A 144,179-nucleotide genomic window follows, 5' to 3' on the forward strand; every position below is an offset into this window, starting at 1 on the left:
CAAGGCTGGTGTTTGTTTGAAATCATTTATTTTATCTTTGTTTGATATTCTATTTCAAACATCACTTATACAGCAAGAATAGATTCAATGTGCTTTTTAATATGCTATTCCTGAATATGGCCATGCCTGTTTTAATACAAAATGTTTTAAATTACTTACCAGTTCAAACATTTAGTGTTTGTCCAAAAACTCTTCAGAAAAATCAGTGTGCCAGTGAGTATTCACCACGTTTCTCTCCAAGCACATGCCTAGGGGCACACATACCTCATTCTGTGTCACCATAATCCTTATGCCTTCATGGTTACAGGTTTTCCTTCCAGAAAGATCCAGTAGAAAAACATGCAGTCATTAGATTGTCAAGTATTTATGAAATTTTATTATGTGCAAGATATGTAGTAAGTGCTACAGGGGATTCAACCACACGTTACTTCTATGAAACTTCACGTTTAGCTATGCTAGTGATGTCTTCTGGATGTGACCCACATCTCTCAACCTCCCCAGTTGGTGAGGAGGGATGTAAACCCATTCATGCCCAAATTTTAGGGGCCTTAAATCCCATGCTCCCTACTTGGCCACAGAAAACACCTTCTTTTTGTTTTTAATTTTTTCTTTGCTTTTTTGTAAATTAATCTCTACACCCAACATGAGGCTCAACCCCGAGATCAAGAGTCACATCCTCTACTGACTGAGCCAGCCAGGCGCTCTCACCTTTTATGTAGTCCCCTCTTACTAAAGTATTTCTAGAAACTCCCAAGGTCCTTACAGGAATCCATAAATAGTCCCAGTCATCACTTGTTGCTGGTGGAGGCCAAATCACAACTGAGTCTCAGGATCAACAAATCTATAGGCTGGTACCTGCACTTGTTGCCATTGCCTCCACCAGGTGACAGTAGGGCTGAAAATGTGGTATGCCCCAATACCAGGGGGCATCACTCTTCTCATGAAGCCAGAAGAATCTGTTTTTACTTTTGCCCACTTGGAGTCCCAAAGCAAGATTGCTTGAGCTCCCAAGTATTAGGTACAGAGTGTTACCTTCCTTCTTTTGCTGCCTGTTTCAGGACTCGGCTGCCTCCAGCCTCTAGGGTTCCACAGAGGTGCTGCCCGAGTGTTACTTATTCTCATTCTTTGCTGTCACCACTGCCTGGATGTGGACAGAGCAGAAAACCCTCATTGGCTCAATGCAAGGAGAACGGGACTGTGGTCTCCTTGAGACTGATAGACCTTCAAGGTGGGGTTATACCATAAGGCCACAGATCCACGTTATCACTCAGGAACAGTAAGAAGAATGCATCTTCTGGATTGTAGTCAGTTTGTGGGTAGAGGGAAATATGTTCCACCGCAAGTCAACTTGAGCCCTACAGTGTCACAGCCCCTCCTGTGCACACACAGAACCCCACATCTTATGACATGGGATGTAAATAGAGCTGACTCTCACCTCATTTTCTGCAAGCATTTCCCACTATTTGGTTTTGATTATGGCTGCATATTTCCAAACCCCAGGCAAACAAGGATAAAATCTTTTTATAGGGGGTTCCTTGGCCCTTATGTAAATCAGTAAATAAAAAATAGTGCTGGGAACCCCTGCCAGTTCCAGGGATGTGCCATATTCCCTCCAAATTCCCAGCCTTTGCTATTCCCTTTATCTCTTTTCCCTATTCCTCTCTCCTTTCTCAGGCCACTCATTCTGAGTAATTCCTAATCTTCCTTCAGGTCTGACATCTTTCCTCTATGAAAGCTTCATTGACCCCAGGCCCCCAAATTCTGAACTGGGTGCCCTTCCACTGTTATCACAGAAACCTCCCAACTGTCCCTTATTACACTTTACTGTAGTTGCATGTTTGATTGTCTCTCCCCTGGAAGACTTAATTCTGTGAGGGAGGGGATTATAACTATGAAGAGGCCAGCAACTTCAACAGAGACGCCACTGGCATTTGTTGAGTATGGCTTAGCTCCACTCTCCAGAAGCCTTCTGTGTCTAAGGTAAACAGGAGAGAAATAGGTATGTGGGCAGGATATTTTCTTTTGGGCTAAGTCATATTCAAATGACAAATATGACCAAACTGTGATATGGCCAATCTGAACCATTTTACCAAATGATTCAATTCACTTTGTCCCCAACAGTAATATCAGTGACAGAGAAACTGGTTGGTGATGCAATCTTGTTCTGCAAAACAGGAGGTCTGTCAGCTACTTAATCATGGTGTGATAAACCTGACTGTGAAAACAGACATAATACTTGACATAGAGGGACTTGGACTTAGGAAGGCCTATTATTGCAACTAAATAGTAAAGCTCCCCTTACAATAGCTTTGCCAATAGGAAAACTGCTAGAATAGCTGCACATAAAACCAGCAAGTTTGTGAAAAGTGAGAAGAGTGTGGTACACAGCAGAGTGTGGCAGAGAGGAAAGCAGGAGATGGAGCCCTACCTCCACCACTTCACGGTTTTGTGCCTCGAGTCTCTAGAATGAGGAGCAGGCTGGAATAAGCTTGTCTTGTTCTCCCGCACGGACATTGGGTCATCACTGTAGGCAAAGGCCCACCTCAGGCCCATGATAGGCAATAGCAGAGGTCACTGCACCTGAACTTTCAAGGATGTGGGGCTGCACAGTAGTTAGGAGTCCGGGTCTCAGAGAAGCAAACCTGGGTTCGATCCCCCATGAGTGAGCCTCTTATGCACTGTGTGACCTTGGACAATGCTCTTGCATAGGACTCCGTTTCTTCATCTGTAAAGTGGAGATGATAGTACCACCTTTATCAGGTTGTTGTGATGAAGTGAGAAAAGTTGTAACACATAAAGTACTCAGAACAGTGCCAGGCACGCTCCCAATAAATGCTTGCTCTTCTTGTTAACTGACTACATGGTTCATAATACATTTATATGCTCGTAATATGTGTCTGCTTTTTAAAGCTAAAGCAACAAATAGTGTATCTGCCATTAGTAATAGAGCCTTTCTCACATGGTTCTGTCTCCACATTGTCTACGGTCCTGTTAGGCTCCCACTTCTCAAATACACATGACAGCTGCTATCTATGGCATTGGGAGTCAACTCCCATTATTTCCACTTCAAGGGAGCATTTGTGGAAGTCAGGTAATTGCATATAGCATTTTGATCTACCTCATAAGCTGTGGCAGTTGATGGTGAAAATTGAAATGCCTATAAATTATTTCTTTTAAAGAAAGGAAACCATGGTGGTTATTTTTTATAGCATTATGGTGCATTGTAAAAGTAAGAACTCTTTTTTGAAACTCATTTTTAAGAAGGGATATTTTTTCTTTGTCAGTGAAGCTATATACCTTATGTTATTGCAGACTTCCTGGCATGGCATGTTTTCTAGCATTTACTGATGAACTACAAATATTCCTTTGTACATTCTCTGGGTAATAGCTAGGAAATGGAAATAAGCAAGATCCGTATTTACCAAAATTCAGTCTTTCAGATTTTCAAAACAAACTTATAGTGGAGTAAAATAAACATATTTTTTAAAAAGTAGTCCACAGAAATAGAATGCAAGAAAAATGTTGGCTTTCTTATACAGAGATTTACTCTTTTATAATTAATTTGTAAGTGGGTTATGTCATAATGAATAATTCAATCCACTTTCTAAATTTTTTGACTGGTAAATTCAGTGAGGGAGACTTAGCCATAATCTTGAGAATTGCTGGCAGGGAAAGTCAGGTATTCAGAGAAAAGGAGAAAAGACTTTTTACTTCTTAGTTATGAAAAAGACAATCCTCCATCTCCACTGCCTATATTCGCAGCATGAAGAATCTGCCACCCATTGAATTGAAACTTTGGGGTCTCCATGTCACTTGCTAGAAAATCACAAAGTAAACAAATTTCATGATATTTATTTCTAATTATTTTTATTTTTGGCAGGGTCACAAAACGACTCAAAGGCCCAGAGTAAAGTACATCGGATGGAAAAAAGATCCTTCTACTTTTTTGACTGATAAGGCTAAGAGGATCTTTTAGGGGTTGTCTAGTTTAGTGTGGGCACAAAAGTGGATTGGGTGAGTTTCAGAGATTTCAAAGATGTTGCAAAGACTATGAAAGATTTAGCTCACTTTTTAAGTCAATTTCCTATGTTTTTGTTAGACGACAACCATAATTTGTTACATGATAACTATTTGCCATGATAATTTAAAAATAAAACTAATTATCAATTCAAGGCAGCATCTCAAGCCCTTGTTTAAAACCGCTTCCAACCCCCTGCCTAACTCCCAGAATAGATGAGAGTTGCCAGTGATAGCACTGAGTCACTCTCATGGTGTCCTTGGTGATAAAAATCTTTCGTATGTTTGTATAGTAGAGTTGTAGCAACAAAAATCGTCATCAACCTTATTGGAACATTTGAAAGTTGTAATGGAATTAAATTTAAGCTATAGAGTAAAAGTCTATATCATTTTTTATTTACTCTCTTCTGTTTCCACAGAAGCAAAATATAAACTCAATATTATTACAATTTTCAACTATTAATGACATTATTATTTTTGTACTACAGCCCAAACAGTAAAAGTTTGCAAGGTTTTGATCAGTTTCCCTGCTTCTACCCTCTCCACAGGGCCTTCTTAGAAACAAGCATGGCCTTCTTGGTCAACTTCCCCAATACCTTTTCCCACAGGATTAAGCACACAACTCTCAACTGCAGCTACTTTCTGTACAACATATCCGAACCATTCCCTTTACCTGGACTCCTCTTGCCTGAACTTTGTACTCCAGCAAACCGGACTACTCACAAGAAGCAACTTTTCCTGTCTACATCATCTCTACCTGTTGAAATCCTAGCCATCTTCATTGCTACTAGGCACTGTTTTCCCTGTGCTTATGATGTTCCAGATAATGCCCTCAGCACACCATAGTGCATCATCTGGGGTAATCCCCAACACAACCCAGGAAGTGAGTAATAACACAATACCTGAATCTAAAACATGAAAAGTAAAATGACTTGCTTCAAGTCATACCACTAGTGCATGGGATGGAGCCAGGAGTCAAAGGCAGGTCTGTGAATTCCATGCTCAAACCACTTCACCACCTGCTGCTTCACAACTTTCTCAAGAGCAGCCTCTTGAGAGGCTGTAAAGTTTTGCCTAACTTCCCATCCAGTTTTGATAGATCACTCCTTAGAACTGGGGACTGGGGACTGCTTTCTGTTCATCTCTGTGCCTCTTGCAGCACATCCCACAGGCTGAATCACATAATGGGGGCTCACTATGTACCTGTTAAATCAACTTTACCTGGAGAACAACTTATCACGAAATGTCACAGACCTGATAGTAAATTCAGTGGAAGTTCGGAAGAGAGAGGTTGAACCGTCTCAAATGGCTTCCTGTAGGGGTGGAGCTAGAAGTGGTGATAATGTAAGTGAAAACAAGGGAGGAGGAAGGATCGTGGTCTACATGAAGCACTATGAAAGAAGTAGTGCCTAGTGGATTCAATGACTTAATGTGCTTTGGGGAAGGTTATGAGATTGGATAGATTAAATGGGCTTTATGGATTATAGAATGCTATGAGTGCCAGGCAGAGGAATGCATATAAAGCTTCTTGCTGCTTTTATATTCTTCTGTGACACTGTGTTCCTGACATTCATCTATGTTGTTGTGTGCCATTTTAGTTCATTCATTTTCAATATTGTATAATATTCTATTGTATGACTGGTATCACAATTTATTTATCTATTCTCACATGGATAATATTTGGGTTATTTCCAGGTTTTTGACTATTATGAATTTTGCAGCTATGAATATTCTTGTACATGTTTCCTGGTACGTATAGTTAATGGTTGCATCATATGGTAGGGATGTCTTCAAGTTTTTTAGATAAGGCCAACTTGTTTTCCCAAGTGATTGTAATAATTTACACTCCCACCAGCAGTGAAGAGTTTCTCTTCCTCCACATTTTTTCCAATACTTGATTTGGTCATACTTTAAAATTTTTGCTGATTTGAGGAGTATGAAATGTTATCTCAAATGTTCTGTTATTCTGACATTTTTTATTGTTGGTCTTTTCCTCCACAGTTTGTGCTTTTAGTGGCTTAAGAACTAGCTCTCCATTATCAGGCCACAAATATATTCATCTTCTTAAAGCGTGATAGTTTTGTCTTTCACATTCAAGTCTGTAATCCACCTGGAATTTCCATTTAGATCTGTGTTTGGGAGTGTTCTTCCCCCCCCCCCCCCCCCATGCTCCTTTCCATGTTTGTTAAACTGTTAAAAGTGAAAGAGTTTGGTGTTTAATCTCTGTGACATTTTTTAACTACTAAATTCGATTCCTTTAATGGTTATAAAACCATGCAGGTTTCCTATTATTTCTTGAATCAGTTTTAAGATTTATAGATATATTTTTAGAATTTGCCCAGGGGTGCCTTGGTGGCTCAGTTGTTAAACGTCCAACTTCGGCTCAGGTCATGATCTCACAGTTCGTAGGTTCGAGCTCCACTTTGGGCTCTGTGCTGACAGCTCAGAGCCTGGATCCTGCTTGGGATCCAGATCCTGTCTCCTTCTCTCTCTGCCCCTCCCCTGCTCATGCTCTGTCTGTCTCCCTCTCAAAAATAAATAAACATTAAAAAAAAAAAGAATCTGTCCATGTCTTCTAAATTTTCAAATGTATTTGCAACCTGTTGTTCATAATATCCTTATAATTTTAAAAAATCTCTGCTGCGTCTATAGTTGTGCCTTTTCATTCCTGATTTGGTTTATATATGTCCTCTACTTTTTACTTGATCAATCTTTATGTAAATTTGTAAGTTATGTCTTTTCAAATAGCTAATTTAGGAGTTTGTTGATTCTCTATTTTCTACTTCACGAATTTATGCTCTTAATCATTTTCTTTCTCTTCTTTCTCAATTTATCTTTTCTACAATTTTTTTTGTAACTTCTAATGTTTAGCCTTTCTTCTTTTCTAATGTAAGTATTAAAAACTGTATTTTTTCAGGGGGAGCCTGGGTGGCTTAGTTGGTTAAGTATCCAACTCTGGATTTTGGCTTAGATCATGATCTCATGGTTCATGAGTTCAAGCCCCGCATGGGGCTCTGTGCTGGCAGTGCAAAGCCTGCTTGGGATTCTCTCTCTCTCCGTCTCTCTTTCCTCCTCCACTTGTGCTCTCTCTCTCTCTCTAAGTAAATTTTAAAAAATCCGATTTTTTCTTTAACTATCAATTTAGTTTTTTCCCCAAAGTTTTGTTAGTATTTTGTTATTATTCCATCCTCAATATTTTCTCATTTTCATTATAATTTCTTTATTGATCCATGAATTAGGTATGTTTCTTCCTTTGTCTTATTCTTTGATGAACAGTCAATTAATTTCAATTTAAAAGATCAAATTTCCCTTAACTTTTATATAGTTGTAATAACATTTACATAATTATTCAAATTCCCTTAGCTATTTCAAAGTACAATTATAAATTCAGCATACCTGATTCTCTCAAACACTTCAAACATCTAAAATGTAAAATTAAGCATCAAAATCAACAAGAAATTCCTAAGCATGTAAGTTACCCTTATCAATTGTGTACTTGAAATTCTCTTAACTTGTTCACATATCTGAAAAACACAGGTCAGACCACACTATGATAGCAGAACTCATTGATCCACAAAAGTGTAATTATTTTTTAAACTACCTTCCCTAAAAGTGTAAATTTATTCATAAAAAATGGAATAGAATAAATAAGCTGAATTTACTCTATCACCTTGCTACTCAAAAGTAGGATCAACAGACCAGCAGCATCAACGTTCCCTAAGAATTGGCCAGAAATGCCGACTCTCAGCCCCACCTGAACCCTCCTACGTCAGAACCTTTAACAAGGTCTCCTGCTAATATATCTCACTGACCTCCATTTAAAGGTGACTTAAATGAGGCTGGGAAAGAGAGGCAGACCCAGAGCTAATGGAAGGCTGTGTCTGGGATTTATCAGGAAGCAGAGAGAAGTTTTAGGCAGTTCCCAATGGGGAATCTCTTGCTTTCCTATTTCCACACCTCCACATCCTGAAAACCCATAGGTGAAAATGGGCAGGCAGAAGGGAAGGTGGAAGAAAGAACTAAGGCTCCCTTGTCTGGGGCTAGCATATTTACTGGCCAGAATCAGCCAGTGTTGACACCTGATTTCCTGTGCCAAGTGAGCCTGTGTTAGCTGCTGCCTGATGAGAACCATTAAGTCAGTAACAGACTGTATTTCCATTTCAGTGGCCTTTACACCAATACACAAGAAGTCACATGGCTAGGTCATTAAATTGTTGGTCTAATTGATTGGTCTAATTATCCTCACCTAAGGAAGAAAAATCCATAACTGGGAATAAAAGGGTACTGGCTGTAAGGCAGTATTTCTGGATTATAATCTTGCACCAGACTCTGGCCCTGCTGTGAAAGCTTGACGAAATCTCCCTTAATTTCTCTGGACCACAGATTACTTATTGAGCGGGGGGATTAGTTCCAAAATAATTGGTTTTCCAAAACTTCCTGCTTTCAGACTACCCAGGATATCCTGGAGTCCTGTACTTTTATAGAATCTTCCCATACCATTTATTAAATAATACTATGTGTGACCAGGACTCTTCTGATGACTTAGGGCTCAGCAACAGAACTCCTTGAATTTTTGGCTCAGCACTGAAAGTTCCAATCCCTATATTACCTCTACCACCCTCAGGAATCACGAAGAAAATTTCCTAGAGAACAGTTCAGTGTAGGGAGACTTACTAACTATTGACTTCTTGTGAATTAATGAATGTGTGGGAGCTGCAGACTCTGGACCTTGCTGCTTGAGTTGGAATCCCTACTCAACCACTTAATGCCTGGTTTTGGATAAGTTAATTAATTTCCTAATGCCTCAGCTTCTGCACCTGTAAAATGAGGCAAATAATAGGTAATCTCTCCCAGGGTTGGTGTGTGGGTTAAATAAGACAACACATAGAAACAACACATGTTTGCCATGTGGTAAGCACTCAATTATGATAAGCTGTGTTTATGAAAACATTCAAGCTGAATGTAAAATACCACATTAAACACTCATTTGGGTGCATAGGTTATCCCAACATATTTTAAAAGCTGATTTTTCCATGCACTCAGTGAAAAAAAATACTTCTTTGGTACTAATTGTGGTGGTTATGCCACACGACATGGAGATTTCCAGAATTATTGATTTGCATTTTCTTTACCTGAACTTAGGGCGGTGAGAAGAAAACAACTAGAATATGTCTGGCAATTGACTCTGACTTTTGCTTTTAACAACAGGACTTTTAATCCTTGCATTCAGAGTAATACCTGTCAATCACCTTTTTCCTAATTAAATTTACCTGGAGTTCATTTTAAAGAAAATAATTTGTTCAGCCAAAAGTGGTTGCATATTTATGCTACAATTAGTTAAGAACGAACCCTTCCCCCTGAGCCTCTGTAAAGAAAGGAGAATGCAGTTGAGAGCCTACAAGATTTCAGAGCAATTAAGCCTAGAAATGCAGGTGTTTGAAACACCTGTTTCCCCCTCCCTCCCATGCTGACTGCCCTGGCCACCCCTCATCAGTAGGTTAAAATAATTAACTTACCCCACTGGCAGAAAAGCCCAAGAACTGCTAAGGGCAACAAGTCTCCTTTTCTCCCCTTTCTCAGATTAAAAGAGAAAAATAAAAAGATTCATGGGTGGTCTGAAAACAGGAGGGGAAAAAACTTTCCTCTTCTTAAAAAAAAAAAAACGGACAAAATCAAGTGACAAGAAAGACATTGTCTCCCTCAAGCAGACTAAGTGGCTTGCTTAGGTTCAGAATTCTATGTTTGTTTTGTGAGGGTGATTGCAATGCTGTTCAGGAGCATGAAAAAGCCTATTTTAAGGGATATTTATGTGAAGAAATAAAGCAATTGGGGAGGATGTGATGTTGCCTGACCTGCCTTTTGTGAATACCTGCAAATTTATATTAAATCTCAACCACAGAGTTCCTCACAAAGATAAATTGTGGGAATTTTATTGGGACTTTAAAAAATGGAATCGTCCATAGCTAGGAAATCAAGAGATTGTTAGGGGAAAAAAAAATTCATTTTGGCAATTTGAATCAATTCAATGTTGGCCTTTATGCTTTGTGTATCTTGGTTTTGTTTCCCTGAGTTCCATTAAGGCTATCCTTGAATACTATTTGGCATAACTAGAAAAGATCGTGAAGGCAATTTTGTTTTTATGATTATTGTACTATCTCTGTTTGAAGCACAAATTTTGAAAACTTTTAGCATTTTAATTGGAATAGATATTTTTGGAAGATGGAGGGATGATACAGGTAAGGGATCTGTTGAAGTTGGAAACTGGTTTGGTATACATAGAAATATGCATACACATTTATACTTTCCATTTTTCTAAGTATGATTTAAGGTGACTTCAGTTAGATGTTGGATATTAAAAGTTTTCTGACAATGTCCACATGAAATACAGATTATAGGAAGCCAAGGGACTACTGCATACTGTTAATTCAACCCCTACTTCTGACCAATACATTTATTTATATAATGCCTTAAAGTTTTAAAAGCATTTTTCCACTTGAGGTATGTAAGGTGGGTCTCATGACACCTATCCCAGGCAGGAGGAAATTAAAGGGATGGGTAGGGCCTTCCATGGAGAGGGAAAGAGAGCGGCTCTTATTATTCAGGGAGCCTTAGGCAGCTGGCCATAGGATAAGTGATAAAAATGAGACACACCACCCCCGCTACCTCAGTGCCCCCCTGCCCCCCAGTGCTATTTCTATCACCACCCAGGCTAGAGGAAGTCTTCTCCCCTATAGCACAGCATTTTCACAAACTAGGGTTTAGTCTCCTTGTTCATGTGGCAAACTCCTGAGAGCAGCAGTATTTTTAAATGGCCAGCAGGTGGCGGAGTAAACCCTGTTCCCAAATCTATTCCAGCAATGTTTAAGTTATTTGAAAATTAACGGATTAAAAATTCAATACCAGCTCAAATAAATGTAGCATTCAAGGCTCCATTAAAATTACAGCAATAAAAATACTTAATCTAAATACTTAAGTCCACTGTCAAGCTAAATGCTGACACTGGTATTTTTTTCCCTTAGCATTGTAACATATTGCAAAGTCATTTTAAAAAATTACAATTCTTTCCTTCCCTCTCACTGTACTACTTACTGAGTTGGAGAGAAATGATGGCTTATTACTCCTATGAGTTTATTTTCTGTGTTAAGAGATCTATATATGGTTATCTAAGTGTGACATGACTCTCCCAAACAGTACAGCTCTGTCTAGGTTTAAGAGTGTCTTGGGGCGCCTGGGTGGCGCAGTCGGTTAAGTGTCCGACTTCAGCCAGGTCACGATCTCACGGTCCGTGAGTTCGAGCCCCGCGTCAGGCTCTGGGCTGATGGCTCAGAGCCTGGAGCCTGTTTCCGATTCTGTGTCTCCCTCTCTCTCTGCGCCTCCCCCGTTCATGCTCTGTCTCTCTCTGTCCCAAAAATAAATAAACGTTGAAAAAAAAAATTAAAAAAAAAAGAGTATCTTTATTAAGTGTTCACTGTTAACCACTCATTTCCCAGCTCCCCCTACCCTGGCACTATGGGAGGCTAGCCTACACAAACTTCTAGAATTACATTACACTCCTGTCTGCATCCTGAGCTGCTCACAGGCAGGTGAATTGAAGAAGCCTCTCTCCCCACCAGAGCCTTCCTCTCCTTCATAATGTCTTCCCCATAGTGCTATGATTCTAAGGCTTGTAAACGCTGAAAACACACACAGTCCCCAAACTCCTTTGTCAAGAAGTTTCCTCAGCTGCTTTCCTACACTATTGGCAAGCACCAATAATGATTAAAAGGGGTTTACATCCAAACATTTTCAGCAATAAAACACAATCATATGTAAATACTGTACCCATACACATTCTCATTGCCACACATACATGCATTTACCATTGCACACGTATGTAGACATATGCTTATATTTGTATAAATATCAGATCTCATCACAGTGAATTTCATTGGATTACCCAACTCCCCATATTGGAATTTTGATGCCTTAACTATGTTTTAACTAAATGAAAGAACTAGGTTATAAGTGATAGGGACTGATACCACCTACTTCCTATCATGTATAACTTGGGAACTCGAAGATATTTGTCTGCAGTTTATTTTTTTACATGAGATTTGCCATATGTACAAATTGATTCAAGCAAGTGCAGATTGAAAATACACATGTTAATACCTATTTATATATGCTTTGTCTTTTTTTTTTTTTTCAGAAAAAAAGATTTCAAAAGGACTTACAGAGTTATATGAGAGTTCATAGAGAATCACTAGGGACTAGAGATTTTGTCTTAAGGATGAAAAGCCAAGGATGGTTAAGGGCTTTGCTCAAAGGCATAGAGCCAACCAGAGATTGGAAAGGGACTGGGATAGGAGGTGTTCATTAAACATTTGTGAATTAAATAAGATGCAGAATAATTCAGTGAGACTTTAAAAGATGTGTTGGTGAATAGGTGAGCAGCTGTTACAGGAATCAAGAAAATAGAAAGACTTTTGAGAAGAGGTAGAAATGTATATGTTTGTGGCACTCTATAGCTGGTGGAGGGCAGGCACAGTTGTTGATGGTGATACTTGTTACTGGATATTTAAAAGAAAGCAGTCTCTTTGGAAACTTGAGAGCAATGGTCTTCCTCCCAATTCCAGAGCATTTTGGAGAATGAAATAGAGTTCCATGAGAGCTGGAAAAAGAATACAGGAATCCTTGCATTTTATCTTTATGTATCAAGGAGATAATTCTAGCTGAGGAAAAAAATTCAGTAACTATTTCATTTGTGTTACAAATATTTTAATATATTTATCTGCCAAGATCTATTAAAATTTATTAATAACTGACCTTTCTATAATTACGCAATACCTTCTGTGAGTTAATATGCATTTAAGCTGACCAAATAAAGGTAAATGTTAATAGTCAGCATTAGCCATGTACTCGTTGTGCTCTAAGTCACTTTAGTCACCAATTGAAGAATGGGGCTTATTTAGTATACCTCATATCCTATCATTAAAAAAATTATTTTAATGTTTATTTACTTTTGAGAGAGAGAAAGAGACAGAATGCAAGTGGGAGAGGGGCAGAGACAGAGGGAGACACAGAATCCAAAGCAGGCTCCAGGCTCCGACCTGTCAGCACAGAGCCCGACAGGGCTTGAACTCACGAGCTGCTAGATCATGACCTCAGCCAAAGTGGGATGCTTAACCGAGTGAGCCACCAAGACACCCCAAATCCTGTCATTTTAAAATTAATTCAAGAGAATCAAACAGAACAAAAGAATCCATTAGGAGTAGAACAAATGTGTTGATGGTGACTTCATAAGTCACTTTGCCTTTCCCTGAAATGGAAAATTCTATTTCATAACCATGTTAAACTCCTTCTATGCCAAGCACATAGATAAACACACACACACACACACACACACACACACACACACACATTTTACAAGAACCCTGAACTCTCCTCTCCAGGGTTATTTTTTAATTTTGGAACAACGCTAAACCTACATAAAATCTGCTTTAAGAACGTACATGTTTCGTTTGCGTTTCCAACATTATGTGTTTCTTTATTTTGCAGATTGGGTTGCGAGCTAGAAGATTTTTTTTCCTGTTTCATCTTAAAAGCCTAAGGATCAATGCCAATTGCATACTTAGATATCAAGGCAACTTCTCCAGCTGTGCTCCAACTGTTTTCTATTGTGCTCACTACTGTGTTCTTGGTGTCATTTTTCTGATTTGAGTGAAACCTATGCAAGACATTAATTGCATCTCATTACTGGTCCTAGCTCTTCTTTTCAATTCTGGTATATATAAATGCTCCAAGAGAAATACAACTGATAAACAAAACAGCAGTATATTCTTCTGTACATTGTTCCTGAGGCAAAGAGTAAGTGGGAAATTCATATTTGCCAGTGTATTTCAGGGCATTTTGTGGGACCCTTTAAAAAGTCTATTGCTCTATTTCTACCACAATGCCACTTCAGATCTAAATTCTGGGGTCTTTTGACCAGAAAGGTAATAATTATTAATTGTTTTGATTATAATATTGCAGAAATTTGTAGAGCATTGTCCACTACTCTACAAGTAAAATATGCTGCTATGGCAAAACTAGGGGAAACGCAAAATAGAAAAATACAGATGTTGTTAGGATAGTTTCTGATAATTTATTACTAAAACAATATTTTGGCCTGCATTATATACAATCTGGATTCAAAGCAGTCAAAGGAGTGAGCTAGTAGAACCCACATTTCAAGTTACATTTAAAGCATTTTCTAAATCTATAACACAAAAATGCTAATTTTGATCTTAAATTTGATAAATCCTACTTTAATATGGAGATCACAAGAGAATAATTACCAAATGATGTAAAAATTATTTATTCAGAGAGCCCTTATAATCTCCAGAGGCAAATCATGAATATCAGAACCAAACCTTTCAACCATTATGTAGCACTACTTTAAAAGTAACTTTCTCTTTTGTTCAGCCAGAGGATACCAGAGATTATAAGAAATGTGAAGTCCACCAGCTATTAACTTCAGTCTGACTAAATAAGAGTTAATATAATTGGAGTACTTTATCAGAGAGCAATTTCTGGAATAAAATACACACTATACAGTAGAGCAAGGTTTTAAGAATTACAGGGAACATTAATTCAAAATGAGGAAATTTTTGGAATCCAACATAACTTTTTAAATTTACCTATCTTTCCATACGTCCAAATGATGATAATCTCACATTGTTGCTGCAGTGGCAGAGTACAATACTTATTTGACATTTTGTGCATCAGCATGAACTTATTTTAACACTAAATTTTTTGTAGGTTTAAGTGTGTTTCCTGCAGTTTTATTAATGGAGAAAATAGAATACTTTGAGTGGAAATAAAAATTCATCCTCAAAGATAACATCATTAAGGAAAAAAATATCTTGATAATTACTAACTGATTTCGTAACACATTCATGTATAAGAGTATTTTAGAGGGCCAATGGCCTGAAATTATACTTTCTTACATTGAAAAAGGTTAATTAGGAATTGAGCTCAAAGTTAATTTTTTGAAGGTCAGCTGCTATGCTGTTGGGTCCTGTGACCCTGTCTCAAGTAATCACAGCATTAACATACAAGTTATAGCTTTCCTTTCACTTGATGACATAATCTCTTTAATTGGTGTCGGGAAGCCTGCATGTGAAAGAACCATGGAAAACACCTAGAGACTATAATTTTACTCTCTCCATTCACAAGGCAAATGAAACAAGCTTTAAGAATGTACGAAAGACTCATTACAATCCCTTGGCTGTCAACACAAAGCCCTCACATTTCAACCAAGAGTTTTAGGAATGATCAATTCTGTTTAGTTCTAACTTTGGCTGGTGAACTATTAACCTTTTCAGAAAAACTGGTGAATGCTAAATGTCAGATAATCTTCTATGAGAAAGCTAAGAAGGTAGATAATGTGGTTTAACTGATTAGACATAAATGTGAGAAGGTAATATTTGCAAAGTTATTAAGCATGTTCTCTGAAAGAAACTATTGGAGTGAGACTCCCTAACTCTTATATTTCCACAACCTTTGACAACATTCTCATAAATCCTCTGTGGCTCATCATGCAGACTTGATATGGCCCATTTTCACTTGAGAGTTTAAAGTCACCTTTTATAGGGAACTGATCAGCATTGTTGTGATACTATTTTCGCAACAGATTCCGCTTAGTAAAGAAGAAAGCTACTGTGAAGTAACCCTTGAAATACCCACTATGAAACTTTGGCAAAGATATGCTTTGGGAGAAGGACGAAGGGAATACTAAAGTGTGCTAAGCCTATCAGCCATCAGTTTAACAAGTGCTGCAAAATAGAAGGGCCCCGGGTCTATTGTTAATGTAGTTCCTGTCCTTATAGCACTATTTCAGTTTTGTCACCTTTCATAATCTCTTTACCTCTTGAGTTCCGAGATGACTTTTTAAAATTAGGTAATCATCCAACCAAGAAGTGCTGTGCTTGGACTGCTTTGTGCTAAGGCCTCAAACTGGGTGCCATCAGCAATCTGGAAAATATGGGAATGTGCCATCTAGCAGAGACATGAAGTCATCATTTGGAACTGGTTCATATTTGGTTATGATATAAATACTGGACCCTCCCTCTTGTGCCCTGTCTAGAAAAATCTGTACCCTGAGGGTGTGGAAAGAGAAAATGTGGTAGAAAGGGCAGGCAGGTGTTCACGATTACAGACAGTATAGTACTACCTTCCTATGACAACTACTAGACAATTGCTATACTTTGTATTGACATGTTTTTAATCATGTCTCCGTATAGATAATAAACTGGTCTGATGGGATCTGTTTTGTGTTTCATATAATCTTCCATTTTTCTGCCCGGATGCATAGTATATACACTTAAGGCTAGAAAGTCAGAAAATAGCCTATTTGTTGCATTATTCAAATTTAGGCACTACCACAATTTTATTAACCAGCAAAATAATGATGCACAAATGCCTCAACCATAATTTGCTTTGTTTCACTCTGTGCCAATTTGGTGCAGCCTCAGTAATATCAAGAACTCACAACTTCATTATGCCCTGAAAATTGAAATATTATTTTTCACCACTCAATAAAACCAACAATCCTCTTTTTCCATTAGCATTTTCAGCAAAATCTGAACTCTACCATCTAAGTTAAATGGTAACATATAATGAGGGATATACATTCTTTTATTACCTGGGAGCTTTCCTCAGGAAGAGGAAATAAAAATCACCGGTTATGTCACTGCAAATCTAGTCACACTAAGGTCTATCAGTATTTCCTCACTCCCTTCAAGAAAAGTCCTGAGAGTGACATCTCCAAGATAGCAACATAGGTCATTCCTGACCTCACTCCCCCTCACAAGAACTAACACCTATTCAGGAACAAGACACTGCTGACGTAATTCTAGAACATGAAGGTGAGGCTAAGGAATCCCCTACACCTTAGAGACCAAGAGAGACTGCATTAAAAGGGTAAGAAAAATGGCTACATGTACACCACATTGCCTCTACCTCAGAATAGCACAGCACCACATGGAGAGGCCTCCCCTGAGGCACTAGTTCCTCCAGGGGGAAAAGAGAATCAGGGGTACAGCTAACCTCTCCCAGCCTTGTGGGTCACTTTGTGGGAGCCCCTACTCTGATCTCACTTATGGGGATGGCAGGAAAATCTGTGGGGCCAAGCTACTGGGCATCTGACTGTGAGACAGAGACAAGAAGGGGCTTGCAATAAGTAGCACATGGATCTTGGCTGACTGCGTTCATACCTGCAGTGCCCAAGAATTAATCCCAACCAGAAGCTTTGCTCATCTGCAGAACCAAGTCAGGAATGAGCACACTCTGACCAAGGAACTCAGTGGGATACAGATATGCCTGCTTGAGATCCTCAGATGTGAAGTCTTGCTGGCCCTAGAGTTTGTCCACACCCAAGCAAGGTGTTGAGTCACAGATCCATCTACTGTTAAGAGTCTCTTCTAGCCCCATCTAACCAGAAAGTTGGTAACAACTCCTGGAGGCTGTGTGGCCCAGTGGTGCTTGAGCTGAGAGGTGGATGGGCATAGCTAATCACCCCCAGAGCCAAGCCAATATTGAAAATGCAGGCTTCCAATGCTATAAAACAGGCAGAGGGATCAATTCTTAGCCAAAGCTAAAGATAGCTCCTAGTCCCTTCCAACTGGAGAGCCTATTTGGGAAATCGAGAGTGGCCTACATTCCCCATCCATTCTGCCCAGGAAAGGGGGCTGAAACATAGCCCCACTCTCTGTTGAGTGTATTCTAGTCTTATCTGACTAGAAGGGTTGGTGACAACTCTTGGGACCTATGTGGCCTAGTGGTGTTCCAGCTAAGAAAAGTACAGACAGAAGTGATAGTTTGCAGGGCAGAGCCAATGGTCCTGTATGGCTGGAAAATTTGGGATGTGGGTCAGCTTGAGTTAAAGTAACAAAAAGCTTTAGAGCTGCTTCTGCTGCTGCATCTGAGCAGCGAGTCTAATTTGTAGCCCTGCTCATTGCTGAATATAGCTGGAGCCTGTCTGACCAGGAAACCTAGCCAGAGCACATAGGAAGCTGTGTAGCTCATTCAACAGCTCTCCACATAATAGCACTTGAACAGCTAGCACAGTCTGTGGATTCCCCTGTCTGCAGAGCAAAACTTCACCAGACCAGGGAATTCAGGGCATACTCAGGCCTGCTTCAGGCCCCTAAACAATGAGTTCTATAGGCCCTGGGCTCTCATCTGCTGCCCTGCCAGGCAGGGAAACTAATTTATAGCCCTACATACTATTGAATATAGTAGCCAGTCCTGATCATCTAGTAAGCCTGACCAGAGAATTCAGACAACTGTGGAGCCCATCCTACAGCTTCATTTTAGTAGGGAACAAGCTTGCAGTTCATTCCTACTGTTCTGTGCCAGTGGCACACCCCTGTTCCCTGTCCTCAAAGTTCAAACAATTGCCATACCTAAAAGTAGACTATAATACTGGGTCTTACCTGCCCAAAGATTATCAGCAGACATAACAAGAAACCCAAACTGAGCTGGCCAGTGAAGAACTATCTCTGCTAAAGCAAACCTTTAAGAAGAGCCCCATTATGCAAATGTACAGATAACAGTGTAAAGAATCAAAGATCACAAAGAATCAGGTAAAATATGACACCATCAAAGGAAACTAATAAAGCTAATCATAACTGGCCCTAAAGAAATGGAGATCTGCGAACTGTCAGGCAAAGAATTCAGAATAATCCTCTTAAGAAAGTTTAGTGTACTACAAGAAAACACAGACAATTAAATGAAATTAAGAAAAAAACAGACAAATACAACAAGAAGTTTGACAAGGAAATAGCAATCATCAAAAACAAAAACCCAAGAAATCCTAGAGTTGAAGAATGTGATAACTAAACTGAAGAATTCAATAGAGATTTTGAAAAGTAGACTTGACCATGCAGAAGAAAGAATCAGTAATCTGGAGGATAGGGCATTGAAATTACCCAGTTAGAGAACCAAAAAGACAAAATAAGAAAGAGTGAAGAAAATCAACAGGAATTACAGGACACAATGAGAGGAACCAATAGGAATTCCAGAAGGGGGAAAGAAAGAGAACGAGACAGAGAGTATATTTAAAGCAATAAAGGTTGAAAACTTCTGAAACCTGGGAAAAGAAATGAATATCCAGATCCATGAGGCCCAAAGTTTTCAAAATGGGCTGAACCTGAACAAAGCCATACCAAGGCACTTTAAATAAATCTGTCAAAAGTCAAAGACAAAGAAAGAATTTTAAGAGCAGCCAGAGAAAAAAGAAGTTACATTTAAGGGAAACCCCATGATACTATCAATAGGTTTCTCAACAGACACTTTTCATGCCAGTAGAGAATGGGATGACATATTCAGAATATTGAAAGAATATAACTGTCAACCAAGAATTCTATACCTGACAAAGCTGTCATTCAGAAACAAAGGAGGAATAAATACTTTCCTGAAAAAACAAAAGCTGAGGCAGTTCATTACCATCAAACCTGCCTTACAATAAATGCTAAAGAGAGTTCTCTAAGTGGAAGTAAAAGAATGTTAATTAACATCATAAAAACACAAACAGGTGGAGTAAATCTCACTGGTAATGGTAAATACATATTCACAGTTAGATTCTGCAATATGGTAATAGTGGTGTTGAATTCACAATTGTAGTTTAAAAGTTAAAAGAAAAGGATATATCAAAAATAAGTATAAATGAGGTAACCTGTTATTAGGTTATTGCACAATTAAAATCATATAAATTGTAACAGCTGTGACCTAAAATGTGAGAAGTAAAAGTATTAAATATACAAATTCTATTGAAGTTAAGTCGTTATCAGTTTAAAATAGGGTGTTATAAATTTAAAATATTTTATGTAAATCTCATGGTAACCACAAGGGAAAAATCTTATAGTAATTACACACAAAAGAACAAGATAAAGAAGTCAAAGCATACTGATACCAAAACGCATCAAAGCACAGGAAAAGACAGCTGGATGAGAAACAAGGAACAAAACAACTACAAAATAAGAAAATAATTAACAAAATGGTAATAGTAAGTCCTTACCTATTAATAATTGCTTTAAACATAAATGGATTAAATTCTCCAATCAAAAGACACAGAATGGTTGAATAGATAAAAAACCAAGATCCAACAATACACTGCCTACAAGAGACCCATGGTAGCCTTGAAAACACACATACACTGAGAGTAAAGGGGTAAAAACAGATTTCAAGTAAATGGTAACCAAAACAAACAAACAAAAAGCCAGAGTAGCTATACTTAAGACAAAATAGACTTTAAACTAAAAGTGATAAAAAGACAAAGGTCATTATATAATAACAAAAGGGTCAATAATTAAGATATAATTGTAAATATTTATGTGCTTAATATTGGACCATCTAAAATATATAAATTTAAAACTAACAGCACCAAAAGGAGAAAGAAAGAAACAGTAATACAATAATAATTGGAAACTTTAATAACCTTACTCTCAGCAATGGACAGGTTACCCAGACAGAGAATCAATAAGGAAACAGTGGATTTGAATAACGTTATAGATTAAATGGATCTAACAGACATATACAGAACAGGAGAATATACATTCTTCTCAAGTGCACACAAAACATTTTCTAGGATAGACCATATGTTAGTCCACAAAATGAGCCTTAGAAAATTCAAGATGATTGAAATCATACCAAATATCTTCTCTGACCACAATGGCATACGACTAGAAACCAACAGCAAAAGGAAAACTGGAAAATTCATGAACACATGGAAATTAAACAATATTCTCCTGTACAACCAATGGATCAAAAAGAAATTAAAGGGGAAATGAAGTTTCTTGAAACAAATTAAAACTGGAATGTAATGTACCAGAACTTATGGGATATAGCAAAAGCAATTCCAAGAGGGAAGTTCATAGCAATAAATGCCTACATTCAGAAGCAAGAAAGAACTCAAATAAATGACCTAACGCTATGTGTTAAGGAAGTAGAAAAAAGCAGAACAAACTGAGCCCAAAGTTTGCAGAAGAAAAGAAATAGTAAAGATTAGAGCAGAAATAAATGAAATAGAGAACAGAAAAACAAAAGATTAATCAAACTCAGAGTTGGTTCTTTTAAAAGATAAAAGTTGACAAACTCTTAACTAGACTAACCAAGGAAAAAAAGAGAAAGGACCCAAATCAACAAAATTATAAATGAAAAAGGAGACATTACATCCATACCACAGAAATTCAAAGTATCATATAGGTTATAATGAACAACCTATTCGCCAACAACCAACTTCTGGACAATCTAGAAGAAATGACAAAATTCTACAACTTACAAAGACTGAACAGGAAGATACAGAAAATCTGAATAGAGCAATTACTAGTAAGGAAATTGAATTAGTAATCAAAAGTTTCCCCAAAAAGAAAAGCCCAGGACCAGATGGCTTCACTGGTGAATTTTGGCAAACATTTAAAGAAAAATTAACACCTGGGAATGCAAGCTGGTGCAGCCACTCTGGAAAACAGTATGGAGGTTCCTCAAAAAATTAAAAATAGAACTACCCTCAACCCAGCAATTGCACTACTAGGTATTTACCCAAGGGATACAGGTATGCTGTTTCAAAGGGGGCACATGCACCCCGATGTTTCTAGCAGCACTATCAACAATAGCCAAAGTATGGAAAGAGCCCCAATGTCCACTGATGGATGAATATATAAAGAAGATGGGGTATATACATATATAATGAAGTATTACTTGGCAATCAAAAAGAATGAAATCTTGCCATTTGCAACTACGTGGATGGAACTGGAGGGTATTATGCTAAGTGAAATTAGACAATCAGAGAAAGACAAATATCATATGACTTCACTTATATGAGGAATTTAAGACACTAAACAGATAAATATAAGGGAAGGGAAGCAAAAACAATATAAAAACAGGGAGGGGACAAAACATAAGAGACTTTTAAATACAGAGAACAGAGAGTTGCTGGAGGGATTGTGGGAGGGGGAATGGGCTAAATGGGTAAGGGGAATTAAGGAATCTACCACTGAAATCATTGTTGCACTATATGCTAACTTAAATGTAAATTTAAAAAATAAATAAAAATTAAAAAAAAAAGAATTGAAAACAGGGACTCAAATTTGTATATACCTATGTTCATAGCAGCATTATGCACAATAGCCAAAAGGTGGAAAACCCCTGTGCATCAATGGGCAAATGGGTAAACAAACTGTGGCATGTGCATTGTTGGGATAATAGCTGTAAAAAGGAATGGAATTCTGATACATCTTAGAACATGGATGGAACTTGGAAGCATTATGCTAAGTGAAATAAGCCACATACAAATGCACAAATAGTGTATGATTTCACTTATATAAATATCTAGGATAGGTATCATTCTTCCAGAATATCTAACCAGTATGGACAACATTACCCTACATTCTGGGCCATATATCACTCAAGGTATTCTCTTACATGCCAAACTCTACCCCAACATCCTTCACACCAGGCTGTAATTGTACAATACTCCTCAGTTTCTCTTGAAGGCTAGTACTCTGTATTTTTCATGTCTAAAACCCCAGCATCTAGAACAGTGCCTGGCATTAGGTAGGTGTTTTATAAAAGTCTGTTGAATGCATGTTTTGGTGAAAGCATTTTAATGTGTGGGAAATCATTTATGTTTTGTAAAAGTTATATATTTTGCATGATAAAATCTTTGAAGTATAGGAACCCAGATATATTAATGTTTACTAATCTATTTTAAAATAATTTCAGTATTATTTCAAAATTAATTAATTTAATGATCTGGTTTTAAAACAACTGTGACTATGCTGGATCAGTCCTCTTAAAGATCCCAATGTAATCTTTTAATAGGAAATCAACCTAAGCCCTACACAGGTCACTTTAATGGTGTCCTCTAGATTAAGAAGATGAGCTATTCTGCTCTCTGCTTGTCTCTGCTCCTATCTCTGGGCCAGGTTAAAATTTTAATGGGTCTGCACAGAGGGCACGATCAAGAAATCAAAATTCTATTTTTGTCCAGTTGTTTTGCAAATGAATGAGCATGCATTGCCTGTGTGCCTTCAGCAAAGCAAGCATTTGTGACAGCAACTCTGAATAGAAGTTTTCCTGTTTACCTTCTTATCACTTGTTTAAGTTCTAAGAGAGAGACCTGGCCATTTTGTTATAGAATGGGTATTTTCAATGCAAAGAAAAGAAAAAAAAATCACAGTTTTGAGTTTTTACAATGTTTGCCCCTTTTCCCAGCAGGGATGTGTTTTGAGTGCCAGGAGACAAAAGTGTGGCCTCAACAAGCAGAATTTTAAAAAGAACATCATTTTCATTATGTAGTCAATCTCAATTACAAGCAAATGTTTTCTCTGTGGAGACTCTTCTCCTTTCAGGGCATTATGTGAACCTCTTTTGTGGATTGAGAGAAAGGATCAGTGGTCAATAGGGAGCAGAGTGCTGTGTACAGTGGATTTTTGTATCCCTCCGTCTCCTACATAATGCGTTTTGTCAGGAGAACAGCCTGCCATCCTGAGCAGATTTGCTGAATTAAAGAGCACAGCAGGGATAGGAAACTTGTTGCTAGGTGACTGACCGCTACTGCTTGGCGGGTCTGGGCCGAAGGTGACTCTCTGCTTTTCTTCCACTACTTAATCTTACCTTTTAATCTGCATCTATAATTAACTCTGTTAATGCCACACATCCATTTGTTTTTTTTTTACTGCACTTCAGGCAACTAATTTATCATTATTTAGTCTTTACACTCGAACAACAAACTATTTTTTCTCCATTAGCGTCATATGAGGTGAAACATTCTACAGGCAAAAAAGATGTAGACTCAGTAGATACTGTGTGTGATTACTCACTTCCTCTAAGAATTTTCACAGATACTTTTTACTAATCTAAATGGAAAATACATTCTTGAGGAAACACTCCTGTTTTCCATTATCTCTACTGATGACTGTGCCTAATTAATGGAAATGTTCTTGGTGACTTTAAATTCCTCTCAATGGTGACACGTATCAACAATTAAAAATTGCTTTCTTTCTCAAAGGTTTACATAACTGTTTCAACTGAAACAGTGTGTTGTCTCCAATGTCTTTGCAGAATGTATTCTCTGTGGTTATCATCGGCCATAGAGCCTGGACTTGGAAGCAGGACCTAGGAATGCAAAGAAGTGGGGACTTGGCAGAATTCATTCTGGTGAAGTGGTGGCTATGTCCACTGTCTGATGGATGCTATAGTAGATTCTGGCAGCAGCACCCAGAATTCAGCTTGACTGATGTTCATGGTTCAAGTGTGATGTTGTGTGCTGAAGGAGAACTAAGGTGGTTTTAAGAAACCAAGTCAATGGCATGATTTTCAGTACTGTTCCAAACCAGATGGCCCCACACCTGGCTCTATGACCCTCCTGGACATTCTGTGAGCTAAGATACCCTGCCTGATACAATAGACTTTGACTTGTATTTCTACACCCATATAGGCATTCTGTTATAATAGTTAAAAGAGCTGACCTAAAGACAGACTGACTGCCTGGGTTCAAATCCCAGGTCCACCATGTACAGATCATGTGGCCTTAGATAACTTAACCTCTCTATGCTTTGGTTTTCTCATCTTAAAATAGTGATAATAACAGTACCTTTTGATTAGGGTTATTATAGGATTAAATGAATTAACCCTTGTAAAGCAATTAGTACTTATTAGCTATTATTATTATATTGATTATATGATAAAACAATGATTTAATTTTACATGTCTAATTAAGACAAAACTGCATGTCCATAGTGAATAAAAATATTAAGACATGGTGCCTTCTAGGGTTTTCATAGCAATTTAATCACATGATCTCCCAAACTCCTCCAGTTTCATAAATTCTCAATCTGTGTACAGAGACAGGTTACCAAAGATAGTTTAAATGCACATTTTCCTTAAGAATGTATATTTTGGAAAAAAAAAAAGACAATGCATATTTTGTGTGTACTATCGGGTTATACTATAGTTCAGATTTAAAAAGTGCTCAATCTGACCCTTCTAAATTAAGAAAAGGCAGGTTATGAGGCTTTTATGCCAGACATATTTGGAGAGCATTAGGCTGTAATTAGACTAACTGGGGCTAGTTGGAAGTTGTGATGGCTCTACTTCAGTGGTGCATAAAAGCATCTTGCGCACAGAGAATTAGGAAGCCAGAATAAGGACCATTAGGATGTCATTTACTACATTTTCATTTAATCAATTTATGCTCTTTAATGTGATGGCCTAGTTTGCATCCTTTATGCAGGTGTTAATTCTCTGCCTTTGACTCTCTTTAATACATGTCTATGAAATGTGGCTGCCTGCATGTGTGATGATGGAGATGAGATCAGATTGTTGGGGAAAGTAGGCCCAGACCAGCACTCTCGATCATCACCAAACACAATGGGGCAGCTAGAAAACTTTTATTTCTGGTATTTGAGAGTGAGCTAAAAGCTTCAGTCTCTTACGAAGGGTTCCTGAACCTACACAACACAATGAATTTGACTTTATTTCAGGATATTGCTTCCTCATCTTTCCTTTTGACCATCAATGATAATGTATTGTAATGTACAATAACAGTTTCAAGTAGTGGCTCATCTGAGCACTCATATATGATCTCACTTATCTTAAAAATATTCACAGATAAACCCATTTTTAAAACATTTTTTTAAAATGTTTATTTATGTTTGAGACAGAGAGAATGGGTGGGGGCAGAGAGAAAGGGAGACAGAGAATCCAAAGCAGGCTCTGCACTGTCAGCACAAAGCCTGATGCAGGACTTGAACCCACTGACTGACCTGAGCCGAAGTTGGACACTCAATCGACTAGCCACCCAGATGCCCCCTAGATGATCCCATTTTATACGTGAGAAAACATAAGCCCAGGTGTAGACTTAGCTGCCCAAGATCATTCAGTGAGTCTATAGCAGGAATGCAATGAAGCATAGATACATTTTCCTTTAGGCTATGCTCCATGTGGCTTCTCTGCTAGTCTTTGCTGATTCAAATATGGTGTAGGTAGAATAATAAATTGTTCCTCTTCTTGTTTTACAAAAAGGCTAAATGATGATCATAACTGAACGTATAGAATTGTTTCAAGTTTTGACACTTTTATAAGATTTTCCCTCCAAAACAACAAAATTATCTTTAAAACAGCAATCAATTTGAGGCTCCATAGCAAGTTTCTTAGTTTGCTAGATAAAGCATCCCTGGAAACTGAAGCTCCATGAGGGCAGGGATCATGTCGTCTGGGTTCACCACTACATCCCCAGCATTTAACACAGTGCTCAGTACATAGCAGATATTTGTATCATATCTGTTGAACAATAAGTTGGTGAACAAATGAATTACTTAAATATACTTAAAAGGAGAAGCTAGTGTCCACCATTCAGTGCCTGGAATTCATTTTTTCCCCAGTTTTTTTAAATGATTAAAATCTAACCTTTAAAATGAATTTGAACTTTAAACTTGACTTAATGTTCTCATTTTGATTCCTGTTCTGCTCCTTTTAATAAATTCTTGGCTTTTCAGTGGAGTGTGTAGACTTAGTCACTGCTTTAAAACTATGGAGTAAAATGAGTTCAGCAATGGTGTATCATTTTAATTTTTCTATATCCCCAAAAAGATGGAAAAAATTAAAAAGGTAATTTTAGAGCCTTTTTGTCTTTTGCCTTTTCCTGAGAAGTGACTATAATTTTGAAATGTTTAAAATAAAAAATTTTAGGGGCGCCTGGGTGGCTCAGTTGATTAAGTGTCCAATTCTTGTCTTCAGCTCAGGTCATATCTCATGGTTCATGGGATCAGGCCCTATGTCCAGCTCTGTGCTGGGCAGCATGGAGCCTGCTTGGGACTCTCTGTCTCTCTCTCTCTCTCTGTCCTCTCTGCCCCTCCCCACCCCACTTGTGCTCTCTCTTTCAAAATAAATAAATAAACATTGTAAAAAATAATAAAATAATTTTAGTCTTACTCTCTAATATTTAGGGAGTTGTGACAATTTAAAATGGATAAAAAGCTCAAATTTTAAATTTGAAAGTATGGGAATTATATATCTTTTCCTTTTCCATCCAGTGAATTTTTTTTAAGTTTATTTATCCATTTTGAGAGAAAGATAGTGTGCATGAGGGAGGGGCAGAGAGAGAGGAGAGAGTGAGAATCCCAAGCAGGCCCCACGCTGCCAGCACAGAGACCAACGCAGGACTTGAAGCCACAAAGCCGCGAGATCATGACCTGAGCAGAAACCAAGAGCCAGACACTGACTAAGCCATCCAGGGGCCCCCCGTCTAATGAATTTTTTAAGAAATGTAATAAATAGCTATATTTATGTATCAGGAGCCATTATTAAATTAGCTTGTCATTCTAATATAGTTAAAGAAAATTATCATCAAATAAAGTTCATTAATAAACTTTGACATTTGGTGATTATCTCTGATTTTGCAGTAGTGAGTCTGTTTTTCACAGAGTGCTAAAAACTCAACTTAGTTAATAAGTTCTGCTAAATGACATAAGTATGCATAATGAAAGCTATGCACTAATATGTTTATTTTAATGTTCCTTTTGCATCTGTTAAAAACCTAACACTAATTATTATTTTTCTGCAATAATTCTTTGCAGTTTTTTCAGAAATTTATGAATATTTGTGTGGAATAAGCTTTCTATTTTGCTATTTTCCCCACATTATGTGTCTGTTTTGTATTAACCTTATAATATTAATGTGATTCCATGCCTAATAGGTAAAGATTGTTTAAATACAAAAACTCCAATCAATAGGAAAGATGTTTTATAATGGTCTTCATTTTAAAAAGGAATATATCTTATAATTAGATTAATGTCATCTTATAGTATGAACACTAGTCACTAGGATTTGGTGTAAATCAATGTAATTTTAAAAGTACTTGAAAATCACTGAACAAATTAGATTCACCAAATGGTATATCAACTCAAAAGAATATGTGCAGCATTAAGGGACTTCATGTAGCTTTTTTACAAATAGAATGATATGCCAACTTGTTCTATAGCCTTCAGTACATAAATGCTAGCATCTAATCAAATCAAAAGTTCAATTGCTCTTGGTAAAAATGCTTCTTTTGGAAAGTTATTTTTAAAAGGTATAATTCTGTTTTCTTTCTGTTTGTGTGATGGTATTTCATACCTAAAAGACTTTACTAATTTCTCAAAAATTCTTAGAAAACCTTGCATGTTGATCAATAGATTCAAATAAAGTAAGTTTTAAAATTTTCTTTTTGGTTTACTCCTCAAAGTGCTGTGTTAACTGTGTTAGACAAAGTGTAGTGATAATGAAGCATCTAGTGTGATATAAAACAGATTGTGGTCCTGTGCAGATAGTATAATTCATTCATTTTTTACCTTCTTCCCTCACAAATATTTGTGCCAGGTGTGTTGAATTCTGAGGTTTCTCTCTAAATAGAAAGGAGCCTCTTCATATTTTTTCCTGAGGATCTTTAAGAAATAAATTTATTGTTTTCATGTCTCTTCTTCCAAAACATTCAAAAAAGTGGTAATTCCATTTTTGGATACAATACATGTAATAACGAAATTCCTTGGCAGAGTATCAAGTTTTTAAACTTTTTTTAAGTGAGAAAATGAATGTTTAGAATGAGGAATTAACAATAAAGTACAGATACCTACTGCAAATATCACAAAATCTAGAAAAGTTAATTTAATTAATTGCCTAAGAAGCCTGTATAATACATTTTACCCAGTATTTTTATAGGAACATTTTTGAAAATTCTTTTCAAATTTCTTTCCAATACCAGCTATAAAAGATGTATTTGTTCAGGCTCTGTGATGACACCTTAGAGACTGAAGCCTGCTTTGAATTCTGTGTCTTTTTCTCTCTCCACCCCTCCCCTGTTCATGCTCTGTCTCTCTCACTCTCTCTCACAAATAAGCGTTAAAAAAAATTTTTTTAATGTATTTGTTGCTTGTACATTTCTTATAGGCTTGTTACAAACACAGGAGTCTGACAAATTCTATTTCACGTGGTTACTATAAAAAAAATGTTCCTTTCCATGCATGTGTCTACATTGAGTATCTCACAACATGGCAATTAGCAATGCAAGAGGAAGTGCATGCAGGCAAGAGGGCAAGAGAGAGCACAGCAGCAAGAGAGAACAAGCTAGCAAGAAGCCAGTCTCTTGTAACCTAATCACAGAAATGTCATCCCTTCACCATTCAGTTGGAAGGAATCCCTAGAACCCACCCACACTCGAGAGAAAGTAATTACACAGGGTGTGAATACCAGGTTGCATCATTCTATAAGCTGCCTGTCACAGCACCATAGGACAACTTCATATGGTACTGTGGACTGTGGCCTTATACCTTCCTGTCACGCTGCTGGCTAAGCAGGCTCAGTGGGCCATGAGAGCATATTGAAAGCCATTCCAACACTATTCTGACTCTAACAATGCCTTAAATAGACATGCAAGTAACTTCAAGCTACCTATATAGACCCCATTAAACTCAAAAAAGATGTACCTCCTTTCATTTGTCCTTCATCTGAATCCCCAACATGCCACTGGCTACTCCATCACCACTTCACACAGGTGGCCTTAACTGATTACAGTTAAATACCTTAGTCTTACAAATTTTCCAAAAGCATAACATCAGAAGGGGTCAAAGAATTGCTTAAGTTTTGGTAGGTTTGCCAAAAATCTGCCTCTGAATGGAAGTCATCATTATTGACTAGGTCGATACAGAAAAATGACATAAAGGAGATAATTTAGAAATTACCTTGAAGACTAGTTTCCATTGCTTGTTTTAAGCCCCTGAAAAATCATAGTGACTTCTTTAAACTTTTTAATTCCAGTTAATTATATTAGTTTCAGGTGTACAATATAGCAATTCAACAATTCCATACACCACCTGGTGCTCATCACAAGTGCACTCCTTAATCTCCATCACCTATTTAACCCCCTCCCCCCATTGACCTCCCCTCTGGTAACCATGTTTGTTCTCTATAATTAACAGTCTGTTTCTTAATTTGTCTCTCTCATTTTCCCCCTTTGCTCATTTGTTTTGTTTCTTAAATTCCACATATGAATGAAATCATATGGTATTTGTTTTCTCTGACTTCTTTCGCTTTACATTATACTCTCTGGCTCCATCCATGTTGTTGCAAGTGGCAAGATTTCATTCTTATTTATAACCTCTTTTGCATACAGCAGTTTATATTAAGTTGATGGTTGTTTAAGTTTGAACCCATTCTTTACTCCTTTCCTCCCCACATTTTTGGTTTGTGTTGTCATACTTTACATCCTTTTATTTTGTGAGTTCCTTGACTGATTTTTTAGAGAAATATTCATTTTTACTGCTTTTGTGTTTCCTACTTTTTTTTGCTGTCACTTTTGGTCTTCCCTTTCCACTCAAAGAGTCCTCTTTAATATTTCTTGCAGGGCTGATTTAGTGGTCATCAGCTCCTTTAGCTGATGTTTGGGAAATTTTTTATCTCTCCTTCTATTCTGAATGATAGCCTTTCTGGATAGATTATTCTTGGCTGCAAATTTTTGCCATTCAGAACTTTGTATGGATCATGCCACCCCCTTCCGACTTCCAAAATTTCTGTTGAAAAACCTCCTTACATGGGGCGCCTGGGTGGCTCAGTCGGTTAAGTGGCCAACTTCGGCTCAGGTCATGATCTCGTGGTCCGTGAGTTCGAGCCCCGCGTCGGGCTCTGTGCTGACAGCTCAGAGCCTGGAGCCTGTTTCAGATTCTGTGTCTCCCTCTCTCTGACCCTCCCCCGTTCATGCTCTGTCTCTCTCTGTCTCAAAAATAAATAAACGTTAAAAAAATATATTTAAAAAAAAAAAGAAAAGAAAAACCTCCTTACAGGTTTTCCTTTTTAAGTTACTGTCTTTTTTTGTCTTGCTGCTTTAAAATATTTTCCTTTAGCACTATACTTTGCCAATTTAATTACAATATGTCTTGAAGTGGATATGCTTTTGTTTTTATGGGAGTTCTCTGTGCCTCTTGGACCTGAATATCTGTTTCCTTCCCCCAATTAGGGAAGTTTTCAGCTATTATTCCTTCAAATAAATTTTCTGCCTCTCCTTCCTCCTTCTCCCTTCCTCCCTCCTCCTTCTGGGACTCCTATAATATGAATGTTATTACATTTCATGGAGCCACTGAGTTCCCTAAGTCTATTACTATTTTGCATAATTCTTTTTTCTCTCTTTTATTCAGCTTGATTACTTTCCATTACTCTGTCTTCTAGGTCACTAATTTGTTCCTCTGCTTCTTCCATCCTGCTGTTCATTCCAACAAGCATGTTTCTCGTTTCATTTAATGAGCCCTTTATCTCTGCTATGTTAATTCCTTATCTCTGTGTTAAGGGTCTCACTCATGTCTTCCACTCTTTTCTCAAGTCTGGTGATTATACTTATGATCATTACTTTAAATTCTCTATAAGGCATTTTACTTATATCTGTTTCACTTAGATCTCTGGTCATGGCCTTGCCCTGTTCTTTCATTTGGGATCAATTTCTCTGTCTTCTCATTTTGTCTCTGTGCCTGTTTCTCTGTGTTAAGAAAGTTAAGTCTCCTGTTCTTGAGGGAAATGGCCTTATGAAGAAGAGGTCCTGTAGAGTCTGCCATGTTGTGTTCCCTGTTCTCCAGGGCCTGGCACTTCTGGGAGTGTCTGAGAGTGTGTGCTGTGTGTGCTCTGCTGTTTTGTCTTGGCCACTTTATCCTTCAGAGGCTCTCTGCCTATTGCGGGCAGTGTTTGGTCCCTGACCTGAATGTGTTGCATTTTAACTAGATGTGCTCTGATCTGTTTGTGAAATGAGGGTTTCACCACCACTGCTGGAACCAAGGCTCTGTGAAACTCCTGCATCAGGAGATGCAGTGTGAGCAGCGGTTTGGGCCAGTCTTCTGGGGAAGCGGGCACTGCACTGGAACTGGGGCAAATGTGACTGGGAGAAGTGGTTCTTCTGGAGCGTGGGGGCATGGCTTGGTGTAAGCAGGTAAGCAGGGAGTATCCACACTATGCTGGTTCCTGCAGGTAGCCCTGTGCTTATGCTGAGAGGCTGGGGAGGGAAATGGAACCTGCCAGTTCCTTTGTTCCCAGAGGGGTCTTTTCATGAATACTGTCTCTCTAGGATGCCATACTCTGAGATAAGTGAATAATTTCCCCATTGTGTGCCCCAGGTACTCCTCAGATTGCTGTTTCCATTCTGTAAGTCTATGGGTTATTTGCTTGACTTCTCTCCAAGATCATCACCAGTGCCCTCTGGGCTCTATCTCATCCTAGCCCGCTGACTTTTAAAATCCCAGGCTTTAATCCCTTCTGGTTCCAAGAACTCACAAAATTCAGCTCCTCTTGCTTCTGAAGCCAATTGATATGGGGATTCATTTTCCCTGTGTGTTCCCATGTGTGGTGGTCTGTCTCTTGCCCTTCTCCATGATTGCACCTCCCTCCCCACCTTAGTGGCTATGATCCGTTTCTCTCCCAAACCACATCTCTGCACTTCCTACCTTCTCTGATGTGGATTCTTCTCTACCTTTAGTTGTGGGGTTTGTCTGCTAGTCTTCAGGTCAATTTCTGGGGTATTTAGGATGATTTGATGGTTATCTAATTGTATTCATGGGAGGAGGCAAGCCTAGGGTCCTACTCTGCCACCATCTTCCAAATCACTGTGACTTTTAACTTAAGCAAGCCAATCTCTTTCAAAAAACTAAAGAAGAGTTTGGAGAAATGTTTCTAAGATGCTTCTTCTATTTTAATACTTTAATATAGTATATATGGTTTTGTGTTATGTTAATATGATTCTCAACTGACCAGTTTAACCACTAAATTTTGATACAACAGCAACATGATAATGATAGGATACTTCAATACACTACTTTCAATAAAAAATAAAACAACCAGACAGAGAAATAAAGACCATAGAGAAATAGAGAAATAGAGACCACTGAACCTAACAGACATATAAAGAACACTCCACCCAACAACAGCAGGATATATAGTTTTCTCAAGTGCACTTGGGACATTCTCCAGGACAGACCACATTTTAAGCCAAAAATTGCTTTTAACAACTCAAGAAGACTGAAATCACATCTTTTTCAATCCCAATGGAATAAAATTACAAATAGATAACAGAAGGAAAACTGAGAAATTCACAAATATATAGAAATTAAACAACAAACTCTTAAACAACCAGTGGTTCAAAGAAGAAGTCACAGGGAAACTAGAAAATACCTTGACACAAATGTAAACAAAAAAACAACACAAAACTTAGGGGATTCAGCAATAGCTGGGCTAAGAGAGAAGTTAGCTGAAAATGTCTACTTTAAAAAAGGAGAAAGATTTCAAATCAACAACCTAACTTTACAACTCAAGAAACTAGGAAAAGAAGAAAAAACTAAACCCAAAGCTAGCAGAAGGAAGGAAATAGTAAAGATTAGAGCAGAGCTCAATGAAACAGAATACAAAAACAGAAAAAAATGAAACTAAGAATTAATTGTTTGAAAAGATAAACAAAACTGACCAGCCCTTAGAGTAACTAAGAAAAAAAGAGAGAAGATTCAAATGACTAAAACTAAAAACAAAAGAGGCGACATTACCAACGCCACAGAATAAAAAAAAGATCATAAGAGAATACTATGAATAACTGTATGCCAACAAATTGGATAACCCAGAAGAAATGGATAAATTCCTACAAACTCACAATCTACCAAGACTGAATCATGAAGAAATAGAAAATCAAAATAGATCAATAACTGGCAAGGAGATTGTATCCATAATCAAAAACCTCTCAACAAAGTCCAGGACCAGATGGTTTCACTGGAGAATTTCTACCAAACACTTAAAAAGGAATTAATACCTATACTTCTAAAACTCTTCCAAAATACTGAAGAAGAGGGAACACTTTCAAACTCATTTTATAAGGCCAGCATTACCCTGATACCTTTCCACTACAAGAAAAGAAAATCTGACAATATCCCTGACAAAAACGCCAATACCCCTGACAAATATTGGTGCAAAAATCTTCAACTAGCAATTTGAATTCAGTAGCCCATTCAAAGGATTATATTACCATGACCAAATGGGATTTATTTGTGGAATGCAAGGATGCTACAATATATGCAAATCAATAAATGTGATACACCAAACTAATAGAATGAAGGACAAAAACCACATGATTATTACAACTGATCCAGAAAAAGCATTTGATAAAATTCAGTCCCTTTCATGATAAAACACTCACCAAACTAGACGTAGAAAGAAATTACTTCAACATAATAAAATTTATATGTGAAAACCCTACAATTAACATCAAACTGAATGGTGAAAAACTCAAAGCTTTTCTTCTAAAATCAGCAATAAGGTAAGGATGCCTGCTCTTGCCATTTCTATTCAACATAACATTGGAATTCCTAGCCAGAGAAATTAGGCAAGAAAAAAGAAATAAAAAGCATCAAAATTGGAAAGGAAGAAGCAGAATTATCTCTGTTTGTAAATGACATGAATTTATTTGCAGAAAACTTTATAGATTTCACACACAAAAAAATGTTTTAGAATAAAAGAATTCAGCAAAATGGCAGGATACAAAATCAATACGCAAAAATCAGTTGTTTTCTACACTGAGAATGGGTAATCCAAAAAGAATATTTGAAAAAGAATTCCATTTACAACAGCATAAAAAAGAATAAAATATTTAGAAATATACCTAAGAAGGTGAAAGACTTGTATACTGAAAATTACAAGTTATTAATGAAAAAAAAACACAAATAAGTGAAAAAATACCTTGTGTTCATAGATTAGAAAACAATATTGTTAAAATACCCATACTACCCAAAGCAATCTACAGATTCAACTCAATCCCCAACAAAATCCCAATGGCATTTCTTGTAGAAATAGACAAATTCATCCTAAAATTCATATGGAATCTCAAGGTACCCTAAATAGCCAAAGCAATTTTGAAAAATAATATTAGAGGACTCACACTTTCTGATTTTAAAACATATTACAAAGCTACCATATTCAAAAGAATGTGGTACTGACATCAAGATATATAAATACACCAGTGGAATAGAATAGAGAATCCAGAAATGAACTCATGTATATGGTTAAATGATCTTTTACAAAGTGTCTATTTAATGAAGAAAGAATAGTCTCTTCAAAAAATGGTGCTGGGAAAACTGGATATCCCCTGAAAAATAATGAAGCTGGACTGTTATACCATACATAAAAATTAACTCAAGAAGAATTAAAGACCCAAATGTAAGACTCAAAACAATAAAACTCCTAGAAGAAAACCTTGAGGAAAAGCTTCATGACAATGTATTTCTTGGATATTACACCCAAAGCACAGACAACAAAAGGAAAATTGGACAAGTGGGATTACATCGAGCTTAATACATTTTGTATCAAAGGACATAATCAACAAAGTAAAATGGCAACCAATGGAATGGTAGAAAATATTTTCAAATCACATATCTGATAAGGGGTTAATATCTGAAATATATAAAGCACTTCTACAACTCACCAACAACAAAAATCAAATAACCCAACTTAAAAATGGACAAAGGGACCATACTTCTGATTGAGTACTTGGACTGCATAACCTAAAGGACAGTTAATATTGAGAATATGTACAAATATCCAGTGAAACAGCTATATTTATTTTGGGGCACCTGGGTGGCTCAGTCAGTTGAGAGTCCAACTTCGGCTCAGGTCATGATCTCACGGTTTGTGAGTTCAAGCTCCGTGTTGGGCTCTCTGCTGTCAGTGCACAGCCTACTTTGTCCCCTGCTCTGTCCCCTGCTCTCTCTACCCCTTCCCCACTTGCACTTGCTCTCTCTCAAGAATTTTTTTAAAAAGTTAAAAAAAAGCCCAACTATATTAATTTCATTGTTTCTTGTTACTTGTATTTTCTTCTTATCTTATGGAAAATTCCATTCTGAGGAATTACAAAGAGAAGGGTATTTATTTTCTTGAATGTGGTACACACACAGTAAACCAAGAAAGACAGTACTGAGAAAAGATTTAGTGTATGTTATTTACATGTGCTCCAGGAGTGCCTGGGTGGCTCAGTCAGTTGAGCATATGACTCTTGATTTCAGCTCAGGTCATGATCCCAGGGTTATGGGATCAAGCAAAGCATAGAACCTGCTTAAGATTCTCTCTCTCTCTCCCTCTGACCCTCTCTCCTGCTCAAACTCTCTCTCTCAAAAAAAAAAAAAAAAGTGCTCCAAAGTGAAGATTGATAAAACAGTACTTAAAAAAAAAGGAATGTTCAAACATATTAGGAACCCTAACATATTATTTACCCTAATTATCTCATTTGTCAGTACTAAGGAAAGATATGTAAATCCCCTTAAGTTTCTCTAACACTGGAATTTGCCATCAAAGCCAGAGGCAATTGTATCCTACTGAGTGCACATTAAAGCAGTCTAGAAACAGCTATTAAAATACATATACCCCAGTTCTGCCAAGATGGAGTACTTTTATTCCTCCCAGGACCTCCTCCCTGCAAATAAAAAAATCCTGGGGATACACAACAAAGAAAGATAGGAAGACTCTGAAAGACCTCAGACTGCCTACAGACCAAAGGGCTTAAGGATCAACATAGTGATTATTTCCTGAGTTTCCTTGTTACCTCCCATATATTCTGGACAAGGCACTACAGAAATCTCCAAACTGAAACCACTAACAGGAAAAAGCAAAACACAAAAACAAAAAACTACCAAGAAAAATCTGTTTTGCTTAGCCAAAGGACTGAATGGCCTAACAACAGAAAAGCTCTCAGCAATACTTAACCTACTCCAGCCAAACACCAATGGAAAATCCCACTCCTCCTAAAAATGTACAAATAGCCCACAGGAAGGTAAGAAAAGGCAAACAGAAAAAACAAACAGAAAACAATAAAATAACTGACTTAACGCTTAATGTATCAGTTATTACCTTAAATGTAAATAGTTTAAATATACCAATTAAAGACAGACATTGGCAGAGTGGCTGAGAAAACATCATCCAAAAGTATGCTGTATATAATAAATTCACTTCAAGTACAATTACACAGGTAAGTTAAAAGCAAGAGATCAAGTGACATCAAAATGACAGAACAGGAAGTCCCAGCCCTCATTCCCATCTCCCCAACAACATAGATTTAACAACATAAATTACAAAATACCTTTATGAGAAGTCCAGAATTCAGTTAAGAAGTTGCAATATCCCACGTAGGTAAAAGTAGGTAAGAAATCCAAGATCAGCTGCACTAAAACAGTTAAGAGCAATTTCACTTAGTCTGCATTAGTCCCCTGAACCTGACACAGCTCATCACTAAGAAAGATTGTGACTCCTCCCTGGGTTAGGGGAAGAAGAGAGGGTGAGGTGAACATCCAACATCCCAAGCCTTTCAGTGCTGCAAATGAATTAATATGATATACAACATTAATAGAATGAAGAATAAAAATCACATGATCATCTCAACAGATGCAGAAAAAACATTTCACAAAATTCAACACCATTTCATGATAAAAACTCTCAACATACTAGGTATAGAAGGAATTTATCTCAACACAACAAAGTCTATATATGACAAGCTCATAGCAGTTTTGAACATTTTATCTCGATTTTTTCAGTTTTTTTTAAAGAATTTTCTTTTTATTTAGCATTGAAATACTATAATACCTTTAAGGTTCCATTTGTTGAAATTTTACAACAAAAAACTCTATGTAAGCCTGAAAAATATAAAAAAGTATTAATAGTCCTTACTTGTGATTAATATTTTGGATTAAAATAACTTTTACAGTAATGCTGTCTAATTATGTGTTCTGCCAAGCACCTATCATTTTATGTTCTTTTTTTTAATTCTGAACTTAATATATTTGTATTTGAATATACAAGTCAAGTAAGTTGAACATGCACAAAATTCTTTACTAAGAAAATAAATGGGGGGCACCTGGGTGGCTCAGTCAGTTAAGTAGCTGACTTCAGCTCAGGTCATGATCTCACGGTCCGTGAGTTCGAGCCCCGCGTCAGGCTCTGTGCTGGCAGCTCACAGCCTGGAGCCTGCTTCTGATTCTGTGTCTCCCTCTCTCTCTGCCCCTCCCCTGCTTGTTCTCTGTCTCTTTCTCTCTCAAATAATAAAGATTAAAAAAAAAAAAGTAAAAAAAAAAAAGTAAATTCTTTAAAAAAAAAGAAAATAAATGATTTAAGCGTTTTTAATTTAAAAAAAACCCTAATTTGTGAAATAATAATAATAATAATAATAATAAAGTAAAAGAATAGAAAGAGATGTACATAAAAACATTATTTTTTAATAATAGCATAGAATAATATAGTAGGAGTGGCTATATTAACATCAGATAGATAGACTTCAAAACAATAAAAATTACAAGAGACAAAGAGGCACGTTACATATGATGAGAGGATCAACCCATTAGGAAGACTTTCTCTTAAATGTGTGTTACACCAGATGACAGAATCTCAAAGCCATGAAACAAAAACTGATAGGGTAAAAGAAGAAATAGACAAATTTACAACTATACACTAGGGACTTAAATAACCCACTCAAAGCCATTACTACAAAACAACTACTAGGTGGCAAATCAGCAAGGATATAGATCTGAACAACACAATCAACCAACAAGATCTGAAATATACAGAACCTATATATACCTAGCAACAGCAAAATACACATTTTTTTCTAGTGTCCATGAAACATTCACCAAGAGAGACCATATTCTGGGCCACAGAAAAAATATCAACACACTCAAAAGAACTGAAATCTTAGAAAGTATATTCTGTAACCATAATGGAGCCAAAATACAAATCAGTAATAGAAAAACAATTAGGAAAGTCTTCAAATGCTTGGAAATAAAAATAACGCACTTCTAAATAACAAATAGATCAAAGAGGGAGTCTCAAAGAAAAATTTAAAAATACACAGAACTGTATGAAAGTGAAAATAAAACATATGAAAATATGTGGAATGCAGCTAGAGCAGTGCTGAGTATTAAATGCTAATATTAGGGGGAAAAAAATCTTAAATCAATAATCTAAGTTCCTACCTCAAGAAACTATATAAAAAAAAAAGACAAAATAAACCTAAAGCAAGATGAAGGAATAAAATGATGAAGAGGAGAAATTAATGTAATTGAAATAGAGAAAAATCAATAAAAAGCTGTTTTTTTAAAAAAATTAGTAAATTGATAAATCTCCAACAATACCAACAAAGACAAAGAGAAGACCCAAATCACCAATACTAGCAATTAAACAGAGACCATTACCACAGATTCTGCTGCCATTAAGAGGAAATACTAGTCAGGTTCTCCAGAGAAACAGAACAGGTAATATGTGTATGTATAGAAAGAGACTTATTTTAAGGAATTGGCTCATGAGATTATGGCAACCCAGAGAAAAGCTCAGTGCTGCAGCTCAATTCTAAAGCTATCAAGTTGGAAACCCAGAAAAGAGCCAATATTGCAGTTCAAGTGTGAAGGCAGTCAGATTAGGGGCCCAGGAATAGTCAATGTAGTCCAAGTCCAGAAGCCATCTGGTGCAGTATGTAGCTTGGTCAGAGGAGGACAGTCTCTGTACTATTCAGGCCTTTAACTGATTGGATGAAGCACACTCACATTATGGAGGGCAATCTGCTTTACTAGAAGTCCATCAATTTAAATATTAATCTCATCGAAAAACACCCTCACAGAAACATCCAGAATAATGTTTGGCCAAATATCTAGGCACTGAGGCCCAGCCAAGTTGACACATAAAATTAACCATCACAACTATGAATAATTTTATGCTCATAAGTTCAAAAACCAATTCCTCAAAAATCACAAACTACCAGAACTCAACGAAGATGAAGTAGAAAACCTCAATAAGTCCTAGGATGATTAAGGAAATTTAGTTTGTAATTAAAAAGCTTCCCCCAAAGAAATCATTAGGCCCAGAAAGACACACTGGAAAATTCTATAAAACTTTTAAAGAGTTAACACCCATTGTACACAATATGTTCCAGAAAATAGAAGAGGAGGAAACACCTACCAATTCATTTTATAAGGCTGCTATTACACTGATAACCAAAGTCAGACCAAGCACAAAAAAAGAAACAAAAAACTACAGACCAATGTCTCTCATAATGGGATTAATAATCCCATGAATTTCAGGCCTGAGAATTTTTCCCATAGAAATAAATCCATCAGGGCATAAAAAACATATAACCACTTATTGAATTTGTTCTTAGTGGCAAAACGCAGAAACAAGGGACTACCCATGAATTTGGTAGTGGTAGAATAATGACATATAATATTACACATCTATTAAAAAATGAATTAGTGCTACACCAATGGATTTGAATTTTAACAAAGTTGAGTTAGAAAACAAAATGAAGAAAAATATGTGTAATATAATCACCTTTTAATAAATAATGACAAAAATCCTATGTGTTTGTGAATATATGTATGTATGCATGTGAGCTTATATACTTTTTTATGATAACATGAGCATAGAAAAAAGACAGAAAGATACATCTCAGGTTGTTGATGTGGGTTACCTGGGGAGAAAAAGGTTTTGGGAACATCAGTATGGTAGAACGGGGGAAAAAAAAAGAGCAAAGAAAAAAGGAAAAAGAAAAAAAGACTACATTAAAAAGTATGTAATAAAAATTACACATTTATGTAAAATGGTATGTCTGACTGGTGGTACTTTTTCTCATTATGTTTTCTAACAGATTACTGATGGCATATAAAAGATATAGATTTTTATATTTTTATTTATATATGGCTCCCATGCTAAAATTCCTTATTAATTCTAATAGGTTTTCTATTGATTTTCTTGGGTAAACAATCATATAAGTTGAAAATAAAATTTTGGATTCTACCATTTAGTTCATATGTTTATTTCTTTTATTTTTTCTTCTTTGATTAGTTTGAAACTTTAGCTTCCAAAATAATATTAAAGAATACCAGTTTTCTCACTCATCCTTATTTTGCTTAATACCTCTAGGGTTTACATTAAGCACAATGTTCATTACAAGTTTGAGATCGTTTTTTGGGGGTTTTTGGAGATGGTGTATGTGTGCATCTTATCAGGAAACAATGCTGAACTTTAAGTAGTGTCTTTTCAACATCTATCAATATACATTTCTTATTCCTTTTACTTATTAATATAATAAATCATCTGAACAGGTTTAATATTAAACCATCATTGCATTTCACAAAATAAACTTTTGTGGGGACTGTTTAATATATTTCTGGACTTAATTTGTTAGTATTTTATTCAGAAGTTATTCCAAATTAGTTCATAAATCATGTATAATTTTCTTTTGTGTGTAATTATTGCCAGATTTTGACATCAGTTATTAAAATGAACTGAGATGTTCCATATTTTTCTGTGCTCAGAAATATTTTTAAAAGCATATGAGTTATCTGTTTTTGATAGTTTGATAGTAACAACCATTAAAACCTTTAAGGGCTGGTACATTTTTTTATAGAGGCTAATTTTAATAAACTTTTCAACTTGTTACATGATTGTTTTTCTTCTTGAGTCAGTTTTAATTATTTTTCTTTTAGAAAATCATTCATTCCATCAAAATAATCTTTATAGTGGCACAAAAACAAGACACTCAGATCAATGGAACAGAATAGAGAACCCAGAAATGGATCCACAAACGTATGGCCAACTAATCTTTGACAAAGCAGGAAAGACTATCCAATGGAATAAAGACAATCTCTTCAGCAAGTGGTGCTGGGAAAACTGGACAGCAACATGCAGAAAAATGAACCTGGACCATTATCTTACACCATACACAAAAATAAACTCAAAATGATGAAAGACCTAAATGTAAGACAGAAAGCCACCAGAATCCTCAAAGAGAAAGCAGGCAAAAACCTCTTTGATCTTGGCTGCAGCAACTTCTTACTCAACACATCTCCAGAGGCAAGGGAAACAAAAGCAAAAATGAACTATTGGGACCTCATCAAAATAAACAATCAGCAAGACTAAAAGGCAACCAACAGAATGGGAGAAGATATTTGCAAAGGGCATATCAGACAAAGGGTTAGTATCCAAAATCCATAAAGAACTTATCAAACTCAACACCCAATAAACAAATAATCCAGTGAATAAATGGGCAAAAGACATTAAAAGACACTTCTCCAAAGAAGACATCCAGATGACCAATCGACACATTAAAAAAATGCTCAACATCACTCATCATCAGGGAAATACAAATCAAAACCACAATGAGATACCACCTCACACCTGTCAAAATGGCTAACATTAACAACTCAGGCAACAACAGATGTTGGTGAGAATGCGGAGAAAGAGGATCTCTTTTGCACTGCTGGTGGGAATGCAAACTGGTGCAGCCACTCTGGAAAACAGTATGGAGGTTCCTCAAAAAATTAAAAATAGAACTATCCTATGACCCAGCAATTGCACTACTAGGTATTTATCCAAGGGATACAGGTATGCTGTTTCGAAGGAACACATGTACCCCAATGTTTATAGCAGCACTATCAACAATAGCCAAGGTATGGAAAGAGCCCAAATGTCCATTGATGGATGAATGGATAAAGAAGATGTGGCATATATATATATATATATATATATATATATATATACACACACACACACACACAATGGAGTGTTACTTGACAATCAGAAAGAATGAAAAAATCTTGCCATTTGCAACTACATGGATGGAACTAGAAGGTATTATGCTAAGCGAAATTAGTCAGAGAAAGACAAATATCATATGACTTCACTCATATGAGGCCTTTAAGACACAGAACAGATTAACATAAGGGAAGGGAAGCAAAAATAATATAAAAACAGGGAGGGGGACAAACATAAGAGACTCTTAAACATGGAGAACAAACAGAGGGTTACTGGAGGGATTGTGGGAGGGGGGATGGGCTAAATGGGTAAGGGGAATTAAGGAATCTACCACTGAGGTTTATATACACAATGGAGTACTACGTGGCAATGAGAAAGAATGAAATATGGCCCTTTGTAGCAATGTGGATGGAACTGGAGAGTGTTATGCTAAGTGAAATAAGCCATACAGAGAAAGACAGATACCATATGTTTTCACTCTTATGTGGATCCTGAGAAACTTAACAGAAACCCATGGGGGAGGGGGAGGGGAAAAAAAAAAGAGGTTAGAGTGGGAGAGAGCCAAAACATAAGAGACTCTTAAAAACTGAGAACAAACTGAGGGTTGATGGGGGGTGGGAGGGAGGGGAGGGTGGGTGATGGGTATTGAGGAGGGCACCTTTTGGGATGAGCACTGGGTGTTGTATGAAAACCAATTTGACAATAAATTTCATATATTGAGAAAAAAAAAGGAATCTACCACTGAAATCATTGTTGCACTATATGCTAACTAACTTGGATGTAAATTAAAAGAATAAAATAAAATAAAATAAAATAAAATAAAATAAAATAAAATAAAATAAAATAAAATAAAATAAAATAAAAAACTTGACAGATCTTCCCAGTTTTTAAAAGAAGCTAGAAATTAAGTTTCATTAATACCCCTTTTATTAAAAATAATTTTAGACTTACATCCATGCTAGTATCTTATATAGCCACAGCACAATTATTAAAACCAGAATATTAGCATTGATATATTATTAACTCATGTGCATACCTTCTTCAAATTTCACCAATTGTCCCCCTAATATTTTTTTTCTGAAACAGGACCCAATCCAGATCCCATGTTGCATTTAGTCATAACTCCTGTGTCCTAGTTTTTAATGTCAGCCATTATTTATAACATTGTGCAAGATTAACAAGACCTTAGACCTGCAGTTTGCTACTTCTGGACAAGCTAGGCATAACTGAAGCTTATGTCTTATGTTTTTATCAGCAACAGCTATCCGGGAACTCAAGTTAATATGGGGCTGAAGGAAAGATGACAGAATGTAGAGGAAGGACTGTTCATTACACCTCTTCTTTCCTTAGTTTTCCAGAGGAATTTTTTTTGTACTTCTTATATCATATAGAAACCAATTTTTAACTGCTTATTCTGGGATTCCCTACATGTTGTATGACCTAGCATACAGTACATGTTGAATACTTATTAAATAAATGAGTGAATTCTGACAAGGACAAAATGCTTGCTGTCCATTTGAGAAAAGTTTCTACTAGCAAGAATGTATGTGTACTGCATTGTCATGGACATGTGATGTTTTTGTTTATCTATCATCTATCTTCCCTCCTTTCAGAATAGGAATCTAATTTTCCTTTTAGAAACTACTTCCCCTGACTCCATACAGTCTTGGTGGAACCATCCATCAAGATACCAGGAAGTGATCACATAACCTAGATTACGCCAATTAGGCTTTCCTGGAAATTTTAATCTTGAGCAGAGTGATATAAGATGGAGACATGACTAGAGCTCATTCACTCCATTGGCAGAAGCTTGAAGAGACTTATATCCCCAGAATTTCTCCAGTTCCTAGCCTTCCTAAGGTTCAGTTGTTCAGCTTTTGCTTCTATTTCATAGGCTATTCCCATCCTTCCAATAAATCCTCATTCCCCACCGCACCTTTTGTTTTGGCTTAACTTAGTAAGAGTCAGTTTCTATTGCTTACAAACAAAAAAATTTAAAATAAATCAAACCCTGCACTGGGCTCCGTGGTAGGTGTGGAGCCTGCTTAAGATTCTTTTTCCCTCTTTGCCCCTCTCCTCCATTTGCACTCTCTCTCTAAAAAAAAAAAAAAAAAAAAAAAAAAAAAAAAATTAGATACATAAAGGGGAAGTAGGAAGACTATTTCTAGATATTCTTCTCAAAACGAGAGGAAATTAAAGAGGAAAATGTAGTACATAAAATTTAAGCTCTCCCTTTTTCCGTAGGTAAGCTAATCGCATGTCCTACATAATACTACAACTAATTTAATATCCATATTTCAAGTATATTATTGTATCATAGATACTAATACATTTATATTATATACACAGGTCAGTGTAATTATATATTTATATAATATATATATATTATTATAATATATATATTAAATTTAACAAGTATATATATCTTAATATAAAACAGTGAGATGAGGGGCATATGGGTGGCTCAGTCATTTAAGCATCCAACTTTGGCTCATTTCATGATCTCATGGTTCATGGGTTCGAGCCCTGTGTCAGGCTCTGTGCTGACAGCTCAGAGCCTGGAACCTGCTTTGGATTCTGTGTCTCCCTCTCTCTACCCCTCCCCCACTCATGCGCACGCGCTCTCTCTCTCTCTCTCTCTGTCTCCCTCTCTCTCTCTCTCTCTCTCAAAAATAAACAAACATTAAATATATATATAAAACAGATGAGATATAGCAAAGGATACGATACTATTTTTTCATGCTAAAATTAGAGTTGATAGTTCATTTTAATTAAATAATTTGTTTGTTGTTTTGAGAGAGAGCACACAAGCAGAGGAGAGGGGCAGAGAGGGAGAGAGAGAATCCCAAGCAGGCTCCACACCCAGCATGGACAGTGACATGGGGCTTGATCTCACCACCATGAGATCATGACCTCGGCCAAAATCAAGAGTAGGACGCTCAGCCAACTGAGCCACCCAGGTGCCTCAAGAGTTGATAGTTCATTTTAGAAAACAATGATTAGGCATTTCTCAAGCTACCAGATTAACATTTACTAAATTTAATATCACTTTCTTCAATAGATACTATGTTAATCTGAATATACACATAAAAATTTTACTTCCAATTCCTTGGTAATTTCTGACCCACCGTCTTCTAAAATAACCTGCCCTATAGCAGTCCTCATAGTTGACTTATAATAGAAAAAATAAAAATAATGACACATTTGAACCACTTACTTATAAAAGTAAATCTGGACACATTTTGTATTATTTTTCTTATGCGTTTACAATGTAGAACTTGGAGATACTATAATTTGATAGGATTCTTGTTAGTGGTTTATAAATCCATGCTTATTAACATTATAATAAAAATACATACATTTGCATTCAATTTAATTTCTTAGATTATAAAGATGTGGTAAGCATTGACCATCAAATGTCATCTCTCATATACTGATAGTGCAAATAAAAGGTAACTATATTTGAAGTCCTGGAAAAAATTGCTAAGCCTTCAGCATTCCCTTGTCAAAGTAATCATCATAACTAAGAAGGAGCAATAAATGACAAAAACCAGGAATACAAATAATTTTACACTATGTCAGTACTTACCATTGATCTAGCCACCATGCTTAGTCTCTGATGATCTTAATTCTGAAATGCCATTTCCTTTAAGAACTAATGTAAAATACATATAAGGTCCCACGAAATTCAAATAGTTATTCTAGATTGGTCTTGGTTTTACAATCAGGAAGAAACAGATCATGAGGCATGTTAAACTGTGTAAATAAAAGAATTATTCCTTTTATACAGTATTTTTTGTATTCTTCCTTGTTATCTAAACCAGATATCCATATGCAGCTGTGTATATGGATAGGTGAAAAATCTTATAAGTAAAATGGCAAGTGGTATATACATCAAGAGAGCTAGCCCATCAGTGTATTTTATATAATTCTTGTTCTGTTTTAGGCCACCTGTACTTTCCAGAAAGGAGTAACTTTTCTCCTAGTATAGAAAAAGACTCACTGCATACAGTTTTTCTTTTTATATGGGGTAGAAGAGGCTGCTTCAGTATTCAATAAAAAATTTAGGGGTGCCTGGGTGGCTCAGTTGGTTAAGCGTCCAACTTTCACTAAGGTCATGATCTTGCAGTTTGTGAGTTCAAGCCCCACATCAGGCTCTGTGCTGACACCTCAGAGCCTGGAACCTGCTTCAGATTCTGTGTCTCCCTCCCTCTCTGCTCCTCTCCTCCTCACACTCTGTCTCTCTCTCAAATAAGTAAACATTAAAAAATTTTTCTTTAATGACAATTTCTGAGGCCTATTTCCTTAGGTTTTACTGACTATAAATTCCAGTATTTTTCAAAAAGAATTTTACATATTTATTCAACAAAAATTTATATAGTTTTATAATGTGAAAAATCCTGTACTAGGTGTTTTGGAGACAGTAGTGAACATCAGAGACTTGATCTCTTACCTTCTGGAACCTAAAATCTAGTGGAAGATACAACATTAAAATATATACATAATCACTTCTATAATTGAAGTTGTAATGTTATATGAAGGAAGTAGGCAGAATGTTATGAGAGGTATCCTCACAGTCTATGGGAGGAAGGGAAGGCTTGTTTGAGAAAGTGACATGAATCAGTGAGTATACTGGTGTAACAAAGCCTATGGTTCTAATCAGATCTGAAGCCAAATCTGTGGTTTCTTTTGTGTTTAAGCTGTATGAGTTGGGTATCCGTTGCTTACATCTGAGGAGTCTAATATGCCATTTAATGTCAAATAAGATGTAAAATAACTTTTGTTCAAGGTATTTTAAAGAAAAGACAATTATTATTAGATTTTGGGTTGCCATTTGAATTTCAGATTGCAAATCATTTTTCTGAGATAATTTTTTCATGTCCATTCTCTAAAGAAAAAGTAATAGGGGCGCCTGGGTGGCTCAGTCCATTAAGTGTCCAACTTGGGCTCAGGTCATGATCGGGTCATGACAGAGGGCTCAATCCCACAAACCATGAGATCATGACCTGAGCCGAAATCAACAGTCAGAGGCTTAACTGACAGAGCCACCCAGGTGCCCTGAGAACATTTTAAATATTTATGCAAGTTTTGTATACTGCCTATCATTCTCACCTGGTAGGCCTTAACAAGTATTTCTTAATTATTATTAGGTTAGGCACATCTTTACTTTTGAGATCTTTTTATTTTTATACCCATTAAGTACAGAAGGTAAGAAAGTGAAAGACTAATTCAACAGATGTGGAATATTAGTAGTTACAAAAAAACCTCAATGTATAATTCAAATATTTTTATATGATCAGAAGGCATCAATTAATCATAAAGTTGGGCAAAAGAATAAAAATGAGACTAATGAGTAATATTTTAACATATTTTAATGTTTCCCCTTCAAGACGCATTGGAAGACAAAATTATTTCTTCCTTGGCTAGAAAAAACAGGCATAACTTTTGCAAGTAGTTATTTTTCAGACCAATTTGAACCATGGTATAACTGAATTAATATAAAATGCCTTCCTACTGAATACTTGCTTTACCATTGAAAAGACTTTAAAAGTTACTTTAAAATATCTTTTGTCTCAGGGCACATGGGTAGCTCAGTTGGTTGAGCATCTGACTTTGGTTCAGGTCATGATCTCGCAGTTTGTGAGTACAAGCCCGGCATCGGACTCTGTACTGGCAGCTCGGAGCCTGGAGCCTGCTTCAGATTGTGTGCGTGTGTCTCTCTCTCTGCCCCTCTCCCACTCACGCTCTCTCTCAAAAATAAATAAAGATTAAAAAAACTTCTGTCCCTATCATTTGATATATGTAGCATATCTTAATAAATTTTTAAAAATCTGAACATTAAATTACCTTATGCTTTGCATGAAAATCTCTATCATCTGTCTCTAAAACAAGTAAGACCACCATTCATCAAGCACTCACCATGAGCTAAGTGCCAGGTCAAACACTTTAATACTCCCAAAGATCCTCTTTAATAGGTAGGGTGATCAACCCCAATTTTAAAATGAGGAAACTGAAGCAAAGAGGATAAATAACTGGAAGAGTCAAACTTCAGCATCAATCTTTCAATGTTTAAACCCAGACAGTAACACCAGGGCCCACACTCTTTACTATTCAATACTCTATCCATTATCCTTCTGCTGTTACACTCTCTTGTGATTCATCAATCTGGAGCTACAAATACTCATGAAAAAAAAATACGTCCTAAAACACACCAAAAAAAAAAAAAATTATAAGGTGAGCTGATACTTTGGAAAAATTACTTTCTAAAAAGTAGGGTAGTTTAAAGTTCTAAAAAGAATATCATATTCACCTCAAATCAAAAAAGGTATACTATTAAAGAAATGATGTTTTAAGAGACAATTCTCAGCAAGATGTTAGTATTAGAATACAAAGTGATGTATTTAGAAGCAGAACTGCTGAGCTGCAAACAACCTGGGTGTGAGTCAGAGAATATTAGGACAGGCCTGTCCACCAGGGATGTAGATTTGATTGTATGTGACTTGTGTCAGCTTTGGAGAAATCAAGAGCAAACTATAAAAGCAAGCAATGGGAATGTTTCTAAATGAGCCATTCAGCCTCTAAGGCAAGTTATATGGAGCAATTGAAATTCAAAGGGAAAGCATCAACATGCCAGCCAGGTTTATACATTGCTTGTTCATTCATTCCTTCAAAAGATCAGAAAAACTTTATTTAAAAAATTGTAATTTTGGGGACACCTGGGTGTCTCAGTTGGTTCAACCTATGACTTCAGCTCAGGTCATGATCTCTTGGTTCATGAGTTCCAGCCCTGCATTGGGCTCTCTATTGTCAGCGCAGAGCCCACTTCAGATCTTCAGTCTCCCTCTCTCTCTGCCCCTCATGTGTGTGCACCCGCTCGTACTCTTTTTTTTTAATTATTAAATTTATTGTCAAATTGGTTTCCATACAACACCCAATGCTCATCCCAACAGGTGCCCTCCTCAATGCCCATCACTTAAAGCTTGTGCCCTCCTCAATGCCCATCACTTTCCCCTCCCTCCCACCCCCCGTCAACCCTGTTTATTCTCAGTTTTTAAGAGTCTCTTATGATTGGGCTCCCTCCCTCTCTTACTTTTTTTTTCTTTCCCCTCCCCCATGGTCTTCTGTTAAGTTTCTCAGGATCTACATAAGAGTGAAAACATATGGTATCTGTCTTTCTCTGTATGACTTATTTCACTTAGCATAACACTCTCCAGTTTCATCCACATTGCTACAAGTGGACATATTTCATTCTTTCTCATTGCCACGTAGTATTCCATACAGCACTTTCAACAATAGCCAAATTATGGAAAGAGCCTCAATGTCCATCAACTGATGGATAAAGAAATTGTGGTTTATATACACAATGGAATACTATGTGGCAATGAGAAAGAATGAAATATGGCCTTTTGTAGCAACGTGGATGGAACTGGAGAGTATGATGCTAAGTGAAATAAGCCATACAGAGAAAGACAGATACCATATGGTTTCACTCTTATGTGGATCCTGAGAAACTTAACAGAAACCCATGGGGGAGGGGGAGGGAAAAAAAAAGAGGTTAGAGTGGGAGAGAGCCAAAGCATAAGAGACTCTTAAAAACTGAGAACAAACTGAGGGTTGATGGGGGGTGGGAGGGAGGGGAGGGTGGGTGATGGGTATTGAGGAGGGCACATTTTGGGATGAGCACTGGGTGTTGTATGGAAACCAATTTGACAATAAATTTCATATATTGAAAAAAAAAGAAAAAATATAAATATCAAAACCTTTAAAAAAATAAATGTACCACTGACCTATTATCATACTTTAAATAAATAAATAAATAAATAAATGAATTTTAAAAACACACAGTCCAAAGTTTTCTTAAATTCTTTCTGTCATTAGCTAAATCATTTCTCTGACTTCTAAAAGTCTTTGGGAAAGCTTAATTTCATACAATTGTCATGTGTTGTGGACACCCTGAAGAAACAAGAAAGACTCTCACTCCAAATATGCTTTGTATATTGAGACTGATGATATCACACACACCCCAGTAGGGTATGAAAAGGTTTATTACTCACATAATGATGTTTTCTGGAGAAAGCAGGCCAGGCCTATCTAGTTCTCTGAAAATGGCTTGAGAGATCAGAGACATCAGAGAGATCAGACACTGACTGTGGGTTTTTAAGGTGGTGTGGGATGGGGCCAAAACAAGAGTTCCTATACATGGTTTGAACTTCCCACTAGTGCCAAAGGTGGGAACCTGGGCTTTCTTACCAGATTGATCAGATATGGGGCAGAAGGGGAAGAAAGTGCGGTGAAGCTTAAAGCTTGTGAGCATTCACACACCAAAATATGGAGTCAGACTTTTTATTACTCAATAACTCTATATAACTAATTTACAAAATACAAAGACATTGAACATTATGCTTATATAATTTCATCAAATTTTAAATATCTTCATTTATCTATATAATTGACAAGCAAATACTGCATATAAAACATAAAGGTGAGTTTTTTTGTTAGAGACAGAAAACAAAATTTTAAATGTTTTTCAAAAAAGTTTAAGCAAAAAATACAACAGTATCATCATTAATACAACAATCTAATTCTCAGAAATTACTCTAGCCCTTCACATTAATTTCTTTCCATTAAAGATATTAGAATAACTGATAAAATTAGAATTTTATTATTTGTTGTATTCAAAAAAATAACAGATTTAATTCACTATCAATAAAACAAATTATGTGAGATTATCACTGATGTACCACACTTTTTTTTGAAGTACCACCACTCTTTATAGTGAAGCACAGTAATTTTAAGAGCATTTTTTAGTAGCTAAGGTACAAAGTATATCTCAGGATTAATTCTGCATAGTTACTGCCATCTTCTGATGGCCTGAAGTTTTCATTCTTATCAAAGCACCTAAATTACTACAAGAATGAAACTTAGGTTCTGGGGAGAAGCAGGTTTAATATTTATAGTAAATATTAATGGAAAAGTATCAAATTCTATTAATTCTGCCTAAATATGGCTTGCAAAATCAAAACCAAAATAATGATAGCAAGTGCTGCAAATAAAATAAAATTAGATGACATAGGCTTAATTTCCATCAGTATTTAAATATATAATCAAATAATGTAACTATGCTAACCTATTATTGCTTTAACCAACAAAATAAAGTAGTCTTCATTTTTAAAGTAATAATGTAAATTTATGCCCTAGATGGTTACAGAGCAGTTAAATAATTCAAGAAATTAGTAATTAGTTCAAAAAAAGGTAAATTGCGTTGTATTTTGTGAGGAAGATGAAAAACCTTTTACAGAAGAAGGTGTTGAGTTTTGATCCTGTTCAAATGAAAATGGAAAACTAAAATCATCTTTTCCAGTTCCAAATGTATGAGTTGAAGAGTCTGATGAAAAAGAAAATGTAAAGGCATCTTCTCCTTCTGGTTTCCCAAATAAGTTTCCTGAGGAAGGTAAATATTATAATATCATGCTATTCATGCTACATAATTTGCATAACCTACTAAGTTACAGTATGCTGCAAACAATGCGTAGGGTAACATCTTATTGCTTATTAAGCAGATACTTAACTATATTCCTCCTATGGGCAAAGAATTGTCCTTTGTACTATGAAAAAACAGATTCAAACTTAAACCCTATTTTCGAGTAATTTGAACACAAGTATAAAAAGGGCCAGTATATATGGTAGAAAAAAGGGTAAAGCACCTCAAATGGAGAGAATACCACAGAGGCACAGAAACAGGCATGCATAAGAAGTATAAGGATAACAGAAATCAATTCAGCTCGTCAGGAGAACTAAGAAATAATAGTCATTAAAAGGGTATTAATGAAGATGAGCTTGGAAAGACTGCTGAATGTCCAACTACAGAATCTGGACTTTATTTGATATGTAAGAGGAAGCCATTAAAAGTTTTCAAGTGGAGCTATGACAGGATTTGAACTGCTTTATAAGGATTACTAAGGAAAGGATGTGTAGAAAGGTTGAAATAGTAGAGCATTTAGAAGTCAGAATAACAGGAAAGGGATGACGAAAGCTTGGTCTTACAGTCATAGCAAAGGGAATGGAGAAAGAAATGCTGGGTCTGAGAGATAACTGCAGAAGTCAAATTTACTCAACTATTATTGATGAGTTACTACAATGTATTGTTTGTAGTACCCAAGGAAATGGACAGAACAGTGAAATGGACAGAACAGTGAAAAAGCTTCTATAGTTTCAAAAGGAATTTTTGTATATGTGCTGCTGAAGCAAGCACTTCAAAAGGAATTTTTGAAATCAACTTTACATAAATAATTTTAACGACTCTAAGAATTGCCCCTAAGGAAAAATATTGTTTCTCATTCATTATATTATGTAAGACTATAAAAATAAAAATATTTTAAATATCTTAATTAGAATTCTTAATTATTACTAAACAACACAAAATGCACAGTAATCTAAAACCTTATTGGAAGCAAGTCTTTTAAAGCACCTGTATTTCTTCCATAGAGAAACAATTCAATTAGTACATTAAGCAAAAAATTTTATTTTGTGGCACTTTGAAGTTTCATATATCTTTAAACATCTCAATTATTTCATTCTAAATAAAGGTGAACCAACCAGAAGTAGAAGAGATAGATGGAGGGATGGTTAGATAGACAGATGGACTGACTGATTACCATATACTTGAGTTCTTCCTCTCTCCATTTTTCCACTGACTTCAGTGTACATCCATAATACTAAAATAAAGGAAAGTAGCTCTAATATAGCTATAGATTCAGAAAGAACTAAAAGCTTAAATCTGCCTTTGAATAAATAAATTTGATGTTTACATTTAATTTCAGAAGAAAAGAAGTTCATATGAAGTCTTCATAAAACTTCCATGTTCATTATAAATAAAATAGTAGATTACTGTGCAAGGTGCTGTGGACAATTTAAAGGTGAGTAAAACAGAACCCCTGTCCTCAAAGACCTGTGATTAGGAGAGATTTTATATATATTCATAAATAATAACAGAGAGTAGAATATTCAAAAAGTAAATAAAAAAGAAACATTCAGAAAAGTGAAGGAGACATTTTTTTGGAATGAAAGGCTGAAGACAAAAGGATTTATGGAACTTGGTTTTTAACAGATAGTTAGAAAGAATTAGAAATTGAGGATTTCAGGAAGAAAAAAATGGATAAGAAAGTACAGGCATATTTGGGATGCAGTGAATTCTTTAGTTTGGCCAAAAGCATACATTATTCTTATAAGAGAAAAGGCTTAAAAGGTATGTTGGAGCAAGGTTAGAAAAACAGGAGCATAATTTGATACTCCATGGGGAGCCACTAAAGATATTAACTAGGGAAAACAATGTGATTTTATATGTAGAAAATCCTAGAGACTCTACCAAAAAAACTGTTAGATCTAATCAATGAATTCAGCAAAGTTGCAGGATACAAAATTAATACACAAAAATCAGTAACATTTCTATATGCTAACAATAATCTGAAAAAGAAATTTTAAAAAATAATCCTCTTTACAATAGAGTAATATTGCAAATATTGTACAGAATAAAATATTTAGGAATAAACTTAACCAAGAATGGTGAAAGATCTCTACTCTGAAAACTACAAGACACTGATGAAAGAAATTATAGAAGATACAAATATACGGAAAAGTACCCTGTGTTCATAGATTGGAAGAATTAATATTGTTAAAATATCAATACCACTGAAAGCCATCTATAGATTCAATGCAATCCCTACCAAGATTCCAATGGCATTTTTTATAGAATTAGAAAAAACCCTCCCCAAATTTATACACAACCACAAAAAACTCCCAAAAGCCAAACAATCCTGCAAAAGAAGAACAAAATGGGAGGCATTATACTTCCTGGTTTCAATTAAACTACAAAGCTAATATTAATCAAAACAATATGGCACTGGCACAAAAACAAGCAGATCAACAGAACAGGGCTTGCATATACAGTCAACTAATATTTGACAAGGGAGTTAAGGACAGAGAAAAGACAGTCTCTTCAATAAATAGTGCTGAGAAAATTGGGATACTAACATGTAAAAAGGATGAAACTAGATCCCTATACCACTCACAAAAATTAACGTGAAATGGATTAAAGACTTAAATGTAAGACCTAAAACCATGAATGTCCTAAAAGAAAACATAGGAACAAAGCTCCTTGCCACTGTCTTGACTTTTTGGGTATGATACCTACAGCATAACCAATAAAATAAAAAACAGACAAGTGTAACTACATCAAATTAAAAAGCTTCTGCACAGCAAAAGAAACAACAAAGTTAAAGTTAAAAGACAACCTATGGAATAGGAAAAATATTTGCAAATCATGTATGTGATAAGGGGGATTAATATCCAAAATACATAAAGACCCCATACAAATCAGTAGCAAAAAACCAAATAATCCAATTAAAATAGGCAAATGACCTGGATAGACATTTTTCCAAAAGGCCAACAGGTACTATGGTGGCCAACAGGCATATGAAAGGATGCTCAACATCACTAGTCATTAGTGAAATGCAAATCAAAACCACAATGAGAATTCATCTCATACCTGTTAGAATGCTCATCATCAAAAAGACAAGAGATAACAAATGCTGGCAAGGATGTACAGAAAAGGGAACACTTGTACACCATTGGTAGGATTGTAAACTGATATAGCCACTACGGAAAACAGTATGGAGGATTCTTAAAAAGTTAAAAATAGAACAACCATATGACCCAGCAATTCTACTCTGGGAATATATCCAAAGGAAATGAAAACATTGACTCAAAAAGATTAGTGTACCTCCATGTTCATAGCAGCATAATTTATAATAGCTAAGACATAGAAACAACTTAAGTGTCCATCAGCTAATGAATGGATAAAACAGTTGTGAGGTGTATATCTATCTATGTATAGATAGATAGATAGATAGACAGATACACACACACACACACACACACACACACACACACACACACACACACACAATGGAATATTAAGCCATAAAAAAACAAGGACATCTTGCCATTTAAAACAACACTGATGGACCTTAAGGGCATTATACTAATTGAAGTAAGTCAGACAGAGAAAGACAAATGATGTATGATTTCACTTACATGTGGAACTGAAGGAAAGGGAAGGGAAACCCATAGAAAAAAAATTCAGATTTGTGATTACCAGAGGTGGGAGGAGGGGGAGGGGAATTTGGAGGAAGGTGGTCAAAAGATACAAACTTCCAGTTCTAAGATAAATAAGTACTATGGAAGTAACTAAAACATGATGACTATAGTTAACACTGCTGTATGATACATAGGAAAGATATTAAGAGAGTAAATCCTAAGAGTTCTCATCACAAAGAAAAAATTTTTTTGCTTTTTCTTTTTATTATATCTATATGGGATGCTGGATACTCACTAAACTTATTACAGTAATAATTTTAAAACATGTGTAAGTCAAACCATTATGCAGTACCTCTTAAATTTGTACAGTGATGTATGTCAATTATATTAACAAACTGGGGGAAAAAAAGACTAAAAACATAAGGTCCTAAAGTTTAGGAGAAGTCAGGGAGGGAACATAGGAATTTGGTCATCACCTGTATTATAATATTTGAAAGTGCTGAAGTGAATGAGTGTCAAATGAATAAGAATGTCAAAGGAGAGAATATTAACATTCTAATTTTATTAAATAAGGTTTAATTAAAAGAATGTCTACAATTGGTATATTCATTCTGGTCTCATAGCATTAAATGTCATTTATGACAATTTCAAAATTTATGTCTTCACCTTGCTGAATTCCAAATTCATATATACAATTTCTTACTTTACTTTTACTTAGCTATCTAACAGAGGCTTTTCAGTTGATAACACTTCCAAAACTAAACTCCCAGGTCCTGTTGGTCTCTAACATATGGCCTTCCATATTTCAATAAGTGGCAGTTCCATTCTTATTCATCAAAATCTTCTTTGTATCATCCTTATTTCTATCTCTTAATCCTTACGTCCTGTCCATTAGCAAATCCTTACAACTCTACCTTCAGAAAGCTTAATGACCAAATCCAACCTCTTCTCACCACTTCCACTACCACTATCCTTGCCACCATTAATTTTCACCTGTAGTATTTTAATTACTTCCTAATAAATCTCCCTGGTTTCACCCTTGTTTCCATATAGTCCATTCTCCATACAGTAGCCAAATAATGCTCTTAAAACCTATTAAATCATTTCAGTCCTTTGCTCAAAACTTTCCAATAAACTGCTCATCTCATTAGGAAAAAAACCCAAAGTCCTTAATTGTCTTAGGGCCCCATATGGTTTGCTCTCCCTCCAACCTCTCTGATTTAATTTCCTACCAGTTTCTCATGCCTTATTTGATTCCAATCATACCAATTTACCCACTATTCAACACACATGCTGAATATGCTCTCATCTCAAGACCTTTGCACCCTCTGCCTAGAACACTTAACCACATAGCTTGTACCTGGCACCTCCTTCAGGTTTTTGCTCAATGGCTGCCTTTTAGTGATGCCTTCCCTGACTCCCTTGTAACAGAGTAACCAACCGCCCAATCCAAATACTCCCTATTTCCCTTATTCCGTTTACTTTTCTTCATAATACTGATCATCCACAGTAAGTAAAAAGCAAACATCAAGCCTGCATTGATCCAAGCCCACCTGGAAGAATGACCTTGAAGTTGGAATTCTCATAGGTCTATTTTCTTAAAAAATATGGAATTAAAGTAAATGCTGTGTCTTCCTTGTTTAGTGTAAGACTGCACCTGAATTAGGTGAGCTGTGAGTTAGGATGCAGTCCTTGGACCTTATGATTAGAATGATATTAAAAGACTGGTGGGAAACTGAGGTTGCAGATTTTCTGTTATGCACCATGCCTTTTGTCCATAGTAGCTTTACATGTCTTGTGTGAGTGATGTGGCAAATGAAACCTTATTTGGGTAGCTGGTGGGCCTCTCAATGAGATAAAGACACTGTACATGCTGTTATTTCCTATCCTGTATCTTTCTATAAAGCTAAGTAAATCTAAGATTAAAAGTTGTAACGTGTGAGTCTACCAATATCTACTGTTGTTTAGTGCACTACCTGACATATAATCGTTTGTCTACTTTCAGTTTCTCCCACTAGAACAAAAACCCTATGAGAACTTTGCATTCTTGTCCACTATCCTATCATCAGAGCCAAAGCAGTACTGCATATGAAATATACTATATGTATACACATACATGTTTATATTTATATGTTGAATGAATCCATTAATCATAGGATTAAAGAAGAAAGAAGATCCAATAAAAAGTAAGCACCAGAGAGAGAGGATGAAACCCAAAAACTTCAGAAGGATGAGAAGAGTCAACTATATCACATGCTGCAAAGATACTGAGTATAATAATAAATAAAAAATACCCATAATGTTTGATAATTGTTAACTCACCAGTAATATTAGAGAATTTGGTAGAGTAGTGACAGAAGAAGCTAAATCACTACAAAAAATGATTAGTGAGTGATGCAGAAGTAATAGCATTTTAAAAGAATAAGCTGAGAAAAATCAGAGACAAACTAAATACAAAGTGGAGAAAGTAACATGTTTTTATATGTAGCAAACTTCAAATCACTTACCAATTTCTTGTTGTGATGAAAGAGGATTTAAATTTCCCGCAGAATAATGTTCATTAAACTGAAAAATAATTTCCATTCAACATTACTCATGAAGTCAGTAGAACAGCAAATATGACATTTGTATTTGAATATAAACCCTAATTTTTCTAATAAGCTTAATTAGAGTAGACAAAAATGGCAACATTCTTTTTTTTTTTAATGGCAACATTCTATATAGCATACTACTGTACTTTATTTTTGTGTTTTTTTTTTAATTTTTTTTAACGTTTATTTATTTTTGAGACAGAGACAGAGCATGAACGGGGGAGGGGCAGATAGAGAGGGAGACACAGAATCGGAAGCAGGCTCCAGGCTCTGGGCCATCAGCCCAGAGCCCGACTCCGGGCTCGAACTCACAGACCGCGAGATCATGACCTGAGCTGAAGTCGGACGCTTAACCGACTGAGCCACCCAGGTGCCCCGATACTACTGTACTTTAAAAAAGAAATCTATCTTTAAAACCTATCATTTAGCCTAAAAGAAGGCTTATTGATTTCATTCTGGCAATGGATAAAATCTTAAAAGGTGTATATATTGTGCTAAAAATAGTTCCTACTTTGGAATATTAATATAACCTAAAATTTTTTTAATGTTTATTTTTTTTTGAGAGAGAGAGTGTGAGTGGGGGAGGGACAGAGAGAGGGAGACACAGAATCTGAAGCAGGCTCCAGGCTCTGAGCTGTCAGCACAGAGCCCAATGTGGGGGGGGTCAAACCCACGAACTGTGAGATCATGACCTCAGCTGAAGTCAGATGTTTAACCAACTGAGCCACCCAGGCGCCCTTATATAACCTAAAATTCTAATTAATTTTTGCTTTACTCTGAAGGCCTTTTACAAATCAGGTTCTTGGTATTGTTTTCTTGCCTATAAAAGTAATAGGAAATATGAGGAAATAGGAAATATGAGGATAATAGGAAATATCAAGTTTTGCTGCCAAAAGAGTCTGTTTTCTCTGTAAAAGTTTTTTTTTTTTTAATTTTTTTTTCAACGTTTTTTATTTATTTTTGGGACAGAGAGAGACAGAGCATGAATGGGGGAGGGGCAGAGAGAGAGGGAGACACAGAATCAGAAACAGGCTCCAGGCTCTGAGCCATCAGCCCAGAGCCCGACGCGGGGCTCGAACTCACAGACTGCGAGATCGTGACCTGGCTGAAGTCAGATGCTTAACCGACTGCGCCACCCAGGCGCCCCAAAGTTTTTTTTTTTTTAAATGGGATCATGACATAGATATGACAACATAGTTTTCTGGCCCATTTTTTTCTCTTAATGTTGCATTATGAGCATTTTCCCATGTCATTCTTCTTCCAAAACCAGATTCTTTTCATGGCATTTTAATATTCTTCTATATGGACATACCATACAGTTTTTTTTTAAGTTTTTACTTAAATTCTCGTTAGTTAACATACAGTATAATATAAATTTCAGGTGTACAATTTAGTGATTCAACACTTACATACAACACCTGGTGCTCATCACCCTGCATAATCCCCATCACCTATTTGACTCATCCCCCCATCCATCTCTCCTGTGGTAACTAACAGTTTGTTCTCTATAGTTAAGCGTCTGTTTCTTGGTTTGCAATCATTCTTTCAATTTAGACATTTAGGTTACCTCTGTTTTTTTTTTCTAATACAAATTACACTTGAATAAATACTGTTATGCACAGATTTATATTTTTTGACAATAAGGAAAACTGTTTTTCCTGGAGATTTTATAAGTCACTTGAATTATTTTTCCGTGATTTATTCACCTAAAGAACTTGTATATATCTTATTAATCTCTATAAGCTCTTCATATATTAAAGATATTAATCTCTTCTACTATTATTGCAAATATTGCATATCACATTATCATTTTGCCTTAAAAATTTTTTTTTAACAGGGGCACATGGGTGGCTCAGTTGGTTGAGTGTCCGACTCCTGATTTCAACTCAGCTCATGATCCCAGGATTGGGGGATCAAGCCCCACATTGGGCTCAGCACTGAGTGTGGAGCCTCCTTAAGCTTCTCTCTCTCTCTCTCTCTCTCTCTCTCTCTCTCTCTCTCTCTCCGTCCCTCTCCCCCATGCTTCCTCTCTCTTAAAAATAAAAAGAAAATATAACAATTTTATATGGAACCAAACCCTTCTATTTTCTTTTGGCTCATCTTCCACTGTTTTAATGCTCAGAGAATCCTTCCTCTTCTTAAGATCTGATGAATATTTAAAGTTCCAAGACTTTTAGCCCATACCACTGATCAATTTATCAATCCTTGTACCATTACCACACTTTGCTTGCTCTAGGTTTCCCTTCACCAGTCTTATTTTCCACAATATTATCTTATTATTAATGTCTGTAAATCTATAATACTATTTCATTCATAAAATGTATAAATTGTCTTATCTTTTTATCAGTCTAATGATGACTTTATAAACTCTCAACTTTTTTTCAAGGAACCAACCAATTGGCTTTGTCAATTTTCTCTATTGCTTGTTTTCTATTTCATTAATGTCTCTTATCCCCCTTATTTTGCCATTCTATTTACTTTGGGCTTATTTTGTTCTTCCTTTTCTAGATTTTCAAGGTGAAAACTTACATCACTGATTTTAGACCTTTCTTCTTTTCCATTAATTGAATTATTTAAATATAAACTAAATTATTTAAAGCTATGGTTTTGTTCTGGTTTGGGCAACATCCTACAATTTTGATACACTGAATTTTTCGTAATCATTTCAAAATCTTTTCTAATTTCTCTCATGATTTCTTCTTTGGCCTACGACCTAATTATTCAGGTTTTTCCTTCTACCTTATTATTGATTTCTAATTTAATTATATTGTGAGCAGACAATGTACTCTGTATGATTTCAATCCTTTTAAATTATTAAGACTCATTTTATGGTTCAGAACATGGTCTTGGTGAATGTACCATTAGCACTTGAAAAGAATATAGAGGCACACCTCAGAAATATTATGAGTTTAGTTCCAGACCATCACAAAAATGTATCAAAATAAAGCGAGCCGAAAGAATTTTTTGGTTTCCCAATGCATATAAAAGTTGCGTTTACACTATACTGTAATCTAGTAAGTGTGCAATAACATTATGTCTAAAAAATGCACATAAATTTTAAAATACCATACTTTATTGCTAAAAAAATGCTAACCTTCATCTGAGCTTTCAGTGAGTTGTAATTACTGATCATAGACCACCATAACAAATAGTAATGAAAAAGTTTGAAATATTGTCAGAATTACCAAAATGTGACACAGAGAAAAAAGTGAGCAAATGCTGTTGGAAAAATGATGCTAGCAGACTTGCCTGACACAGGGTTACCACAAACCTTTACAAGAAAGCAGTATCTGCAAAGTACAATAAAACAAGGTATGCCTGCATAAGCTGCAGTTGCTGGATGTGTTGTTCTATAAATGTCAGGTCAAGAGGGTTGATGGTGTTGTTCAGATTTTATAGATCTTTATTGATTATGTTGTCTAATTCAATCAATTGCTTAGAGGGGGTTTTTTATTAAAAATCTCCAACTAAGTTTGTGTTTTTTTCTATTTCTCCATTTAATTAAGTCAATTTTGTTTCTTAATATTTTTTATAGTTAATATACAATGTTATATTAGTTTTGGGTGTACAACTTAGCGAATTGACAAGTTTATACATTATGCTATGTTCATCACATGTACAGCTATCATCTGTCCCATTACATTGCTATTACAGTAACATTGACTTCCTTATGCTCTGCTTTTGTTTCTGTATTTTGAAGTTATCATTAGGCACATACACATTTGTCATTGTTGTATCTTCCTAGAGAACTGGCCCTTTTGTCCTTAAGAAATGCCCTTCGGGGCGCCTGGGTGGCGCAATCGGTTAAGCGTCCGACTTCAGCCAGGTCATGGTCTCGCGGTCCGTGAGTTCGAGCCCCGCGTCAGGCTCTGGGCTGATGGCTCAGAGCCTGGAGCCTGTTTTCGATTCTGTGTCTCCCTCTCTCTCTGCCCCTCCCCCGTTCATGCTCTGTCTCTTTCTGTCCCAAAAATAAAAAAAAGAAATGTTGAAAAAAAGAAATGCCCTTCATGATCTCTAGCAATATTCTCTGTCTTGAAGATTATCTAAAATGATGTAAGTATAGCCGTTGTGACCTTCTCTCACTTAGTTTTTATGATATATCTTTTTCCATTCATTTACTTTCAACCAGTTTTTATCTTTATATTTAAAGTATATTTCCATTACCCATTTATCTCTAATTAAGAGTCTATTTTCTGGTTTCCCTCTCTTTTTTTCCTCTATGTTCATCTGTGGTTTTTTTTTTTTAACGTTTATTCGTTTTTGAGAGAGCGTGAGAATGGGAGGACCAGAGAGAGAGAGGAAGACAGAATCCGAAGCAGCCTCCAGGCTCTGAGCTGTCAGCATAGAGCCCGACGCAGGGCTCGAACCCACGGACCAGACTGCGAGATCATGACCTGAGCCGAAGTTGGACACCCAACAGACTAAGCCACCCAGGCTCCTCTGTTCATTTGTTTTGTTTCTTAAATTCCACATATGAGTGAAATCATATGGTATTTGTGTTTCTCTGACTGACTTATTTCACTTAGTATGATATGCTCTAGCTCCATTCAGTCATTACAAATGGCAAGATTTTATTCTTTCTGATGACTGAGTAATACTCCTGTGTGTGTGTGTGTGTGTGTGTGTGTGTGTGTGTGTGTGTACACACACCACATCCTCTTTACCCATTCATCAATCGATGGACATTTGGGGTTCCTTCCATAATTTGGCTATTTTGTTTTATTTTTTTAGTTTTCAAAAAATGTTTATTTATTTTAAGAGAGAGAGAGAGGGAGCACACTCACACACAAGCAAGGGAGGTGCACAGAAAGAGGGAGAAAGAATCCCAAGCAGGTTCTACACTGCCAACGCAGAGCCCATTGTGGGGCTTTGTCCCACAAACCGATAGATCATAACCTAAGCTGAAATCAAGAGTCAGATGCTTAACCAACTGAGCCACCCAGGCACCCCAATTTGGCTATTGTTGATAATGCTGCTATAACATCAGGGTGCATGTATCCCTTCAAATCAGAATTAAAAGTCATGGAATTTTAAATATTCATTAGATCTTAACAAGAGGAAGGATTCTCTGAGCATTAAAACAGTAGAAGATGAGACAAAATAAAATAGGAAAATTCCTGGATGTAGGGCAGTTCTATTTTTTAAAAAAGAGAGAGCAAGCAGGGGAGGGAAAGACAGAGGGAGACAGAGGATCCAAAGCAAGCTCCATGCTGACAGCAGAGAGCCTGATGCGGGGCTCGAACTCACGAACCGTGAGATCATGACCTAAGCCGAAGTCAGACACTTAACTGACTTAACTACTCAGGCACCCCAGGGCAGTTCTACTTTTAACTTTCTGAGGAAACTTCATACAGTTTTCCACAGTGGAAAATAGTCAACTAGTGTCGCATCAGAGTGTAGTCTTAACCACTACACTGTGCTGTCTCTACTGATCAAATAAAGTACATCTTAATTTTCAGTTTCAATTGCCAAATACAGAAATAAGCACTTTACTATCCTATCACTGAATAGTAGAATCACTATCACTATTAGAAGAAAATTACGTCTTCTAAAAAATTAACTGATGATGTTACTATGTACACATATGTAGATAAAAATACCAACTAATAATCTGGAGAATTTTTCACACTGAGAATATGTGAAGTTTGGTTAGTAGACACATGAACTATAAAGCCAAATTTATTTTAAAGTGCCTTTAACTGCAATGTAAATCAACCCTATACTGAGATTCTTTTTTTTATAAATAGATATCAACTGAAGGTACCTGAAATTGAAAACAAAAACATAATGGGAAAACTGTGCTATTCTATCAATACTCAGAATCTTCTAAAAAATTGCCTGTGCTTCGTATTCTGCCCCAAGACAGTTTGACAGTAAAGAATTAAAATTACTTGAGGTTATAGTGTACAGTTTTTTATTTTTCTTATTTTCATCTTTTAATGTTTTACTTATTTTTATGAGAGAGAGTGCAAGCAGGGAAGGGCAGAGAGAGAGGGGGACAGAGGATCCGAAGTGGGATCTGTGCTGACAGCAGAGCCTGATGCAGAGCTTAAACTGATGAGCCATGAGATCATAACCTGAGCAAAAGTTGGATGCTTAACCGACTGAGCCACCTCCAGTGCAATTTTTTAGAAATAAAACTTTAGCTTCCACCTATTACCTGATCTGATGAGATTTCTGAATCAAATGTAGAATCAAATAGATTCAATCCAGGAGATCTAGAAGTATAATTCATAAGAAAAGAAAATCCAGGGGATTCCTTTTGTGTTTGACCTTCAGGCATTATATTTCTATTTCTGTTACAGAGAAATAAGAAATAATAAAAATGTTAAAAAATATATTACTAAGTATGCAGACTGGTAAACACCATAAGAAATACCACAGAAGTAAGAATTAGCACAGTAGGGAAAGGGAAGGAATAGTTATTGAGATGACAAACCTCTTGAGAAAAAGATAGTTTGAAGTGAAAAATGTTAAATAAAGTAGAACAATCAAGTATGGGATGATGATAACAATGAAGGTCAACTGAGAATAAACCCTAAACTGCGTTCAGGGTCTATTCTAGGTATTTCCATTGGCATTAACTTACGTATTCCTCACAGTATCTCTATGAAATAGATATTACCACCTCCATTTTACAGAAGAAAATTTTGAAGCATAGAAAGGTTAAATGACTTTCTCCAAGAAATGTAAATGCCAACTTAAATTCAGCAATCCAGATTCAAAGTCCAAGCTTTTAACTTTGAGGCTATACTGTCCCCAACACATTGAAAGCCAATTACAAGATTTTAGTCTTAATGAGAAGTCAGTCATTACATACTGTTGCATAAGGAAGTTAAACTAGAAAATGATTTGGGAAAAATAATTAGAGAAGACAGTATACAACACAGTGGTCAAATGCATGAATTCTGGAGGCAGAAATGCCTGGGTTTGAATCACAACTCTATCACTAATGAGTTGTATCACCTGTGATTCTGTAAGTATATCACCTCTGATTCCTCTAATAGTGTATTTACATCTCATAAAGTTTATAAAATGTTTAGACACAGTTAATGCTATTGTTAAATATAATAGATATCTGAAGATACTTCCATAACTGTCTCCATGACCATCAATGAATCACTTAACTTTACAGATTAGTTTTCTCATCCATAAACAGAGGTTTTAGTATATGGCTGCCATTCTTTTTACAGTTCTCAGATTTGATGATGAGTTCTAGTTTGAACATACTGTGAGTCAACAGCATGACTTTCACATATAAAACGTTTATTAACAATTCAAACTACAGAAGTAGAAAATGGGTGAGAGATTCCTGAAGTGAAATTTGTTTGACATATGTTTTTAAAAAATCTTAAGGTAAAAAAAAAAGAATCTTAAGGTTTGTAGTTTTAAAAGGGATTAAACTACACAAAAAGGTTAAATGCAGCACTATTCTCTTGGCTGCAAGCTACAAATCTGTGGTTTCCAAAGTTAAATAATCATGTTAGAGATATTTCTGCCTACCTAGGTTACTTGACAGATGGCAATTCTTGCTTTAGACAACATAAAGGAAAATTACAGCTGGAACATTATTCAGTGATGTCCACAAGCTATACCGTACGTGACAGTTGCTTTTTAGCTTGACATTTAACATTTTTCCATACAGTTTTTATCCTTTGGAAAAATCTAAAATCTATATACTATTGCACTGGGTAAGTACTCAGAATCTATGCCATCTTCATCTAAGTGTTGTAGGAAAAATGGGGAAGAGGTTCTATGGAACAAGAATGGCAGAATGCTAATAATTATTTGAACAGGATAATAGGTACATGGAGGTTCGTTATGCTAGTCTCTCCTTTATGTATTTGAAATATTCCATATAAAAACCTTTTTAAAGTTATAGGTACTAGACATTTTACTATTCCCATCAATTATTTACATAATATTGGCCCAGTATATAAATTCTTTAATTATAATTATTGATTAAAATCCTACATTTCAAAAGAGGGGGTTTTAGGAAACAATGATTTCTCCAAAGGTTCAGGTGTTTTCACAGCTTCAGGAGTTCTTAAAAATAAAGGAATTTCAGGAGTTCGTGGAAAATTCTCAGTCCTTTCTTCTACTTCATCACTATTATCTTCTATTGGCTTCCCAAAACATTCTGCGCATATAACCTACAAATTCAAAATAACAGAAAACTATAAAAATTAATGCTATTACATTAACAAACTCACATATATATAAAAGTGTATGAGGTAGAAAACACCATATTAATCTATTATGTTATCATTTCATAGACAAAAGAACTAAAATATTAATTGATGAAAGTGGTATCAAAATACAACTGCAAAATACGGAAAAATAACTATTTTTAATTTTCTTTTTTTTTTATTTTTTTAATTTTTTTTTTTCAACGTTTATTTATTTTTGGGACGGAGAGAGACAGAGCATGAACGGGGGAGGGGCAGAGAGAGAGGGAGACACAGAATCGGAAACAGGCTCCAGGCTCTGAGCCATCAGCCCAGAGCCCGACGCGGGGCTCGAACTCACGGACCGCGAGATCGTGACCTGGCTGAAGTCGGACGCTTAACCGACTGCACCACCCAGGCGCCCCTATTTTTAATTTTCTAATTTTTCTTTTCTTCCCTGATCCACCTCCCCTAACTCTACCTGAAAAAGGAAAAGATAACCAGAACATACTGAAACTGATGAAGAAAAATGGTTAGGAATGACTTTTTTAAATTTCCACATCATGCTCTGACTCAAGAATTGTCTATGATAGCTCTTTAAAAGGAAAAAATAATTTAATTCTAAGCAATCTTACTCTCATCAGTTATGTTCTTTATACTTTTTTGCCCTTATAAATTCATTATACTATTTTCTCTGCAAAGGTTGAGAAATTCAACAGAAATTGACTTTTGTAAGGTAGGAATATGATTTCTCAAATATGTTTGCTATACCAAATATCATTTCAGAAACAATTCGGGTCCCTCTACCAAAAAAATTAAAATGTGCTTTTTATCTGTGTTTCTTTTTTTTTTTCTTTTTTTTTTTATTTTTTTATTTTTTTAATTTTTTTTCAACGTTTATTCATTTTTTGGGGGACAGAGAGAGACAGAGCATGAACGGGGGAGGGGCAGAGAGAGAGGGAGACACAGAATCGGAAACAGGCTCCAGGCTCTGAGCCATCAGCCCAGAGCCTGACGCGGGGCTCGAACTCACGGACCGCGAGACCGTGACCTGGCTGAAGTCGGACGCTTAACCGACTGCGCCACCCAGGTGCCCCTTTATTTGTGTTTCTTGAGCAGTACTCTACTATGTCATTTGCCTTGTTTTAACCCTTAGTACTTAGTAAAGTCAATATACATTGCCTACATCTATCATTAAAGTTGTCCACTATTAAAATATATTTTGAAGAGATTTGTGTGATAACCACTGGTTTTGATTAGCAAATCATTCAATTCTACCAAACAAAATTGTCTTCCTCAGTTGTAATTTAGTTGCAGTGTCAGTATATATATATATATATATATATATATATATATATATATATATAGTCATGTATTAATGACAATTCTTTTTTGTATATTTTCATGTCATGTAAACTTTTTGTGGCTTCATTTTTTTAATCTAAAGCTCTTCTAAGGGATAGAAGCTTTAACACCACAGCAACTCAATTACTAACCAAATAACATCTAGACCTCACATAAATAATCTTCATTAAACATAATCAGAAATTAAAGTGGAAACAATACTTTAAATTGGAATATTTTGCTTAGAAATTAGAAACCAAACATTAGACTTACTTGTGAAGTACATTTTAATTCTCTCAATGGTCTTACTGTCCCTTTATCTTCACACTCAGCATCTATTTGTTATGGGAGAAAAAACTGGGTTTTTTTACAATTGCAAATAAAACATACAAACAATAAGAAATTTAACTGTTTTTGACCCACAAAAATAGCAATTTCATATAGTTCTACCTAACACATAGAAATAAGAGAATAAAACCCACATGAACAGTTTAACAGAGAAAATTATAGAGAATACTCATGTCACCACCACCCAGGTAAAGAAATAGATCATGCATACTCCATAAGGCCCCATAGTCCTCATATCCTCCTCCTCACACATAATCATTCTCCTGCCTTGTGTGATAATTATTTCCTGGATTTGTTTTATATAGTTTTATCACCTGAGTAATATAGTCTATTTTTCCTGTTTTAAAAAGTTATATGATGAAATGGTAATGTATGTGTTGTCTTGCGTTTTTTGTTCCAGCATATGCTTGTGAAATTCATCTGTATTGCTTCTTATAGACATAACTTGCTGACTTGTATTGATGTAAAGGATTTCATTGTATAAGCACAACACAATATATCTACCTATTCTACTAACAAATGGGCATTCAGGGTGTTTCTACTTCAAGACTATTACAAACACCGATGACACATACATTCTTTTGTATATATATACTTGTATGTATGTACTTGTATTTCTCTAAGTATATATGTAGGAGTGGAATTACAAGGTATAGGGTATTTATATCTTCCATTTTACCAAATTTTAAATTTTTCCAAAGTTTAGTTTCCAAACTATTTATCAATATTTTTGTGGCACCTAGCCATCCCAAGTTACCTTAGGAGCCCTTTCAGTTTCTAGTTATAATTTAGATATGGTCTCAATACTCATTTATAAATGAGTTTCTCCCAAATAGTTATGAGTTCTTATCGTCCTATATTCTCATCAACACTTAGTATTACCAGACTTTCTGAATGTGCTAATCTGTCGGATGTGTAGTATCTCACTGTGGTTTTATTTTTCAGTTTCCTAATTTGCTAAGCATCTTTTCACATGTTTATTTGAGACAAAAGTTTCTCTATTTGAAGTGCCTATTTGCGTATTTCGCACGTATTTCTAATTGGGTTGTCTGTCTTTTTCTTCTTGGTTTGTAGAACTTCTTTACACATTTTTGGAAACCAGTCCTTTGACAGTTTTATGTATTGCAAATATATTCTCTTGTCTTCTTTTTATAACATCTTTTGATGAATGGAAACTCTTAAGTTTAATATAGCCAAATTTATCAGTCTTTGTTTTATTATTGGGCTTTTTAATTATTTAAGAAATTCTTTCCTACCTCTAATATGTTTTTCTATTTGACCAACTGAAAGCTGTATAGTTTTGCCTTTTGCATTTAACAGTCACAACCATGATTTTCACCACAGATTAATTTCCTCAAAAGACAGGCTGGGAGACTGCTGAAAAGAATCTTTTTTTCCCCTAAGATAACTACGTGCCTTTTCGGGTATGAAGCCTTACCATATACGCTCAGTGGTAGCTAGGAATATGACAGATATGTGCATTTCCCCACATATCTGTATTAGGGGTGCATTGTTCCTAGAGATCAACTATTCCTCCCTGTCTAATGCTCTGTCAGCTTGGTATATATACAGGATTATAAACAGGTGGAACAAATCATATGTGAAGATAGGATTCTTTCTTCCAGAAGAAAGCAGGAAGAAAATCCATCTGCATGGAATCAGCATATTACGTTGGCTGAACCCTATTTTGAGAGTGGGAGAAACAGATTCACATTATGAGACCATTGTGAATGTGCATATATTTACAGAATTTTCCTACTGCAAAAACGAGCAAGTATTTTTAAGTTTTTATTTGAATTCCAGTTAGTTAACATGCAGTGTAATATTAGTTTAAAGTGTATTTAGTGATTCATCACTTACATACAACACCCGGTGCTCATCACAAGTGCATTCTTTAATCCCCACCTATTTAACCCATCCCTCCACCCCCCTCTCTTCTGGTAACTATCAGTTTGTTCTCTACAGGTAAGAGTCTGTTTCTTAGTTTGCCAGTTTGCCTCTTTTTCCCTCTATGATCGTGTGTCAGTTTCTTAAATTCCATATTGGGGTGAAATCATATGGTATTTGTCTTTCTCTGACTTATTTTGCTTAGTAGGATACACTCTAGCTCCATCCACATTATTGAAAATGTTAAGATTTCATTCTTTTTATGGCTGAGTATATCTATACACCACATCTTCTTTATCCATTCATCAGTTGATGGACACAGGCTGGGCTCTTTCCATAATTTACTTATTATTGCTAATGTTGCTACAAACATTAAGGGGCATGTATCCCTTTCAGTTAGTATTTTTATATTCTTTGGGTAAATATCTAGTAGTGCAATTGCTGGATTGTAGGGTAGTTCTATTTTTAATTTTATGAGGAAATTCCATACTGTTTTCCAGTGGCTGCACCAGTTTGCATTCCCACTAACAGTGCAGGAGGGTTCCCCTTTTTCCACCTCTTTGCCAACATCTGTTGTTTCCTGTGTTGTTAATTTCAGCCATTCTGACAGGTGTGAGGTGATAGCTCATTGTAGTTTTGATTTGTATTTCCCTGATGATGAGTGATGTTGAGTATCTTTTCATGTTAGACTTCTGGATGTCTTCTTTGGAAAAGTGTCTATTCATGCCTTCTGCCCATGGATTATTTGCTTTCTGGGTGTTGAGTTTCTTAGTTCTTTATAGATTTTAGATACTAACACTTTATCAGATATGTCATTTGTAAATATCTTCTCCCATTCCATAGGTTGCCTTTTAGTTTTGTTGTTTCCTTCACTGTGCAGAAGCATTTTATTTTGATGAAGTCTTAACAGTTTATTTTTACTTTTGTCTCCCTTGCCTCAAGTGACATTATCTTGAAAGAAGTTGCTATGACTAATGTCAAAGAGGTTACTGCCTGTGTTCTTCTCTCGGATCTTAATGGCTTCCTGTCTCACATTTAGGTCTTTCATCCATTTTGAATTTACTTTTATGTATGGTGTAAGAAAGTGATCTAGTTTCATTTTTTTGCATGTTGTGTGCAGTTTTCTCGACACCATTTGTTGAAGAGACTTTTTTCCAAATTGGATATTCTTTCCAGCTTTGCCAAAGATTAGGTGACCATATAATTGTGTGTCCATTTCTGGGCTTTCTATTCTGTCTCATTGATCTATGCGTCTGTTTTTGTGCCAATACCATACTGTCTTGACCACTACAGCTTTGTAATATAACTTAAAATCTGGAATTGTGATACTCTGGCTTTGCTTTTCTTTTTCAAGGTTGCTTTGGCTATTCAGGGTCTTTTGTGGTTCCATACAAATTTTAGGATTGTTTGTTCTAGCTCTGTGAAAAATGCTGGTGGTATTTTGATGGGGGTTGCACTTTTATGTGTAGACTGCTTTGGGTAATACAGACATTTTAACAATATTTGTTCTTTCAATTCATGAGCATAGAATGTTTTTCCATTTCTTTATGTCATTGTGTCACCTTTATTTTATTTCATCAGTGTTTTATAGTTTTCAGAGTATAGATCTTTTTACCTCTTTGGTTAGGTTTATTCCTAGGTATCTTACGGTTTTTGGTGCAATTGTAAATGGAACTGATTCCTTGATTTCTCTTTCAGTTGCTTCATTTTTGGTGTACAAACATGCAACAGATTTCTGCACACTGATTTTGTATCCTACAACTTTACTGAATTTATGTATCAATTCTAGAATTTTTTTTGGTGGAGTCTTTTGGGTTTTCTATATAGAGTATCATGTCATCTGCATATAATGAGACTGACTTCTTCCTTGCTGATTTGGATGTCTTTTATTTCTTTTTATTGGCTGACTGCTGTGTCTAGGATTTCCAATAATATGCTAAATAACGGTGGTGAGACTGGACATCCCTGTCTTGTTCCTGATCATAGAGGAAAAGCTCTTAGTTTTCCCCCATTAAGAATAATAATAGCTGTGGGTTTTTTGTATATGGACTTCACTATGTTGAGGTATATTCCCTCTAAACCTACTTTGTTGAGAGTTTTTAAATCAAGAATGGATGTTGTACTTTGTCAAATGATTTTCTGCATCTACTGAATCATATGATTCTTATTCTTTTTTATTAAAGTGGCACATATCACATTGATTGATTTGCAAATATTGAACCACCCTTACATCCCAGGATTAAATCCCACTTGATCGTGGTGAATGATTCTTTTAATGTACTGTTGGATTCGATTTGCTAGTATCTTGTTGAGAGTTTTTGCATCCATTTCATCAGGGATATTGGCCTGCAGATCTCTTTTTTAGTGGAGTCTTTGGTTTTGGAATCAGGGTAATGCTGGCCTCATAAAATGAGTTTGAAAGTTTTCCTTCCATTTCTATATTTGGGAATAGTTAAAAGAAGAATAGGTATTAACTCTTTAAATGTTTGGTAAAATTCAGGGCAACTGGGTGGCTCAGTTAAGCATCCAGCTCTTGATTTCAGCTCAGGTCATGATCTCACAGTGGGATCAAGCCCCGTGTCAGGCTCTGTGCTGATGATGTGCTCGCACGCGCGCGCGCGCGCGCGCGCGCGCGCTCTCTCTCTCCCCCCCCTTACCCCTCCCCCGCTCTTGTGTGTGCACTTGCACTCTCTCTCTCTCTCAAAAATAAAATAAATAGACATTAAAAATAAATAAATGTTTGGTAAAATTCTCCTGTGAAGCCATGTGGCCCTATACTTTAGTTAGTTGATTTTTTTTTTTTACTGATTCAACAGAATGAGCCATTTTTAAAACTTCAAAATAAAAGTCAGTAGCCCACATGCTACAGACAAGAAGAAATGAAAACTTTCATACAGCCTAATGAGTGGAATAATTGTTATCCATACTGGATTACCAAAATATGTATATATGTACACATGAGATAAATTATGTTACGCATTATATTATACTTTATTTATTTATTTATTTATTTATTTATTTATTTATTTATTTATGTGATACCCTTGAAAATTTCCAACAGCTAGTTGATTCTAGGATAATAAACTCATATACATACATATATTTATACACACACACACATATATATGCATATATATATATATCTCTTGTGACCTTTCTATGATTTTATTTAAAGAAAATAATCCAAGATAGTAAAAGATTTATGTAAAAGAATATAGTAGCATTATTCATAATAGCAAGAAAACCCAAACTGGAAACAAAAAAAAATTTTTGAGAGAGAGAGAAGGGAGAGTGCATGCACACAAGTGCGCACAAGGGAAGGGCAGAGGGAGAGGAGGAGACAAAAATCTTCAGCAGACTTCACGTCCAGCACAAAGCCTGATATATGGCTCAATCTCACAACCATGAGATCATGATCTGAGCAGAAACCAACAGTAGGACACTTAACCAACTGAGTCTGAGTCACCCAAATGCCCCCTAAAATACTTAATATTTTGAGAGAGAATGGCTAAATAATTAAAATAATTAAATATAAAAATAATTCAATATTTTGAGAAAAAAGCTAAATAAATAATAGCATATCCTTACAATGGTATATGATACAGTCATTAAAAATAAAATCTAGGGGCGCCTGGGTGGCGCAGTCGGTTAAGCGTCCGACTTCAGCCAGGTCACGATCTCGCGGTCCGTGAGTTCGAGCCCTGCGTCAGGCTCTGGGCTGATGGCTCAGAGCCTGGAGCCTGTTTCCGATTCTGTGTCTCCCTCTCTCTCTGCCCCTCCCCCGTTCATGCTCTGTCTCTCTCTGTCCCAAAAATAAATAAACGTTGAAAAAAAAAATAAAAAAAAAAATAAAATCTATTTAATGGCATTAAAAAATACCCTCAACAGTATATCAAGTGGAAAGAAAAGGATACAAAATGATATACACAAGCATGTTTCAAATTTAGGGAAAAAAATAAAAGAAAAAGACACACACATACATAGGAAAAAAAATAAGACAGAAATATATACCAGTATTTGATGGTGTCAGTTATATCTGGGTGATGGTATCTTTGTTTCTTTTGTATTTTTCTCTGTTTTCCAACTCTTTTACAATGAAATGATATGTTTTATATTTAGTGAAAAAGTGTTTTTAAAACTAGGCATGCATGGTCAGTTAACCAGAGATGCAAACAATCCAAATATTAAATAGTATAAAAACCAGATATAATGTTATTCCCACTTCTTAGGAAAAATATAAACAGCAAATACCTGTATCTCCTTTTTCAAACCATTGATTGCAATTTGATTGTTCCTGTGGGGTTAACAATCTAAAATAAAATAAATAAAATTTAGGTATTATTTGCTCAGTTGATAAATTATTTTAGAAATTAAAACATTTTCCTATTTTTAAATATTTTGTTTTTTAAAGTTTATCTATTTTGAGAGACAGAGAGGAAGGGACAGAAAGAGAGAAAGAGAGAGAATCCCAAGCAGGCTCTGCACTGACAGTGCAGAGCCCACGGCAGGGCTCAATCCCATTATCCCAGGATAATGACCTGAGCCAAGATCAAGAGACAGATGCTTAACCAACTGAGTCACCCAGGCGCCCAGCATTTTCCTATTTTTAAAAGTTACCTGAAATGCATCATATTTTGTGAATTTTTAATAGCCATGGCATTTGAGCATTCTGAATGTTTACTCACAGTAGAGTCATTAAGTACCTGAACAAAAGAAATGAAGCATTAGAATTGGCTACATAAACAACAAAATTTTTTTTCTTGTCATGGCTACTGAAGGCTCTCCAAGAACATTGTCATCCTCTTCCTCATCATTATCAATATGAACAACCACTACAAACATTAAATGAAACCACTATATACAAAATATTAAGTCAAATACTGGGACACAAAGGTTAAAACTCTCAAGGGATTTGATATTTTGGACAAGTATAACAACTATGCTTGGTAGCATTTTGACATTTAAGGTAAACTTAAAATTTTTATCCCATATTTATGATTAATCAAGTCAATCTTACCATTTTCTCAACTGATTTCTGTGTCTATTCTCTGTAACCTCTTAAATTCAACATAAAAAAGCAAAACAGCAGATTAAAGGATTAAAGGCTGAAATTTTATTTTTTATATATGTGTGGAAAAGGTAATATTTCATTTTTAACTTTAACTCAATTTAATATCAATATCTAAGCTACTGCTTTATTTATTTTTGTATTGTCTATTTCAAGTCATTCATTCTCTGTGAGTGACTCATTCTGAAGAGTTTCTGATTTTTATTTGACCCAAAATAAAAATACCTTTAATAGGAAAGTTTATCCCATTTGTTTTTGTTATAACAGCCACTGGTCTTAATTCTGTCATCTTACTGTGCTTTAGATAAGACCTTGTCCCTTAAAGGGCATTTGTCCCTTAAAGAACAAGTGTTGTTACTGCTTTATGTTTTAAACAATATACATGTTTCTATTGGTCTCTTGGTAAAAGTATTTATACAAGTTAAGTAGTTGTTTAGAGTAGATGCTAAGAATTAAAATTGTTGAGTATGTGCATTTTTATGTGTAATAAATACTATGAACCAGTCCTCTGAAGTAATTATACCAAATTACATTCCACTATTGACTTCAGTAGATATTATCAAACGTTGTAGTGTACGCAAATCTGATAGGTGAAACCATATATATCATTGGTTTAATATGCCTTTCCCTTTGCCCCCGAGCTCGAGCACCTTATTATGTCTAGTGACACTTCGTCTTTCTTTTTCTGTAAATTGCTTATCTTTTGCCCATTTAAAAAATTAATTTGTATTAGTATTTCTTTGTATGTTATGCATACCAATCTCCTGTCCATTCTGTCATTCTCTTCAACTTTGTTGGTGTCTTTTGTCACACATTAAGTTTTTTATTTTAATGTAGTCCATTGACTAGTTTTTCTTATACCACACTGTTGTAATTACCACATTTTGATAATATTTAAAACTGTTCTGGGATGATGAAAATGTTCTGGAATTAAGACAGTGGTGACAGTTACACTACCTTTTGAATACACTAAAAACCACTAAAATGGGCACTTTAAAATGGTGAATTTTATGATAAACTTTTAAGCATCTAATAGTATGAGTCTCCCTTATGTTGTTTAAAAAGATCTTATATTTTAGGGGCGCCTGGGTGGCGCAGTCGGTTAAGCATCCGACTTCAGCCAGGTCACGAGCTCGCGGTCGGTGAGTTCGAGCCCCGCATCGGGCTCTGGGCTGATGGCTCAGAGCCTGGAGCCTGTTTCCGATTCTGTGTCTCCCTCTCTCTCTGCCCCTCCCCCGTTCATGCTCTGTCTCTCTCTGTCCCAAAAATAAACGTTGAAAAAAAAAATTAAAAAAAAAAAAGATCTTATATTTTAAATCTTTATTTGAACTCATTTATTAATATGTTAATGTAGTGAATCATATTGATAGACTTTTCCAATGCTATTATTGCATTCCTTGGGAAAACCATGTTTTAGTCATAATATATTATTCTTTTAATGTTACACTGCCAAATTAGGTTTGCTGATCATTTATTTGGATTTCTACATGTATGTTCATTCTTGAGACTAATGTACAAATTTTTTTCATTCACTATCTCTGTCCTTGCTCCCTAATAAATTAACTATGTACAATTTGTTGCACAGCTTCCAACTTCTATGCTCTGGAATTGCTTAAATAAAAAGATTGCCCTCAACTGGCAATTTTGCCTCTCAGGGAATATCTAACAATGTCTGGAGGTATTTTAAGTTTATTTATTTATTTTGAGAGAGCGAGAGCAGGGGAGGGGCAGAAAGAGAGAGGGAGAGAGAATCCCAAGCAGGCTCTGCACCATCCACGCAGAGTCCCATGTGGGGCTCAATCTCATGAACCGTGAGGTCACGACCTGAGCAGAGATCAAGAGTCAGAAGCTTAACCAACCAAGCCATGGAGGCACCCCTGAAGATATTCTTCACTGTCTTTTCTTAGGGATGAGGTGCTATTGGCCTCTAGATCACAAGGTGACCCTACAACAAAGAATTATCTGGCCCAAAATGTCTATAGTGTCATGGTTTAGAAACTCAATTTATTCCTAAAGGTTTGGTAAAATTTACCTGAAAAACTCATTCCCACGTGTTTTGAAAGGGGTGTGTGTGTGTGTGTGTGTGTGTGTGTGTGTGTGTGTGTGGCAGAAGAAGAAGGGAGGCACATAAAGAAGAAAAGAAAAAACAGAGAACTGCTTACATTTCAGTTTCACCTACATTTCCATTTCTAGTTAATTGATCTATTCATGCTTTTCTTTTTCAGGCTATTTAATAACTTATATTGTCCTATAAAATTGTCCCCCTCACCTACATTTTCAAATTTACTGATATAAAGTCTTATATAGTATTCTCTTAAGACTTTGAAAAGATTTCTTCCATATATTCAATGATACGTACTCTTCCCTCTCTATTTTATTAAATATAATAAAATTTATTTTATTGATATTTAAAAGTTACTGATTTTTGGCTATACTGATTAACCCAACCTTTTAATTTCATTAATTTCTCTTTTTCTCTTTATTAATTCCTACTTTCTTTGCATTAATTGTTATTTTCCTATTTTGAGTTGAACTTTTCATGCTTGGAATTAAACTTTTCCTACTTAAAGTTCAGCTACTTTTAATCTTTATTTTCTATATTTGTTTTCAAATATAAATTTCTCTCTGAGAAGCAATTTGGCTATATTCCACAGGTTTTGGTTTACAGTATTCTTTTAAATAATTTTTAAGTTTTCTTTTTATTTCTTCTATAACCCCCAAATAATTTGAAAGTGTAAATTTCCTTTCCCTCTGCTAAGTACTTTTTTTTTGAGAGGAGGGCTATATTTTTGTTTAACTTATATTTTTTATAGGTAGTGGTAAGTGAAGAGAACAACTTTTTAGAATTGATTGAGGTATTCTTTTGGTTCTAGTAAACAATTAATTTTGGTGAATACTGCAAATATCAGGAAAAGAAAGTATAAAGGGAGCCTGAGAAATGACACTGTAGAAATGGTCCTATCATCCCTGATTAGTGAACCTGAGTCACCTACTTTAGAATTTCACTGCAGGTAAGAGAAAAATGTTTATCTTGTTTAAGATGCTGTTATTTCATTTCATTGGTTTTGTATTGTTAAATGTGTAACCAAACTCAACCCTAAACTCAAGATACTACTTTTTTTGAGAAAGCTATCCTTTTTAAAATTATGGATTAAATACTTTCTTGGAATTCCATTAATTTTTATTTTATTTATTTTGAAAATGTATAATTTGGTTTATCGTGGTTCTTATGACTTGGTGAGTTATTCTTTTTAAAAACATGAAATATATTTTTCCCTATTAATGCTTTTTGTCTTGAACTCTGTTTTTTAATTTTTAAATTTTAGTTAACATACACTCCAATACTGGCTTCAGGAGTAGAATTCAGTGATTCATCACTTACATACAATACCCAGTGCTCATCACAAGTACCCGCTTTAACATCCATCACCCATCTAGCCCATCCCTCACCCACCTCCCTCCATCAACCTTTAGTTTGTTTTCTATCATTAAGAGTCTTTTGTGGTTTGTTTCCCTATTTTATATGGCATTGTGATAACAATGTTTTTGTCCCATTGTTCTACCTTTACCCTTCATTTGTCAAGTTTTTTCAGCTCTTCTATTTTAAAAGTATGTATATGGCTGTACCACTCTAGAAAACAGTATGGAGTTTCCTTAACAAGTTAAAAATAGAACCAGCCTACAATCCAACAACTACACTACTGGGTATTTACCCAAAGGATATAAAAATACCAATTCAAAGGGATACATGCACCCTGATGTTAGAGCAGCATTATCAACAATAGCCAAATTATGGAAAGAGCCCAAAAGTCCATCGACTGATGAATGTATAAAGAAAATGTGATATATATGTATATGTATATTATATACATGTGTGTGTATTATATATATATGTATATATGTGTGTGTATTATATACACATATATAATGGAATATTACTCAGCCATCAAAAAGATTGAAATCTTGCCATTTGCAATGATGTGGATGGAGCTAGTGAGTATTATTCTAAACAAAATAAATCAGCCAGAGAAAGACAAATCCCATACGATTTCACTCCTAGGTGGAATTTAAGAAAACGGATGAACATAGGGGCAGGAGAGAGGCAAACAAACCATAAACCAGACTCTTAACTACAGAGAACTAACTGAGGGTTGCTGGAAGGGAGGTGGGCAGTGTATGGGCTAGATGGATGATGGGGATTAAGGAGTGCATCTGTCTGATAAACACTGGGTGTTGTATGGGAGTGAAGAATCACTAAATGCTATACCTGAAACTAATATTACACTGTATGTTAACCATCTGGAATTTAAATAAAACTTGGAAAAAAATAGAAGTATATGTCTGTATTTTGTTTATATATCCCATAGAAGCATCTCTGTCACATTTCTGAATACTGATTTGTTCAGAACTATTTATGGCATCTTATTTTCTATTTATAATGTATTCTAGTTATTTTATCTAGTCTTCCATCCTTGCCTTTTGTTGGACTGATTAAGTTGTTCCATCATTTTTCTTCTACTGTTTTAAAACTAGTGCATGTCATTTCTCTTATTTTGGTTACTCTTACATGTTTAACATACACGCATAAATTCACATTTTCCCAACAATATATAAGTGAATCAATATTTGTATCTTCTCTCTACTTCCATCCCCGCCCCCAAGAAAAGAACTTGGGTAAACTTTTGTTTCCCTTATTTATCTTCCTACCTTCATCCCATATTGATCTCATCTGAAATTTTAGTACCAGATTTAAACATTTTTGTAATTAATACATATTTACGATAAGTTTCACTAATTAATTTGGTTACCACTACACCTCTATCTGTATGTATTAATTACAAATTAATGAAAGGCAATTATATTTTCCATTGAGAATTCCCCCCTGGACTATTTTCAGGAAGAATGGGGGAAGACAGAGATGTGCCACACCAGAAGCTAGCTTTCTGGGTAGTATGCTCCTTATTTTTCTTAAGCATCAAGAACCCCCTAGAAGGGCGACTGGGTGACTAAGTTTGTTAAGCATCTGACTCTTGACTTTGTCTCAGGTCATGATCTCATGGTTTCTGAATTCAAATCTGTGTTGGGCTCCGTGTTGATGGTGCAGAGCCTGCTTGGGATTCTCTCTCTCCCTCTCTCTCTCTCTCCACCCCTCCTCTGCATGTGCTGTCTCTCAAAATAAACAAATAAACTTAAGAAAAGAAGAACTCCCTAGAGTTACCATCTATCTCTCTAACCGAAGCTCCTACACTTACTGCTTCCACCTACAGACAGTGATCCAATGCTGATGCCTAGCCAAAGGCAGAGTAGATATGAGTTGAACAGGTGTTAACTAATTAACTCCCACTGAAGTAACCCAACCAATTACCCTATTCATTGTCCCCAGACCTATACCTTCTATAATAGTGTTCTATGCAAGTCCTGGGTCACAATTTCCCCCTTCAATCTAATCCTGTTTTCCTCCTTCAGAAATATCTGGGTTTGACTAGGTACAGGGCTTAGCATTTTTAAATATCTTTTCTATTTTTTAAGAGTAAGTGAGAAGGCTACAGTATATGTTCAGGCTGCCATACTGAAATTCTTTTAAGATTTTTAGACACTGAGGTTGTAGTAATGGCTGATTTAATATATTTATAACACACACACACACATACACACCCATGTTCTAAATGCAATACATTCATTATCTCATTTAATGCAAGCAAATATTTAATTTATACTATTAAAAAGGAAATACCTACCTGCATGTTGTTTCCTTTCTGCCTAAAGTCAATATTGGCAAGCTTTGACTGTTTCACAGAACTTTCTTCTTTTTTATCTAGGTTATTAAATTGCACAACTTCAAATGAATTTCAGAGATAGAATCAAATATTATGCCCAAAATTCAACATAAACTTGTAATTAAAAAAATCAAGTTACATGAAGATTTAATTTAAATTATAGAAGTGTGTGGAATTCCTGCAAACCTTTTAATTCCTCACTATATAAACTATCATAACAAGCATGAGTGTAAAATGAAAACCAGCTTACAAAACTACATCTTTATAATGAGGAACCAAATAAGACTGAGGGAAAAAGAACAGCTAGTGCAGTTAATCTAATACAATGTAGTTAATCTAATCTGCAGATCCACTGAATGAAACACGATTCAAATATCTCAGTGACTAGGTCACAAATATCATTAATACAAGTCAGCTACCCACTTTAATTACATACACTAATAACACAACACCTCAAATGAAAAATTATTATTCATCCTCCTCTGGCAGCTGTGTGACCCAACCAGAACACTTGTTTTAATATTATGCGGATGATTTCTCTCTCAAAGAGAAAAAAGTTAGGGATAGAAGGCATATTGTTCACTCTCAGAAAGAATCAAAGTGATACTTTCTGAGTCTATTGGTCTCTAGTATTGTTTGTTCTTGCTTACACCAAATGATAACAAAATTTGCTTCTGCCTTTTCTTCTATGTGTTTACAAAGAAAACTAAGTTTTTAAATAATTAACAGATACTGTACCTACAACTCTTGCCTCTGAAGAATGCATTTTCATTGGTCTGACTTTCTCAGATTCATATGGAAGAAATAATCGACTGTTTTGAGGGGCTTTATTCAATATAAGTACATGTTGTTCATCTTTTTCAAAAATTCTGAAGGGTAAATTACATTAAATATTTAGTAAGTAAAAAATTAACATATTTTAAATCTAGAAGAGACTTATATACTATATAAATTCATTTTGCAGATAGTAAAACTGAGTTTCAGAACATTTAAAATATCTGCCCAATAAAATTATTTACTGGTGTCACAGCTAAAACACACTTTTCCAGATTAAGTCCAGTGCTCTTCTCAGTATACCACACTCTCATTTTAAAACATAATCAATTTACTCAAGGGATACAGGAGTGCTGATGCATAGGGACACTTGTACCCCAATGTTGATAGCAGCACTTTCAACAATAGCCAAATTATGGAAAGAGCCTAAATGTCCATCAACTGATGAATGGATAAAGAAATTGTAGTTTATATACACAATGGAATACTACTTGGCAATGAGAAAGAATGAAATATGGCCTTTTGTAGCAACGTGGATGGAACTGGAGAGTGTTATGCTAAGTGAAATAAGTCATACAAAGACAGATACCATATGTTTTCACTCTTATGTGGATCCTGAGAAACTTAACAGAAGACCATGGGGGAGGAGAAGGAAAAAAAAAGTTAGAGGGAGAGAGCCAAACCATAAGAGACTCTTAAAAACTGAGAATAAACTGAGGGTTGATGGGGGATGAGAAGGAGGGGAAAGTGGGTGATGGGTATTGAGGAGGGCACCTTTTGGGATGAGAACTGGGTGTTGTATGGAAACCAATTTGACAATAAATTTCATATTAAAAAAATAAAATATAATAATTTTAGGAGAATTTCTAAACATGTTAAAAAATTTCTAAACAAAACTTTATCCACAAATAACATGCTACAGATTTCAGAGTACTTCAAACTTTAAAAATAATTATTCAGAAACAATTCAGCTACATGAATCCAGAAACCACTAAAGCAATAACACAAATCATAAATGGGTCTTTTTAGTTTTTTACTTAAAATTTTACTTAAGTTTTTTACTCATTGAATTTTTCCTAAAGAAATAATTTTAATTAGTTTTAGTTAAATAATTTAAATGATGTTATTTATAATAACTATGAAATAGATATTGAGTAAAAATGACTAAACAGTTACATAAATTCCTCTCAATATAGAGGATTTTTACAGTACTAAAAAGTCATGAAGTGAAATTCTATACATGTACTTATTTCCTACTCAATTTCTTTGGAGAATTAAAGACAACATTATTATGTTTGTAAGAAGTGGGAGAGGGGAATCAAGAAAATTAATAGATCCAAGGAAGTGGGATCAGAGAAATTAACTTTGGAGAGGAAATGTGCTGAAACATCAGGACAAGAGTAATGGAGCCTACTAAGGAGATGAATTTAAAAAGAATAAAAAAGCATTCGGGCAAAAACAGAAAAGGTAGAAATTTTATCAGACACAGCAACAGTAATACATCTATTTTTCTGTCACACAGTAACAGGTAAAATCTAACTTTTTTTTTGAATGCCTCCATCACTGATGTCTGCTTTATCACCATAAGGATGAAAAGCAAGGAAACATATGATGCCACAGATTCAGTAGCATTTTGATTCATCTTCACTCTCTGTGGCAAAAGAACGGTCAAGCTGGTGACAGAGTGAAAAAAAGGTAAATACAGGGGTGCCTGGGTGGCTCAGTTGGTTGGGCATCCAGCTCTTGTTTTCAGCTCAGGTCATGATCTCATGGTTTTAGGGACAGAGTCCCATGTTGGGCTCTGCACTGATAACACACAGCCTGCTTGGGATTCTTTCTGTTCTCTCGCCGCCCCTCCCCCACTGGCTCACGCATGCTCAGTTCTCTCTCAGAATAAATAAATAACCATTTTTTATGGTTAATAAATAAAAAGTTTTAAATGGTTGTTATGGGGGGGGGGGGGAGAGGGAGGGAGAGAGAGAGAGAGAGAGAGCACACAAAAAGAGAGAGGCAGAGAGAGAGGGGGAGACCCAGAATCCAAAGCAGGCTCTAGGCTCTGAGTTGTCAGCACAGAGCCCCACATGGGGCTCGAACTCACACGAACTGGGAGATCATAACCTGAGCTAAAGTCAGACGCTTAACTGAATGAGCCACCAGGCTCCCCTGTAAATAAATAAACATTTTTTAAAAAGTTAAATATAATGCTGCTCCCACTATTATTCCTTTGTTTTACTCCTACTGGTGACCCATCATGGAAAACTGGATAAAAGGTAGCTTATAAAACAGCAAATGTGCTGCTGCTGCCTTACTTCTCTCTATACATTATCCTTGGCCTTACTAAATAACAAGCATATTTTAATGTTAGTCTACAATATTTAAGGGTATAAATTAATATTTTTCATAATAAATAAGCAGAAAATAGCCTGCACAAAAATGTATATAGATACTGTGTGAATATTAGTGGCTTGGGATAGAATATGGAATCAAATGTTTAGATGCAGAATAACCATTCACATAAAATCCCATTTTAAGGATTACCTATACCTTTCTTTCAATTCCTTTCTCTTTTCCTTATTTTTTTCTTCCAGAGTTTCTGCAAGATTCTTAGTTTCATGAAGTCTTGCAATCTGCTAAAAAGAAAAATGACAAAGCAGAACAAAGTAAGTACCAAGGAACACATGCTTTATCTTAATAAATATGATTTTTTCTATATAATTACAGGATTTATGTTTTTGTAGTATTAGCTATATTTAGTAAAAGTTGCTAAAACCAGGTCAAAATTAACAATAAATCATACTCCTTTAATTTTTCCTTACAATTTCATTAGCCAACCTAGATTCAATGAACTTCCATCTTCTTTTTTAAAGACTATGATCAGAAGCAAAGCAGACATCAATTCCCCGTAAACAGACCTAGTTATCATACATTTTAAAGGAAGTAGCATCTACTTTGTTCTTACTACTAACATGACTTTACTGTTATTTGGAACCTAATACCTATGAATGGTAAATGTATCTTCTTTAACACAATTTTCAAAAAATTCAGAAAATTAGCTATTCTATTTTTTTCTCAGAATCTGGAAGTAACTTTGATAGGTTCTCAGTCAATGAAAGCCATTTCAATAGATGACATTAAAAATGTATTCAAGAAATTATGCACCATCAATCTTTAAGTCTAAACTAGTTCTAGCCTAGCTCTATACAGATTATAGTCATAAATTTTCAAGATTAAGTTCTTAAAACCATTTATTGTCTTGTTTTCTTTGCTGACAACACTGTTGTAGTGAGTGTCTTTAAATTCCTGTTATTAAGCTACATCTTGCTCTTTACTCATCTTTTTTCAGCTGCCAAAGAAAATTAAACCATTCCCTAAAACTTAAAATTAAATATACTTACTACCTAAAACATATTTTTGGATCCAAAGATAATCTGAGGCAAATAAATTATCATAAGCCATTCTCCATATTTAGGCTTTTTGGAAATAGCTCTTCTAAGACTAAATATACCATTATACATATACCTTAAATATATTAGAAATATATTACAAAATATATACCTGGTTTAAATAATTAATTTCTATTTCCACTTCATCTACTTCTTTCTTCAATTCAGATGAACTTTTGGAAAAACTTCTGGCATGTTTAAGAATATTTTGTGTTTTACATCTCACATTAACCCTTTTATATTAAGGAACGATGTTATGCAAGTAAAATTGACATTTATAACATATGTACCATATCAGAAATAGTTAACATTATGTCACATTATTTATAAAATTTTCCATATAAGCAGTAAGCAATATTAAAAACAGTGCCTGAAAACAGGTAATGCTAACATGAACATTTGGCAAACTGACAAAGATAACTTGTTGCTTACCTATATTATATAATGAACTTAAAAACATTTCACCTAAAATATGTTAGAATTTTTTTTCACTTAAATATTTCACATGGGGTTTTTTTGCTTTTGTTTTTTTACCTAAGTTCATCAAGTTATTTGGTATAACTAAAAATATGTAATCAATTCAGGTCCAAATTTAACTTCTTGTGTTTCCATTATTTATTTGTTCCAAAATCAATATTTAAAAATCTACCCAATTTCCCTTTTCTTGTTCTGTAAGGTTCATCAGTGCAGCCTGCAGGACTCAGAAAACAGCAAGATCTTCCATCTGGACTTTCTGCTTGAACTGAAGTTACACCAATTTCAAGTAGAGAATTTCTCAGCTGTTAACAGACATCCTGCACAGTTATTAATCACTACGACTTCCTAAGTTACTCTATAATCCATTTAGGGGAATTTAAAAATAAAATAGTTATAGTGAACAAGAACTCCAGAGAAAATCTATTTAAGATGGAATATCTCCTTCTCTGCCCTAAAATATATAATTTATATGCTGGAACATAAAATTTCACATGAATATTATTTATGCTATATTGTTATAAAAGTATCAATTAAATTTTAAATATAGACATTTAAATCTAATCTTCAATTCTCCCTACCTTCATCACCTGTTCTTGTTTCTCATATAATCTTGTAACTCATCCCTTCCTACATCCAACCCCCTAATCCCCGCTATACCTCATGCATCAATGAACCTCTGCCTCTTCCCATTGAGAAGTTACAACACAGGCAGCAAATGAACAACTATGCTGTTTACAGTTGTTTATAAGCTAAAACCTAAACATGAAGACAGCAAGCAACAAAGGAGTTAAAAGATGATTTAGGATGAAGCAGAATGAAGCAAGGTAGAATGCAGGGATAAAGAAGACTTAGTACAAACAGTGGAGTTATAATCTAATAGGAAAGCATATGAAGGATTGCAGAGGTTGGAAGAGGATTAAAGTTCTAAGTTCATCATCAGGGAAGATCACCTTGACAAACAGATGAGACTTAGACCAATTAAGAATTACTTAATCATCTAATACAATGCCACTGTATTAGAATTATTTGTTTACATGTCTGTCTCCCTTACTAAACTGTGAGCTCCCTGCAAGAAAGCTCTGTATCTTCTTGAGGATTGCCTGGCACAAGGTAGTCCCCCAATGAATTTCTATAGATGAGTAAATAATTGTGATTACCACCTTCCATTCTAACAAGTAATAACCAATTGATTTAATTGGAATTCTTTCTTTGGTAAGACAGAGCAAGAAGACTTCTTCATTGGTTTGGTTGCTAAGATACACCACTTAAAGCAGTCATCACTTTATTCTCATTAAAACTGCTTGCTTCTGATCACATGTATATAAATATGAAAACTAACCCCAGCTGACCTGTAAAGTAACTTCTCTATTTTTTTTAATTAAACAAGCAAAAAACTCCTAATCCATGTGATACTTACCAAGGAATCACAATGACAAAATACAGAAAAAAACACTTATCTACAAAAATTCTAGGTAGAAGTACTTTTGTGGATACATATGTAATGTCCATTTAGTAAGTGATGGAAAAGGAGCAGGTACTGAAAAACAAAATCATATTTTAGTCTAATTCATTATTCATTACAAAGATACAATTATTAAACAATATATAAAAAATGTTAATACCTAGAAGTTCCATAAAGATAGCTTCATTCATTTTTAGTTGTTCAGTACATGCCAACACTCTATTTTGAATTTCTTCATGTTCTTTTTTCTTCTCATAATATACATGTGAAAGAGGTGTTTCTGAGTATTTTAGTTGATATTGCTTCAAAACATCTTTATACTGACATACATAATCATGATACATTTTTCTGTTAAAATTTTAAAAAATGATGTCAATATAAAAACAGTATATCTAGAAACTTTCTAAGTATCACTTGTTAAAGTCTACTAAACTAAGTATAAATGGCAAGTCAAATACCTACTTATCTGTTTCCCTCAATACTGTTTGCCCTTCAAACTTTCCTTAACTCCATCACACTTTTCAAGTCTTTACTTTCCCACTACCTGAGTTATTCATTCCTTAATCCTCTTCCATTTAACTTTTATTCTCACCATTCCAAAGAAACTAGCCTTCACAAGGTCACCAATGATCTAACTGTCCAACTCAGTGATCTCTTTTTTTTCTCATCCTAAGACAGTGCAGAACCTTTTTTTTTTTTTAGTTTTTATTTAAATTCTAGTTAACATAGTCTAATATTAGTTTCAGGTGTACAATTTAGTGATTCAACACTTACATACAACACCTGGTGCTCATCACAAGTGCACTCCTTAATCTCCATCACCTATTTAACCCATCCCCCACCCACCTCTCCTCTGGTAAACATTAGTTTGTTCTCTACAGTTAAGAGTCTGTTTCTTATTTGCCTCTTTTTTCTCCCTATGGTCATTTGTTTTGTTTCTTAAATTCCACATAGGAGTGAAATCATATGGCATTTGCTTTTCTCTGACTTACTTTGCTTAGCATGATACTCTCTAGTTTCATCCATGTCATTGCAAATGGCAAGATTTCATTTTTTTATGCCTAATGTTCCACTGTGTGTGTGTGTGTGTGTGTGTGTGTGTGTGTGTGTGTGTGTGTGTGTATACCACATCTTCTTTATCCATTCATCAGTCAGTGAACACTTGGGCTGTTTCCATAATTTGGCTATTGTAGGTAATGTTTGCTATAAACATTGGGGTGCATGTATCCCTTCAAATTAGTGTTTTTGTATTCTCTTGGTAAATACCTAGTAGTACAACTGCTGGCTCATAAGACAGTTCTATTTTTAACTTTATGAGGAACCTCCATACCGTTTTCCAGAGTAGCTGCACCAGTTTGCATTTCCACCAACCAGTGCAGGAGCGTTTCCCTTTCTCCACATCCTTGCCAATACCTGTTGTTTCTTGTGTTGTTGGTATTTGGGATTTCATCAAAAGATATTTGAGACTTCATCAAAGTTAAAATTTTTTTTTAATGTTTATTTATTCTTGAGACAGAGACAGAGCATGAACAGGGGAGGGGCAGAGAGAGAGGGAAACACAGAATCTGAAACAGGCTCCAGGCTCTGAGCTGTCAGCACAGAGCCCGACATGGGGCTCAAACCCACGAACTGTGAAATCATGACCTGAGACGAAGTCGGACGCCCAACCGACTGAGCCACCCAGATGCCCCAAGACTTCATCAAAATTAAAACCTTCTTCAGTGAAGGAAACAATCAATAAAACTAAAAGGCAATTTAGGGGCGCCTGGGTGGCGCAGTCGGTTAAGCGTCCGACTTCAGCCAGGTCACGATCTCGCGGTCCGGGAGTTCGAGCCCCGTGTCAGGCTCTGGGCTGATGGCTCAGAGCCTGGAGCCTGTTTCCGATTCTGTGTCTCCCTCTCTCTCTGCCCCTCCCCCGTTCATGCTCTGTCTCTCTCTGTCCCAAAAATAAATAAACGTTGAAAAAAAAATTTTAAAGGCAATTTATAGAATGGCAGAAGATATTTACAAATGACATATCTGATAAAGGGTTAGTATCTAAAATATATAAAGAACTTATAAAACTCAACACCCTAAAATGAATGATCCAATTAAAAACTGGCAGAAGACATGAATAAACATTTTTCCAAAGAAGATAAACAGATGGCCAACAGACACAGGAAAAAGTGCTCAACAACACTCATCATCAGGGAAATGCAAATCAAAACTACAATGAGAACCTGGTTCTTCTGATGACTTCCTGATCTCTATCCTCCCTGAGTTTTCAGTTGTTATTGTCCCCAGTCCATCTACCTCTAAAACTATATGTTCTAAATCCTCAACTCTCTAAGCTAACATTATACAGGAAGTCATGTTTTATGTTAGAACTCTAGGTTCACAATCATTCTTATATACTCCATATCTGTTTTATGAAGGAAATTTCAGCACTGTTTGGAGGAGCTCCTCCAGTCTAAATCAGGTAGAGGTGGATTGGTCATCTATGTAGACACAAGTCTTAAGTGGGATAGTTAATTCTTGCAAAAGGATATTAACTCTTCCTTCTCATTTGACTTTTGCTTGATCTACAATAGGGGTCAGTTACTATGACCTATGGGCCAAATCTAACCTGTCACTTGTTTTTGTATGGCCTGTGAGCTAAGAATAACTTCTGAATTTTAAAATTACTGAAAAACAAAATAATAGTATTTCATGACACATTAAAATTATATGAAATTCAAGCTGTAATGTCCATAAATAAAGTTTTATTAGAACACAGCCATTCATTTTGTATTGTCTAAAGTTGTTCTTGCATCACAACAGTAAGGTTGAGTATCAACAGAGACTTAGTATAACCCACAAAGCCTAAAATATTTACTATCTGGCTCTTTATAAAAAAAAAAGTTTGCTGGGGCGCCTGGGTGGCTCAGTCGGTTGAGCGTCCAACTTCAGCTCAGGTCACGATCTCGCGGTCCGTGAGTTCGAGCCCTGCATTGGGCTCTGGGCTGATGGCTCGGAACCTGGAGCCTGCTTCCGATTCTGTGTCTCCCTCTCTCTCTGTCCCTTCCCCGTTCATGCTCTGTCTCTCTCTGTCTCAAAAATAAACTTAAAAAAATAAATAAATAAAAAAGTTTGCTAATCCTAATCTACAACAATGAAAATGTTCAATCCAGGTTTATCATAGGAAATATATTCTTTAGATTCTTTCTACCCAATTCTTAAGTTTCAAGAAAGAACATGCATTGAAAATTTTCTAAAAATATATAGTCCTTATGTTCCTCAAAATTTTGTAAATTTTCTAAATCAAAACATTCTATATGGGGGAATTTATTTAAAGATACTATGATTATCTCATCTTAACAGATGAGAAAAGAACAGTATTCATAAATGCTTGTATACTGAGAAAAAAAAGTAAGGATAACAGCATTGTACTGATCAGCAGATCTGAATCTCCTCATGTTTTAATTTTTTAATATACTAAATAAACTCTGGGGGCACCTGGGTAGCTCAGTCGGTTAAGCATCTGACTTTGGCTCAGGTCATGATCTCACAGTTTGTGAGTTTGAGCACCATGTCAGGCTCTCTGCTGTCAGGACGGAGCCCACTTCAGATCCTCTGTCCCCCTCTCTTTCTACCCCTCCCCCACTTGTTCTCTATCAAAATAAATTAAATTAAAAAAAATATATATATATACACTAAACTCTGTCCCCTTTAGCAAGATAAAGCAGTTGAGCCCCAAAACTCCTATTCCTCTAAATGCCTATTTGCTAATTAATCCCTCACTTCTTTTTAAAAAAAATTTGTTTTTGAGAGACAGAGATAGAGTGCAAGTAGAGGAGGGGCAGAGAGAGAGGGAGACACAGAATCCGAAGCAGGCTCCAGGCTCTGAGCTGTCAGCACAGAGCCCAATGCGGGGCTCGAACTCACAAACTGCAAGATCATGACCTGAGCTGAAGGTCACCTAGGCTGAGGCACCTAGGCACCCCTAATCCCTCACTTCTTGGGAAAATGGCCCAGGGAAGAGGGAAATACCTATAGAAAACTGAATTGGAGTGGCCAGTTTCAGATGAAATTAGCATTCCACATTTACCCTATTCATGTTGTATATTCATGCCCACTGTTCTTATATACTCCATACAGGGACTTTAGCAGAGACCAGCATAGCAAAATCATGATTCAAGAAGAGCCCTGACTATCTCATCTGCTGACAATAGTAGTCTTAATGAATGTCTAGAATGGAAGATTAGGAGAAACAAGAAGCTGGTTCCTCTATTTCCTTCAGCATCCATGATACCAACAAATGGAGTCATTTCCTTTTATAAGCATCTGGTATTGAGTCATCAATTCAATCAACCTATGTGGTTGGTTTAAGAAAGAAATACTTGTTTCCACTATTAAAATGACTACTCTGGCTACCTAAGAGAAGTCATCCACAACAAACACTATCATCAGCTAGGTACACTTTTGAACTGCTTTGTTCTAGCCTCTCAAAGAAGCATTTTTAATAATGTTTTATAGCCATGACTTGCATTGAGAGATGTTCTAAGAAGTAATATATATTTTGTTTATTTTGGGGAGGTCACTGAAGATACTACCACACTGTACAATTATCCTTTAATGAGAACTCAGGCGAGAAATTTCTCTCAAATCTCATTACCAGGAAAAACTTCTGCTTATCCTTAACAATTGAACTGTTTTTTAAATGAATACTCTGGGGGCGCCTGGGTGGCGCAGTTGGTTAAGCGTCCGACTTCAGCCAGGTCACGGTCTCGCGGTCCGTGAGTTCGAGCCCCGCGTCAGGCTCTGGGCTGATGGCTCAGAGCCTGGAGCCTGTTTCCGATTCTGTGTCTCCCTCTCTCTCTGCCCCTCGCCCGTTCATGCTCTGTCTCTCTCTGTCCCAAAAATAAATAAACGTTGAAAAAAAATTAAAAAAAAAAATAAATGAATACTCTGAATCCCAAAATGATCACATTTCCATAATGCCTGACTACTAGGAATTCCAGAACCTAATCTGTATCTATATTTAACAAATGTACAAGGCCATGTAATATGAATTTCTATTCTAATCAAATGCTTCATCTTCTTACATTATCCTTATATTCCTATAGCCTTAATTTTTATATTTAGTTTTCTTTTAACACTATGGCATTATACAAATTATCTCAAATCCTTTTTAGATTGAAGCAGGGTCTAAAAATTAAAAAGTAACAGTCTCTTTCACTAATTTCACCCTTTACCTATTCCTTGGATGACTGTATACTCTAGCTTTCTTTCCTTTTTGCTCTATTCATTTCCATGGACAATCTTACCTATTTCCATGATTTCAAATGCCAACAAAGTCCAAATCTATTACTTTAGTTGTTATCTTAAGACCTATCTTTGAATATAAAGGGTATTGCAGTCTATATTTAGTATGTTTTTAATTAAAATATAAAAATTGGAGTGATGTCAGCAAGAGGACAGAATAAAACATCCCTCATGTGTATTGCCCCCTCAAAAATAATAATTACCATATATCCATGGGCAAAAGTGCATTTGTGAGAGCTTTGTGATCCAGGTAGGAGACTGTGAAACCCTGGTGTAGTCCAAGACTAAGAAGAGCTATTTTGAGAAGGCAGGCTCACATTCTGGTGGTTAACTCACTCTGGTCCTGACTACAGACCCAGAAATAGTTCTGTACTCCTGAGACCTCAGCTACAGCCCATTTGGCCTTGGGTCTGTTACCAGCACTATACACCAAAGGACTCAGGAGTCATGCCCACCCCTGTGTCAGGAAATAAGCATACATCCCCTGGTCCCAGCTGTGGACCCTGCAGTGGCCCGTGAACCAGCTCTAGTCCCTATGGTCGCAGTCTGGGAGCCCCTGGAGGCAAGCTTGCCACACTCATTCAGACTATAGATTCTGGAAGGGCCCCATTAACTGGGCTCGAGCCCATCCCAGCCACAGTCTCAAAGAGTCCTGCTGGCACAGGGATCCAGCAGGAGACACTCCTGTCTGTGCCCCTAAAGATCCTGATACTTGATGGGCCTTATGCTTGGTTCCAACCCCCACGCAGCTACAGTTTATCAGCAGTACTAAGGGTCTAGTTCCCAGTGGGAGACACTCCTGTCTGCACCCAAGAAGATCCTCAAGAGCCATATACTTAGTTCTAGGTCTCTCACAGCCAAAGGCCACCAGCAGACCTGCTAGCCCTGGAGCCCCCCAAATAGGTACTCCTATATGTATCCCTAGAAATTCTAAAAGGGCCCTATACTTGGCTCCAGCCCCTCCTGCTACAGTCAGGGAGTGGTCCAGCTCACCCAGGGACCTGGTGGAAGACAAGCCCTTCTGTCCCTTCATAGCCAGGACTACAGACCTCAATCTTGATTGTGGAAACTGAAACCTCACTAAGGCTCAGTTCCAGTCCCTTCTGGCTACTAAAGTTTAGGGCCAGTCATGACTACCCACAGATCTATCCAGTGACTAGCCAGGAGGCCTCCCAGGGACCTATTGGGAGTCATACCAGTCCACACACTTGGTAATAGAAAACAGAAATACCATATGATCCAGTAATTCCACTACTGGGTATTTAGCCCCCAAAAACAAAAATACTAATTCAAAATTATATATGAACCCCTATGTTTATAGCTGAATTATTTACAATAACCAAATATGTAAGCAACCCAAGTGTCCACCTACAGATGAATGGATAAAGAATATATACGTATGTATGTATGTGTGTGTGTGTGCGCGTGTGTGTGTGCGCACGTGTGTGTGTATATATATATATATATATATATATATTCACATTCAATGGAAAAAATTCAGCCCTGGAGCCCCATGTTGAGCAGAGAGTTTAAAAATAAAAATTAAAAATCCCAACCCTTTAAAAAAATTGTTTAAATGTGGTATATATATGCAATGGAATTTTTTATTCAGTCATAATAAATAACTGCTGCCATTTATGACACCGTGGAAGGACCTTGAGAGTATTATGCCGAGTGATTAAGAGAAAAACAAATATGATATGATCTTAATTATATGAAAAATCTAAAAAAAGCCAGATCATCAAAACAGAATAGAATGATGGCTGCCAGCGGCCAGGAGATGTTGCCCAAAGGATACAAACTTCCAGTTGTAAGGTAAATAAGTTCTGGGGATTTAACACACAGCATGGTAAATATAAGAATACTGTATTATATCCTTAAAAATTGCTAAGAGAGTAAATCTTAAATGTTCTTACTACAAAAAACCCCAGTAGTTATATGAGGTGATAGATGTGCTACCTACCTAGCCTTACTGTGGCAGACACTTTAAAATACATACATGCATCAAGCCATCATGTTTGTACACCTCAAACTTAAACAATGTTATATGTCAATTATATATCAATAAATCCAGAAGAAAAGTAAAAAAAACAACAAAATAAAGTATAAAAGAGGACATAAAATATAAAAAATGATGAAAATATTTATGAAATATTTCAATATTTTTGAAAAAAAATTTATGAAAATATTTCAATTTTTTTAATTAAGTGAAATTAGGGTGCCTGGATGGCTCAGAGTATCTGACTTCAGCTTAGGTCATGATCTCATGATTCCTGAATTCAAGCCCTGCATCAGGGTCACTGCTGTCAGGGCAGAGCCTGCTTTGGATACTCTGTTCCCTCTCTTTGCCCCTCCCCCACTCATGCTCTGTCTCAAAAATAAATATTTTATAAAAATTAAGTGACACACTGTAGGTTAGCCAATTTGACAATAAATTATATTTAAAAAATATAAATAAATAAATAAATAAATAAATAAATAAATAAATAAATAGCTAGCACTGGATTAAAAATCAAGGAAGGTTACATGAAGAAGTGGAATTGTGAAGGCCAAAATATTCCATCAATTTGAATATTTTAAACTTGGTTTTTGATGAAGAATTAGATTGATGGAGGGCAGGGGGGAGGGGAAAATAGGTGACCGGGATTGAGGAAGGCACTTGGGATGAGTACTGGGTGTTGTATATAAATGATGAATCATGGGAATCTACTCCCAAAGCCAAGAGCAATCTGTATATTATGTATGTTAGCTAACTTGACAAAAAATTGTATTTAAAAAAAATTGACCTTTGAAAAAAAATTAAGTGAAATTATAATGCTATATAATATATTCAAAGTCTTTCAACTTGTTTTATTATATTCACTAATTACATTTAGTACTCAAGACCAGGTTATTTTATACATAATAAAATAAACCCATACAAATATTGGGGTTTCTCCATCAGAATATAATACCCCACTACATTAGCTTTCTGAAAAAGAGAAGTCTCATATCAAATCCCCTTCAAGGTATGCAGGTGCCCTCTGTGCCTATTCAGCAGTTCCCTACTGAAGACTGGAGTGCTTAGCCTGCCACTGAAGACTGATCTGCAGCTCCCACTGCTCAGGCCACTGAATGGACAGGGACAACCACTGAGTGGTCTTAAGCTGCTCTTTTACAGAGGCAAACAAAATGGAAATAAGGTTGATGGAAAACAGTTTCTAAAAAATAAAAATAAATAAAATCCCCTTCAAAAGTCAATACTCCAAATTTTTCATAAGCTAATTCTCTAACTAACTATTCCCCCAGATGTTTACCTGTAACAATTGTTATAAAGACCATTAATTGAAGCACTCTGCTATAACAATTGCCACTGACAAATTGTTTCTACCTAAGGATTCAGTAGAGCTTTATAACGAATAGGTAGACCTCCAATGGTACCGAAAGAGTACAAAGCACTGGATTTACTTTAAAAAAAAAAACAAAAAACCTCTCAACGTACAAGTTTCTGCATTTTTCAAGTAACGTCTTTGCTACACATATCCTATTAATAAATTATAGAATTGATAAGCTTAAATTAATATATGTACTTGTCTTTTTCACTAGTTTCTTGATAAACGGTAAATTGGTCCTGCATATAGTCTTCATGTTTATGAAAAACATCACATGTTGGCTTCCAGCTATAGAAAAAAAAAATTGTAATTAGCATCTCAGAATGACAAATTGTAAGAGATAATAAAAATGAATTTAACCATTTAAAGATAATGAATATCTTCCTGGAGAAAACAAGTTTATAACAAGAAAATATTCCCACCTCTCATCACCACACTACCACCACTCAGACAATCATACATACACTCAAATATCAACATTGATCAATTTTTATGTAAAACCCATTGTGGAACCATGACTAAGGCAGAAGCAAATGTTACATGGTTGGACTGTGTATTGCTATGGCATTTCTAGAATATACTCTGCAACACTCCAACATCAGGCTTTCCTTCTATTTCTCATATCTTGGCTAAGAAATTCTTTGGGAATAAGGATTCAAAGAATTATAAGGCCTAAAGAGAGGCTTTTTCTCCCTTGAAACTTAGAAACTCAGATTGTTATACCCTCCTGAACTAGAAAGAAAGAAACTAGGCCAAAATGAATTATAAAATCAGATAGTAAGAATAAAATGAATAGCTATCTTACACATTTTTTGTTTTAAGACTTGAAAAATGTTATCAATGTGACAAATCTAAAATTTGCATATACCATGACAGCTTCCATTCTAAGTGTTGTTCAACTATTTCCTCCAGCTCTTTTTTCTAATCTTTTAATATTTTTTCAGAGTCAAAAAGTTCACACTGGAAGCACAGAGAAGTATATAAGGAAATAGCTATCATCCATATTCTCAAATACAGAATAATATCTACTACTACTGTTTTAATAAACTATTTCCAGATTTTTTAAGTACATAATTTAACATCTTTGAGATTATATTCATATATATGTGTATCCTCCTTTATCACCTTTTAAATTATACACATTTTCCTTGTCACTTAGAATTCATTGTAAAGGTTTTAATAAATACATCATATTCCATAACTTTATCTAACAATTCCCATATTGTTGGCCATTTTTGCTTAATCTAAGTTTTTCCATTGTAAATAGAATTTTTACTTAAATATTTGTCTGAATTTCTAACAATTTCCTTAGAAAACATTCCCAAAAATGGAATTATAAGGTCAAAGGTTATACATACACATATTCTGAGTGTTTTAAAAATTCTGTAAGAAATACATGTTCACTGAGAAGATATTCTCTGTAAGCATGTACATATTGATGTACATATTCCCAGTTTATTTCTAATTATATATATATATATATACAATTACTAAGCTGGGTTCATACTATGAATGTTGTTTTATTGCTTCATTCAGTTTGCAATATACATCTTTTCGTGTCAATAGAAAGTTAACCTCTTTCCATGTCAATAAATATACATTCATAATTTTATTGGCTGCCTACTGTTCATATGCACATACCAAAATCCATTTAACCCATCACCTAATGTTGTACGCTAGAGTTGCTTCCAATGTTTTCCTATCATTAAAAAAGGTTGAAACAAAACACCTTGTTATACATTACATCTTTGAGAGAATGCCTAATTATTTCCTTACGAAAAATTCTCAGAAATGGACACTTTTAATCAAAAGTCGTGTTTATTTATTTTTTAAGCTTATTTATTTATTTTGAGAGAGTTGAGGAGGGACACAGACAGAGGGGGTGAGACTGAATCCCAATCAGGCTCTTCACGGTCAATGCAGAGCCTGATGCAGGGCTTAAACTCACAAATCAAGAGAACATGACCTGAGCCGAAGTTGGACACTTAACCCACTGAGCCACCCAGGTACAACAAAAGTCATGTTTATTTTTAAAGCTTTTTAAAAAAATACTGACATATCATCCAAAAGGTTTATACCAGCATACATTACTATAGTGTACAAGGTAAGTGATTTTCTTATTCCCTGGCCAACACAAGATATTATCTTTCTTTAAATTTCTGTAAAACTTAAAGGCAAAAAGTAGCATTTTATTATTGCTTGAATTTGGATGTCTTAGATTACTAGTAAGATTGGGCATTTATTCACATTTTTCTTAAACATACATTTCTTCATTTTGGTATTTACCTATTCCTATTTATTTTCTTTGCCCATTTTTCTAACAGGGCTTTTGCTTATTAGTTTCCACAAGTACTTTACATTTTTAAAAATAACCATTACTTGACACTTTTCCAAACTTATTCTTTTGCCTTTTATACCATTTGGGGGCATTTTTCATTTTAATTTGTGTGTAGTCACATTTATCCATTGTCTCCTCTGTAGTTTCTACTTTTGGTGACACACTTAGAAAGGTCTTCTACTCTCAAAGATTATACAGTCACTTACATTTCTTCTAGTACTTTCATGAATTCATATTCCACATTTTAATCTCTTAACCAGTATGGTGAAATCATGAATTAGAGGTATATCATGATATTAAGATCTCTACTAACTGTCCTTGGAACCCAGCGAGACATTAAGCTTGTCTGAAGTACAGTACATCTTGTACTGGTTCTATAACTGGTTCTTAGAACAGCAGATTCTAACGGGAAACTACTTTTCCAGCACCCACTGCATCTAGTTGAAGGAAACCACTGGTAAAACTTCCTACAATAAAACTTAAATCAAAATAAAAGAAAAAGTTCAATAATATATGGTTTTTTGTTGTTGATCAGATTGCCAAAAAATTTAAACAAAAATTTAAGCATAATTTCGGTGTTGGCAAGGGTATGAGGAAGCAAGAACTCTCATACACTGTTGGTGGAAGTATGAATTCATATAATCTTTTTGGAGAGCAGTTCAGCATTATCTATCAAACAGTTAAATGTGCATACTCTTTGATCTAACAACTGCATGTCTAGAAGCTCATTCTATAGCAACAGGTCCATTAATATGGAAGGATACCAGTACATGTTGCTCATATTAGGGAAAAACTGGAAACCTAAATGTCTATTAATAGGGGAATGGTTAAATGATATAAGATACATCAATACTATAAAATCCTATGGAGCTGTTAAAGAATTAAATCTATACATAATCATTATATGTATAGCACAATTTACATAACATACTGTTAAATTTAAAAACTATAAGTACAGTATGATCCCATATTATAAAAAGAAAAAGTAGACATACATATATATATATGTAATAATGATACTGAATTTTTATTGAAAAATGCCTGAAAAGATTCTCAGAATGATTAAAAATGATTTCCTTTAAGGAAGAGGACAGGGTTGAGGTGGGAACTGCAGACAGAGTAACTTTTTATTCCACACATTTGTATACTTTTTGAATTTCTATACTAGGTATGTGCTACTTTTATAAAGGGGAAAAATAAAAAAGATTTATTAAAATTCTGAATAACGGGTGGCTCAGTTGATTAAGCACCTGACTCCTTATTTCAGCTAGGTCATGATCTCATGATCATGGAATCAAGCCCCACATTGGGCTCTGCATTGGGTGTGGAGCCTGCTTACAATTCTCTCTGTCCTTCTCCCTCTGCCCCTCCCCTGCCCTCAAAAGAAATAATAAAATAAAATATTTAAAAATTTTTTGAATAACAATGTATTTTTAAACAAATAGGATTCTGAAATATAGTAGTTAATACAAAGACAATGGTCTGTATTAAGTACAGAAAATTGACATTTTATTTATTTATAAAAAATTTGTTAACGTTTATTTATTATTGAGAGACCGAGAGAGACACAGCATAAGCATGGGAGGGACAGAGAGAGGAGGAAACACTGAATCTGAAGCAGGCTCCAGGCTCTGAGCCGTCAGCAGAGAGCCCAACACGGGGCCTGAATTCATGAACTGCGAGATCATAACTTGAGCTGAAGTCGGATGCTTAACCGACTGAGCCACCCAGACACCCTGACACATTTTATTTTTGTAATATATAATAAAGTTCTATCAGTAAGCCTTTGCTTCAAAATGTTTATGTCTTATAGTAAATTTAACCATTAGGATCCAGAACCTGAAGCCATGTTGAAAGAATTCTTAACATAGTAAGTACTTTCACTTTGAAAATCAACTTATTTTAGGCTAGATTCTCCTACATAAAAATAAATCTTAAAAATTCAAATACGGAAATTGTTTCAACTTTATCCAATAGGAATTTTATATAGTGAGCCTATATTATTCAAAATTCTGCAAACTATTTGGATCTGAATTAGATCTTACAGTGCTTCTATTTTTCTTTTGATCCTCCTATGAGCCCTTTTTACAGAAGCATGTAGTAAAGCAATTTAAGACCTGATTCATTATTTTGCTAATACAAAATACTACTTTAAAGCAACAGTGTCTCCAAGTATAAAAACTATAAATTATAAATAACAGAAACCTTAAATAAAGAATCCAGTGACAATTACTGAAAGTTCATTTCTTTCAAATACTCACTTACTACAGTTGTCTTTGATCTCCTCACTATGTTTACAGTAATGACCAATTTCCTCATCTGTCGTATTTATAGTTTCATGTATCTTACAAATAGCTGCCTTGTTTTCTTTAATATCTTCAAAGCATTCTGAAAAGGAGAAATGTTTATTTTCTTAAGGTAGAAGTCATAAATTCAAAATTAACAAACACAGAGGAAAAAGGGGTATGGCAACTTAGCTAAAAGGAGAGGAGTTAGAGAATGGAGAAGAGAGGTTTGAGATGGGAAGGGCCCTATACTAAAAAGCACAGAACCAGAACCAGGCTTGCTCATAGATCCAGAAGCAAAGGATCTGTGTTTGGACTGAAGAGAAGTACACTTGAAACTAATATGACACTGTATGTTAACTAACTGGAATTTAAATTAAAACTTAAAAAAAAAAAAGACCCTGTTCCTCATCTTTAACATAAGAAGGCTAGATCAAGTGATATCTAGAATCAGTGGCGTCTTATGATTGTATGCGTTCATGTAAACATTTAGTCATATGTGATACTAACTTGTTTCGGTTTGGACAAATGTTAAATTTCCCTTCACTGATTCCGTGTCAATTAATTATTAAATACACCTTCAACTCACTTCTTTGCTACTAGTGAAAAAATACAAGATAAAAATAGAATTTCTTAAACATTAAAATAAATTATTAGCACTCATACTCCGTATTCTTTTTTGTCACAAAAAGGTAACCAAATTCTACCTTTTTAGAAATCAAGAAATTAATGGTTCTATTTTATAATAGCTTTTATGTTGGATCTTAAAATACTGTATGTATGTAATTTGCTTTGCCATTTCACTCATAATATCATTTTTCAGAATTATTCCTGAAAATGTGGCATGCATCAATCCTGACCCCTGACTTCTGGTCATGTCTAAAAAGATTTTTAAAAATTCACTCTTGGGGCGCCTGGGTGGCACAGTCGGTTAAGCGTCCGACTTCAGCCAGGTCACGATCTCACGGTCCGTGGGTTTGAGCCCCTTGTCAGGCTCTGGGCTGATGGCTCAGAGCCTGGAGCCTGTTTCCGATTCTGTGTCTCCCTCTCTCTCTGCCCCTCCCCCATTCATGCTCTGTCTCTCTCTGTCCCAAAAATAAATAAACGTTGAAAAAAAAATTAAAAAAAAAATTCACTCAAAGGATCCAAAATATGTAAAGAACTTAGAACACTCAATACCCAAAAAACAAATAATCCAGTTAAAAAATGGACAGAAGACATGAAGAGACATTTTTCCAAAGAAGACATACAGATGGCTAATAGACACATGAAAAGATGCTCAACATCACTCATCATCAGGGAAATACAAATCAAAACTACAATGAGCTATCACCTCACACCTGTCAGAATGGCTGAAATTAACAACACAGGAAACAACAGATGTTGGCAAAGAGGTGGAAAAAGGGGAACCCTTCTGCACTGTTGGTGGGAATGCAAACTGGTACAGCCACTCTGGAAAACAGTATGGAGGTTCCTCAAAAAGTTAAAAATGGAACTACCCTACAATCCAGCAATTGCATAGGTATTTACCCAAAGGATTCAAAAATATTGATTCAAAGGGGCTCATGCACATCGATGTTTATAGTAGCACTATCAACAATAGTCAAATTCTGGAAAGACCCCAAATGTCCAACAACTGATGAATGGATAAAGAATATGTGGCATATATATATAACGGAATATTCAGCCACAAAAAAGAATGAAATCTTGCCATTTGCAATGACATGGATGGAGCCAGACAGTATTATGCTGAACAAAATAAGTGAGTCAGAGAAAGACAAATACCATGGGATTTCACTCATATGTGGAATTTAGGACACAAAACGAACACAGGGAAAATAGAGTGGGGGGAAAAACCGTAAGACGGATTCTTAACTATAGAGAATAAACTGAGGGTGGCTGGAGGGGAGGAGGCAGGGGGATGGGTTAAATGAGTGATGGGTATTAAGGACTGCACTTGTGATGAGCACTGGGTGTTGTATCTAAGTGATGAACCACTAAATCCTACACCTAAAACTAATACTACACTGTATGTTAACTAACTGGAATTTAAATAAAAACCTGAGGGGTACCTGAGTGGCTCAGTAGGTTATGCGTCCAACTCTGGACTTCTGCTCAGCTCATGAGCCCAAGGTGGGGAGGAAGCCTGGCATCAGGCTCCCCATGCTTAAAATTCTCTGTCTCCCTCTGCTGCTCTTCCCCACTTGCACTCACACTCTCTCTCTCAAATAAAATAGATTAAAAATAAATACAAACTTGAAACTACAAAAAAGAACATAAATTTAAAAATAAAACCAAAAATTTTTCAATAAAATGTTTGAAGTAACTGGTGTTGTCTGAGAAAAAAAACATATTTTTAACTGCACTGAATTAAGGGGTTATTTCTTAATTTTTATTTTTGAGAGAGAAAGAGTGTTGAGTGGGGGAGGGACAGAGAGAGAGGGAGACACAGAATTCTCCAGGCTCTGAGCTGTCAGCACAGAGGCCCAAGCAGGGCTCACACTCATGAAGTGCAAGATCATGACCTGGGCCAAAGGGGTTATTTCTGCTTAAAGCAAAATTCTTCAACACAGAATAATTAAATGCTGAATACAGAAATTTATTATTGAGAATCTGTAGTTCAGGCAAATAGCATTAGTCACTAGATAGAACTGGCACAAAAGTTATAATGCCAACTGTAAGTTGGCAACTGCATTATTATCTTATATGCCATAAAAAATTTAAAAACTAAATACCTTTATCATGCCAAATGACTTACTGTTAATCCGTTGAATCATATCTTCTTTAGTACTTATATCTTGCTCATACTGGAAAACTAAAATAAATAATTTTGTGACTTCACTTCGTTGTTAAATGTTAAATAATAATACAAATAGTTACCCATTTCTTTATTTTCATTTTATACCTACCAAATTCTAGCAAAAGCCTGTCCAAACTGACAAATAGGCTGTCATCCATCTTGGATGCTACACTAAAAAACACAAAAATATTTATAAGAAGAAATTTCTGAAGCCATATGCAAAACAGCATATATTCATTCGGTAGCAAACTTTCTAATCAGACATTATTACAGAAAAATATGGGGTGGGGGGCAAGCACTGGGAAGGGGAGGAACACCTTCAGTCCAGTACTGGGCACTTAATACTTGCTGAATGTCGCTGCACGACTGAAATACCTGGGGGGCGGAGAGAGCCTTAATAATTGTTTATATGTGGTATTGCAATAAGTCATTGAATCTTCTGGAGTCCACAGACACCAAGACTTCCCAAAACGACACGCCTTTGAAAATAACTAGTATCTGAATATGTCCTTTCTTGGCGTGTGTACTACTACGCGTAGCAAGAGTCCTAAACAAAGTCCTTTACCAACAGCAAGGTAAAACCCAGGAAGAGTGCAATTTTACCCTTAGGAATTTACCACCAGGACTCCAAAAAGCGGAGGTTTTCACAAGACTGCCAATTCGCATTACAAAATACGCCTGAGGCGGGGCGTCGCTTCACTCCTAACTCGCAGATTCAAGGAGCCACTCTTCCCGCGCGTTTTGAAGCGGGAGGTTGGCTCGGGACCAACACCCTTACAGCCATCGAGCCTCCCCTCACCCGGGGCCACCCCCAACCCCCCAACCCACGCGCCATCAAACCCCCACGCGACCTCTGGTCGAACTCTGGGGACAGGGCCCGCCCGCCCCCCAAATCCCTCAGAGCCGCTCGCCCAGGGAATAACCGCCACATACAGACAGTTCCCTTTCCCGCCCACCTCAAGTTTCCCTCCGGGACCCGAACATCCACGCCCTTCCTTCTCCGGGTCCCACACTTTATTCTGGGTCCGGAGCCCGGGGTACTCGACGCGTACCCGGACACTGAAAAGCCGACGGCAGTCCCGCCTCGGCCCCACCCAGCCCCGCGAGACCCCGCGAAGCCGAGAACGGGAGCCGCAGATCGCGCTGAAGAGCGAGATTAAACTCCCCGCGAGACCAGTGCTGCGGCCATCACCCCTTCCCCTGGGGCGAGGAGAGAACCCAACACCCTAAACCCCCAGGAGTGGTGCTGGAGTTACAAGAGAAGCCCTGAAACAACAGGGAACACGTCAGGAAGACTATTCATTCCCCTTGTAACCTAGCAGTTTAAAAAAGTATTTTGCAGAACAGCAGGAACATCGATATTATCGTAACGTGAAAGTAAAAACCGCTAGAATCAATCATCAAAATATATTTTTGCATTCAGCGTTTTCAAAACTTCTTTAAAAGCAAGTATAAGAGTTCGAATGCATTTTCATTCAACAAACATTTTGAATGACTCATTTGTTTAGTTTCAAATAAAATGAACATTAACGTTTTTTGTCCAAATGCTGTGTTTAGGTAATTTATGCTCTTAGACTTTGTCAGCATATCCAAAGTGAAAAAGAGAGTGGAGTAAAACTAATTTAAGCGAATAAGCCCCCAAACTGCTTTAATTATTGGTATATTTCTGGTAAAGATATTTTTAATACCCAATGTTCTAAATAATTGTCTCAATTTACCAAAGCCTAAATTCACAGATTATTAAAATGAAAGAGAAATTTTCAGAGCTTTTTTTCGCTTAAGTGCCTCAGATTATATGCGCATAACTGATTTTATTATACTGTGATGTAATGTTACTCATTAGTATTAATGATAGTAACCCATCAAAACTAATGTAAGTCTGATGATGTAAGAGATTTAGCAGCTTTATTCTTTTTTTTTTCAACGTTTATTTATTTTTGGGACAGAGAGAGACAGAGCATGAACGGGGGAGGGGCAGAGAGAGAGGGAGACACAGAATCGGAAACAGGCTCCAGGCTCTGAGCCATCAGCCCAGAGCCTGATGCGGGGCTCGAACTCCCAGACCGCGAGATCATGACCTGGCTGAAGTCGGACGCTTAACCGACTGTGCCACCCAGGCGCCCCAAGCAGCTTTATTCTTATACTTGCTTATGATATATTTATTTGCTACCTTTTTAGGAAGGCATAAGAGCATAAATAGGAAGGCTACAGTTATTTAGTCTTGCTTGCTATGATGGTCAAGAAAATTTGATAGGTCAGAAAAGTTGATTGAATTCAACTTAACAGTAGATTTTCTTATGAAAATTTGTGGAAACCTAGAAACACCACCTTACTGACACCTGAAAATCAATTTATTTGCATTTAAATTCACATCTATATATATCCTAATTACTCTCACGAAAATACAACTGAGTTCTACTAAAATCACTACCACAGATCCCATTCCAAAAAATCCCTTCTGGACAGCAATAAAGATGAAGAAGTTCCAGTTACTGGAGACTTTTAAATAACAAATTTTATTCTTCCTTCTATATCCCCCCAATGAAATACTGAACACCATTTGAAAAATTACAGACAGTTGACTCAGGTAAACATTTATCCTAACAAATCATTTTCTGGGAAAGTACTCCTGTAAAAATCTCTCCCCACCTATTATTAGTGTCTTCCCCTTTGCTCCAAACATGCAAATCAGAATCTGAGGAAATTCTGTATTTAAACTTGGTCCCCATTCTAATTGTACTATATTCCTTTCCTTCCTTTTACTGCTAAATCTATCCAATAGAAAGCATGTCTCCTATTTACTATTGCTTTCCACTCCTTTCCCTATTGAGTTTTTAAACTCAACAGCTATCCCCATCACATTTAACTGCTTCTCAGATAATCAATAAAATGTTTTTATTCCAAATCTAATGGTCTTTTCTCAGTCTTTCCCCTCCACCTATTTTTGGAACTCTGTTTTATATTTAGTCCTATTAAAATTCTCTGCAACCCCAAATTCCAGACACTACTCTCTTATAGTTCTCTACCTCTCCTTTTCTTTAACTCTACCCTTCTCTATATTCTTTTCTTTGGATCATTCATGCTAATGTCTTTAGTTATCATTTCTATGCTTAAAACTCCCAAACCTATATTTCCAGTCCTATCCTATTATCTGAGAGTTATATAAATATTTATATTTACATGCTTTTCCATCAGTCTTGGTTCAGTCTGATCCAAATCCAGAGTCATCTCTTCCTTTCCCTCTAATATCCCTGTCTCAGTAGCACAGTAAGTCTCCCCAAAATCAAGACATGGAAAGTTGGTATGTTATACCAACTCATTACTCCCTTCATCTCTTATATTCACAGTCTTTGATGTATCCCTCATATATATCCAATCAACTCTATAAATGATTTTTTAATATGAAATTTATTGTCAAATTGGTTTCCATACAACACCCAGTGCTCATCCCAACAGGTGCCCTCCTCAATGCCCATCACCCACCCTCCCTTCCCTCCTACCCCCCATCAATCCTCAGTTTATTCTCAGTTTTTAAGAGTCTCTTATGGTTTGGCTCTCTCCCTCTCTAACTTTTCTTTTCCTTCCCCTCCCCCATGGTCTTCTGTTAAGTTTCTCATGATCCACATAAGAGTGAAAACATATGGTATCTGTCTTTGTCTGTATGGCTTATTTCACTTAGCATCACACTCTCCAGTTCCATCCACATTGCTACAAAGGGCCATATTTCATTCTTTCTCATTGCCAAGTAGTATTCCATTGTGTATATAAATCACAATTTCTTTATCTATTCATCAGTTGATGGACATTTAGGCTCTTTCCATAATTTGGCTATTGTTGAAAGTGCTGCTATAAACATTGGGGTACAAGTGCCCCCTACACATCAGCACTCCTGTATAAATGATTTTTGTAGGCAGGCAGATATGGACTCAACTTCTGGTTCAATCATACTACTGGCAGGTTTCTAACCCAACATTAGTTTCCTCACATGTAGAGTGAAAATCAATAACTTCAACATCTTGGGGTGCATCATTGGCTCAGTCAGTACAGCATGCATCTCTTAATCTCGGAGTCATAAATTTGAGCCCCATGTTGAGTGTAGAGATTATTTTTTTAAGAACTCCAACACCTTGGCTTCTAAGATATAGTATTTACCTGATTTTTCTACTATTTCTAATAATTGATCTCTTCTTCCAGACTCATCCTCTTCTACTTAATAATTAAATGTTATAAATTCCTTGGGTTCAGTCCTAGTCCTGCTCATTCTGTACTCTATATTTTAGTAATTCATCCCTGTACACAGCTTCCACCACAACCACTATAGAGATGAATCACAAATGTATATCTCTAGCCCAGACCTCTAGTATCAATCCACATCCTTAGTGGCAAACAACTGAAGGTGATCCTGGCTGATTTAAGTAAAAACAGAATTTGGTCAAATTATAGTGCCTATCACAAAATCCCCAGAATAGGGGATTTAGACTCAGAGGCAACCTAGCAAGGATCAATGCCCAAACCCATCCCATGTAACTGCAGGCAAAGAAAACACAACCACAAACAAGCACTAAGGACAGCAGTTCACACCACTACCACCAGCACAAGATGTTTCTATTACCTCTACTACCACAACTACCCTACAAACTTGATCTTATTTCAACTGCCACCACTGCCAGAGGGAATTCTTCCTAGGGCACACTTCTTTGTGTCACTTAACTCCCAATTCAAAATTTGGGGTGGGTACATTTGATTTGGAGAAGCCTAGGCCACATGTTCCATCTCTTGTTTCCCTCAGACTGAAGGTAAAAATTCTCCAAACAAAAGTGGATTTAAATTCTGGGAAGTAAAAAAAAAAAAAAAAAAAAAACCAGAAACTTTCTGTGATACCTATCCTCTGAGTTCCAGATGCAAGTATCTTAATTGCCTACATTATAAATCCAAACAACTCATGTTTTTCCCTCCACAAATGCTGGGCCTTTTTCATTATCTCTTCATAAATGTGACCAGCATCAATTTGTACATGCCATGAATCTAGGCATCATCCTTGACAGTCTTCCTCTCATATCATCCCCCATATCTAATCTATCACAAGCCCTATCAATTTTACCTCTTAAATATCTTTTGAATCCATACATTTCTCTCCATCTCAATTGCCACCATTTTAGTCCAGGTTACCATCAATCTCTCACCTGGATTATTATAATAGCTTCTGGACTAGTTTTGCTGCATATCTACCCTGGCCCTCTAGCCCATTTTTCATCTATCCTTTGATGGAGTGATTCTTAAATGCAAATATATTACTCTCTCTTTCTCTGTGTCTGTCGGTCTCTCTCTCTCTCTCTCTGTCTCTCTCTCTCTCTCTCTCTCTCTCTCACACACACACACACACAGACACACACACACCCCTTAAAACACTTCCATGGCAATGACTACCTACTGTTCTAAGGACAAAATTTTTATCATGGTTTATAAGATCCTTTATGGTCTTGTCCCTATTTATCTCTGCTTCATATTATACCACCCCTATTCTCTTCCCTGCAAACCAGGCTTACAGGCCTTCTTTCAGTTCTTAACACTTTTCTTTCCAGACATTGCACTTGCTGGCTGCTCAGCCTGGAATGCTCTATCCTCCATTTAATAAACTCTTAATCCTTCAAATCTCAACTCAAGTATCATAGCCTCAATAATGTTCCTTATAAACCCTCAGAGTTCATGTATTTATCCTTCATAGTCTTTAACATGGTTATAATTCTATATTATTTGTGCAATTATTGTGTAAATATCTATCTCATCCTTTATACTGTAGGCTTCATGAGAACAGGCCCAACCTTATCTGCCCCACAACCCCCAACACACACAAACACCTTGACAGTCACAATGAATAATTCCAATTCAATTGACACACAATTATAAAGTAATAAATGCCACCTCATTCTAAGAACAATCTTTTTTTTTTAAATTTTTTTTTCAACGTTTATTTATTTTTGGGACAGAGAGAGACAGAGCATGAACGGGGGAGGGGCAGAGACAGAGGGAGACACAGAATTGGAAACAGGCTCCAGGCCATCAGCCCAGAGCCTGACGCGGGGCTCGAACTCCCAGACTGCAAGATCGTGACCTGGCTGAAGTTGGACGCTTAACCGACTGCGCCACCCAGGCGCCCCTAAGAACAATCTTTACAGGGAAAACACTCATAGAAGAGGAAGTGAAGCAATGTGAATCTGCTAACATAAATTTATTTACATGAATGGCAATTAGATTAATGAAAAAAGCCAACAAGTTTAAAAGATGGTTTTCAAATATGCATGATGAAATTTACATTTTAATATTAAATTTACATATTAATATCAATTAAAACAAACCCCTTTCCTTTGTTTCCTCATTTGATCCCCTGGCCACATTAGGTTTGTACTTTCATCACTTCCTTGAATTACCAAGTCAAAAAAATATGAGTAGTTATTTGACAACTCTGCTCTATTTTCTTGACAATAATCCTAATGCTAGTAGGTTTCCTTCTAAGTATGTGCAAACCATATTAGGCAAATGCAAACAAACACACAAATAGGCTTTTTTGTTCTTGTAGATCTTATAGGCATCATTTAATGTTAATTTGACCCATTCATGTTTTATTGTTCACGTATCTTTGATTCTGTTTTTGGTGCAATCCTGTTTCCTTCAAGTATACCTACTTCTAAAGTCCTATTAAGCGGGATCTTAAATTTTAATTTACTTTCCCTATTTTATCGTTTGTCACATAACGCTTTAATTTTATTCCTTTTTTTACTCACCATTGTATGCCCAATAGCTAGCCAGTGCCGGACAAAAGATAGACACTGAACAGATACTTAATTAATAAATGAAAGAATGGGAAGTGGTCAAAAATGGTTATAATATTTCACATCTGGATTACTGTAACAGACTGGGGACAACCTGTTCCTTTGATCTATCCTATATTCTTTCTATTCTATCCTACAACAATACTGACTTTTCTTACATCTGTGTCATTATGGTACCTGCCTAATTTGAAAGAAATTAATGATTAAATTTTACTCTGCTTTAATTGGAATGTCTGCACTATTTTAGGACTGTCTATAATTTGACCTCAACTTTATTTCCCAACAAAATCTCTCTATTTTTAGCAGCCCAATTCCCTCACTGATCCATGAAGATACTATAATTGTTTAAGCCTCCATGGATTTGTGTTCATTGTTCTGTCAGCTGGAAAATATCTTCTTCTTGACTCAATCTAGATCTATCCATTCTTCAGAGTTCAGGTCCCAACCTCCTCATAAAGCCTGACCTGACTATTATAAATATCCTTTTCTCTGAAGTCTATGGCTATTTCTCTAAAGTCTATGGCATTTTATGTAGTACTTAATTATGCAGTATGCTAAATACTGGGATTATAAAGCTGAAAAAGTTATTGCTCTTAAAAGCCTCACAACTGACAGTGGAGACCAATACTAATGGCTATGAATACTATAACAGAGATATACATATGTGATTGGTATGACAGTGACCTCAGTAACTTTTGTTAAAGTTGTGACCGCAGTAACTTTTAGTTCAGTCCGTCAGCAACTCTATATCAGTCACCATCCCCATAGGAAATAAAATCACCCCAGGGGCACCTGGATGGCTCAGTCAGTGACCGACTCTTGATTTTGGCTCAGGTCATAATTTCGTGGTTCATAACATTGAGCCCCACATGGAGCTCTGTGCTGACAAGATGGAACCTACTTGGGATTCTCTCTTCCTCTTTCTCTGTCCCTCCCTGGCACTGGCACACATCCACACACAGGCATAAACATGCACTCACCCTCTCTCTCTCAAAAATAAATTACTAAACAAACAAACATTTAAAAAATAACCCCAGATTGGGGCGCCTGAATGACTCAGTCAGTTAAGTGTCTGAATCTTGATTTCAGTTCAGGTCATGATCTCATGGTTCATGGGATCAAGTCCCCATCAGATTCTGTGCTGACAGCGTGGAGCTTGCTTGGGATTTTCCCTCTCCCTCTCTCTCTGCCCTTCCTCCCCCACCCTCTCTCTCTGCCCTTCCTCCCCTCCCCAAAATAAATAAACAAACTTTAAAAGATCATCTCAGATGACTTAAGTGATAAGACTTTAATGAAGACACTACTTATACAGGTATGGGCAGAGGACAAAGTGTATGGTGTTTCATTCCTGGTCCTGAAGGTAATGATGTCTGGAAGCCTAAATTCCAGCAATGCGTGCCTGTGCAACACTCCAAAAGGTTATAGGGGGACCAATCCACAGCAAAGACCACAAAAGATCCAAAGAATACCAAATGTATCCCAAAGTTCCCATTTATCTCACCATAAAATCACATTTGCCCCATCCCCCACAGATTAAAAAATGCCATTTTAGAGAGACAGAGGAAATCTAAAAGATTTAGTATTTATCTGAAAAAGACTGAATTATCAGACACTTGGGTGGCTGAATCAGTTAAGCATCTGACTTTGGCTCAAGTCACCATCTCACTGTTCGTGAGTTGGAGCCTGCATCATGCTGTCTGCTGTCAGCAGAGACCCCCTTTCAGAAGTCACCATCTCCCTCTCTTTGCCCCTCCCCTGCTTGCCTGCATGCTCTCTCTTTCTCTCAAAAATAAGTAAAAAAAAATTTTTTTAAAGAAAAAGACTGAGTAATCTAAAAGAAACTTTTAAACTAGCCACAACTAAGATATTTCTTAGAAGTTTAAAGTTGTCCCCTGCATACCAACCCCGCCCCCGCCCCGCTTCTGGTTTCCAGTAGGGTACAAGATCACAAAACAGATTACATCAGTTTTAGAGAAACAGTCTCAGGATATTCAGGAGTCCTTCTTAGACAACAGAGCTCCTCTTTCTTAATAGAAACCAATAACACTATGTATCTAGCTCCCACTAGCTCCTAGTCATCTCAGGGATGGACATGTGACCAGGCCAAGAATGGCCTGGCCAATCACAGCACTCCATCTCTGGGGACAGTCTTTCTTTAAATATATGCAGATTGGTAGAAGGAAAATGTATGTCAAAGCTGATGGACTCCAAAAATCGTCTAAGGCTCGAGCTGCTGATAATCATCTTTCTCACCATATGGAAAAAACCTGCCCTATAATGAAGGCAACACAGACAAAAGCAGAAGCAACATAGAGAGACGTCAACTACTTCTGGACTTTCAGTTGTATAAGTCAAGAGATTCCCTTTTTGTTCTTTTAAATGCAGAAAAGTGGAGATGATAAAATTTCATGTCACCAAACATGTCATTTGAAAATTGATTGCATTGGGGTGCCTGGGTGGCTCAGTCGGTTAAGCGGCTGACTTCGGCTCCGGTCATGATCTCGCGGTCCATGGGTTTGAGCCCCGCATCGGGCTCTGTGCTGACAGCTCAGAGCCTGGAGACTGTTTCAGATTCTGTGTCTCCCTCTCTCTGACCCTCCCTTGTTCATGCTCTGTCTCTCCCTGTCTCAAAAATAAATAAAACGTTAAAAAAATTTTAAAAAATAAAATAAAATTGATTGCATCAAATTTCCAAGCATCAAAGTTCACCAAATTTTCTTTGTTTAGTCTCCATCAATTAATTATAATCACGCCATGTTTTAGTTTGTTTCATATTTGATTGATGATTTCTTATACATATTTTGTTTTCCCTGGAGTTTCTAATTGCACTTCCCCCCACACCTCCATACCCCTGTCCCCATATAGAAAAGCATCATATGTCTTCCTCATTTTATCATTAAATCTCTCAGGCTCCTTACTAATTGTCAAATGCACTAGCATAATTTCTAAGCTCAGAGTAAGCACAAACACTCTACTTTGAGAGACCTATACCTTCCCAGGCTAATCAATCAATTTCATTACAGACTATTTCTTAGGCTTTGGTCTGAGTTCATTCACAGGAGTAGGAGGCGACAGGGCAGGTCAATTACCATGGCCTTGCTCTCGATAATTTTTCAAGCCATAACCTCATTTTCTGCTCCTCTTCCCCCTTCTAGTTATCTATATCTACCAACTCAGTGAGACTCAATGGAAAAACTTCCTCATTCATTTTAAACAATAGTAAACATTAATTATTGTACAGTGCTGGAATACAATGATGCCTTCAAAACCTACGGGATTGTATAGGACTTAAAACCTTTGCAATAATAACCTCAAACCATGATACTTTTTCAGTTCTCATGATCTGCTTTTCCTATATGAGGAATCTATAAAATCTTATTGAATGACATAAAAGAATATTTGAAAAAATGACAGCCATTCCATGTACCTGAATGGGAATATTCAACGTCGTAAGGATGTGCTTTATCCCAAATTAATCTATTTACATAATGCAATTTGCTGGAGGAGGTCATTAAGAGGACATGACCATTGGTTGACCTGTGAGCTAGACCCAGGCACTCAAAGGCTCCTCAGCCCCACCCTATCCTTGGGATGCCTACCATTCCCACAATGGGAGTCATTTTCAAGGACATAGCCTTGAGAGAGTAAGGTGTTTTTGAGACAACCTGGACTTAACCTGACTGAAACCAGTTAAGACCTCTATAAACTTTTAAGGTTTGACATGTGGGTGCAGAGATCTACTCATCTTGTGCCACCTAGATGAGTCTTGTAAGTTCCCTTGTTTATTAAGCCTGCCACCTACCAGTCTGAAGTGGTCTGCCTCTTTGTTTGGTCTCTCCTTGCCCTCTTGAACTAACAGTTGGTGAGCCAGCCAAAAAACCAAAGAAATGGGCCTTGGGAAAGAGGCATCTGCAGGGGAAATTCCAAGTAGGCCATTGACTTCTAAGTGGGGAGGGGTGGCCCATATGTCAGATGCTTGTGGATCCCCACATAAGTACATAGACACCTCAAAAACACAAGCTGATTTCATGCATTTGAGAAATTCTGCACAGCAAACTGCAGGAAACAAGGGAAATAAACAGCTGCCACAGTGAACTGGTTTCTGTTGTGGGTAGTTCAGCTGGCCACTGATGCCTACGGAAAGACTGTAAACTCAAGTTAGAAAGTTGGAAGAAAAACTGAAGTTAGAGAAGTTGTCTTTACTCTGCTAGCTTTGGAGCTGGACCAGGTGGGAGAGCAGGATAATAAATTGGAGACTTTAGCATGCCATTTTGCAAAGCAAGGAGAGCACAAACTGCCACAGATTAAGATCCAAGTGCTCTCAGAGCCTGATTAGGGCGCCAAAAGGTAGAATTACTGGGAAAGTGAGGAAAGCAAAGGGGAGGATGTTGTGGTTATTGACAATGATACAGACAGAGCGCCCTATGCTGTCTGACCCCTAATAAAAAAATTTAATAGTAATTACCCTAGAATTTTGAAAATAGAAAATATGCCCCAAAACTCCTAGGAGAAAACTTGCTTTCCTTCTTTGTCCCTTGAGATTGTAAATTTATCATATTTGAAATATAAACAGCCCAACAGATAACTAAAATGCTGCCCACAATTGACTGAGAGTGAGGAAGAAAAAGGGGGGAAAGAAGTTCTTGAAAATACAGAGTGCTGTAGAAGCACCCTTGCCCTGAATCTAGTCCACCAAAAGATTACTGGTAAAGGGCAGATACAAACTTTCTCCACAAATATTAATAAAAAGCTTTAGCCATGTGAGTGGGTAACCTTAACTTACTCTGTCAGTCAGAGACACATTTGGGTTCAAATGTTCTATAAACTAGTGAGTTTTATATTGTTGTACCAACTCATGGATAAAGTTTTGGAATGAAAGCTATAGGGTCTCTGTTTGAATTTGTCTATATGTTTATGTATGTCTGTGGATATATGTTATGTATATGTGATGATTTTCTGCCTCCAGAGGGTATTGCCAAAATTAACCTGTAAAAGAGCTGTATGTAATTGGTTTAAAGAAAAATAAGCTTTAACATTAATTTTGTACTTACATAAAACTGAAACTTAATCTTCTTTCATATGCTAAAAGGACAATCTTTTCTTGGACTATTGATCTATTCTTGATGGAATTGTGAAATGTTTTTATCCTTTAAATAATCTGCTTAGAAAACAAAGATTCTGTGTTTTATCAAAATAATTTCCTAGGGGCGCCTGGGTGGCGCAGTCGGTTAAGCGTCCGACTTCAGCCAGGTCACGATCTCGCCGTTCGTGAGTTCGAGCCCCACATCGGGCTCTGGGCTGATGGCTCAGAGCCTGGAGCCTGTTTCTGATTCTGTGTCTCCCTCTCTCTCTGCCCCTCCCCGTTCATGCTCTGTCTCTCTCTGTCCCAAAAATAAATAAACGTTGAATAAAAAATTAAAAAAAGAAAAGAAAAGAAAAAAAATAAAAGAAAAAAAAATAATTTCCTATACTTCATGTCATCTTTACTAGGTCTTTGATTACCTAAGAAAACTTAGTCTTCTCTACTAAAAGAGCTAAGTTATTTTTCCACCTATATAACTTTCTGCATTTGTCATTGAAGTCTCTTTTATTTATTAAAGTATAGCTGACACACAATATTAGCTTCAGCTCTACAACACAGTGATTTAAGTCTATATATTATTCTCTCTACCACCTGTCATCATACAATGCTATCAACATACCATTCACGATATTCTCTATGCTCTGTCCCTGGGATTTATTCATTCCATAACTAGAAGCCTGTATCTCCCACTCCCTTTTGCCCATTTTGCCCATCTCCCACCCTACTCCCCTCTGGCAACTAGTTTGTTCTCTGTATTTATCAGTCTGTTTCTTCTTTTGTTTGTTTTTTTAGATTCTACATGTAAATGAAATCATATGATATTTGCCTTTCTTTTCCTGAGTTATTACACTTACATAAGCACCCTACAGGTCTATCCATGTTGTTACAAATAGCAAGATCTTCTTTTTTATGGCTGAGTAATATTCCATTGTGTGTGTGTATGTATGTGTGTGTGTGTGTGTGTGTGTGTGTGTGTGGAGAGAGAGAGAGAGAGAGAGAGAGAGAGAGAGAGAGAGAGACAAAGCAATCTTCACTTCTTCCATACATTAGAAACATATATATATATATATATATATATATATATATATATGTATATATCTTCTTTATCCATTCATCTATTGATGGACACTTGAGTTTCTTCCATATCTTGGCTATTGTAAATAATGCTGTTATAAATAGGATGCATATATCTTTTAAATTAGTGTTTTCATTTAATTTGGGTAAATACCTAGTAGTGGAATTACTGAATCATTACCCAGTAGTGGAATTACTGAATCATTAATTTTTTGAGGTATCTCTACATTGTTTTCCACAGTTGTTACACCAATTTACATTCCCACCAACAGTGAGTGCACAAGGGTTCATTTTTCTCCACATCCTTACCAACATTTGTTATGTTTTGTCTTTTTGATACTAACCATCCTGACAGGTATAAGGTGATACCTCATTATGGTTCTGGTTTGCATTTCCCTGGTGATTAGGGATGCTGAGCATCCTTTCACATCTGTTGACCATCTGTATGGCTTTTGTATGTATGTATGTATGTATGTATGTATGTATGTATGTATTAAGAGAGACAGATAAAGAGCATGAGCAATTGGAGGAGGGGCAAAGGGAGAGGGAGAGGGAGAGAGAGAATCCAATGTGGGGCTTTAGCTCATGACCTGAGCCAAAATCAAGAGTCAGATGTTTAACCCAGGTGCCCCCCTCTATCTGTATGTCTTCTTTAGAAAAATGTCTATTCAGTTGTTCTACCCCTTTTTTAATCAGGTGGGGTTTGGGCTTTTTTTAATCTTCAGTTGTATAAGCTCTCCATGTATTTTAGATAATAACCCCTTACCAGATATGCCATTTACAAATATCTTTTCCCATTCAGTAGGTTGCCTTTTCATTTTGTTGATGCCTTCCTTCATTGTACATAAGCTTTTTATTTTTATGTAGTCCCAACAGTTTATTTTTGCTTTTGCTTCCCTTGCCAGATGAGACATATCTAGAAAAAAATGGTGCCATGGACATGTCAAAGAAATTACTACCTATGTTTTCTTTTATGACTTTTATGGTTTCATGGCTTGCATTTACATCTTTAATTCATTTGAGTTTATTTTTTTGTGTGTGTATGAAAGTGCCCCAATTTCATTCTTTTGCATGTAGTTGTCCAGTTTTCCCAATACCATTTATTGAAGAGACTTTTTATCCATTGTATACTGTTGTCTCCTTTGTCACAGATTATTTCTTTATCCTGTTCCATTGATCTATCTATGTGTCTATGTTTGTGCCAGTACCACACTGTTTTGATTACTATGGCTTTGTAGTATATCTTGAAATCTGGGGTTGTGATACCTCCAGCTTTGTTCTTCTTTCTCAAGATTGCTTTGACTATCTATGGTCTTTTGTAGTTCCATACAAATTTTAGAACTATTTTTTCTAGTTTTATGAAAAATTCTGTTGGTATTTTGATAGGGAATGTATTGTACCTGTAGATTGTTTTGGGTAGCATGGAAATTTTACCAATATTAATTCTTCTAATTCACGAGCATGGAATAAATTTCAATTTGTTTGCGTTGTCTTTTATTTGGTTCTCTATAGTTTTCAGAGTGTAGGTCTTTCACCTCCTCGGTTAAGTTTATTCCTAAGTATTTGCCTTTGAAGTCTTTAATTGTCACTTTGGTTAAATGGGTAACTAAGTATTATATCACAGTGACCTATGATCCTATTTAATCAAGAATTTTTAACTTTTTGATGGGAACCTGGTGGCTCAGTTGGTTGAGTGTCCGACTCTTGGTTTTGGCTCAGGTCATGATCTCACAGATTTGTGAGTTCAAGCCCCCATGGGGCTCTGCACTAGCAGTATGGAGCCTGCTTGGGATTCTCTTTTTCCCCTCTCTCTCTGCCCCTCCCCCACTTGTGTTGTCTCTGTTTCTCTCAAAATAAATAAATAAACTTAAAGAAAAAGAATTTTAAACTTTTTCATAGTTTGACAAACTTCCCCCAAATCAAATTTTAAATAAAGTTTTATTGACCTTGAGCTAACTTTGGGATTTTGCAAAGGGGCCCTAGAATATCTCAAAAGATGTGTTCTCTCTCCTTATAAAAAAGAGATATTAGACTAATCAGGATTATTTGTTATGTTAAATTACATGGAAAGCATTGTAAAAAAAAAGAAGTGATGCTATTGCAACTATGTGGATAGAACTAGAAGGTATTATGCTAAGCGAAATTAGTCAGAGAAAGACAACTATCATATGACTTCACTCATATGAGGACTTTAAGACACAGAACAGATGAACACAAGGGAAGGGAAGCAAAAATAATATAAAAACAGAGAGGGGGACAAAACATAAGAGACTCTTAAATATGGAGAATAAACAGAGGGTTACTGGAGAGGTTGTGGGAGGGGGATGGGCTAAATGGGTAAGGGGCATTAAGGAATCTACTCCTGAAATCATTGTTGCACTATATGCTAACTAATTTGGATGTAAATTTTAAAAATAAATTAAATAAATAAATAAATAAAAAGAAGTGATGGTAAACTTTAAGTTATTCCATATAAATACGTATTATTAATAGAAGTGTCCATGCAAAAGTGTTTCATCATCAAAGAGATTTACAGGAGACTCTGACAAGTACAGGTTTCTGATAACTAAGATCAATTTACTTTCATGTGGGAAGGGTAATAATAGACCTTTCAAGTACCTTCCCAGAGCTACCTGCACAGCCCCACATTATGTTATGAGATGATAGCCTGAGACCCAGCCTTTTTCTTCTTCCTCATATCACTAAAGTGGGCTCATTATATTGAAAATACAATGTTAACATGTATTAAAGCCTTGCTTCTGCTGTAGGATACTCTTCAGACTTTGCTGGAACATCTGTGAGGAAGAGGATGGGCAGTGAACGCACAGAAAATTCCAGGACCAGACACTGCTGTAAAGTTTCTGTGAGTTGTTTGGTCAGGTAAGATGCATGTTATCCCAGAAGCTGTGATTGATGAGGTGCAAACCTATCCAACCCCTAAGAATATGAAAGAGGTGCAAGCTTTTATAGGGATTTTGGGGTTTGAAGGACTTTTATTCCCCACTTGGTACAGAATCTCTGTGTCTTATACCATCTGGTGAAAAAAGGGAACATGTAGGACTGGGTATCAGAACAACAAGCCAGCTTTAAAAAGGCAAAAATACTAGTGAAGCAGATTAAAGTTCTGGGAACCTCCCACACAGACGTACCATTTGAGTGAGATGTGTCTATGACTCCAGAAGGTATAGGTTGGACACTGTGGCAGAGAAAATAGAAGAGAATACCTTTAGGATTTTGGTCCCAGCTCTGGAAGTGGGCAGAAACCCAATATACCCCCCAAAGAACAATAGCTCCTGGCAGTATACACAGTACTCCTCCTGGTAGAGTCTCTCACAAAGGAACAGCATAACATAGTAAGAACTTCCCTTCCTATCAAGCAGTGGATGGAGAATATGGTCAACTGACCCACCTCTGCCATACCTCAAACTCCTACTGTGACTAAGTGGCATGCCTATTTGCTGCAGAAGAGTACCCTGTTTTCCAGCACACTGTCTATAAATGCAGGTGTTCCCAACTCCTGTAAAGTATGTAGCTCTGCCAAATGCTCCTGCTCCTATTTTTGTGATGACACCTGCAACCTGTAGAGAGAGTAAGGGAAATTCCCACTGGTATATAGATGCCTGGAAAAAGGAACCAACCAAACCAGCCAATGGGCTGAACTCAGAGAAGTATGATGTTCAATATGTGATGTTCGCTGGGCTACAGTCAGAGTCATAAGCTTGACTTGTAAATCCTGGCCATTAACCCTCTGTAATGATAGCTAGAAATTAACCCTATGGTTTGGACAATGGCAAGCTGAGGGGTAGATGATCCTTAATAAGTCTTTGTGAGATGAAGATATGTAGAAAGATATTTGGGTTCACCTGCAAGAGCCTGAGGCAGTCCTCACTGTCTTCCATGTTCCAGCTCATAAAGTACTGACACCTGCTGGCAATCAGGAATCAGGCTTGGGTATGGGCCCTAGCAACTGACCCTTCAGTAGTTATGCAGACTTGGTGCATAGAGTGGCCACCATAGCACCCAGCTGGGAGGGCATATTGATAAGGATGCTGGATTGCCCTTGAAATACAGTGACTTGATTAATGCTGTAACAACATGTCCTGTATGTTCTGAATGCCTGAAGCAATTGCCAAAGTTGTATGGGGCCATCCACCAGAACTCTCAACCTATGAGGAATTGGCAGATTGATTATATTGACCCCATCCCTCAGAATGAGAGTTCTAAATATGCCTTGGTTTAAATTTTTTTTAACATTTATTTATTTTTGAGACAGAGAGAGACAGAGCATGAATGGGGGAGGGTCAGAGAGGGAGACACAGAATCTGAAACAGGCTCCAGGCTCTGAGCGGTCAGCACAGAGCCCGATGTGGGGCTTGAACTCATGGACCACGAGATCATGACCTGAGCTGAAGTCGGACGCTTAACCGACTGAGCCACCCAGGCGCCCCTAAATATGCCTTGGTTTATATTGTTACTGTATCTGGCCTAACCCAAGCTATCCCCTATTGCTGCACGAACCAGGCTGCATTACAGCATTAGAGAAGCCAAGTACCATGTAGAGATATCCTTATTGAATAGACAGTGATTGGGGGTCACATTTGGTAAGTCATAAAATGCAAAACTGAGCAAAGAACATCACACTGAATGGAGGTTCCATCTCCCCTACAATCCACAAGCAGCAGAATTTATAGAAAGGAGAAATACAATATTAAAGCAGCAGATTAAATTACTAGCAGGTAAAATCACGTGGGCCAGATGGACTAAAGTACTGTCCCAGGCTTTAATACTTTTGAATAATCAACCAGTAGGGCCTATTGACCCATATGCCAGACTGGGGACCCCTGCTGAGACACTCAATACCATAAATGGGAGTTGTGGCAAATAGCCATTGCCCCCACTCTCACTGTGGATCAACATGCTATGCTACTAAGAACACCAAAGCCCTATCACACCTGGAAAGGCATCATCTACTGGAACTTACAATGGGATGTCCCACCAGAATGGTCAGATAGCCACCAAATGAGCCATCTCTATGCTAGTGAAATCCCTTATTGACTGCTCAGGGCATAATGTGGAAGAGGGATGAAGTATTAGAGAAGGCCATTAAGAGGACATGCCTGCTCATTGACCTGAGAGCTGGACCCAGTCAACTGGAGCCTCCTCACCCCATTCCCTGTCCTTGGAATGTAAGTTCTGTCTACCATTTCCACAGTGGGAGCCATTTTCAAGGACATAGTCTTGAGAGGTTAAGATATGGTTGAGACCCTCTGGACTGAATACATGATTAAACTTGATTAAGATATCTATATAAACTTCTTTTTTTTTAATTTTTAAAGAAGTTTTTATTTATTTTTGAGAGAGAGAGAGAGACAGAGACAGAGTTGGGTAGGGTCAGAGAGAGAGGGAGACACTGAATCCGAAGAAAGCTCCAGACTCCCAGCTGTAAGCACAGAGCTCAATGTAGGGCTCGAACTTGTGAACCACAAGATCATGACCTGAGCTGAAGTCGGACACTCAACCGACTGAGCCACCCAGGCGCCCCAAGATCTCTAAGTTGTAGTGAACAGGGACAGAGATCTACTGGTCTTGTGGCTGCCCAAGGCAACCCTTGTAAGTTCCCTTGCTTATTAAATCTGCCACCTACCAATCTGGAGTAGTTTGCCTCTTTCATTGGTCTCTTCCTGCCTTCTATGCATGGGGCCAGTTTGCAAATAAACACAATTCCACAAAAACTCTCATTGGACTCTCTAGGGGTATGAAAAAGATGAAAATGACCTTCCATCTGGAAGAAAATATTCATTGAACAGCCAAAGAATTTTCTTTAAAAAATGCTGAAGAATAATTTGTCTTTTCAAATATTAAAAAAACTTAAAAATGTCTTAATGTAGGCAGAATAGAAGAATATACAAATTATTTCTATAACTTGAAAGGGAGGCTATACTAAGCATGGCATCCAAAATTGAACCAGATTTAATATATCTATGTAAAAATTATAAACTTACAAGGAGAACAACACCATAAAGCTAAAAGGCAAGTGAAAAAGTAAGAAAAATATTTGCAACATACAATAAGTAAAAACAGATCTTTAATATTTGGAGAAATATTACAAATGAATAAAGGTTTAAAATATCCCAATCAACAAATATAATTGAGAAGTTTTCAAAGGAAAAATACAAATATAATCTTATTAATAACCAAAGAAATGCCTATGTTTAAAAATGAGAAACTATTTTTTCACCTATCAAGCTGACAAAGATTTTAAAGAATAATAATAGCCAGGGCATAGGGGGAGAATGCCCTGAGTAGAAGTAAATGAGTAGAAGTAAAAATCCTTTAGGATGACAATTTGGCAATATGTATCAATTTTCCAAATGTGTAAACCCTTTAACCTGTTCATTTCACTTCTAGAATTTGAAGGAAAACAACCTACTGAATGGAAGAAGACATTTGAAAATGACATATCAGATAAAGGGTTTGTATCAAAATATATACAACTGATACAACTCAATACTCAAAAGACAAATAATCCAATTAAAAAATGGGCAGAAGACATGAACAGACATTTCTCCAAAGGAGACATACAGATGGCTAACAGACACATGAAAAGATGCTCAACATCACTGATCATCAAGGAAATGCAAATCAAAACTGCAATGAGATATCATCTCACACCTGTCAGAATAGCTAAAATCAAAAACACAAGAAACAGCCAGTGTTGGCAAGGATGTGGAGAAAGGGGAACCCTCTTATACTGGTGGTGGGAATGCAAATTGGTGTACCATTGTGGAAAACTATATGGAGGTTCCTCAAAAAATTAAAAATAGAACTACCCTACAATTCAGGATCACACTAGTGGGTATTTACCCAAAAAATACAAAAACACTAATTCAAAGGGGTGCATGCACCACTATATTTATTGCAGCATTATTTACAACAGCCAAACTATGGAAGCAGCCCAAGTGTCCATTGATAGATGAATGGATAAAGATGTGGTATGTATATACAACGGAATATTATTCAGCCATAAAAAAGAATTAAATCTTTTCAATTATTTGGATGGAGCTAATTTTTAATTATTTATTTAATCAATCAATTAATTAATTAATCCATTAATTTATTATTAAGTCAGAGAAAGACAAATACCACTGACATATGACATTTAAGAAACAAAACCAATGAGCAAAGAAAAGACAGAGACAAATCAAGAAACAAACTCTTAACTATAGAGAAAAAACTAGTAGTTACTAGAAGAGAGGCATGGGGGATGGGGATTAAAGAGTACATTTATCATGATGAAAAAATTAAAATGATTTTTAAAATTTTTAAAAAGAACTGCTTTTGCTGCAGGGAAAAAAAAAGAATTTGAAGGTAAAAAATTGGACAATGCATAAAGATGCTCATTGCCTCATTGTTTATAATTGTGAGAAACTGGAACCAATCTAAACAAACATCAGTAGGGACTGGTTCAGTAAGTTATGGTATGTATGTTGTGGAATTCAGTGCAGCCATTCAAAGGGATAACATGTATTTATTATCAGGAAAAATATTCACAAAATATTATCATAAAAAAAGAAGGTTAAAAAATAGTGTGGATAATGTGACATTTCTGTCAGAAGAAAAAAATGTGTATCTCTGTATGTAGAAAAAAAGGTCCATAAAAGTATGCACTTAGCATGAATAGTGATTATCTCTGGAATAATAACATTATAAAAAAACTTCTGCTTTTGACTCCATATAACCTTAGTATATGGATATTTATTGCAATAAGTATGTATTGCTTTTATAAGAAGAAAAACAAAAAAGCTATTTCTGGGGAAAAAAAAAAAACAACAAGCACTCCAGATAAGGAAAATACATGAGAAAAGAATCTAAATGTCAATAAATGAACAAAGCAGAGAGAAGAATGGAGAGAAAGGTTTGTGTCTGTGTGTTCTTAATAAGAATAGACTGTCTAGAACTGTGTGCCTGTAAATATTCTTAACACAGAGGGGCACACTTCAAGGGAAACTCTAGGTACTGTACCATTTCAGAAAACTTTGGGATTGGGGTAATAGAGGAGGAGGAAAGTGGGGAAGTGGAAATACTTTAAAAGTCTGATCCTATTAGGATGGGAAGAAGAATGGGAAAATTAATGTTATGGTAGGAAAAACAGAGCATCTTTATGGGGGAAATATTAAGTGTCCTGTTTATAAACAGTAGTAGAGTCATATGTAACAATTAAAGAGAGCAGGGAAAAGATAGATAGCCATTGATGAACTAAAAATGACTACAGAACTTCCAAATCATTATTTCAACTAATTGAAGTAAAGAAAAATACAAATAAATTGCAAATTTCTTCTCATATCTGTGAATTGTACATCAGCATAATACCATGACATGTTTTCATTTTACACTAAACACCTGCAGAGAGGGATGGAACCTTACCTTTTATCTTACCCCAGAAGATAAATCTACTACTTTAATTGTTTAATTCAGTTAATGTCCCAAGGGAAGGTTTAAAAGAAAGCTTAATATGAAAATGAAGAAATTAATGAACATTGTCTTTTGTTTGGGATCATGCCAATCTTGACTTTGAATAATGATGAGGTGAAAAGTATATAATTTGTTATTTTCCTACTTGTACAGATTGACTACTTTTAATTTTCTGTTCTCTTAATTTACTTCCAAGAAACATTTAAGACTAGTACATTTGTCATATAAGTGGGTGTGGTAGGCTGAGGGGAAAAAAACCCAAAGATATATTCACTTCCTAACCCCTAGAATCTGTGACTATCACCTTATATGGCAAAAGATATGAGGAAGTTAGGGATCTTGAAGAGTTTATCCTGGATTAAACTTTAGGTAGGCCCTAAAGGCAATCACATGCATTTATAAAATACAAGTAGAAAGAGTTTTCACAGAGACTGAGAGCAAGAGCAAGAGAGGAGAGGAGGATGTAGTGTTATTTACAACAGCCAAATTATGGAAGCAGCCCGTGTCCATTGATAGATGAATGGATAAAGAACATGTGGTATATGTATACAATGGAATATTATTCGGCCATAAAAAAGAATGAAATTTTGCCATTTGCAACAACATGAATGGAGCTAGAGAGTATTATAACTGAGATAAGTCAGTCAGAGAAAGACAAATACCATATGATTTCACTCATATGTGGAATTTAAGAAACAAATAAAGAAGAAAAGACAAACCAAAAAACACACTCTTAGCTATAGAGAACAAACTAACGGTTGCCAGAGGGGAGGTAGGTAGGGGGAAGGGTGAAATAGGTAAAGGGGAATAAGAGTGCATTTATCATTGGGGTACCTGGGTGGCTCAGTCAGTTAAGTGACCGACCTTGACTCAGGTCATGATCTTACAGTTGGTGAATTTGAGCCCCTCGTCAGGCTCTGTGCTGACAACTGAGAGCCTGGAGCCTACTTCTGATTCTATGTCTCCCTCTCTCTCTGCCCCTCCCCTGTTCACACTCTGTCTCTTTTTCAAAAATAAGTATTTTTTAAAAATTAAAAAGAAAGAGTACATTTATCAGGATGAGCACTGAGTAACGTATAGAATTGTCTTATCACTATATTATACACTTGAAACTAATATAACTGTATGTTACCTACACTGGATTTTTTTTAAGTTGGGGGGGGAGAAAAGGAATGGAGAGAAGAGAGGATGTGGTGTGAAGAAGGAGGCAAAGATTGGTGAAATGCAGCTACAAAGAGAGAAGTGCCAGCAAGCTATCAGAAGATGGAAGAGACAAGAAACTCATTCTTCCCTAGAGCCTCTGGAAGTAGCATTGCACCTTCACTCAGACTTGTGGCCTCCAGAACTGTGAGAGAATACATTTCTGTTGTTTAAAGCCACCAAGTTTGTGGCTTTTTGTTACAGCAGTACTGAAAACCAATACAGTAAGCATTTGGGGAATTTCATGTAAACTATTTACTGACTTCTTTAGACTAACTTATTGGGACAACAGTAATCCACAGAACAGGAAGGACTACTTCAAAATAATGTATTGCTTGGAAAGTTTCAAGAAACCTAAGCAGAATACCAAGGGATTATGAGACCAAGGACAAGATGGAAAGTGAGCCATCACTAAATATAGAGGGTCGAGCTAGAAGATTATGTGGATGGTTTTCCACAAGAGGGGAACTAATACTTGTTGTGAATTTACTATAAGCCAGGCACTATGCAAGGAATAGTCATGCATAATCCAATAAGGAAAGTGGGGCCTAAAATCATGGGGTTAGTCCAATGCTATAAACTTAAATTATTTAGAGTCCTTGCTGTTTCTACTATTTTATCTGCTTCCACAAATTTTAGCTTGAGAAGCATCGCTTCCCTGAAACATCATTATAGTCACAGTATCTCCCCTTCTCTGAGAACCACTCCCATTCCCATTCTACTTTCAGGAGTGAGCACTTTGTCTCTCACAACTTTAACAAGGCTTAGTTTAGTGAGCAGGTATTTGGCAATGGAGAATGGGAAGCAGAAGGAAGGAGTCATAGAGTCAGAACAGTCGGAAAAAAAGAGAAAATAAATACAAATTATTACGATAAAGAACTACAATCATTGGAAAATATGAACTTTCAGAGTCCACGAAAAGGACAGACAAGGAGAAAAAGTAGGTAATAAGCACAAAGGAGATGACAGGAGGTAGGAAGAAAATTTACCTAAATGAAGGGTAAAAATTAAATACTAATATTCCAAAAAGTCAGTTCAGCCTCGATTTTAATAGCTGTAATGACAAATTATCTTACACTAATTTCACCAAAACCCAGGAATAATAGAGAAAGTAATAACAGAATACAAAACAGAAAGAGAGGAGAATTAAAATTCCATAGTTTATGAAATATCTGAAAAAAAAAAAAGAAAAGAAAACCTGCTGTTAGAGGAAACATGCACACATTTCTCTGTCCCTAGATTTTTTTCTAAATCTATTCCCACTGTCTGTCTATGTAATTTCCTACCAGAGCTTTGCAGCTGGTCCCCACTGGGGCTTAAGCAGACTCCTCTCTGTGTTTCCATTTAAAAATCTTTATTTCAATAGGTGGGCCTAGAGCATCTGCACTTCCAAAATTACCACACAACTGATCCAAAATGATTGAAACAAAATTGGTTTCAAAAATTGCCCTTAGGCTGAAAAGAAGATGAAGGCTAACGTTTCAGACCTAAAGAAACATTTATCACAATTCTGTGGTCTGTAATAGACTTCTGTGATTGTAATAGAAATGTTGACAGCTTGTTAATTATAGAAATGCTAGTGAGCATCACTGTTATTCTTTTGAAAAACCTGACAAAAGAGTTCAGATTTTTTTTTTTTTACTTAAACCAAGCCTTATAGCACCTCAACTCAAATCTCTCCTCCCCAAGAGGCTGGATTTAGTCCCATTTTCCTGTAGTATACAGCGTGATGACTCAGAGAAAGGTCTTCAGTTAACCCTGACGCCAACATTCCCACCCCCTCAAAGAAGTCCTCGAGTCACATTTGAGATTCAGGGCCTTTTTAGAGCCTGCAAGGGTATAACACTTGACAAGACCCAGAATGGTTTAAATCTCTCTGAGATCCATGAACTAGAGTGCACCAACCTCTGAAAAGTCACAGCAACAGGAAGTAGCATAAGACTTTACAGAGAGCAGTTCAGATCCTCTGTGCTCAAACTCATCTGGAATTATACCATCTTCCATGGGTAAGGAAAGCAAGGTATATAATGGACAGAGGTTTGAATCTGTGTTTTAGACCTACCTCTGCCACTAATAGCTCTGTAATATGGGCAACCGTTTAACCTCTTTGATCTTCATAGTTTATTCATTTGTAAAATAGAGAAGGGTTGAGCAGTAACTTTTCAACAATTGTTGTCTGTCCCATCAATTAAACAATATAAATTCCAACATGATAGAAGGAAAACTCCACCTTTCCCAGAGACATTTCTAAGTGTAGAAGTATTCAGTCACCATAAGTATTATTTACAGTAAATTTTAAGAAGAAATAAAATTACAGTAGGCTCTTAGGAACAGATTTCAATGGTGTGGACTAGGCCTAAGGTAAAATTAAAAGGGCACTGATGCCTTTGAAAGTGCTCCAACTCCAGAATAAACAGAATTTTAGCAGGCTTTATATGTCTGTGCCTTGTTGATTATTTTGAGGCCCTTTGAAGCAGGGTTTCCCAACAGTGGCACTATTGACGTTTTGTTGTGGGGGAATGTTCTGTTCATCGTAAGATGTTTAGTAGGTCTCTGGCCTCCACTGGCATTAGATGCCAGTTGTGACAACCAAAAATATCTTCAGGCATTGCTAAATGTCCCCTGAAAGGGGGAGTAATATTGCTCTTTGTTGAGATTTGCTGTTTTGAAAGGTAAGATGCCATGTAAATGTATTTTTACAACACAATATTTTTATGTATGTATATATGTATTTTAAAACTATTTTCTGCTAACCAACTGGATTACTAGGAGAATTTGGTTTTTATTAGAGGCTAATACCTCTATTTGATTTTACAGTATTAGAAGGAAATGATTATTTACTCATATAATACATGTAATCAATACATGTATGTGCCACACATACAATTTACATGAATAATGTTTGGCTCATCCCAAAGGGCATAAACAAACTTGCATTCTTTCACTTCATTAAATTTTAAAGTTTCTATGTATGTTTTAGATCTGGGATTTGAAAATGGACAAAAATAATTTGCTGGTGGAAAAAAATAAAGTTCCAGTAGAGAAGTGTGAATTAATCGTTCTTTCACTCATTCAACTAATTTTCATTACTAATAAAGTGTTTATTAGTGACATGCGGGTTACATTTTAAAGCATTAATCCTTCATACAAGAGCCCATTGATATATAGTCTTAAGCAAGCTATGCTGTGGTATAGTTAGTCCCATGCAGATTTAGACTTATGCCACAGAAGCAGAAGAAAGAGAAAAGTGAATTTAAGAGCATAGTTTAAACAAGAAATAGGCCTTGAAATATACCCTTTGGTTTAAATACAAATGCCTAGGATTAACCACAAACTAGAAGTCGAAACAGAGTTGTATAGTCAGCCTAACATTTTTTAAAAAACACATTACTGCTAATTAATAACCACTTTCAAATGGTACATTTTCCCACATTTAAACTTATACAAATTCCCTCCACTTGACAACATATGCAATTTTACGTCATTTAAAAAATAATTGGTGAATAATTTTGCAAATAACAACAAATATACTTCAATCTCTTAAATTATTGAATTGTAATAATTTTTGCCAGTCAATCTCACAGTGCCAGGAAATCTACAAAATAGTTCTTAAATGGTGTTTGTTCTCAAGAATACACAATAAAGAGGCATCTCTGTTCTTTGTTACAAGGTGCATACTGGCAGGGGAAGAATGCATGAAATAGCACAATCTACCTTGGGATCTTATTAGGACAGTAAGCACTTTAAAAGTAGGATATTGAATTAATTCTAAAATCTAAAGATTTAGACAACCAAATACAGAAACAAACATTTCTATATTATGCATATGGTATCATCTGAAAATCACAATACTAAATATATGAATAAATGTTTGAAAGTGAATTTAATACTGTAAATTCAAAGACAGTAAAATGCTTTTTTAAACTTTCTAGATCTTAAAAATAAACCATGGATACATTTCCCAGATCCTTTTTTATGTTATTCTCACCCACCAGCAACACACAGCTTTGAGGCCAAGGAAAGGGAAACCAAGATCTCTCCCCCAAAAGTCAAAATGAACTTACACAAAAGGCTAGGACCTCATTGTCTTTCAGTCTATGACTCTCACATGCAGCACAAATGTCTTTATCAAGGAATTCAGATGCCTCAATGACTACATTCTTCAAATCCCTGACTATGTGAAATTATGTAGGAAAGAAAACGAAAATATACCACTTATTTTACATGTGTTTGATTTAGGAAAAAGTCAAAGACAAAACAGGACAACAGACAAAACAAGAGATAAGACTGTATTGACCTCTAAGCAGCGCTCTCAGCTGGCAAACCATTCAGCAAGGTGTAACGGGGGCTCCACGTGTGTCTCTACTCTAGAGGAAAATCAGAAAGAGCAAAACGAGGGGTGAGATCGATGAGCACAAGAAATCCCAGACGGAACTCTGAAGATCTCTGGTATGAACCTCACAACCTCCGGGGGTGGTGCGGGGTGAGTACTTTGCTCTGCTGCTGCCGCACTGAATAATTAAACACAGAATCTGCCCAGGGGCATTGTCTTCTACAAGCTTTTTTCTCCATATTTTTCCCTTGTGAAGTAAAACTGAGTCTTCAGAAAGCGGAATAGAATCTTTGGATTCCCAGCGAGAACCTAGCATCTGCCCAAGGCCTCCCAAATCTACTAGATGCAAACCAACCACAGAAAGTTGCAAATCTGCCCAGATAGGCCCGACGCCAGGGGCGGCCGCTGAGCTTTCTAGGTTTCCTGGTCAAACGCAAAAGAAAAATAAAGTTGGGGGTGGCAAGCAGGCGGTTGCCCGGATGGTTGGTGCAAAGTTTCAAAACTGGTAAAAATCTATCTTTCCGTAAAATTAAGCAGTCAACCCTAAGGTACAACTTTCACCTGGCGCTTTAAGGTGGGGGGGGGGGGGGTGGTCACTGCCTTGTCCACAACGGGATTATTTTTAAGGAACCCGGCGGAGCTTTTTTCATTATCAGGGATTGGGATGTGTGGGGGAGTATGTATTTCTTCTGTTTGTGATGAATGAATACGTGATCCCAACTTTCCCAGAGGTAGTTTATTCGTTTGAGGTAATAAAATTAAACCAAATCCCCTGGGATGGCGAAGGTAGGCTCTTCTGACTGTAGACCCCGGCCTCTAGACACTTCTCATACCCCGAACGCCTAGCGTCCAGACACGGAGTCTTGGAGGAACTGGGACTTTGCAACCCCTGGCCAGCGCCCTTTTTCCTCCGTTCCAGTGCAGCCAACCTAAGATTTTGGTCCCGGTTGCCCGAGAGCCCCAAACGCACGGAAGCCAACGCGCCCTCTCCCCCAATATTTGCAGAACCGTTGTCCAAGAAACGGGATATTCCCATTTCCTGGAGAGGGAGGGTAGACTTGGAAAATTAACACAACTTGCTCAAGAAAACTAAGGATAAGAAGCCAGTTTCCCCCCCGAATTCGCAGTTTTCAAACTGTTCAGCAAAAGGGCGGGGGAGGCGAGGTCCCCTGGGGGTACCGGCAACTTCTCACCTCCAGCGGCTAAGTGCAGGTGTTGGGGTCCTCTCTGGGTTCGGGGCTGTAGGGTGTCCCAGACTTTCGGCTTCTTCCGCGTGGAAGGTGAGCGTGAAGCCATTCTGCTAAGGGGAGCCGGCAGGGGAGACACCCCGAGAGGGAAAAATAAGAAACTTCCGCAAACTGGAGGGAGGCGATTCTTTCCTTCCCTGGCCAGAAGTGCCGGGAACCACCGCCTTCCTGGATTCCGCTTCACCCTTGCCCGATCCCCAAGGCCCGGGTTTTCTATACTATGTATTTTGGGCACTTGTGTTCGATGTTTCCACTAAAAGTTGTTTCTTCTGCGAATTTGGAAATCGCCCCAAGCTAGGGAAGATTTGTGCTTTGACATACTCACCGCCCTCTGTATTTTGCCCCTGCCCTGTCGCATTTCAAGAAAATGAACTCTTAGAAAAGAAAGCCTCTGCATCCAGGCGGCTAGCAATCTCACAGAAATGATGTAAATGGTTGCAGGGCTTCCTCCTCCCCCCCCCCCCCCAACCTAGGCTATTTTTTTCGAGTGAACTGTGAAGATCTGTGAAAATAATATCAGGGTTTTCCGTCAGAACGAGCTTTGCCCTGCACTCAGGCGTAGCATAATCTGACCTGACACCTCCAACCATCTGTGCTATCTATCTGCCTTCTGATTTACCAGAGCTGTACAAGCCGCATACAAATTGTACTTGATACTAAAGAAAAGACAGCCGGGTCCAGTCCAGTTCGGAGGTGAATATTCCCATCTGATTCCTTTAGGGATGGACCCAACGATAGTTTTCCAGGCATTTTCGAAGGACTCCCCTCTCCCAATTATTTTCTTCACACTAAACAAGCCCCTATCAAAGGCCCAGGTGAGATCATGGTTTCTTTTGACAGAGACCTCAGAAAATGGTATGATGTGGATGTCAATTGGGAATCAATAAAAGTTGCCAATTCAATCTGCTGGCCCTAAGGCAGAGCTGCCTAGAAGGCTCTTCCTCTCTGCAGGAGGGGTCAGTGCTCAGCAGCTTAGAAAGGGTTTTCTGCTCCACCACCACCCCCATTTCTGTGATTCCCCTTTCTCTTCTTGTACTGAATTCCTCTGGGGCAAAAAGGCCAAGGTTACAGTTTCTATTCCCAGCTCAGCTCGAGTTAAATGTTCTAACACAGGGTAGGGCAAAATCAGCCTGCAAGAAGAGCAAATCAATATTTTTTAAAAAAGATCTTTGAAATAAGCTTTTAAGTTGCTGTCCTGACCTACCCGTGACTTCTCACTCTAGATGTGGCTAGGCTGCACATTTGTTGAAGTCCATTAAACTGGGGAGGGGGGTTACTGCTGAAAAGTATAAACTTTTGGGGAGGTGCAACTCCCTTTCTTGAGTGTTTGACTTCATGGTCAACACCTGTGTTATCAGGTGTGGCAGTTGTTCTAGCTCGTATTTAAAATGATTTCAGGAGGCTTTTGAAGATGGTGGGGATAGCCCAAACTGACCTCTTAACAGATCCCTGGTCCCGTTCCTTCTGCTTCAGATTCGCTTCCCACTCGGCTGCTTTGCAGCTGGAAAAGGGGGAAATGCATGCGGGGATGGATGCTGGGGGGAAATGGGGTGATCTACTTCCCTCCCTCCCCATTCGTGCGCTCCCCCCAAAGTTTTCTGTTTCATTACAATTAAACTTGGCGAATTCTTGGAGGATTTCGATTTGGCCCAGTCCTCATTGTCCTCTGGAGACCTCTTGACCCAGGCAGCGCATCACTCCAAAGTGGATTCCTGTAGCACCACTGCCTCTTTTGGCAAGGGTGGGGGCGGGGGTGGAGGAACAAGGCTGGATGAGGGTATTGAAAGGCTGCTGTTCTTGCCTTCCCCTTTCTCCCAGCCACTCTCCAGTGTTTTCCTCCTCCAGATTCTGCAAAATACTGAGGAAAAGTCCACGGGTAAACGGCGGGCGCTGTCGAGAGCGGGGAGGTGCTGAAATGACCCGGGCGCGCTGGTCGCAGTCTTGATTGGCAGAGAGAGCCAGTGACTGACAGGGGGTCTCCATGGCGCCCGCGCCGCCAATCCGCCCATTCCAGTAGCGGCGCCAGTTCGCCGGCCTGCGTGCCCTAACGGAGCCGAGCCGAACCCGGGCGGCGGGGCCGGCACCTCCTCCAATCCCTCCTGCTCGCTCGCTCCCAGCCGTTGCGCCGCCGCGCTGCCCGGGTCGTGCGTCCCGGCTGCCCTAAGCCGCTTCACCGAGGAGAGCCTGGCGCACCCCGCCAGGCCCGCCGACATCTGCTGCGTGTCCGGTTCCGCTCTCCGCGCCCCCGCTGCAGTCGGCGCTGCCTCGATGTTCCAGTTGCCCATCTTGAATTTCAGTCCCCAGCAAGTGGCCGGGGTATGCGAGACTCTGGAGGAGAGCGGCGACGTAGAGCGCCTGGGTCGCTTCCTCTGGTCGCTGCCCGTGGCCCCTGCGGCCTGTGAGGCCCTCAACAAGAATGAATCGGTGCTGCGCGCGCGAGCCATCGTGGCCTTTCACGGCGGCAACTACCGCGAGCTCTATCATATCCTGGAAAACCACAAGTTCACCAAGGAGTCGCACGCCAAGCTGCAGGCGCTGTGGCTCGAAGCGCATTACCAGGAGGCTGAGAAGCTGCGTGGACGGCCCCTGGGGCCGGTGGACAAGTACCGCGTGAGGAAGAAGTTCCCGCTGCCGCGCACCATTTGGGACGGCGAACAGAAGACACACTGCTTCAAGGAGCGCACGAGGCATCTGCTACGGGAATGGTATCTGCAGGACCCATACCCTAACCCCAGCAAAAAGCGTGAGCTCGCCCAGGCAACCGGACTGACCCCTACGCAGGTGGGCAACTGGTTCAAAAACCGCCGACAAAGGGACCGGGCGGCTGCAGCCAAGAACAGGTCGGTACCTAGAGGCCTACGCTCCTTGCGCTCACTCTGGTGGGTCGGGCGAAGGCGCCCCAGGGGCCCTTTCCCAGGGCCCAGCGACTTGGATCCGAAGGAGTTGAGAGCTCAGTCTGTCTTCAGTTATGAGCCCACTGCGTTCTGGGATCCTGGGCGGGTAAGGGGGGCGGGGGGCGGGGGGAGTTCCTTCCGGGCTCTTGGTTCTCCATTCTCTCCCTCATTCTTGGAACTTAGGGGGTCGCCCCAGCCGCTGGTTCCAGTCATAAAACCAAGGCTGCATTGAAAAGAGGAAAGATTAAACATTAAAATGTGTAAACATTAAAATTCCAGCAACATTTAGGGACCCCCAAGGCCCAAAGCTAATTCTTGTCAGCCTGGGCCCAGGCTCCTATTAAGCGAAGCCTGACTTATTAGCAATGTGGCAGGTCAGTGTTGTCGTTTTAAAAACCCAGATGCATTCTCTAATGCTTTGAAAATAATTTTCGATAGACTTCTGGATGAAAGATGAGTTCTCTTTCTGCGTGGACAACTCTGCCTCAAAATAGCAAACTATAGTCAGTTGAGGTTTGTCGCTTCCTCAGCGTGTGGCTCTAAATTAGCCAAACATTTTGTCCAAGAACCCAGCCTCATCTCCCAGGACCAAATGCTCCATGCAATCCTCAGCCCTTTTTGCCTTTAGCTTTGGTCCGACCGGCTTACTGTAGGGCACTGACAGGAGCGTGCGCCTGGAGGAGACGCACGATGGGAAATGGGTTCCCTATCCCGGAGCCCGATATGCCTTTGTCACCCACACTTCATTTATCTTGACAGTATTGTAAATCTCACAAAGGCGGCCAACAACCGCGAACGAACCTGTGAGCCCAGCATCTCAGATGGGGAGCCCAGAAAGGATTCAGAAGAAGGATGGGACAACTGCTGGGCTACTTGGAGAGGCGGCCAGCTGTGGAATCCTTCCTGGCTTCCGTTGCCTCACTTTTCCTACTTTAACTGCCGGGGTCTGTGGGAGATCCGCTAGCCTCTGGGCTTAAGGGAAGCAAAGCGGGGGAGGGGGGGGCAGGGGGGCGCAAGGGGAGGCTATGTTACGCGCTGTGACTGGTGTCCCTTTCCTTCCCATAGACTCCAGCAGCAGGTCATGTCGCAGGGCTCCGGGCGGGCTCTAAGGGCTGAGGAAGAGGGCACGCCCGAGGTGCTGGGCGCCGCAGCCAGCCCGGCCGCCAGCCTATCCAGCAAGGCCGCCACTTCGGCCATCTCCATCACGTCCAGCGACAGCGAGTGCGACATCTGAGCTGCCCATCCAGCACACTCGGAAACAGAATCCACTATTAAAACAACACAAAATGGAATAGGAAGGGAGGATGAGAGACCACGCAAACCCAGCGCTTCCGAAACCAGGTGGCCAGGGACCCGCGGGCTCGGGTTGCGCGTTTCCGCCCGGCGGCCGGCCTGGCTCCACTGGCGCCCTCCGGCCGCTATCAAAGGGGCCCGCGGTGAGGCTCAACCCAGCGCCACGTTCTCCTTGCTTTGCTTTTTCCCAAGAATTTTACTGCAGAGATGCCTCCGGAACCCGAACTGCACGCTGAGCGCCTGTCCTGAATCTCCCGTGGGTATTTCACGTCGAAAGGACGCTGTTATATATGTATAACTTTTGCTTTGAAGTTTAAAAAAACAAAACAAAACATATATATGCTGTTTATTTACTTATTTAAGAGACTACCGTGGTAGGTTTCTCTGTATCTTGGGAACTTGCTGTTTCTAAAGGCGCAGGGTTTCGAACAGATGGGTTCTGTGTGAAGAAGCCAAACAATAAAAACCTGGTGAGCAACCTTTCTTAATTAAGTGAGCTGCTCTCAGATTCTTAAAAAAACAAAACAAAACAAAACAAAACAAAACATTTCACCAGGTAAGCAGGGGGGCCCTTGTGCAAATAGTCTCCGGAGAGTCTTCTCTATACCTTTTGCTTTCTCTGATGTCTCCTGGTATATTTTTTAAATGGCCCATGGTAGATTCATAACCACCTGCCCAACAAATTGTACGTTTGTATGTATATATGTACATGTGCATATGTAGCATATATTTAAACCCAGAAGTTGGCAACATGAGCATCCCCTATAAGGCAACTCCACACATCCCCAAGCACGGTTTACTATGGCTTGTCCACCTGACACTCACTTTTATGAAATGTTAGTGGCTTTCAGGAATAATTTAAGAAGCCAAACTCTGGGACTCAGTCGTGAGTCCTATTTTATAAAAATGCAAGACTATTCTGACACAGGCTCTGCAATTAGAAAGGTTTTCCATCTCCTTTTAGGCCCTCTCCCATACAAAATAGGCACCCCCCCCCCCCATCATGCTAAAGTGGATATATACTACATTTAGAATTAAACTCATATTAAAATAAGACAAAAGATAGGAGAAGTTTTAATAACTAAATGAACATCTTGCTGCAGAAGGTTTTTATCAAACATTATTTACCACAAAAAGGATACTTAGATGAAGGAAAGGATGTTATGTCACATATTGAGGAGAAATAGAGGCTGCAGAGGATGGCATTTAAAAAATCTGATCTCTGTATCAAACATGAAATAAGTCGTCTAGAGCTTCCTTGTCCTGCAATGGCCTCGATTAAAACTATCAAATATTCTTAGGATTTAACTTGTGCAGGCACACACACATACCAAAAAAAGAAAACTAAACAATGTCCTTGCACTAAAAAAGTAAATGTTATCCAGAGTCTCTTAAGCTTTTTTTCCTAGTGAAATGGGTTGCATATTATAAAATTTGACATTGATCTTTAAATCACTTAAGCTGAACTTCTCTCCTTGAGCTCCTCCTGACACACACACACACACACACACACACACACACACACACAGGACTCTTTTCAATTTACCTCTCTGTCCTTAGCAGATGTCCTCTGGTTCAGAAGCCTACTAACTTATTTAGGTAGAAGTGCTAATGTCCAAAGCTAAATAAATAAATAAACAAATAAGATAAAATAAGTGAAGCCATGGAAGACAAAAAGCAGTCATATGACAAGATATATGAGAGAAACCAAAGACATGAAAAAGGGTTGATTTTTGGTTTCTAAATCACTTAACCAAATTTGGCCTCATTTGGGTTTTATAAATTGTTGTCATTGCATACTGGGGCCCTTATCCAGAGAATTGTTAACAACCAAAACTCTCTTGCACAAGAGCTCGAGATGGAAGGAGTGGGGATATCTTTGTGATCAAGATGGCGTTCTTCGGGAAGGCAAGCAAATGCCCTTCTGTGGGTCCAGAAAGACTACGATGGTAGAGCTTCCTGAAGACTGTTGTTTCCTAGAATGCCCTCCCTCCCCACCTAGTTCCTTGAATGCCAAGGAGCAAGGCCAGGACTCCTATGAGGCAATGGAAGCACCTAGAGTACAAAATTTAAGGAGGCATTCACTCTCAAGGTCAAGCAAGTACAGCAAGTGCAAGGCATCTAGGAATGAGTGCTGTTTTAAATTTTGCCCTGTAGGTGCTTGCCTTGTTTCACTGTAGTCCTGAATCTGCAAAGGAGTATTGCGCTTCAATGAAGTATCAAGAGACTTCCATTCTTGTTCCCCAGACCCTCCAGACGCTAACAAAGGAGCTGCCCAGACCAGCATTTGGAGAAAACAGCAAATTTTCTCTCTTAAACTGATGTTTCCAGGTACAAGAAGGAAGGGAAAGGGCAAATTAGTAAAGGATGTAGAGGCATTTGAGATTCTAAAAATCCCATCCTACTCAACCAGTTCAAATGATGCCTAAAAGCAGAAGAAAATGTCCATTCTGCATTCTCAAGGAAAAAAAGGGTAACACTGATAAGAGCTAAGCTTTCTCTTTACAAATAATTTTTAAATAACATTTACAGCTTGACAAAAAAGAGAAAACCGAACAGTTATGGAGGGCTTTTTTTTCCTGCTTTGGTGAAAGCCTTTAAAGTACACCTAATTTGCTTGAAGTAACATGTTGTCTAAGGATTACGTTGTAAAGTAGCTATTCTGTTTCACCAATCTGTAGGTTCATTTATCTAATTTCATGTTAGAATCTTAAGGGGTGACACATTACTTTAAATATTTTTAAAACGTTTATCTGAAACCTGGTGGCACCTAACTGCTCTTGTGAGTAGTCAATTCTTTGATAATCATATGTTGGAAATTGTTCCAAATCATGACACAGATATTTATGTTAATTGGTCCAAAAATTCCCATGGGCAGGTATCTTAAAAATTCTCTTTTTCTAAGATTTCCCCCCCCCCATATCAGTTTTATCCTAGTCTAGAAAGGTTTTTTGTTTGTTTGTTTGTGTTTAATTCCAGGTAGTAGCAATGCTGAAAGTTTCCGAATTTGGAGAAATCTCCATTTGATGGGTTTCCTTCCTGTCTTCTCATGAAATTTATTTCCTGTAACAATTTCCCAAAAAGCAATTACTCCAGCAGAGTGGAAAGAAGCTGCATTCTAACAATTCAACGGATCTGACCAATGTGAGGATTTAACCAACTCAGGCCCCTTTATCGGGTATAAATATTTCAACCACCCGCCAGTTCCACCAAAAGCGCGATGGCTCCCGCTCCCCAAATGCCGCAGTTCCTCTCTCCTCCACTTTAACGACCCACTCCTCTTCCACCCGCCGCGCTCGCCACCCCCCCCCCCCGCACCGCCCCCTTTCCCTCCTCCAGTTTGTTTATAAAAATCCGGGAGGGAGGGGATGAGAGGCTGGGGTGGGGGAGGACTTGCTCTTTGTTTACATTAAACAAATGACAGGCAAAGAGCTCAATCAAAATCTTCCTTGACCCCGTTCTCTCTCCCTAATTTTAACAAAAAGGAAAAAAATATTGTATCCAAAGAGAACGTGAATGGGGCGGGAGGAGAAGAGAAGCAGCTTTTTTGCTCTATTCAGCCGGGACGCGGGAGCGCGGACGATTTCCGCTCCTATTGTGAGGCGGGGCCCGGGGGCGGCAGTGAATGGGGGGTCTGCCGAGCGGCCCGCAGGGCTGTCAGGCGGCTCAGCGTAATCAGGGCTAATGACGGTGGCCGGGAGCTCCGCGGGACAATGCGCGGGGCCGCGGGGTTTTGTCGGCCTGAATGGCTAATAGGTTTGCCTGGGGGTGCGAGGGGGGCGGTGTCGGGGAAGAGGCGGCGGTGAGGGGAGAAGGGGTCATTGTTCGCACACTGGCCCGGGCGCCGAGCCGCGTCCCACCCCGCGCGGGGGCCCGGAGCGGCCGGCAGGAAGGCCGCGGCCGGGAGGCCCCCTGGAGGTCTGCTGGGAAATGGCGGCAGGGGCGGCGGGTGCGTGGGTCCCCTAGGGAAGGCAGCCCTGAGAGAGGAGGTCGGCACGAACTTTTTTCCCCGGGAGAATTCCCTAGTGCGTCCCCAGTACCGGGAAGGTGATTCCCTCCGCCAGGGTTCGAATCGCGACTCCGTGAGGTGACAACTCCACACACCCACCTTTTCCGTCCAGCGCCCTGGGAGCTCTGAGACGTGTAGGCCGGGAGCCACTCCTATTGTTAGACTGCCTGACCCAAAACAGCTCGAGGAGAGAAACCTCTCAAAACCAAGGGGCGGGGGGGCGAAGGGTTAAAAACCCAGGTGAGGCGATGAACAAACGCCCGCCACAGCAGCAACTAAGGCGCACGCTCGCCCTCGAGCCTCTGACGGCGCTACGGCGGTTCGCCAGCCTCGTGCAAGACGATGCGCCGCGGGTCTGGGCCTGCGCGGGTTGCTGCGGCGCGCGTCCGCCTTGCGTGCGAGGAGGCTGCGCGGGCAGGGTCGCCCGCGACCGGCAGCGGTGAACGTGCTGGTGTCCCCGGACCAGGGAACGGCAGTTGTCACCGCGGGCTCTCGGCGGAGCCGCGTGAGTTGCCCAAGCGGTGACCGGAGCGCAGAGAGGCTCCATACTCAGGGAGTGGGATCTGCAGGCTCTGAGGCCTCCAGAGGGCTTTGCGAGCCCCGAAGATCCGCGGGTCAGCCGTCGGGGTTGGGGACCCACAGCAGAGCGTCCTGAGAGCCAAATGCCCGCAGCGGCGCAAACTCCCGCAGGCCCCCGCTGCCACCGGAGCCCCGGTCTTTAAGAAACTTGGCCGCTCCCGTTTCGGCTCCTACAAATCTCCCCAGAATCATGCCGGGCAGCTCTCTATCTGCTAGGATTTATATTCCCAAACCTCTTTAGACCTACCCCAGCGTCAGGGATCGAACTGGTTTCCTCCCCACACCCCTCCTTTTCTCCTGGTTCGAAGACAAAGCGGTGTGAGGGCCATCCCAGAGCACAGCAAGCAGTTTCACGCTGTGTGCCTCTGCTCGCGCGGTTTCCACTTCCTCTGCCGACCTAACAGCCCCCGACACCTCGACGGCTAACCGTTGGGTCCTGGAAGCCGAGCCCACTTCCCAGGAGTCTTTCTTGATTCAGCGGGCTCCCCACAGAGACTTCTCTACTTCCTCTTTAGCGTCTCACAGTACTTTATCTAATTTTAACTGCTGTGATGTATTTATGCATTTGTCTATATGTTTGAATCCCCCCCCCCCACCTCCCGCTAGAGTGTAAGCTCTTTAAGGGCAGGGATTGAATTTTATTCATCTTTATATTCCCAGGGCTGGCCTAGAAGTAGGTGCTCAATAAATATTTTTAAATTGAAATAATTAATGGATCTTCGTTAAAACCTGTCCTGAATTAGTGGAGGAGCGCTGCTAGTTCTGAGTTTATTTGAACAGCGAAAATGGCAAATAGAACCTGGACCCAGAGTTTACTTAAATACTTCAGGTTACAAGCTCTTACCTACTTGTCAGGTTCTCTGGGATGATACCCCCTCTGAGTGTATGGTGTTTTTAGAACCCTGTGGCTTGGAGTTCATAACATGAAAATTAACTTCTCACACACACATTTTTCCCAAACAGTAAGGTAAGAGTCGTCATCTTAGGTTTAGAAAATTCTATTTATTATACCCTCTGAACCCTATAAAATATAATTCCTAATATTTTTGTCTTATGAAAAAGGTTTCTTCTTACAAAATAACTCCTTTCTTTGTCTCTCTCCTTCCCCCACCCCCACTTTAGTCTTGACCTACAAATTAAAACATAAACACACAAAATAACAAATTCAAAGTGTCCAATTTTAAGATCTTGGATTGGTATTCCACCTCCATGCTTAGGCTAAGGGGTGAAAAACAGAATTTTCATTACAATCTTAAATCACAAAAGCCCTGTGAAAATCCACTGGTTGCTAAACTCATCTGAATTTTAAATTTTAATGGACAGAAGGAAGTGAACTGTGTGTAATCTTGAGTTCTGATAAAATATAGATACAGCTGCCTCTTGGAAAGCCATTTTAGCCTGTCACTCTCAGTCTGCAACCTCAGAATGTTGATTTACTATATGTTTTTCAGACTGAAGAGAATAGCCCTGAGTTTTTTAGCATGAAATCAAATATCTAAGTTTAGACTGTGCATATTAATTTGATACATGAACAGTCTGGTTGGTGGTAACTAGTTTATTATGCATTTCAAACATTTTCAGATATTTAAAATTCCTATTAAAGATTTGTCCATTCAAATTAAGTACCATTTAAGGCAGATTCTATTGCATTGGATATACTGACTTTCCATAAATTCATGATAAAGTATGCATTTGAACTAAAGGCGTATGCATATACACTAGACATCTGATCTACAAAATAATTTTTGCAGGCAAATGTGATGCTACGAGCTGGATTCATCCATTTAAAACAGACAAGCAAATAGGAAAAGGAAAACTATACTGTAAATAGCATGTAGCAATAGACTGATGCCTAAAATGGTGGGATCAAAGAGACCTTGCTAATCACTGTGGATTTGGGCAAGTCACTCAACTCTTTGAGCCTTCACTTTTACTTCTACAATATGAAGTTGATAATATCCAGGGACGTCGTGAATGTTTGCGATAAAGCACCTAGACCAGACCCTCACATATAATAGGTATTCAGTGAATGGAACTTCCCTTTTCCCATTTTTCCTGGTTAAATGCTAGGCCACGGAAATAAGCTGTACAACTCCCCTTAAAAATTGTGTTTTAATAGACGTCATCTACACATTTGGAATATTATTGAATTTGAATGCTAAATGCTGTTTTTAGAAGCAGCTCTGCTCACCACCCCTAGCAGGGAAGACCCAGTATGTTGGTTTCCCAACCTTGATAATGGGTGAACTTGTGCTAATACAACATCACTCTTTCTTAGGCTTTTAACCCTGGTTGGCGCTGCTCGTCATCATATATGAAGTTCTCCAAAGGGATTTTAGCCTATCCTGCAATTCAGGATAACCTCAAATGTAAGTATAATCACTGAAAAGATAACCTTTTAGGGAAAGTGCAAGGTCTATTTTTTTTTTTTTTTTGAGGAAGAAGCAGTGACCCTGCTTTACTTATATTTATCCTGCTTTACTTATATTTATGTGGCTCTTCATAGCTAATAATGAAGTCCCTTCAGCTGCACCATCTCACTTCCTCACAAGAATCCTGTGAGGGAAGTCAGCAGGTATGGTTTCTACCTTCCAGATAAGAAAACAGGGCTCACATTACTTGCTCAGCCACAGGACCAGGGAAGAATCCAGAGTTTGTAGGCCTTGAAGTTTAAATAATTTGGAGGGGAGGATGCCCTATAAGGTAAAGGATATAAAATTATGAGTACAAAATTGGACGTAAAAAATCACAACAACTATAAAATTTTTAAACTGAGCAAATACAACACACATTACAAAATCCAAATAACAAAATCATTTTATTAATTGTCACATATACCTCTAGAATAGTTTTTTCCCTACTTTTTTCTCCTATGTGTTCTTTGATTGCTTCTATATATGACAACAATTTTACAGTACAGTCTTGAAAGATAATTTAGTCTTTAGTATGGGTTGGTTTTTAATATTTTTATTATTCAGATTTTAGAAAAGTTTCAGTTTCATAGCTCATTATTGGCAATGCCATATGTAATTTTTTAGACTGGTATCAAATTTGGGAAAGCCTCTAGGAAGTTTCTTTCGTATGTGAACATAAGATGTGAGGACATTTTCAGTTTCCTTGAACGGTGACCCATCTTAAGTAACCTTTGCATTGACAACACTCATTAACCAGTTTGTAATCAAAGGCCTTACATATTCGTGTTGTGACACATAAATCAGCACAACAGAAGTAGGAATATTCCTACAAGACATCCCTGCACCAAAAGAGCTAGCAATAGCCTAACAATACACAGAAATGACAACAAACCATAAAAATATGTACCACTAAACCCAAACTGTATCCCCAACTCAAGTTCACTTTAGCTACCGGATAGAAAAATGACTGGTTACTCCAGTGGTGCCCAGCACTAGGGGAAGTGACAAAGGGAAAATAGAAGTGCACAGAGACAGTGGTCTATTATAGTTAAATTACCTATTTTGCAAAGTTTCCAAAAATGCATGATCATGTGAGCATATTGCTAGGATCCCTCCCAGGGCCTTTGAGAAGGGGTCTGTGCAAGTAAGGTATCTTGCAACGTTAGTGTTGCTTGCTTCCAGGTAATTCTGCCTCTGCACAGGCCAAGTATTTCTTTTTCTGTTTCTTTTTTCTTTCCTTTCTTTTCTACTTCCTTCCTTCCTTCCTACCTTCCTTCCTACATGTCTTTCAGAACAGGCTTTCTGACTCCAGGTTTTCTTTTATCCAGGACAATATGTATTTCCCCAGAAAGTTTTTACAAAGTTTTACTCAAAAGCTGTTTTTAAAGGTGTTTCATTGATAGAGGGAAAGTGAGTTTCAGATTACAAATATAGAGCTGGCCTTGGGTAGGACTGGGAGACAGACAGGTTATCCCTTAGAACCTCACCTTTCCTTTTGAGGATTTTTCACTTTGCCTCCTTACAGGTGTCACATCACAAACTGTCAGAAACCCTCAGTGCTCTCTACCCTCCCTTGATCAAAATCTATTCTCAGTTGTTACCAAAAAATCAGATAAGCCAATTCACATTGACATACAAATAGCTGCTAA

General features: G+C 37.2%; 1 protein-coding gene and 2 long non-coding RNA genes across 13 annotated transcripts in view; all 3 read right to left on the minus strand.

The window, feature by feature from the left end:
• The window catches only part of LOC123386103, a 5,522-nt gene extending 1,381 nt beyond the window's left edge, over window positions 1-4,141 (minus strand). Inside the window, exons 1-3 of the long non-coding RNA XR_006599662.1 lie at window positions 2,429-4,141; window positions 1,033-1,141; window positions 1-313 (exon numbers count right to left, since the gene is read on the minus strand). The exon at window positions 1-313 is cut by the window's left edge and continues 1,381 nt beyond it. This is a non-coding gene — a long non-coding RNA (uncharacterized LOC123386103). The remainder of the gene's footprint in view (window positions 314-1,032; window positions 1,142-2,428) is intronic.
• A 47,089-nt stretch (window positions 4,142-51,230) lies between these two features.
• CB3H14orf39 (chromosome B3 C14orf39 homolog) lies at window positions 51,231-104,217 on the minus strand. Of its 10 annotated transcripts, none has more exons than XM_019833084.3 (19): window positions 104,059-104,217; window positions 103,212-103,273; window positions 103,061-103,117; window positions 100,279-100,405; window positions 95,878-95,967; window positions 87,186-87,373; window positions 87,058-87,100; window positions 85,199-85,319; window positions 84,188-84,273; window positions 81,608-81,738; window positions 80,831-80,907; window positions 74,642-74,727; window positions 74,276-74,334; window positions 68,063-68,124; window positions 66,252-66,430; window positions 64,438-64,573; window positions 58,194-58,251; window positions 53,247-53,306; window positions 51,231-52,033 (listed from the first exon to the last, which is right to left on the minus strand). In XM_019833084.3, exons 2-19 carry the CDS (start codon window positions 103,258-103,260, stop codon window positions 51,834-51,836), a joined length of 1,809 nt encoding a protein of 602 aa, XP_019688643.3. In that variant the 5' UTR covers window positions 103,261-103,273; window positions 104,059-104,217; the 3' UTR covers window positions 51,231-51,833. The 10 variants fall into 10 exon arrangements, with proteins under 10 accessions (XP_019688643.3, XP_044915934.1, XP_044915933.1 ...); XM_045059999.1 differs by having other exon boundaries at window positions 85,199-85,307; window positions 103,061-103,138; XM_045059998.1 differs by having other exon boundaries at window positions 84,188-84,270; window positions 103,061-103,138.
• A 24,621-nt stretch (window positions 104,218-128,838) lies between these two features.
• Window positions 128,839-139,801, minus strand: LOC102899971. Of its 2 annotated transcripts, none has more exons than XR_006599663.1 (5): window positions 139,637-139,801; window positions 137,075-137,149; window positions 135,037-135,967; window positions 131,288-134,458; window positions 128,839-130,128 (listed from the first exon to the last, which is right to left on the minus strand). It is a non-coding gene; the product is annotated as an uncharacterized LOC102899971 (long non-coding RNA). The 2 variants fall into 2 exon arrangements; XR_440566.3 differs by having other exon boundaries at window positions 128,839-132,842; window positions 132,952-134,458; window positions 139,637-139,800.
• Window positions 139,802-144,179: the final 4,378 nt, after the last annotated feature.

This window comes from Felis catus, chromosome B3 (genome assembly GCF_018350175.1).
Source record: "Felis catus isolate Fca126 chromosome B3, F.catus_Fca126_mat1.0, whole genome shotgun sequence".
Lineage (NCBI taxonomy): Eukaryota > Metazoa > Chordata > Mammalia > Carnivora > Felidae > Felis > Felis catus.

Bases quoted from the DNA above. Each gene is read 5' to 3' on its own strand.
- CB3H14orf39 (XM_045059996.1), bottom strand. From the start codon at position 103,260: ATGGATGACAGCCTATTTGTCAGTTTGGACAGGCTTTTGCTAGAATTT. The intron at 103,139-103,211 runs GTAGGTATAAAA...AACGAAGTGAAG, and splicing joins CAGGCTTTTGCTAGAATTTG to TCACAAAATTATTTATTTTA. The intron at 68,125-74,275 runs GTATTTGCTGTT...CATAACAAATAG, and splicing joins GTTTGAAAAAGGAGATACAG to ATGCTGAGTGTGAAGATAAA.